We start from the raw sequence: 136,849 nt of genomic DNA, 5'->3' as shown, positions 1-136,849 counted from the left end.
AAAAGAGATTTCCCTCACTCTTTCTGTCCTGAAGAGGCCTTCCTTCCTACTCCTTAGACCAGAAAGACAGGGCTGCTCTTGGAATTCTTTCTTTCCATGTCCACTGCACAGTTCCAGGAGTCACGCTGCCTCTGAGACCAGGCCAGCAGATACAGGAGCAAAAAGCAAAACGGAGACTCGCCACCAGATTGTTTATACTCCAAGTTCTGGTTCCCTTTCCCAGTCCACATGCTACCATTTCTTTTTCAGAGTCCTCAGAGAGCTGCTTCCTGCATTCTGCCCAGGGTTTTTATTTGCATTCAGTGGGAAGGACAGACTATGTTTACTCTATCTTAGTCAGAACTGGCACCCTATGAAATGTATTTTTAAAACTACATACTCATTTGTGGAAAAAGGAAAATAAATACGGTCCATCTACAATACTATCCTCAAGCAGTAACCAAGTCAACACTTAGGTATTGTGGTATATTTCCTTCTTTCTATGCATTTTTTTTTGTTCATAGTTGAGAAAATATAATTTTGGATCCTCCTTTTTAAATTATTCTTTCAATATTCAGATTTGGATATGGCAGGACCAGCATTTCACATCCCAAGTGGAAGAAGTTGAGGTTGAGACCTCTTGAGAGGGTCCAAGTCCGTTTTTGCAAACAGTCTACTCTGTTCCTCTGGATTCAGGGTAGAGAGGCTGGATCTTAGTTCCCTGACCAGGGATCAAACCTGTGCCCCCCTGCAGTGGAAGCGCAGAGTCCTGACCATTGGAATTCCTGTCATGTTGGAGTTTTAACGCAATCCTGTAAGAGGGGAGAATGAAATGTCCCTCACGGCCCAACAGCCTGGCTTGGAGCAGAGATTCCAAGCCTCTGATTTCATGAACTTTTAACTTTCCTACTTCAAAAGTACAGAATCACTTTCTTTCTTTATGATGAATTAAAGTCAATTAAATTTGGTGTGAGACGTTTCTGTGAAGTTCATAATACCCTGCCAGATAAACGGTGGCCCTGAGGATTTTCCTGAACAACCTCTGTTGAGGTGGTGATCTCATTACAAATCTAGGGACAGGTAGCTCTTGACCCTGAAGCACACAGCCCTGCTTACCTACTGGGATGCTAAGTCCAGATGCACTAAGAATCCATCAACCACCTCTGGACTGCGGACTTATGTCACACAGGAAGGAGCTCGGGATGAGAGTCGAGAGGTGAGGATTCTCATCCTGCTTTGTGACTTCAGGCAGACCCTGGAATTTTTCTGGAATTCTGCCTGTAAAATGGGAGTCACCATGCCATCTGGGGTGGCCATAGAACGTGTCCCACGGGCCTCCGATTACAGGATGCAATACTGAACAAGGGCCCCGCCGTGACACTCTGAAATCCATCGCCATGTTTATACTGAGACTAGACTTCCCTCAGGCTCCTTCTAGCCAATTCCCCAGTATAGCAGGGATACCAAGGCAGGCCCAGTCCTGGGAGACATGGACTCTTCTGATTGGCTTCCTTGCTGTCAGCTGTGTGGTCAAGAACGTTTCCCGCCAAACTTCCTTCCCTCTCTCCTCCACTTGCATCACAGTCTGATGGGCTCTCTTAGCCTTCCTAGCCCCCTTCCCATTTTCTCTCACAAATGTTTGCCCTCATAAAATCCTTGCACTTTTAATCCCATCTTGGTGCTTGCTTCTCAGAGGACCTGGACTAATACACCATCCTACTCCCCCTCTCACAGGTGCCAAGAGACATGCAAAAGCAGAAAGCTTTAAACACACATAAAAGCCTCTTACCACAGATCTTTCTAGACTTCCCTTGGCAAAATATCTATAATGCCTTTCCCCTGAAGAAAAAAATGTTTTGCTGACTGAGCTGGGGAATATCCGGCAGACACCCCCTGTGAACCTGGGCCGGACCCCGCACACCCCTATAACCTCACACTCTGGCTCTGTTCTTCACAACAGAGTGGGGAGCAAGGAACAGCAGAATCCCAAGAATTAGGAGATGAAGACCTCGCCCTGCTGCTCCCTCTTTGTGCAAGATCGCTGCTATGGTCCGAACATTGGTGTCTTCCTAAAATTCATATGTTGAGACCTAATGTCCAAGGTGATAGTATTGGGAGGTGGGGCCTTTGGGAGGTAATTAGGTGATGAGGTCATGAGAGTGGAGCCCTCAAGAATAGGATTAATGCCCTTATAAATGAAGCCCTTATAAATGAAGCCTGTGACCCAGAAGAGGGCCCTCACCCAACCATGCCTGCACCCTGATCTCAGACTTCCAGCCTCCAGTGAGGCTGGAAGTTTATAAGCCACCCAGTCTATGGCATTTTGTTATAGCAGCCCAGTGCACTAAGGCCATCTCTTTGGGCTTTAGTTTTCTATGTGTATAAGGGTTGAACAAGATCTGTGGTTTTCACCTGGGAAACTTGGCAGAGGTGTGCGGGGTTCCTGGTTCATCTAGGGCAACTCTGCTTTGGCTTATTTGATATCGGGCTCCAGCATAAGAAGCATGGACAAGGGTTCTTCCACCAAAGAAAGTTTAAACATATAAAGAGAAGTGCTCAGCCCAGGCAGCAGGTACTGCTGAGCCAGAATCTACCCACTGGGATGCTGGCAGTGTTTGGAGAGGGAGAGAGGGGGCACATGAGGGTTGTGGCAGTCAGGAGGGGGCAGAAGGAGGCCTAGGTACTGGAAGGCTCCATCAGGCACAGGGAGCAGGGGTGGCCTCATATAGCTGGAGAGGTCACGGGGAGTGGGCTTGGAAACATCAGAGAACCAGAGCTTTACCTACCAGACCCAGGAGCCCAGGCCTTCTCCTTGTCTGCAGTGGGGACCAGAGGAAGAAGCCTCCAGCCGTCACAGAGACAAGCATTTGCCGAGTGCCTGCTGCGGGCCAGGATTGTATAGTACTGTGTCAGGAAGGATTCAGAAGTGTAGCTGAAGAGATCCGGCCTGGAGCAGGAAGCTCCCAGACTCATTCCGCACGGCCCCAGGCTGTGTCCTCACTCACTCACTCAACAAGCTGATGTGGTAGCCAGCCTCAGAGGTGACCTCAATGATCTCAACTGACCTCCATGATCCCCTCCTCCTGGTGCATGCCCTTATGTAGTCAAGGTGGGAGGGCCCACATTGAATAGGGTTGACTTGTAACCAATAGGACATCAGAGAAATGACAATAATTTGAATTAATAAATGAAGATATTAGAGAAATGAGTGTGACTTTTGAAATTGGATCAAAAAGGACATTGTGGCTTCTTGCTCTCTTGAATCACTCACTCTGGTGGAAACCAACTACCATGCCATGAGTACACTCAAGGAGCCCTGTGGAAGGGCCCACATGGCAAAGGAACTGAGGTCTCCTGCCAACAGCCATGTGAATGACTCATCTTAGAAGTGGACCTGCCAGCCACAGTCAAGCCTTTATATGACTGCAGCCCTGCTGTCATTTGATTGCAACCTCATGAGAGACCCTAAGTCAGAACTATTCCACTCAACCACTCTCAAATGCCTGATCCACAGAAACTGAGATAATTTATATTCATTGCTCTAAGCCATAATGTTTGGGGATAACTTGTTACTCCAAATCAGTACAAGTGATGCTACTCTGCACCACGCCCAAGACACGGGCCCCACTGTCATCTGCTCAATGGACCACAACAATAGTTCTTCCCTTGTCTCCCTGCCTCCTGTCCCAAGCCCCTTCAATTTCTCCTCCACGTAGGATCCAGACCAAACTGAAGGGCCATTATCAAAAAACATTTGTTGTTCCATCACAGTCCTTGCCTGCTCAAAACCTTCCATGGCTGTCCACTGTATTTTGTGTTATTTCTCAGAAGTATTTACAACTGAGCAGGAACAGTGTGATGGTGGAGTCCCTGGCATCCCTGAGCTGATTTGGGAGCAAGAGTCCCTGTTTACCCTGGCCCCCTGGAATGACAATTCAAGGCCCCCCTGGGGAGGGTGGGAGGGGCCCCCTGGCAGCTGGGGCTGAGACAAGGCAGAAGCTTTGTTCTGAATCCACAATGGCAGGATGCCCAGCACAGACCCAGCTTCCTCCAAGGCAGGGTGAGGGGGTGGGAGCTGGGGCAAGAGCATGCCCTGGGGCCCTCGATGTGCAAGGGAAGCCTGGGGGTGGGGGCAGCAAGAGAAGTCTTGGGAGAGGAACTGGGAGGCGTTTGTAGTGAGCCAGTCTGCTAACATGGCTCGAGGACCTGTTAGGTTTGTGAAATAAAATTCATATCTAATGGCAAGACAGGATAAACCTAAACATATAAAATTCTTCTCTGCCTTTTGGCCTCCTCTCTCCCCACACTGTGCATTGTGTATCTGCATTTATGCATCGACCAAACCTCCCGCATCGGCAGGAATACCTGGTCAACCATAAAGAGCAACATTCTTCCAGCATCCAGGCAACTCCTTAAAAGATAACACCCCTTCCTAATCTTGTAAGGGGTCACATGACCCACCACGATGATGCTTAGATCTGGATTATGTAAACTGTCAATAATATGTCATTTGATGTACAGCCCTCTGTCTTAAAAAAACCTTACATAACTGTGCCTGGTCTGCTAATGGGCGGAACGGTTCTCAGAGCTTTCTGAGATGCTCATCCTGGGTTATCATCCTAAAATTGGCTCTAATAAAATTTCCGTTTCTCTCTTAGATCGACTGGTTAATTTTTCATCCACAAGTTTAAGGCACTGTCACTAAGCACTGGGCATGTATGTTAGCTCCTGCCGCCTCCCAGAGCCAGATGGGTGAGGCTCTGCCGCTGCCCCCACTTAACACGCAGAGCCACAGGAGGGGAAGACTCCCGCCCAAAGTCACACAGCTCAGACACACCAGGGCTGGGGTTTGAACCCAGGTCCAACTCCTGCTCTTGACTGGTATTCTCTCCCGCCTACTCCATCCACACCAGGCTCTGTGCTGGTGCTGGGAAGACAGCGGTGAGCAGGCAGTTCTGAGAGTGGGATGTGCTCAGGGCCCTGCCTGGAGAGGTGCAGGGAGCTGGCGTGAGCTTTGTGGCTTTCAACCCAGCCTGGCATGGGGCAGGGGAGGGGTGAGGGTAGGGAAGAGACATCCCCCCCGCCCCCAAAGGAAGGTGACATCTGTTATCCAGAGATCGCTTCCCAGCAGGGACTGGGCACAAGGAGGGAGGCTGAGGAGGTGAAGTGTCTCGCACGAGGAAACAGAACAAGTAAGAAGCAGAGTCCAGAGGGCCGTCAATGGGAATCACCTGATAAGCCCTTCCCTGTGAGTATCCCTGTGAAGCCGGCAGAGACCAGACAGGTCAGATAGGTGAGAAAGGGGGCCAGGACACAAACCCAGGCTTTCTGACTGCCAGGCCAGTGCTCACTGTGCCCACTGCTGGCAGGGGTGGTAGGGAGGGCTTTAACTCTGACCCTGAGGGAATCACCTCAATGCTGGGTGGCCCCAGGTCAAGCACAGCTCCAATTCCCCCCACTCTGCCCCCACAACCGCCAGGGGCTGGCTCTGATCTGACGGGAGGCTCACTCTAAAGCCAAGCATTCCCTAGGGCCCGGGAGCCAGGGCCAGGGCGCTGCAGGAGGCTCCTACTATGGCAGGGGGCTCCTTGAATGGGGAAGGGTCCTGAGGACCAAGGAGGCCCTACCCACCTGAAGCCATTCATCCTCTGTCCTGTGTGGCCAAGCCTCAGTGCGGAGCCCGGAGGTATCCAGGCTGCACCGGGACGGGATTGGGCCGGTAGCATCTCTGAGTCACAGGGAGGGTGGGTGGTGAGTGACTCAGCCTAGGACCACTTCCCCTCCGCAAGACGGGCCTGGGCTGAGGCCAGAGCCAGGAAACCCTGCGCCTGTCCTGCCCGGGCCAGGTGCCTCCCAGGCCCTCATTGCCCCCACACCCAGCCTGGGGCTGACCCTCCATGCAGCCCTGTCTACCACTGGCTGGCACAGCAGTCCTCCACAAATTCTGGCTATGTGAAGGAATGCATGATTCCTCCCTGAGTCCCAGGCCCCCGAGACCCCAACCCCGGCCTGGTCTAGCTCCCATCCTCCCATTTTCCAGATGAGCCTAGAGCCTCAGAGAGAGTGGATGACTAGCCCAAGATAAGGACCAAGCCCACTGGCCCCATCGTTCTCTCTCCTCCCCGGGCCCTGCCTACCAGGCTCCTCACTGGAATCCTCCCAATGGGGATCATCAGCCCATTTTGTAGATATGGAAACTGAGGCTCAGGGAGGGAAGGTACCTACCCCAAGTACACAGTGAGGCAGGCAGAGCAGGATTAGGCCCCAGGTCTCTCTAACCCAGGCAGGGACCTTATGGTTTTTAACAGGCAGCCCCCAGCAGGGGCAGGTAGGTAGCAGGAGTTAAGTGCTTACCACCAAGGGAAGGATGAGACGTGATGCAGCTGAGTTGGGCCAGCCCTCCAGGTGCCCCCGCCCCCCAGTGCTCCTCCTTCCATGGAGCCACTCGATTCCTTGCCCTCTGCGCCCACAACCCTGGGCACGGCCCCTCGTCCAGGCCCTTCCTTCCTCAGGCTTCTTTTTTGGTTTTTCTTTTAGAGGAGGGTTGCATGTTTGAGTTTTCACCCCCAGGCAAGGGTTTCGCCATGAGAAAGGGAGAAGCAGATGTAGGAAGTGGACAGCAGACAGGGGACCAGCACGTGCAGAGGCTCCGGTGGGGAGGCTTGGTGTCGGGGGTTGAGGGGGGTGGACCTGAAGGAAGCGGGTGCAGATGGAAGGTGGAGCCCAAGGAGGGGAGAGGGGAGAGGGGAGAGGAGCCTGGTGAAGCTGTGGGGCCAGGCCCTGAGGGCCCTATGGTCTGGGGTAGGAAGCTCTGACCTTGTCCCAAGAGCAGTGTGGAGCCACACAAAGAGTGTGTTTTAGGAGATGCCCCCGGGGCTGCGGGAAGATGGCGTGCAGGGGCCGGAGCAGAGGGCTGGGGTGGGGGCCTGGCCAGGCCCCGGTTGGTAAGGCGGGAGGGGGGTCCTCGTTTCCTTGTGGGCAGCTGGCAGCTATCGGCCCTTGGCTGCCACCCCGAGGAATGACACAGGTGTACAAGCAAAAATAGTTTATTTGAGGACGGAAGACCCAAAATTGGGGGGCCCAGGGCTGAGGCCACAGCAGCTGCCTGGAGTTGGCACAGACGACCCCAACTCCCTAGGGAAGCCCAGCAGCAAAGAAGCCCTTCCCTGGGCCTCCTAGCTGCCTCCCCAATTTCTTGGAGGAAGGATTGTGCGACCCCCCAAGAATCATCATCATCATCATCACCATCATCATCATCTTCATCATTAGAACATGGTGAGGTTTTCAAAGTTTGGCCAGCAGTTTTCGGCGTAGTAGTTGATACTAATCGTAATAATTACTCTGACAAGCACAGTGACTGTGCCGGGCTTGGACCCACCATCCAGTGGTGAGTGGGGTCTGTGATGAGGAGAGGCAAGCAGGGACAGGAGGTGGGTCTCTCTGGGAGTCCCCATTCCAGCCTCCAAGGTGGCCCTGCAGGAAGACCCATCTCCCCCGACAGCCCCAGAGGCTGCCCACTCTCCCCGTTTTCCCATGGCCACGGGCCAAGGCTGGATTCAGGTTGAGGCAGTCCCACGTGGTCCCTGTGCTCCCTCAGGTCTCAGAGACCCTTGCCAGGCTGGTCTCTCCGCCAGAAGCCCCGGCGGGCAGCCCAAGAAGCCACAAACTCACAGTTGTGGTAAAGGAACATTCCTGAAAGGGTGAGCGCAATGCCCACATAGCTGAGGGTGCTGAGGCGGCTGCCAAACAGGAGCCGGGAAAGGATGAGGTTGCCCACGACAGTGAGGTTGCCCAGGACGTGGACAGTGAGGGCCGAGGTGAGGGCCAGCAGGGAGAAGCTGGCCAGGTTGTAGAGCACAGACAGGAGGCAGCTGAGCAGGATACAGACCCAGAGGCGGGAGTCGGTGGGGGCGGGCGGCGGTGCCACGCCAGCCTCCAGCACCAGGGCCGCGCCTGCCAGCAGGCAGAAGCTGGGCAGCGAGGTGGCATACAGCAGGGTCACCGCATCCAGCCTCTCCTCCTGCAGCAGGGCACCTGCAACCAGGACAGCAGCCATCAGCACCCGGCGCGAGACAACCCCCACGAGGCCAACCCGGCACAACCTCCTCCTCGGCCCATCCTCCAGGAAGCCTGCCTGCCCCAACCCCTCAGGCGGAATTAGTGGCTCCGGCTCTGTAACGAGAAGGTCACGAATCCAGAGTCAGACTGCCTGAGTGGTGACCCGGGTCCGCTCCTGACTATCTGTGACCAGGCACTTAACCTCTACAGGCCTAGGTTTCCTCACCTGCAAAATCGGAGGATAATAAAACCTTAAACATGCAGGGTTGTTGTAAAGATTAAAATAGATAATGTACACAAAGCCCTTAGAAGGTAAGTGCTCAGTAAATGTAAAAAGATAAAACAAATAAGCGTTATCACCTACTCCTCCCACAGGCTGAAACAATAATCTGCTTGTGATGTCCCACTGATCAATAACCGTGAAAAAAAAAATTCTTCAGGGGCTCCCCAGGCCCTGGAGAAAAACATCCTGGGCTCTTAACCAACTTTGAAGGCCCTGAACCAAGCGGCCCGACCCACCTTTCTTGGATTCAGCCCTTCTCGCACCCTCAGCCCCACAGTGCAGCTCCCATGCCAGAGTAGGGACAGGCCACCAGCAGGCCAGTTCTGCCACTTACTAGCTATGTGGCCTTTAGCTTAAAAAAGATAGAGAGTTTGAAATAATAAAAACCGTTTGAACCAAATGTTCGATCACTTATGACCATTGGGATGACAAGGAACAACAAGGTCACTGTTTGCTCCCGGCTGTCACTCACTGTTTATCGCTGATAATCAGCATCTTTTGCTACCAACGCTGGGGCTTGTCAAGATGAATCCAGGACACAGAGGAAACCTTAGTCTTTGCGAGGGAAGAGGGGATCTTACCACCTTGCACATGTGTGCCTGTGTGTGTGTATTCATATTACCACCCAGCTGGTTCACAAAACCAGTGGTGCCCATCATAGAATCACACCCGGCTCAGATGAAATGATAGTACTTGCATGAAGGCAACGAGACAGTTTCTGTGGAGAGAGATGAGTCATGGCTCCCCATCCCCTCCCAGGGCTCTCTGAGCCTCTATGCATTTTCTGACACACACTTTCCAAAGAACCACAGAGGCGCTTACTCATAGGCTATGCTTAGAATAGGAAATCTTATTTCTCCCTCCATTTCATTCTGATGTTTTGGCTTTGTTCTCTAGGCAACAGTCCTTCTGTCAAGCATTTCTAGAAATGAACAGATAACTGGAATGCCTCCTGTTCGTCCGCTCCAAATTTAGCACCATTACGAGCTGCCTGTGGCCTGCCTGTTAAAGGTGCGATCACTGGAAGGTGTTTAGGATTTCAGGTGAACTTCACCTTTGGCAAATTTCACCCTCTGAGAGGCAGCCAGGCAGGAAGGTCCTAACTTCCTCCCCCTGCCACTTGCTCCTGTTCTGCATCCCACCCAGCCCTCTGCCTCCCTCTGCTGCAGTCCAGGGAAAGAGCAGGGATCCTCTGCCAGAGGCCACCCACCCAGGGCCCCAAAATGCCAGCCTGTCATACTGCCTCCTCAGCGACCCCTCCTCTGCCAGCTCCCACCAAACCCTGCATTTCAACCTCTCCTGGGACTTCCCTGGCGGTCCAGCAGTTAAGCCTCTGTGCTCCCAATGGAGGGGGCGTGGGGTTGGGGAACTAAGATCCCACATGCCACACGTGTGGCCAAAAACAAACAAAAAACAAACAACTTCTCTTCCTCCAAAGACACTTTTGTTTCAGCATCTGAACACGCCAAGCTTCAGTCACCTGTGGACAAATGTTCTCTAGACCCCATTCCGCTGGCTTCTGGCTTATCTCGTCTCTGCTCCGTCACGAGCTGTGTGATATGACACAAGCCGCCCTCTCTCTATGCCTGTCCTCTTGTGGGAGCATGGGCAAGGTGACAACATGCCCCTCACAGGGGCCTGTGAGGTGCTGAGCGCAGGGCCTGGAGCCCAGCAGCAACTGCTGGCCACCGCAGCTGTCACCATCCCCCACATGCTGCCCCGGCTGGCTGACACCCGTGCCCTGGCAAGCCCTGCTTCCCCCTCCCAGAACGCCCTTTCCTACTCTGGCTGTATGAAGAGCTGGGCATGGTGTGGGCACACAGTGAGGGCTCAGCAAGTGTTCGCCACTATTATTACATTATTGCCACCAGCACTGCCTGCCTCCTCCCCCAGGCAGCCTTCTCTGGTTTCCCCTAGAAGTAGCCACCCAACCACAGCTATGCCCACCTTGGCTCCAGCACTTCTCCCCTGCCTTGTGATCTCTACTTCTCCTCACCAGCCTGAGAGCTCAGTGGGCAGGGTCAGGCTGTTCCCTCATGCAGGTGGATGTAGCTGAGGACAAGTCTCAGCACACTGGCACCCCACTTCCCAGCCTTTCTGTGAGTGGGAAGGTGGCATCACTCCTCTCCCCGTGTAGCCCCCCAGGTCCACAACTGGCCCAGGAAGGAGAGAAACTGCTGGACCTGCCCGTGGCTGCTGGGCACTCCTCTTTCTGGACTTTCATCCTCTGCTCCCATGGAGTCTGCCCTCAGGGAAGGAGCTGGTGTCAGCCATTCACACGCTAGTCTAAATTTGGCCCTGATGACTTTCCTGGAAAGTCTGGCAGTAGAAACCTCCTCTTGTCCAAAACCCATCTCACCCCTTATCTCTAGTCTGTTCCTCCCCACCTCTGCTGGGCTCCCATCTCTGTTGGTGGGGCCTCCAGCCTCCTAAGCTCCCTCCTTAGCACCCTGAGCCAAGGAGTTTAACCAGCCTGCCAATTCTGCCATCAGACCATTAATAAATCCACCATTTAAGGGGTACCTTACCTGGGCCAGGCCCCAGGCTATGTGCTGGGGACATGGAGCTGCCTCAAAACCAGGCCATGCCCTCTCAGAGCTCCTGTCTGGTGGGAGGCAGACAGGTAAACAAGAGGCTATAATACAAGGCACGTGGAGTCCTGATGGAGGAAGCAGAGGATGCTGTGGGCACCTGGAGCAAGCAACCAACCTGCCTCAGGGGCAGGCAGGAGACAAGGAGAGAGCTGGCAGAGCCAAGGAGCAGCCTGATGCCAGGCACCTGCCACCCCATGTCCATGTGCCTGAGGCCTGGCCGGCCATAGCCTGTCCTGCAGGCTGGGGCTCCTCCTGTGTGAGAAGCACTGGGCCTTAGCAGGCGTGATGTGAACCCTGAGGCTGGGGCCTTCCCAGCCTTCTGGCCCTGCCCAGGGCAGGGTACAAGGTCAAGTTTCCCACTGACTCATGCCCAGAGCTCAGGTCCCAGCTCTCATGTAACCTGAAGGCAAAAATAGAACTGGGCTCTGGCCCTACCTCAGGGCCCTGGAGGATGGGTACAGGGACTCTGGGTCCTGGCTCCGATGACTGTAAGGCAGGGCTGAGCTCTGACTTCAACCTTCTCTGGCTGCAGGCTGCCCTAACCCCAGCCCAGGGTCCTTGGAGCAGCCCCTTCTCTCTCCCAGGCCTGGGTCACAGGATCTCAGAGCTGAAAGGGAGGGAGACCAAGAAAGCCCTGTGACTATCAACTCTGATCTCCTCCACCAAACAGATGGGGCCCAGACAAGATCCAGATCTCCCCTTCTGCCCAAGGTTGCCCAGGAAGCACAAGCCCAGGTGTGGCTGGAACCCAGGCCTCCCCAACCTGAGTGGGCACCCTTGGGTTGAGGCAGAGAGATGGTGGAGGCTGTGACTCAAAGGACCCTCAGTAGGACAGGCAGGAAGGTGGTCTCCACCCTCAGGCAGAGTGATTTAGCAGGGTCTAGGCCTGGAGCCTCCACCTTACCCTCTGTCCAGAGCCCCCAACCCCCTTTCATCAGAGCTGAGGTCCAGAGTCACATGGACTAGGATTCCAGTCCTTAGGAGCTGTATGCCTGTGGGCAAATCATGAACCTCTCTGGGTCTCAGTTCCAGCATCTTGTAAAATGGGGATGAAGGTGGTAGTTGCCATGAAGACCCAAGGTCAACACCTAGCATGGGACCAGTTACACTGCAGCTCCCAGTAAACACCAGCCCTTCCCAGACTTAGCAAAAGCCCTCAACTTCCAAATCCCAGCTCATGGCCTTGCCCTCTTTCTCTTTCCCTAGTCTCCACTATCAGGCCTCCCTCGGGTCCACAGCCTTATGCCACATCACTTGGACGGCATGAAGTCTGCCTGCCTGGGTTCAAATCTTGCCTCTGCTGCTCACATGGCCCAGGGCAAGCCCCTCTACCTGTCAAATGGGGACAATACAGTGACTTCCTCGATCAGGTATGGAGATCCAGGCTTGACAAAACATGGACCACAGATTTATGGCAGCCAACTGGATGAAACACTGGTTGGGCCTCTAGAGCCTAAGTCTGGGGCCTGGAACTCACTGAGCGGTTGGCCCTTTCTGAGCCTCAGTTCCTGACTCTTCCCAAGCCATGCGCCTCAGTTCCTTTATCTGTAAAACTGGATAATGGCCATAGCCCCTCACAGGGCCACCCAGGCCACACTCCCACCCCGATCCCCAGCTCCTCGACCAGTGTCCTGGGTACTCACTCTGCTGGATGGACTTGAGCCCACGGAGGCAGGTGGCCGCCAGCAGGAAACCACAGCCAGCTGGGGGTGTCCGGAGCTCTCCCGCCAGGCTGCAGGCGGCCCCCAGGCAGAGCGGGCCCATGGCGGCGAACTGCAGTGGGTGGTGGCGGCGGCCGAGCAGCAGCGCGGACAGGGCCAGCGTGATCAGTGGCGTGGTGGTGGTGGCCAGCTGCGCCAGGTCCAGGGGCACAGCGCTCAGGCCCACATTGCCACAGGCCATCGAGGCGCCCAAAGTGAGGCTGAGCAGCAGCACTTGGCGGCGGGTGCGGCCGGGCATGGGGCGCCGTGCCCCCGGGTGGCATGCCAGCGCAGCTGCCAGCATGTGCAGTGCCGAGAGCAGCAGGGGCCGCCCGAAGCCGTGCACCGTGAAAATCCACTTGTTGAGGCTCGACATGCTGGCTCCCGCCAGTAGCCACACCAGCGCTGCCACGGCCACCCAGGCCCGGCCAGGCCGCCGCAGCGCCTGCGGGGTGTCAGGGGGCCACTGGGGGATCCCGGCCCACCGAGCACCGCCAGCCACCGCCACTGCCTCAGCTGAGGTCATCCTGCCGTCATGGCGCTCCCGCGGGCAGCGGCACATCCGTACCAGTGGGGCCGGGTCAGGAGGCCGGCTCCCCAGCGACCAGCTCTGGGCCACCAGAAAGCCCCACTGTAGATCTCGCTCGGTCTCAGGTGAGGACACTGCTTCTTGTGCCCGGCCTACGACAGCCGAGGTCCAAGAGCTATGCTGTGTCCCCGGCTCAGGCAGGGCAGAGCCTAGGTCGCTTCTGCTGGGATGCCAGGCTCCCTGGTGCTCAAGCCTGGCCTAGTAAGCGCCGGGCACCTCTGCCCCGTGCCAGGCGAAGTCTCCACTCTTCTCCCCTTCTAGTGCCCACGCTATGGTTACATGGAATCCTCCATCCCTTTTCTCTTCAGTCCAAACCCCAGGTCCTCCAGCGTGCTCAGGCCAGGCCTGCAAGGGCGATCCGGGCTCCCGCGCCCGGTGGTGCCGGTGGTCCCGGTGGACGGGCTCGCTACCTCCGACAGTGCCCAGACCCTGCGGCGGGCTGACGCGCCGGCCTGCGCTGCGGCCGGTGTCAGGCGGCGAGCTCGACTCAGCTCGGCTCCGGCAGGGCCTCCGCGCCAGCTCCGGCTCCCGGCGGCTCAGGCTGCGGCGGGGTCTCTCGCCAGGTTCGGGCGGAGAGCGAGGCTCCGTGCTCTAGGCCCCGCCTCCGCGGCCGCCCCTCGAGCCTCACCCGGAAAATTGGGCTGAGCCCCAGGCGCCACCTCCGTCCAGGCTCCGCCCCCGAAGCCGAGAGGGATGTCTCGCCCCTCCCCCACGCCGCCCGCTCGCAGCTCCTCCTCCATCAGCCTAGCTTTACCTCCGTCAGCAGACCTCCTCCTAGCTGGAGTGGTCAGCCTGTCTGTCCCCCCTCCCCACACCGGTGGGGGATCAGGCCCCTCCCCACGCAGCGCCAAGGCAGGCCCCCCCATAGAGATGAACACAGGGCGGGAGACCCTGGGGTATCTTTCTGAGGGAGCCTAATAAAAAGCCCTAGCCTCTCAGGAGATTTTATTTTCAAGGACACCCTCCCCCCAGGAGACCTCATCCTAGGACCAGTCTCGGAACCACCCAATCTCTGGCCACAGTTATCCCGTGGGGCCTCTGCATCCGGAAGAGTTGGACCACGGGGCCCCTTAATACCCCTCCCTCGCCCCTCCCTAACCCGAACACCTCCTCCCTCTCCCAGCCCAGGGCGGGCCCCCTCTAGGCAGGCAGAGGGAAGCTGAATCACCAAGGCCACCCACAGCTGCGGAAGCAGGGTCCCGCCGGCCAGCATCTATCCCTGGCCAGCAGCCCCTGTCCCATCCCCTGGGCACTCAGAGCTGACTCACAGCTGAAATTCCTGGGGTCCACCCTCTGCCCCCACCCCTGACAGGACAAAGAGCCCTAGGTGGGCTGGGAGCCAGAGCAGCTGCCACTAAGCCTTTGCCCCTGCATCGGTGTTCGGTAAACAGCACACTCCAGAGCAGGACAGGCTGATAGGGATTCCAGGCTGGGCCCTGGCCTCTCTGAGCTCAGGAGTCCAAGTGTGCAAGAATCACTGCCCACTGTGAGCCTTTTTCCTGACGTCCAGCTTCCTTCTCTATGGAAGCTCCTTCCCACTGGGACACGGTTCACCCCTAGCCTGTCGTCTGACCAGCAAGTCCTTGATGGAGGAACCAGCAACCTGTCTGGAGGAACAAGACCGCAAAGGGAGACCGCTCATCCCGGTCCACGGCGCCCTCTAGTGGACAGAACACAGAATGGCTGCAAGTGTCCCCTAATCCCCATCACAATCCTTGGACTGGGATTAAAATTCCCCAGCCTCACTACTGTTTCAGACCTGCTGAATTCAGATACCCTCTGGTGGGCCCAGGGATGTGAATTTTTTTCATTTGCCTCTGGTGATTCTGACACCCGCATAAGCCTGCAAATCACTGCTGAATAGTCCAAACTGTAGGGCAGGAGATTTCCAGGTGAAAGACCAAAATATGCAGGTATTTAGATGGCGTTTTTCCAGGAGTGGTTGTGGGAGGGAAACTGAGCCAGCCAAGGGGGAAGCCCCCCTAGCCCCACATTTCCTGAAGAGGAGGAATCAGGGCCCCTAAGGGTTAGATTCTTTTTGAGATTTTGTCAGTTTTCCAGTTAAGCTTCCTTTAATTAAAAAAACAGCAATGAATTAAAAAATAGTAAACACCCCCCAATCTTCTAAGAGCTGAGCTACTGTGGAGTGGTAGGCAGTGTCTACACCTCCTCCAAGACTGCCAAAAAGCACTCCCACCTGCCCGGCCTGGTGAGGGGTGAGCTATGAGGAATGAGGATTAACCAAGATGAGGCCTGTGTTGGCCTTGGTGGGAGGGAGAGCGCTGTACACCCTTGTGGGGGAGCGGGGGCGAGGGGGAGGCTGAGGGCAGAGCCCAAAGCAGGGATCGTGCAGCTTGAGTGGTGGTGGGGGATTCAGACCACATCTACCTGGCTCCCGAGCCCCAGTTTTTAACCTGCCTTGACCTGCAGGCAGCAAGACTCTCCATAGGATGTTCCCTTGTGGGAGAATGGTGGGGGTGGGCACCCAGCTTCACAGAGGGCAGGGCAGCAGGGGCTCCTTCACACCCGTTGGGGTCCACCTGAATGCCCAGAGCAGCCCCGAGCAGCCTGCCCCTGCCCACAGGCTCTCATATCCCTCCGGTCTGAGTGCTGCCCTTCACCTGCCGGCCCCCACCGCTGCTGCGGGAAGCAGGTGATTCGGGGCGGGACCCTGAGAGGCACCAGGAGGGAAGAAGAACCCATTTCCAGCAACTGAGCTGCAGAGGCTTGGGATGGGTCTCTTCTCTTGTCGCTGCATGTCTCTAGACTAGTCACTTCACTGCGGGGCCTCAGTCTCCCCACCTGTGATCTATGATGAGCTCACAGGCATGAATGTAAACCAAGGCGCCACCCCACAGATGTGAGTTAGGAACAGGCTGCACGAGGGGACGGGGCTTGTCTGGAGTCACACAGCTCTAAATGCAGGCCAGACGCAAACCTGGGCCCCCATTCCAGAGCGGCCGCTGCTTGTCAAACTCTTACTGTGGACATGACTGTCCTCCCACCCATGCCCCTTCTCGGGGTCCCTGCTGATGGAGCCAGACTAGACACATGACCCAGGGCCCAGAAGCGGGCTGTGCCGGTCAGACCCCTCTCCAGGCTTTGGGACACAGGCTAAGAAGATAAGAGGGCCTGGGGAATTAAACTGGAAGTCAGCAGAGTCACTGCTGGGGCCACGTTCAGAGGAAGCTGACAGAGGGGGAGGACACGGAGAGGAGAGAGCCTGAGGGTAGTGGAGGGATGGAGCCCTGAGCCCCAACTTCCATTTCCCTACTGCCCTTGGCTGCCCTTAAATTGGTGCGCTGAGTCTTTTCAGCAGATATCCTTTTTTATTTTTTATTTTTTTGCCACCCCGAGCAGCATGTGGGATCTTAGTTCCCTGACCAGGGATCAAACCCATGCCCCCTGCAGTGGAAGCATGGAGTCCTAACCACTGTACCGCCAGGGAAGTCCATCAGCAAATATCCTTTGATTTGAGCAGGATTCAGTAGCTCCCTGTTGCTCAGAGCCAAACACACCCCGACTAAGACAGTTCCTTCAGAGGGAGGCTCACATCCAGACCATGGACGCTGAAAGCCCAGTGCAGGGGTGCTCCCTTCAGTTAAGTCCACCCTCCCCCTAGCCTGGCCTGGGACCTGCCACAGCTGGCCTCCCCTTTATGGGAGGGCCCTGGCTTCCTCAGGAGGTGAGGAGGCAGCAAGGCGGTGCAGGGGAAAGGGCTGGGGTCAATGGGTAGGGACCTTGGCTCTGACACCCACAGGCTGTGTGACCTGAGGGAAGCTGCAGGTCTCTCTGAGCCTCCACCCTTCTGTGAGGAGAGGGTCCCAGGGCAGGTCCTGAATCCTCTCTAAAGTGCCCTTGGCCGAGATTAAGAAAGGACAGGCGAACAAGCACTCTGGGGATCTGAGCAGACATCTCACCTTCAAAACGGAGGCGGCGGGCTTCCCTGGTGGCGCAGTGGTTGAGAGTCCGCCTGCCGATGCAGGGGACACGGGTTCGCGCCCCGGTCCTGGAAAGATCCCACATGCCGCGGAGTGGCTGGGCCCGTGAGCCATGGCCGCTGAGCCTGCGTGTCCAGAGCCTGTGCTCCACAACGGGAGAGGCCACAGCAGTGAGAGGCCCGCATACCGAAAAAAAAAAAAAAAAACAGGCGGCTTTTTCATTTGGCTTTTAGGTACTTGGATGTCTGTAAAGCACTTTTTTTTTTTTTTTTTGCGTTACGTGGGCCTCTCACTGTTGTGGCCTCTCCCGTTGCAGAGCACAGGCTCCGGACGCGCAGGCTCAGCGGCCATGGCTCATGGGCCCAGCCGCTCCGTGGCATGTGGGATCTTCCCGGACCGGGGCACAAACCCGTGTCCCCTGCATCGGCAGGCGGACTCTCAACCACTACGCCACCAGGGAAGCCCTGTAAAGCACTTTTTAAATCGCTTACTTCCCCTACTTGCCCAGACCCTAAATACCGGAGGAAGAAGCACATGTTTAATCCATGGCGTGGACGGCCCTGTGAGAGTCACTCTGAAACCTGACATGCTGCCAGAGGGCCCCTCCAAGGGCAGACCCCTTTCCTAACCTCGGTGGGGTGGGGCTTGTGGGGTGCCTGCCTGGCCTGAATCCTACTTCCCAGAGGGCAGCCCAGAGCCCAGGCCCTCCCACAGAGAGGCAGGGTCCCCACCCCACTGGCCGCTGAGGCCTGGGGTGGCGCCTGACTGTGCCTTAGGGAAAAGCTCTAGGGTCCTGGGCCTCCAGTTGCATTTGGACTCTGCCATGTAATCCTAACACTTGCCAACTAAAACTTGTCAACCGCCATCTGCCTCTACGAGGATTAGGTCACTAGCTCCTGTAGCCGCTGACCTTCGACACACCCTGAAAGGAGTTCAGGGTGGAGATCAGGAATGAGGCACTCTGTCCTCTGGGAAAAACAGGCAGAACAGGCAGATATTTTTAGGAGAAGATTTTATGAGCCCAATTCTTGCATCTTCTCTTATCTAGAAAAGGACTAAAATCATTAATGGAGCCTAGCAGTAATGGTGACTAGCAGTAACCTTCACGAGACGAGCAGCAGATCTCTGCCCAAATGTGTGTTTGACCACATGTACCCCCTTCGCTAAGATCATATATAGTGCTGACCCTTCCCCTACCTCTTCAGAGCAGTTTCTCAGAGCTATCTGAAATGCTGTCTCCTGGGCTATAGTCCTCATTTTGCCCCAAAGAAAACTTAACTCGCTACTCTCGTGTTATGCTTTTTTTTGTTTGTTTTTTTAAGTCGACACAATCATGAAAGCCCCTGATTTTCAGTGTTTGAGTGGAGGAACCAGGAGGCCTCCCCAGGCCAGGTCTGTCGTCTCCTAAGCCACGCCCCCCCCACCAGACACTCCCTCTGTAAAGCAGAGAGGAAAACAGAAACATCAACAACCTCAGAGTTGTGCAAGAGAGCGTCCAGCAAGTACACACTCCCTGAACAGTAATCAGCGTCACCACCGCCAGCACCGTTCCTGTGCACCCCTCACCCGTACCCAGGAGAATGCTTACCCCCCTCCTCTGCTCCCCACGGGCCTCTCTCCTCCTTCTCTGCTCCCAGCCCCCGCACTGGCTCCAAGCATGAGACATCAGGACCCTGGGGCATGTGCACAATCAATTCTTTAATCATTTTGGAAGTGGGCTGACAGCAGCCCCACAGAGCCCTCGCCAGCTGCTATGCCGCAGTCGGCTCTGGGGCAGCAGCCCCGATGGAGTAAAGAGTGGAAACCTAGGGTCAGGGCCACAGAGCTCTCCTTGCGGGACCCCCATCCCAGAGCAAGCGGTACTCACAACGCCAGCGGCCGGTGGCCTCCTCCTGCCAAGGAGTCAGATGCTCACGCCCTCCAGCCTATGAGTGGCCTTCATGGGACACCTGCGGGGCCAGGTGGGGCCAGACCTGGGCAGACAGACCTGCTGCGGAAGGTGTTGGGCTCCCTGCTCCAGGGTGGGTGGTAGTTTAGGACCCCCGCAGGGGTGGTGGCTGTGGCGATCCGGGGACAAGTGCACAAGAGGAGGCAGCAGGGTCAGGCGTGTGCCTGTTACAGGGATGTCTGGAGGGAGGGCAGAAGCCCAGGAAGTGTGGGAGGCAGCTGGGGTGGTGAGCCTGGGGTCTACCAGCCAACCAGCCTCAGCTCGATGGTTTCTCCATCCCTGGGTCTGTAGTCAGCAATACCTGCAGAAATATTGTGGGCTGGGAGTTAACAGGGCGGAGTGTTCCCCCCACCAACCTCACCTTCTGGACCCCTGCCCTGAGGCCACGGTCTGTAAGATGGGCTCAGGGCTTGGTGGAGGGAGACTGGGGGCCTGTCCAGAGCCAGTCTGGAGACTCTGAACTCAGTTGTGACCTCAGGGTCGCTGAGACCCACAGGCTCATTTTGCAGTGGGGGACCCCCAGAGGGTGTGGGAGGGTATGGGACAGCACGCCGGAAAACCAACATGGGGCCAAAAGAACCAGAGACCCTGACAACACCTGACCAGCAGGGTCACTGTCTTCATAGTCCCCCAAAGGGCCATCAGGAAGAGGGACCTGCTCGGTGTGGTCTGGGGACCATGAGTGAAGTGAGCCTTTGCTCACTAGGGACAATCCAGGCTCCAGCACGACACCTTGGTCAAGCCCCAGCTCTGCACTCACTAGGGGTGTGACTCTGGGCAGGTTATTTAACCTGAGTGCTGGTGTTCCCATTTCTAAAATGAGGATAATAGTGATATCAACAACCGGGCCCTCCTTTTTCCCCATGGGAGTGGGCTTCCTGCTGGAGTGGGAGTCGAAGGGGGTAGGTAGAGGACACGACCATCCATGTCTGCCTCATGGCCGAGTCCATTGGGCTCTCCCCCTCGGCTACCTCCTCTGTCCAGTCTTTCTCAGTAATAGAGGCCAGATCTGGTCTCTCCATCTGTCACCTCTTGGTTTTATTTCTCCATTTGTCCAGAAGCCAGGCAGGAAAAGAGAATGCTTTTTACTGGGCTCCCTCAGCAAGTCCCACCTTCTGTAAAGCAATTGGCCCAATGCCCGGCCCATGGCAAATGCCCACTAGAAGTTTCAGGTAGCAGGAGTGGGGACAGATGACCCTTAAGAGTCTGTCTGGTAACTGGGCTGATGCTCAGGGATGCTTATGACAGCTTGGGGCATAAGAGTTAAAACTGGAGACACCCTAAAGGTCCAGCAGGAGTTGATAAGCTGTGGTCCACCCATCCCACTCCACGCCAGGGCTGGGCCCTAATTGGCCTAAGCCAGTCTTGCCATGGTCCCTTCTCTCTAGCCAATGATGGGCGCAGAATCTGGGCCATCTCCTAGCAACAGGGATGGGTCCAGGAACGCGCCTGTGTCCCAAGTCCGCCTTCAGGATGCCAGGAGACATTTGCTGGGGGTTTCAGAGACAAGTTTCCCAAGTCATAAAAGGAGCAGCCCCAGGAAGACACAGAGTAGCCTCTCTGGAGGTAGGAAGCCAGCAAAGAGAGGAGGAGAGTCACAGGGAGGTGGGGCTGAGGCTGAAGTCCTTGCTCCCACTGGAATCTGGTCACATGAGCCAATGGATGAGCCAATGGATGTCGTGGAAACTAGTTTGTATTACATTTCTGTTACTTGCAGCCCAAAGCACCCTGCTGAATGAGATATCCTATGTGGCTATTACAAAGAAAGGGGAAGACCTACATATACCAACATAGAAAGATGGCTACAATATGTTACAGCTGAAAAAAATAAATTGCAAAACAGTATATAGAGCTGTGCCATTCGATATGCCAGCCATCAGCCACATGTGGCTACTGAGCACTTGAAAAGTACAAAAACCAGGCATGCAAAATATGCCATTAATAATTTTGCATTGATCACATCTTGGAATTATATTTTGGATGTATTGGACTAAATAAGATATATTATTAATGTTACTTTCACCAACTTCAGAATTTAGAGTTACACATGTGGCTCACATTTTATTTCTATCAGAGAGCACTGCTATAGAGTATGGCTTCATTTCTATGAAAAAACAAACGTACATATTTTAAGAATTATCTGGAAGAAAATACACCAAAAGTTAAAAGAAGTTATTTCTGGGTAGTGGATTACGAGCAATTTTAATTTTCTTATTTTTTGCCTATCTGCTTTCCTAGAGTTGCCACAATAACGTATATAAAAATTCTTCAGAATACAGTTAAATATATTATATGCAAACTTGAGCATCAGTGGTTATCTGAGGCTGAGGCCCAGGAAGGTTCAGGGGAAAGCTGGCGTGAGTCGACAAAGCCTCAGTGCTGGGACAGGGCTGGGCTGGGGGACACGTCCAGAGGGGGCTGGCCACCAGACTCACCTTGCAGCAGGGGGTGTCGGGGGCTCGGAGGAGTTGCCAGAACTCACGTTCCCCAGCTTTGTTCCCCATCACAGAGGTCAGGTAGGGGCCTGACAAGGAGGCCTGTGTTCCATACCTACCAAAGCGACAGGCAAAGAGGGAGGAAAGGTGACTTTTGCTCCCCTCGACCCAAGGGCAGAAGTAGAACCACCCACACAAGGCAAGTCCTGCCCTCGCTCTCAGGGCAGCGCTAGCCAAACCCTTCCTGGGCCACCTCACCATGGGTCTCTCCTCCACGCCTCCTCTCCAGCCCGAAGGACACCGCCCACTCGGGGGACTGCATCCCTCTGGGGGCTGACATTGCAGGGGGTGGGAATCAGAAGCTGACAACGGCCCACGAGAGACAGGGAGGCCAGCGTGAGAAAGAAGCAGGAACAGGCAAGACAGAGGCAGAGAGACGCCCAGTGGTGGCTCTGGGTCTCTGGTTCCGTAAGTTTCTGTGGCTCAGGGGCACCCCCATCGTTATGGCTGGGTTGCTCAGTCTTCTCTCCAACTGTACACACCCCATGCTCCCCACTACCAGAGAGGCTTGGATTAGATTCCTGGCTTTTGCAACCAAGAGACTCCTTCTTCACGCCACCCCTCCCTGACGCCACTGCCACAAACACAAAGGGATCCGGATCCTAGTTCCCGGACCAGGGATCAAACCTGCACCCCCTGCAGTGGAAGCCTGGAGTCTGAACTACTGGACCGCCAGGGAAGTCCCCAAAGGGATCCTCTTAAAACACTGTGGCCCTGTCCTTCCTGTCTCCTTATCAATGGTGTTGTTCTTAGAGAGGGAGGGTTTTCGTAGTTTTAAGAAACAGAAATACCCTCAGGGTGACCTGGTCAAAGGGAAGGTTTTTAGGGAGCAGCCCGTCCCCAGTCCTCCCTTAAGTGCGGGGCCACATGGCTGCCCGGAGAACCGCTCTGGACCAGCTCTCTCCGTTTCTCTCTCTCCTCTTTCTGTCTCTTTTCTCTTCTGCTCTCTCTCTTCTTTCCTCTCTCTCCTTCTAGAATCCAGCTTTCTCTGCTGTGCACTTACATGCCTCAAATGTGCCTCCACACCCCCTCCACCACAAGAGAATTATTTCTCAGATTGGTATCCCTGACGTTTTCTCAGAGGTCCTGGAGTTCTGAATAAAAATGTTAAGTTCAAATTTTTTTCCATTTTGATGACAATATCCAAACACGAATACCAGCAGGTTCTAGGTAATCCCAGGGCCTGCCGGACTAAGGCCTCCCAAGGGTGCCCAAGGGTGTGTGGCCCCCAGAGGACTGAGGTCGGCTTGGTAATAAGTGGCATGTTCGGGGCAGGGAAGAGTGTACAAGCTGCAGCTGCCTGTGCAAACTCCGCCTGACAGCAGCTCAAACCCAAGAAAGTGCTGAGCACGTCGGGCTCACTGGCACTGGTGTGTACACCTGCTCCTCAGCAGACAGTCCCTATTTGAATGTTATTGGTTTCACAGTTTTCTTTGTACTTAATTTGCAAAGCTATTTAGGATTTAGCCATCTAAGAGCCAAAAAGAGAAAGGACTTTAAATAGTAAACATTAGTACACATCTAAGTCATATTATTACAGAAATAACCTGGGGTCTGGGAGAATTTTCAGCCTTTATAGGGGTTTTTGCATATCTCTGGCCTGAAATTCCCTGCCCTAGATGACCCCAAGGTGCCAGCTGTGGGTCCTCCCTGGCAGCAGGATGCTGTCCTTTGGGGGCTCCAGTTGGGAACGGAAATTGGGACCCTCTCAAACTGAGGCACATTTTTCTAGAAGAGAAGTCTGGGGTCTAGTGGGGTCTGGTGGAAGGTACTCATTCTCTGGGCCAGATCCCCATTGGTGATCCCTCCCATCTTATTTAGGCACAGACACAGCTGGCACAGAGCAGTGCTCTGGAAATGCTTGTCCTCAGATCTGTCAAATCTCAGGGTGAGAAGCAAGTTTAAGGCTGTTGTCCCACCTCCACATTCTGCAGAGGGCTTGTTGCCCAGGTAATTAAATAATCACAGGGATTAGACCAAGATCGTTTGATAATAAAAATTCTTATTCTTCTGAAAGCTAACATGTATCAAGCACTTCTAAGTGCGGGACCCTGCACACAAAAAGCATGTACCATGTCCTCTCTGCGCACTAATTCCTGGACTCCTGCATGGTCTCTGGTGGATGCGGGGAGCACAACTGCCATCCTCATGAGCTGCAGGAAAATAACTGGCCTGGTCCCTAGCTGGACAGAGGTGGAGCTGGGATTCCAGATGTGGAGGGTTTGCCTCGGGAGCCTGCTCTCCTAATCATGATGCCTGTTTCCGCCACAGCGTGGGTGAGTCGGCAGCGGAGAAGGTGGAAGAGAGCCCGGGCCTCTCCCAAGGGAACCCTCTCTTCATCCCTTGCCCCATCCACGTCCCATTTTGGGGATGTGGGGTCGAGTCGGGTGAGGGCTGGGAGATGCGGGGGGTGGGGGGACAGTCTCACGTGAATCTGCTGTGCTCCTGGGCCTTCTTCAGGACATCTTCCAAAGAGGAGCTGACAGGGACAGAGACGGAGTGTCTGTACGAAAGAAAGGTGCTGGAGACCTTCAGCGTGACATGGATGAACTCTGGGACTTGGGTCTGTGAAGGGGTCTCCGTAGCTGGTTCCAACAGGACTGTGCCAGGGAGAGGGGAAGGGGCAGCTGATCTGAGGGCAGGGGGCAAGGCCTTAGTCCTCCTTTCTTCCCTGGAAGACACTGTGGCCCATCGAGACCTCCTCCTTCCCCTCGGTCCCATTCCGGTCAACACCACCACCATCTGGCTGCCTTCCCAGCCTCCCGTCTCTCAGCTCCCACCACCCTCGCCACCCAAGGTCAGGCCCCTCACTGGTTTTTCTGCCTCTAGTACCCCCCTCCCACCTCTCTGCCACAAGCACCCCCCACCCAGGGTTATTTCTAGAACATACATGTTACCTCTGAGGGCCTCCCCTCCTTTTCACCCTCCTGCCTGCCACTCCAGCTCATTCTCTCAAACCCCACTCTTTAGTGAGACCCTTCCCCCCAACTCCAGTCTTGTACACCTCTGAGCCTTTGCCCTTGCTGCCCCCTCCCTGCTCTGCCTTTCCTCCCCTCTTCTCCACTGGCAAATCTCATCCACCCACCCCAGTCCCTCTCCCAGATGAAGCCCTGATTCAAGCAGCTAACTGGGACTCATTATGATGTATCAGAGCTAACAGAAATGTGTCTCTCGCCATTCATTCATTCGAACACTTCTGTACTGGGTATCTCACAAGGGGCTGGAGATTCATGGCCTGCCCAGAGCTCACCATTTGATATCTCCCTCCCCACACTGTGAGCTTCTAGCATCTGTGACTGCATTCTAGCTGCCTGTGTGTCCCATGCACACCTGCAAACCCCTGTTGACTCAGCAAATCAAGATGGAGCAAGTTCCCTTCCTGGGACAGGCAGACCTCATTGCAGATTGAAAAGAGCAGGGCTTCTATGAAAGGCCCGGCTACCTCTTGGTGCCTCACAGTCTGGAGAGATGAGATCCACATAGCTCTTCTGGTTCAGGATGGGCAGCAGCTGAGAAATCATGAGAGGGTTCTGGAAGGCCTTGTGCTGTAGGCTGGCCAACAGAGCAGCCTTGGCCTTGAGGCATGCTGTGCCCAGCTCCACCGTGGGCCTAAGGGAGGCCATCAGCAACTGGTGATGGAATGGGGAAGAGGAGGTGGGTCAGCCAGCGGGGAGGGGCCAGGTCTTCCAGCATTCCACCAGTCCACCTCCCACCAGCCACCAGGGTGGAGCCCAGCCCAGAGTCTCCTTCCCACCTGCAGTGCCAGAGGGGTGCTGTAGACATTCCCAAAGTGGCCCTCTGGGGTCTGGGCCTTTAGGAGCTTCTCTTGCACTCTCCCGAGGGCCACAGTGCTCCGGTTTCTCAGATTGCGGTTGAGGTTGGATAGCTTCAGACAGGAGAAGGCCAAGCCCGCCATGGCCAGTGTGTCTGCAAGGGACAGAGCCAAGTGGGGTCAGCCCGGGCAGGACCTTGGGGCAATGGGCAGCCACAGGAGGGCTGGAGGTAGGGGGACAATATGGTCAGAGCAGCATTTCAGAAAGTTTCCACCAGCTAGGGGGACCAACAACCTAGTCTTCCCAGTTTCCAGGATGGCAAACTGGGATGGGTGGTCACCGTATCCCTGTCTGCTGCCTGGGGGTTAGAGGTTGGGGAGAGAGACTGGAGGAGGGAGGGCCAAGAGGACTTTAGCCTACACACTTGTTCCCAAACCTGCCTGCACTTTAGAATCACCAGGGGAGTTTGTTTGATTTTTCTTTTTTTTTTTTTTCTTTTTTTTCTGGCCGTGCTACACAGCTTGTGGGATCTTAGTTCTCCAACCAGGGCTCAAACCTGGGCCCTCGGCAGTGAAAGCACAGAGTCCCAACCACTGGACTGCCAGTGAATTCCTCACCAGGAGATTATTAAAGGAGCAGGTGCCTGGGTCCACCCCCAGGTGGTCTGGTTTATTAGGTCCAGGGATCTGCTTGGGCCCTGGGGGGTTTTAAGCTCCCTACCCTGGGATGATTTAATGTGTCCACGGTGGGTTTTCTATAAGCCTCTGAGGCAGAACAAGCTCTCTGCTGGCAGGGGCCCTGCTGCCTTCTTCTCTCTGGGTACCTACCCTCCCCACCTCCAACCTACTCCATCCTACCCCGCCCTATGCGAGGCACACACACTCACAGAACACAGCCAGGCCTAGAAGAGACCTTGCAATCATGACGACAAGAAAGGGCACTGGAAACCCAAGGTCACACAGTGAGGAAGCAGATCCAGTATCCAGGCCTCAGGCCTCTCAGCTCATTTGATGAGAACATCATAGCTGTGTATCCAGGACTTTCTCCATGCTGAGCACCATGCTATGCCCTTTACATGTAAAGCATCTTTTACTGAGATGCTGCTGGGGTGTTATTTTATCAGAGAAGCTGAGCCAGAAAGGCCAGCTGATCTGTCCAGGGTGACCTATAGTAAGTATGTGATGGAGGATGGGGTCAGGAAGCCAGTCCAGCCCCAGCGCTGGCTCGCAGCCCTTGCACCACAACAAACCCTCACCATTGCGCTCCTAGTGGACTCGATAGGAGGGGTCCCAAGGAAAGGTGAGCATGGGACCAGAGGTGGAGGCCTTCATTTGGGGCCGGGGGCTGGAGGAGTGCCAGCCTGGCCTTCAGGGTCTGGCCCACTCACCCACAGGGAGGTGGCCCTGCTGGAGATGCTGTTTGTGTTCCACAGCATACAGGAGCTTGCCCACCACGCTGTCATGGACCCGCTTCTGGTGGACACACAGGGCCAGGATGCCCAGGCCGTACTGGTAGTAGCTGGTGTGAGGGTGGCCCTGGTGATTATGCCCTGGGAGGGAGAAAACCACAGGGTGGGGCTGTCATGCTGGGCTTGAGGAGTGACCTCTCTGTCCCCTCCCAGCAACCAGCACAGCCAGCACTGGACCCATTGCCTGTACTTCCCGACACCGTCCTTTGGGTCGTGGGATCCATCTTTCCTTCATTCCCTTGACTCATACTTGCTGAAACCCCACTAAGTGTCAGACGCTGTGCTTGGAGGTATGAACAGTGATGACAGGCCAGGCACAGTGCAGCCAGGGCCTCCGGAAATAACACAACCCACGCTCACGAGATCGTGATTATAACTGAACTGTGGACCGAGGTCCACGTGGCCAAATAACAGAGGTCTTTGAGTAGCTGGGGAGTCGGGGAAGGATTCTCTGAGTCAGGGATGCTGGGGAGAAAGGGCGGGAGAGAGGTAAAGGTGGAGTAGGAGTGAGCTAGAAGGGGAAGGAAACCTTCCAGATAGAGGGAACATATGTCAAGACGCTGGTTTGTGAGCTGAGAGAAGGCCAGGGTGGCCGGAGCCCACGGAGGGGCGGGCGAGTGGGTGAGCCAGAGGGTGGGTGGGCAGGACTGGGCCTGAGGGCTGTGACCACAGCAGGCAGCAGCTGCTGGAGGATTTAAGCAGCGCTAACAAGATCAGATTTATATTTAAAGGCTCGCTCTGTGTGTGCCAGATTGAGGTAGGAGGCAGGAAAGTTAGTGGAGAGAGGTAAGGAGTGAGTAGTAGGGAGGCTGTGCAGCTGTCCCAGGGGTGGGTAATCAGGCCAGTCTTGGTGGGTGAGCAGCAGGGCTTGCCAACAGAGTGTATGTGGAATGCAGGAAAGGCTTGATCAAGAATGGCTACCGGGACAGGCCCAAGCCTCTAGCAGATATGGAGACAGGCAGAATGGAGGGCAGGAAAGAGGCCTGGGGAGAAAACCCGAAGTTCTAATGTAGACGTTTCACCAGACAATGTTGTCTGATGTGCCCTCCCCCACACCGGCAGACCTCGCCTCCTCACCAATGGCCCCCTTCTCGTCCTCCAGGAATCGCTTCAGCTGTGAGACCAGGCTGTCCCCCTTGCGGCCTCTAACAAACTCGCAGTTGGCCCGGAGAGCGAGCAGGTAGAGGGCCAGCTGGCCCATGGAGGGCTTGGCCTCGGAGTCACTGTTGTCATTGCTGGAGGCAGACATAGGACAACGCCAGTTAACAACACTTCAGTGAGAAAGTGCCACCCTGGTAAGCCTGGCTTGGAGTGCCCCACCACCACCACTACAAAGCGGAAAAAAATCCTAGCAGTTGGAACGTTTCCAAGACCTGCCAAAAGCAGATGTAGTCAGTTATGTAAGTTGTGTATGTCACGCTTATTTCATAAAGATGAGAAATTAAACTCAAGGATAAACTCTGAGGGCTCTTGCATCCAAATGACCTGTTTGCCCCACCATTTTGGTCACACTTCACCCATACACTCTCCCCTTTCTTTCCTCTCCCTGCCCTGCATCCACTTCTCAAGAGGGAGTCCAAGCAGGAGATGCTCCATGGTGGTCCTGACCCTTCACCTCTCATTCAGACTCCTGTGCTGGACCTCAGAACAGGCTTCCTCTTAATGCCCCTGGAAAGGGAGCATGGATAGTCCAATACTGCTGCTGGGCTCAGTATGAAAGAGTGTGGCCATGGATTAGTAATGTCTGCCTCAGGTACCGGAGGGTACAGTAGCCGCCCAAGGGCCCCAGATTGGCATCTCCAGTCTAGTCGGACCAACCCCATTCCACAGATGGAGAAAGGCCCAGAGGAGATGAAAGTTGCCCTAAGGTCTCCCAACAAAGCAGTGACAGGCCCAAACCGGAACACAGATCTCCTGTCTCTTAGGATGTGGAGCACGCCATGGGGAAAAGAGGAGAGAGAGCATGGCCAGACCTCAGGAGGCTCTGCTGGTAGCTGAGCTTGAGGCTGTGCAGGTAGTGGGCCTCCTTGGCCCCAGCCTGCAGGCTGGAGAGGCGCAGGCCCACGTAGATACTGGGGTTCAGCTGCTCCGGGGAGAGCCGGTCCATCCAGGGCAAGAGGCGCTGGCCCAGCCTCTCCACCAGCGTGCTGTCCACCTCTGTTATTTCTTAGGAAAGAGAACAGGCCAAGTGAGGTCGCAGGGCCATGCCACCAGTGACACCTTACCAGGGTCTTCTCCAGGGAATAAACATCCCCACCTTACTGTCACCTGGCACACACCCTACTCATATGCGGGAGTCCGACTGTAACAAGAGGCAGCGGTAACAGGAAAAGCCGGTATCCTGAAAGAGTGGCCGGAGTGGGCCAGGGCAGAGGAAGCGGGTGCCAGGCAGCCACTCTGCCCATCAGGAGTGACAGAGAGACTGGATGCCGAGCAGCGTGGGGTGCCGCAGGCACTGCACCCCACCTCCCTCGGTCCTCAGGCCAGCTCTGTGACGTAGGTGCTGTCATCATCGCATTGCACAAAAGAGGAAACAGAAGTCCAAAGTGTGGGAGTGTTCTACCCATTTACAAAAACTTCAACTCGCACAGGGAACAGGTTACAGAACCAGTTTTAAAACAGAAATAGAGTCACAGATGTAGAAAACAAACCTACGGTTACCAGGGGTGAAGGGGGGCGGATAAATTAGGAGACTGGGATTGACATATACACACTACTATATACAGAATAGATAAGTAATAAGGACCTACTGTATAGCACAGGGAACTCTACTCAATACTCTGTAATGACCTATATGGGGAAAGAATCTTCAAAAAACGTGGATATATATGTATAACTGATTCACTTTGCTGTATACCTGGAACTAACACAGCACTGTAAATCAACTATATTCCAATTTAAAAAAAAACAAAAACAAAAACACTGCAGCCTGCCCACTGGCTAACTGGGGCTGCCTGGTGAACTTCCTCTGGGCAGATCTCAGAATAACGCTTTCCCTGCCCCCTCAGTTTAGGTGAAAAGGACCTGAGATTGTGAGGTGAATTGTTAGAAAGCCATCATCCTTGTGTGCTTCGGGATTTACCCACGAGGGAAGCAGAAGCCCTTAGGGGTGTTTCCCAGCTCCAGCTGACTGGCGCTTTCCTCCCGAAGGGAGGGAACCTGAGCTGAGTAGGTGGCCTTGGAGCCACTTTAGACTTTTCCCCATTTACTGCCTCCCAGTTGCTGTGGGGCTCCAGCTGCTGGGCAGGTCGCCCCTCCCAGGGGACGGAGCAAAGGAACTGGGGAGGGGGCTGTTTCTCTTTTCCTTTCTCTTTCTCAGTGCTTTTCTGTGTGCCTGCCCCCATTTCTGTAGGAATCTCTCTCTCTCTCTGGATCTATCTCATTCTCTCCATCTCTCAGCCTGTCTCTCTCCTTATCTCTCCCTCGACAGTTCTCTTTTCCTCTCCCTTTTCTTCAAACTGGAGAGGGAGCCCCGCCCCCACCTTGGGCTCTGACCTCCAGCGGGTGAGTCAGCCCTGGGATTAGCAGGATAGGAAGAGGAGCTGGTGCTGTAAAGAGAGGTGGGTAAACACAGTTCAGCTTCCTTAGCAGGAAGGAGCTGCTAAGGTTCACCCAGGGTAATAAAAGTGAGCCTGGGCGAGCTCCCTCCCCTCAGGGCCTCCAGCTCACAGGGCCGCCCAGCTCTGCCTGCTGAGGACTGGCTTTGACAAGAGGAAGCACGGAAGCCCATCCTGCATGGGCACTAGTGCAGATCTGTGTCAGTTTCACAGCCACACAGGGCTTGAACCTGGTAAAGCAGGTGGTGGGATCCTTGCATCACACCAAGGAGGAAGGCAGGGGAGCATTCTTAGCCCATTTTATAAGTGAGTGAATGAGACTGGGAGTGACTAAATGGCCCAGCAGCAGTGGGCTGCACCCCCGAACCCAGTCCAGGGCTCTTTTGGGGTCAGGCCTATGGACCAACTGTTGAAAGGTTCATACCCGCTGAGGGTGCCGGGTCTGCCCTGGGGACTGCCTGGACAGGAACCAAGAGCCAAGGGCTGAGGGGTCTGGTGGCACTTGTGGAACACGCCGGGCGGGAGGCTCCTGGTGCCTAGGGAAGACCGTGACCTGGAGTTCTGAGAACTGAGTCCAGCAAAGTCCTGGAAAGCTGGGGCGCCTTGGGCAGGTCACCTGGCCCCTTCAACCCTTGACTGCTTCATGAGTCACCTGCACACGACTGAACCTGCCTCTCGGTTTCTGCAAGGGTCACAGGAGACCCTGCTGGTGTAGGCAGAGCGAAATGCTGTGGGCAGAGGACGACCAGGAATGAAGAGAGGTGGGTGGCCCACCTTCCCTTCCTGCCTCTGCTTCCCGTGGGGCTCCGGGGCACGAGCAGCCCTGAGCCTGTGCGCTCCAACTCCCAGACAGGTCCCAAGAGTTCCCGAGATACTCCCAGGGGCACCGGAGCAGGCAGGCCCCTGTATGGAACGTAAAGCAAACGCCTTGCCGCCACCGTGACCCGCCAGGGTCTCCACACGCTCGCTTTCCCTCTGCCGGGGTGCCCGCCCCTCACTCCTTTCCTTGCCAGCTCCTTTTCCTCTTTCGGGTCTTAGTTTCTGCATCACTCCCTGGTCCTTGGAAATCCTTCCCACCCCTTCTCCCTGAATTGGCATTCCCCCACCCCCTCCAGGCCTTGGGCTTCCTCTGGCACTCATCACAGCCCCCAACACAGCACTGACTTGCCTCTTGACCACCATCCCCTTCACTAGAATGGAAGCTCTAGGAGGGATGGGGGGAGACCTGTCTTGCTCTTTGTTCTTTCCCCAAAGCCTAACATGGTGCCTGGCAAAGAGAAGGCTCAATCAATGTGTATTGAATGAATAAATGAACAAATGACTGAATTAATGGAAGTGATCTTGTCTGGCGGCGAGTCAGACATACAATTCATCTCAATAAAATGTGCTACAACACTGAGGTCCAGCTAAGTCCAAACTGCTGTGGGAGCCCAGAGGGGCAGCTAAGTCATCCCTGCCACACACACACATCTGAGCCTGTTTCTCCAGCTATATAATGAGGGGCTTCGACAAGACGGTCCTCTCTCCTAAGGACCCAGCAGGCAAGAGGCACGGAGTAGATCCAGGTACTCACCGCAGATCTGGGCGAGAGCTCCCAGGCCCCCAAGCAGGAAGAGGAGGGCCCCAAGGCACCCCATGGCAGGAGCAGGGGTAAGCAGCAGGCGGGGAGCAGGACAGATTCCTAGGGCTGGCCTGGCAGAGGCTCTCCTGACCACAGCAGTCACTGCTCCGAAAGAGGCAGCTTCCTGTCACTGATTAATCCCTCCACGCCCGGCGGCACGCTGCTAAGTCAGCAGAGAGAAAGGGGAAAAGGTCTGTAGCTGAGGGGAAAGGAAGGCCAAAGAACAGAGGAAGGAAGGGCAGGGCAGAGCAGGCCTTCCTGGAGGTCGGGGACAGGGGGAGGGGGAGGGCAAGCAGTGGTGGTGTGCGACATTGCGAAGCCAACCACATTCTGTCCCTGCTGCCCAAAGAGCCCTGGACCAGCACAGGAGGTCTGACTTCTGATCTGCCCAAGTCTGTCCGACCACTCCTGTCCTGTATCCCCTTGGCTGTTCCAGCGGTGGACGGGCAGGGCTGGGGTGCCTACCTGGTACCCCTCCCAGAAGGAGACCCTGAAAGTGTCCACTCTGGCCTGGGACAGGGAGCAGGACAGGGAGCTGTGACGGTCACATGAGCAGCGGCTGGAGTCAGCTGTTCTCTGCCAGCCCGCCCCGGCGGTGGGGTGGGGGTGGGGGTGTGTGGAGTGCAGCCGAACCGGACCAGACAGGCCAGTTTTCTCAGCCGACCAGAAAGCTGGGAGCCTCCTGGAGACAAAACAAAGCCATTTAATGAACAAGACTTAATCATCTGAGACACAAAGCCATGGTTAGCAGGGCCACTTGTCAGGACTAAGAAAGTAACCTAAAAAAACTCTCTTCAAGGAGGAGAGAGAACAAAGGATTCCCCACCTGCCTAGGTCCACAGGAGAATCTATGTCCAAGAGTTAGCTCTGGAGGTGCTGTGTTACCTTGGCCAGGTGACTTAACCTCTCTGAGTTTGAAAGAGTTTCTCCTGTGTGAGCTGAAAGGGTTAGAGAAGATCATCCTAATTAAGCTCCCTTCCAGCTCAACTTGTGAAGATGTTACGACCTTAAAACATCTCTAATCACTTCTAAATAAAATTTTTACTGCAATCATTTTATGGCAAATTGCCACAGTTCAGTCTTTCAAGATAATCCAGTTTTGTGCCTGACTTATCACAAGCCAATAAATACAGACATAAATAAATAGAGACTGCATCTGTTTACGGAAGTACCTTATAAATATAAAATTAGATCGTCTAGTGCAAGGAGGCTGGGCATGGCCCATCAGGGTGAAGTTCCAGGGAAGGAGGGATGCCAGCTAGAGGCCCAACTTCTGCAGATTCTTGGGTTCAGACTTCCACGGGGGCCTTGGAAATTTGTGGGCAATGGAGCTGCCTTGGTTTGGGATGGGACTGCCCCGCTCCCCAACCCTCTGCCTGTGGCCAGTGTCAATGATTCTGTTTCCTGCCACCTCCAGGACAGCAGCCTCTGGTGAGAAGCAGCTTCCTTGGGAGAGTCACCTCTGATCCCTGAGGACTCGAATGTACCACAGTGACCAGTGGGGACGAGGTGCATTTCCATAGCTATCAGAAACAGAGTGACTGATTGGGGGTGGAACTGGACTGTTTCAGGTAATGCAGTCAGGGGAAGTGAAAAAGAAAAACGACTAAATCATTTGGTTCAGGACTTCTGTTTGGGGGTCTATAGCTGAGAAAGTAAAGATTAGCTTGGAATGAGCAGGTAAAAGTTTGCCTGTCCAGACAGGCACAGACAAAGCCAGCTGCAATGTAAAAAGGAAACATTATTTCTCCCAAGGTCACGTTACAACAACTGTAAAGTGTCCCGATAACCATGCTGTGTGAGTGACTATTACTTGTACTTTTTTACCGGGATTTCTTTTTTCCCCTACAATCACAAACTATCAGGAATTTGCTGCCTGAAATTATGTTAGTAAGAAAGAAACAACCCCAGAGGCGCCAAGTCACTTTGACACAGAGAAGTTGCCCCAGTATGGAATTCCTGGACTCAACGTTCCATGCCTGTCTCAACTTTGTAGTTTCCTCTTACACAGGATACTTTGCTGTCCAAACCTGAAGCTGACACTTCTCACGCAGCCCTGTGCTGTGCTGAGCCTATCAAAATACTGCTTGGTTGGGACTTCCCTGGCAGTCCAGTGGTTAAGACTCCACATTTCCACTGCAGGGGGCACAGTTTCGATCCCTGGTCAGGGAACTAAGATCCCACATGCTACGTGGCACGGCCAAAAAAAAAAAAAAAAAAAAAGCACTGCTTGGTTTACATTTCACCTAACCTAACCCCACTCTTCACCCAAATCCTGTAATCACCTTGCCCTCTGTGTAGTCAGATGCCCTCAGTTCCTCCCCCTCATTGCAGTGGATCAACTGAGCTGACTGTCAGACTAAAGGTTTGTTCTTGGTGGTCTCAGGACAACTGGACTAGGATACAGCCTAAGAAAGAATCCAACAGGAAAAAAATTAAATTTTATGCATGAACAAGGATATATTGTACAACACAGGGAATATAGCCAATATTTTATAAGAACTATAAATGGAGTATAACCTTGAAAAATTTTGAACCCCTATGTTGTACACCTGAAACTTATATAACATTGTACATCAAGCATACTTCAATTTTTTAAAAAAAAAAGGTGAAGTGAAAAAAATTGTATGTGTGAAGGTGGCATGAGAAGAATAAATACATGGCTGTATCGTTACATATGGAAAATCCATTTTCTTAATTAAAAATGTAAATATATTAAAATCTTAGACTCCATTTAATGTAGAAAGATGTTCATAATTAATCTTAAATTTTAAAAATTATATAAGTAAGATATGTGGATTGCATGAAAAATCAGAAAATGTGTTAAGGGAGAAGAAGGAGGTAGAGGAAGAAGAGGGAAAGAAAAACCAGAAAATCACTGATAGTCCCATAACCCAGAGGATTGTTCTCAAAGTGTGGTCTGTGGATCCCTGGAGGCCTCCAAGACCCTTTTAGGGGGTCTGTGAGTTCAAAATTACTTTAGAAAATACTAAGACATTATCTGCCTTGTTTGCTTTTTGGGTATTTGCACTCATGGTGTAAAGCAGTGGCATCTAAAACTGCTAGTGTCTTAGCAGGAATCAAGGCAGTGACACCAAACTGTACTAGTAGTCGCTGTATTCTTTACCCCCGTGCACTCCAAGGTGGGGAAAACCTGGTTTCACTTAAGAATGTCCTTGATAACGCAAAAAAAAACATTATTAAATCTCAACAGCAACACCAAAAAAGGGGTCATCCCACAGACCTGGACTCTAGTTTTGCCTCTGTGACCTTTGGCAAGAGACACCTTTTCTAAGCCTGTTTCTTGTAAAATGGGCGTGTGGCACTGTGCTCATACGTTTCTCATGAGGACCAAATGAGAATGCTTATAAAATGCTTACCACCGGTGCCTAGTGTGTGGTTCGAGCTCATAACACTTTCAGCGCTTATCAATAACTATCTGTCAAAATCCAGGAAAGAATGTTACAGGGAACAGTCAGTGTCCACTTAGCAAGTTTCCAAATTCTAAGGATCTGGATTCCAGCTAAGTAAGAGAAAACAGCCTTGCATGTAACACAAGACTGTTGGACCATCTTAAGCCATGCAACTGAAGAGGTTCAGCTCCAGCCTCCCCCAAACACGCCATGGCATATGGATTCTTTTGAGCTAAAGGAAATCAAGACCCTGTGGGCTCAAGAGAAACATCTGTCCCTCCCTTAACTACCTGGAAGAACTTACATTGGAAGTCTCTCCCAAAATGAGAATTATTACCAGAGATGAATCTTATCTGAGTGACCCATCTGTGTGGCAGGGCAAATACCTAATTACCAAATGTTTGCTCTTTTGCTTCTTGTGCCTGTGAATTGCCCTCCTTCCTGTTGAAGCCCCAGGTCCCTATCCCATTCCTTAGCTCAGGATGGCATAAATACCTCATTTTACCTTTCTATCTTTGAACCTCTCATGTATGTGGGGTTCTCGTACTTACAAAATTAAATTTGATTTTCTGTTACTCTGTCTCATGTCAATTTGATCATCAGACCAGCCAAAAGAACCTTTGAAGGGTAGAGGAAAATTCTTTCTCCCCAACATAAGGCTGGGAAATATCAAATGATGCTGTGGCAGGATTGGAGTAATCCTGTCTGACAGTCTTCCCCTCTTTCCCCTGCATTCCCCCTCCCTCTTCAAAGGCTAGCGGTCTTGACAGGACCTCAGGAGGGGACACACTGGATTCCTACTTGCAGGTCCCAGGAGAGCTGCTCAGACAGATCCTTGGAACTGTTCTGAATTTACAGGCGACTCTTGCAGAGGTCTGGGTCCAGCTTCAAAGTAAATATAGGGCTCATCTTCCTTTCCTTTGGCCAGTTATCCAGCCAAGGAGAGTATTCCAGGCAGAGGGAACAGCATGTGTAAAGGCTGGAGGTAGCCGAGGAAAGAGGATCGGCAGGGAAACAGTGGAAGAGGCAATGCCTCCAGGTCCTGGTGATCAGAAATGGCAGAGCTAGGGACTTCCCTGGCGGTCCAGTGGTTAGGACTCCGTGCTTCCATTGCAGGAGGTGAGGGTTCGATTCCCAGTCGCGGGAACTAAGATTCCGTATGCTGCACGGTGCAGCCAGCAATGGCTAAGCTAGAAGGACACTTGGCATCTGACCAACTGAGCTCAGACGCAGAATATGCCCTTTACTTCTGTGTAGACTTGGGCGTGTTAATTTCTCAGCCTCTGTTTTTTTAATCTCTAAAGGGGTCATAACAATACCCACATGTGGGAGAGTTTTTATGAAGATTCAAGTAGGTCAAGAAACTGGCCTGCAGTCTATGTTCATGAAACAGATTCTGACTCAAGATATAAAAACTGAGTGGCCCCTGTACCAAGGGACATACATCTTTTTCAATTAGCCCTCAGAACAGCTCCATCATCCTCCAGTTTGTTAATGAAGAAACTGAGGCTCTGAGGAGACAATTGACAGAGGTCATGGCAGGCAGTAGCCAAGGGACCTTCCTCTGCTGTTGCTCCTGCCTTTCTGGGAGCGCTTCCATTCCCACTGTTAAGACCTTCAATAATAATGAAGACTATGGGCTTCCCTGGTGGCGCAGTGGTTGAGAGTCTGCCTGCCGATGCAGGGGACACGGGTTCGTGCCCCGGTCTGGGAAGATCCCACATGCTGCGGAGTGGCTGGGCCCGTAAGCCATAGGCCTGTGCTCCGCAACGGGAGAGGCCACAAGAGTGAGAGGCCCGCGTACCACAAAAGAAAATAAATAAATAAATAAATAATAATGAAGACTAAAGTGATTTATTATTATTATAAATAATATTTTAAAAACCAGCCTGGTACATGGCAGAAAAAAATGATATCTCTTTCATAATGTACTTCAAACCTATACCTCAAAGAATCCCAAAGGAAGGGGAGGGATAAATCAAGAGTATGGGATTAACAGATACACACTATTATATATAAAATAGATAACCAACAAGAAACTACTGTATAACACAGGGAACTATACTCAATACTTTGTAATAACCTATAAGGGAAAAGAGTTTGAAAAAGAATATATATATATATATTCAGTTATATATATATATATATATATATATATATATATAACTGAATCTGTGCTGTATGCCTGAAACTAACACAACATTGTAAATCAACTATCCTTTAATAAAAAAAAAAAAGAACCCTGGAAAAAAAATTTAAAAAAAAATCAAAGAAGTTCTAAATAAATGGAGAGGCATTCTGTGTTTATGGATTGGAAGACTCAATTTTATTAAATGTCAATTCTTCCCAACATGATCTATAGTTTTGAATAATCCCAATCAAAATCCGAGTAAGGTATTTTGTGTATATTGACAAATTGATCCTAAAGGTCATGTGGAAAGGCAAAGAAAAACCAGAATAACCAGCAAAACACTGAAGAAGAACAAAGTTGGAGGACTGACACTACCTGATTTCCAGATTTACAATAAAGCTGCAGTAGTCAAAATGGTGTACTATTGGTCAAAAAATCAACAGACTGACCAACAGAACAGAATAGAGAGCCCATATACAGACTACCTCAAAAATAGTCAACCAGTATTTTGACAAAGGAGCAAAGGCAACTGACAATAGAGAAAGGACAGTAATTTCAACAAAAGGTGCTGGAGCAATCGGATATATCAAAAAAAAAGAATTAATCCTAGGCATATACCTTTTACCTTTCACAAAAAACTAATTCAAAGTGGACCTAAATGTAAGAGACAAAACTAAAAAACTTCTGGAAGAGGTGATGACTTTTAAGATACAACATCAGGGCTTCCCTGGTGGTGCAGTGGTTGAGAGTCCGCGTGCCGATGCAGGGGACACGGGTTCGTGCCCTGGTCCGGGAAGATCCCACGTGCCGCAGAGCGGCTAGGCCCGTGAGCCATGGCCACTGAGCCTGTGCGTCCGGAGCCTGTGCTCTGCAACAGGAGAGGCCACAACAGTGAGAGGCCCGCGTACCGCAAAAAAAAAAAAAAGATATAACATCAAAGGCATGGTCTATAAAAGAAATGATTGCTAAGCTGGACTTCATTTAAAAAAAAAAAACACTTCTGCTCTGCTAAGGACACAGTCAAGAGAATGAGAAGACAAGCCACAGTGTGGGAGAAGATATTTGCAAATGATATATCTGATAAAAGATGGTTATCCAGGGGCTTCCCTGGTGGCGCAGTGGTTGAGAGTCTGCCTGCCGATGCAGGGGACACGGGTTCGTGCCCCAGTCCGGGAAGATCCCACATGCCGCGGAGCGGCTAGGCCCGTGAGCCATGGCCGCTGAGCCTGCGCGTCCGGTGCCTGTGCTCCCAACGGGAGAGGCCACGACAGTGAGAGGCCCGCGTACCGCAAAAAAAAAAAGATGGTTATCCAAAGAACCCTTGAAACTCAACAATAAGAAAACAAACAACCCAATTTAAAAATAGACCAAAGACCTGAACAGACATCTCACCAGAGATGATATATAGATGGCAAATAAGCATATAAAAAGATGCTCCATTTCATATGTCACCAGGTAACTGCAAATTAAAACAACAATGATACCACTATATACCTATTAGAATAGCTCAAATCCAAAACACTGACATCACCAAATGTTGGCAAGGATGTGGAACAACAGGAATTGTCACTCACTGCTGGTGGGAATGCAACATGGTACAGCCACTTTGGAAGACAGTTGGCAGTTACTTACAAAGCAAAACATAGTTTCACTATCAGATTCCACAATCGTGCTCCTAGCTGTTTACCCAACAGATATGAATACTTATATCCACACAAAAATCTGCATGTGAGAGTTTATAACAACTTCATACATAATTGCCAAAAACTGGAAGCAACCAAGGTGTCTTTCCATAGGTGAATGGATAAACACATTCTGGTACATATATACTATGAAATATTATATAACTGAAAATAGCAATTAAAAGAAATGAGCTATTGGGGCTTCCCTGGTGGCGCAGTGGTTGAGAGTCCGCCTGCCGATGCAGGGAACACGGGTTCGTGCCCCGGTCTGGGAAGATCCCACATGCTGCAGAGCGGCTGCGCCCGTGAGCCATGGCCGCTGAGCCTGTGCGTCCGGAGCCTGCGCTCCGCAATGGGAGAGGCCACAACAGTGAGAGGCCCGCGTACTGAAAAAAAAAAAAAAAAAAAAAGGGCTTCCCTGGTGGCGCAGTGGTTGAGAATCTGCCTGCTAATGCAGGGGACACGGGTTCGAGCCCTGGTCTGGGAGGATCCCACATGCCACGGAGCAACTAGGCCCGTGAGCCACAACTGCTGAGCCTGCGCGTCTGGAGCCTGTGCTCTGCAACAAGAGAGGCCACGATAGTGAGAGGCCCGCGCACCGCGATGAAGAGTGGCCCCCGCTTGCCGCAACTAGAGAAAGCCCTCGCACAGAAATGAAGACACAACACAGCCATAAACAAATAAATAAATAAATTTAAAAAAAAAAAAAAAAAGAAATGAGCTATTGGACTTCCTTGGCTGTCCAGTGGTTAAGACTCCACACTTCCAATGCAGGGGACGCATGGGTTTGATCCCTGGTCAGGGAACTAAGATCCCACATGCTGAGTGGCACAGCCAAAAAAAATTTAAAAGTAAAATAAATGAGCTATTAAGCCACAAAAAGACAGGGGTGAAACTTAAATTCATATTGCCGAGGGAAGAAAGGGGCAAGACTGAAAGGTCTCCGATTATTCCTATTACACAGCATTGTGGAAAAGGCAAAACTATGGTAAATAGTAAGAAGATCAGTAGTTGCCAGAGGCTGGGGGGAAAGAGTAGGGGAAGGGAGGGTTGAATAGGTGAAGCAAGTATGGCAAAACTGTATGAGAGTATAATGGTGGATATATAATACTACATATTTGTCAAAACCTATAGAACTTTACAGCACACACAGTGAACTTAACACATGCAAATTAAAAAAATATTATTCAGGAGACGACGGGATCCCAGGATAGAATGCAGAATGTGACAAACAATCTAATTGTATTACAAATGTATGAAGCAACCTCACCAAAAGAGTGGGGGAGGACTTCCCCAGTGGCACAGTGGTTAAGAATCCGCCTGCCAATGCAGGGGACACGGGTTCGAGCCTTGGTCCGGGAAGATCCCACATGCTGTGGAGCAACTAAGCCCGTGTGCTACAACTACTGAGCCTGTGCTCTAGAGCCCACGAGCCACAACTACTGAAGGCCACGCGCCTAGAGCCCGTGCTCTGCAACAAGAGAAGCCACCGCGATGAGAAGCCCGCACACCGCAACAGAGTAGCCCCCACTCACCGCAACTAGAGAAAAGCCCGCACACAGCAAAGAAGACCCAGCACAGCCAAAAATAAATAAATTTGTTAAAAAAAAAAAAAAAAGAGTGGGGGAAAGAGTGCTGGCCTAAGAAACTGTGATGATGAGTCGGGTCTGTAGAATAAAGGCAAGAAGATCTGCACATAAGCACTATATCATGAGGGTGAGAGTTAATAATTCTGATGCTAGCAGACATGAGTATTGGAATTGAACAATTAAGCAAATGGATGGCAGGTTACAGAAGTCAGGCTTCTCACTGTTGGAGTCGGGGTTTACAGACAAGCAAGGGGAGGAGGCTAGAATGATCTGTGTGGTGACGGTGTGGTGGAGACATCAGCATGAATTCATGTTTAGCTAAATACAGACAAAGATGGTTACATCCAGAAATAGTTATAGGTATGTGTGTACACAACAGAACAGTATACACAAACATACTTTTTGCTGTCAGCTGAGAGGGTCTAGAAGCAAAGACAGCACAGTAGCAATAAGATTACTGAGTGCCCAGATTTTGATTTATAATAACCATTCTCCAATAAGAGGAACCAGGTTCCCCTAATATGACTGATACTAGGACTGGGACAAGAAATATGCAAGATGAGCCTGGAGCATCTTATAGGTCCAGAAGGTAAGGAAGTACACACATGCACACGTGCACCCACACTGATCATGTCAAAGGGATACAGGAGCAAACTGAAGGGGGGCCCCTAGTGGCCAAAGCTGGAATAATTTGAGCAACAAAAGTGATATTAGACTATAACCCAAAGTAAAAAATAAATATCCATGCTTACATACTGATATAAATAAATGATTCAACAAATAAATAAACACTGACATACACTGAATGTTTGTGTCCCCCCAAATTCATGTGTTGAAACCTAATCCCCATGCCATGTTTTCTGGAGGTGGGGCCTTTGGGAGGTAATTAGGAGCCGTCATGCATGGGATTAGACTCCTTATAAAAGATACCCCAGTAGATAACTAACAAGGACCTACTGTATAGCACAGGGAACTATACTTAATATCTTGTAATAACCTATAATGGAAGAGAATGTTAAAAAAAAGAATATATATATATAAATATATCTATAAATATATCTATATAAATAAAATAACTGAATCACTTTATTATACACCTGAAACTAACACACTATAAAACAACCATATTTCAATAAAATTTTTTAAAAAAGAGAGACCCCGGAGAGAGCCCTCACTCCTTCAGCCATGTGAAGACACAGTGAAAATTTGGCTGTCTATGAACCAGAAAGCAAGCCCTCACCAGACACCCAATCTGTCGGCACCTTGGTAGTGGACTTTCCAGCCTCCAGAACTGTGAGAAACAAATTTCTGTTCTTTGCAAGCTACTAATGGTATGGTATTTTGTTATAGCAAGTCTATGGTATTTTGTTATAGCAGCCCAGACAGACTAAGACAAATGGATAAGAGACAAATCTCTCATGCAGAAAAAATCCCAATAATATATGCAGATACTCTGCCTTCAAGGAGGGGGAGCATAACTCCCCACTCCCTAAGTGTGGGCTGTGCAGAGTGACTTCCTTCCAAAAAATACAGTACGGAAAGTGGGTGGGAGGAAGAGCATCCTTACAATCGAGAAGCCCAACAAGCAATTCATCAACCAAATGACCAAAGCCAAGGTGAACAATCATGTTGACAGCATACACCCTTGATAGGATGTGATGAAAATGGCACTTCGCCTCTGTGGTCTTCTTCCTCCAACCCACAGTTTTTAAAAAATTTATTTATTATTTATTTTATTTATTTATTTTGGCTATGCTGGGTCTTAGTTGCAGCATGCATCTGGGATCTAGTTCTCCAACAAGGGACCCAACCTGGGCCCCCTGTATTGGGAATGCGGAGTCTTACCCACTGGACCACCAGGGAAGTCCCTCCAACCCCCAGTTTAACCATGAGTAAAAAAACAAATTCCAAACATCCTGCAAAATACCTGACCAGGACTCCTCAAAACTGTCAAGGTCATCACAAATAAGGAAGGTCTGAGAAACTGTCACAGCCAAGAGGAGCCTAAGGAGACATGACAAATGTAACGTGGTGTCCTGGAACAGAAAAAAAAAAAGATATTAGGTTTAAAACTAAGGAAATCTGAATAATGTATATTAATAATAAAGTATCAATACTGGTTCATTAATTGTAACAAATGTACCATACTAATGTTAGATGTTAATAATAAGAAAAACTGACTGTGGGATATATGGGAATTCTCTGCACTACCTACGCAATTTTTATGTAAAGCTAAAGCTGTTCTAAAAAATAAAGTCCTGGTGACTTTCCTGGCAGTTCAGTGGTTAAGACTCCACGCTTCCAATGCAGGGGGTGTGGGTTCGATTCCTTGTCGGGGAAATAAGATCCCACATGCTGTGTGGTGTGGCGGGGGGGAAAAATTAAAAATAAAATCTATCTATCTATCTATTTATTTATTTGGCTGCACTGGGTCTTAGTTGCGGCTCGCAGGCTTCTCTCTAGTTGTGGCACATGGGCTCAGTAATTGTGGCACGTGGGCTTAGTTGCCCCGTGGCATGTGGGATCTTAGTTCCCCAACCAGGGATCGAAGCCACGTCCCCTGCATTGGAAGGCAGATTCTTAAGCACTGGACCACCAGGGAAGTCCCCAAAATAAAGTCTACTTCTTTAAAAAAAAAAGGAGGAGTCCTTAAAATCATCATCTCATCATTTCTGTGGACTTTGAAGGTATTTTGCTGGTGTCCTTAAATAAGTAATCCTATGTTCTGGAGGGTCTATTGATTTTAAGTGTAAGTTAAAAATTTTGGATAATCATTTAAAGAACAGAAACAGTATGTAAACTAGTAGAAGGACAAACAGAATTATTGTGGGGAGAATTTAATCTAAAAGAAAACAAAAAGGAGGGGGAGAAAAAAGAAACCCAGAAAAACTGAATAGGTAGAACAAAAATAAGACAGAAAACAGAAACCCAAATATATCAGCCATCACAATCCATGTAAATGGATTAAACTATCCAGTTCAAGGGCGAAGACTATCAGGTTGGTTTTTAAAATACCCAGCTATATTCTGTTTTCAAGAGAAATTCCTATAACATAAAAATGCAAAAAGATTAAAAGTGAAAGGTTAGAAAAAGATATACCAGAAAAATACCAACCAAAATAAAGCTGGCTTAGCTATATTATTATCAGATCAAATAGTCTTAGGCAAAAAGCATTAATAGAGACAAAGAGCATATATCAGATTGTATTTTGCAATGATGGCTGCAACAATACCCCATCCCACTGTGGTCTTCTATAATTTTGTCATTCATTCACAAAGTCTAAGTCCTCTCCCTTTGAATCTGGGCAGATTTGTGACTTGCTTGTAAGTTGCAGAATATACAAGAAGTGATAATATATGACTTCAAGTCAGAAAAGATAATGCACTGCCACCTTGCTCTTGGCAACACTTGAGAGCTGTTGTGTAAACAGTCCAACCACCCTGAGGCTGCTATCCTGGGTGGAAGCCTAAATTGGCCCAGGAAAGTAATCCACATGATTACCTGAAGAAGCCCTGTGACCCTGTGATTACCTGAAGAAACAGAAGCATGTCCAGCCAGCCCCCAGCTTCTCCAGCCCTCAGACTATTCCAGCTTTCATGATTTCAACTGCATAAGACTTATAGACAGAAACAGTCAACTGACCCCATCCTCAATTTCTTTTTTTTTTTTTTTATGGCTGTGCCACACAGGGATCTTAGTTCCCTGACCAGGGATTGAACCTGTGCCCCCTGCAGTGGAAGCACAGAGTCCTAACCATTGGACTGCCAGGGAATTCCCCCATGCCGGAATTTTTTTTTTTTTTTTTTTTTTTTTTTTTTTTTTTTGCGGTACGCGGGCCTCTCACTGTTGTGGCCTCTCCCATTGCGTAGCACAGGCTCCGGACGCGCAGGCTCAGCGGCCATGGTTCACGGGCCCAGGCGCTCTGCGCCATGTGGGATCTTCCCAGACCAGGGCACGAACCCGTGTCCCCTGCATCGGCAGGCGGACTCTCAACCACTGCGCCACCAGGGAAGCCCTAAAATTATGTTTTATTCAGCAGACTTTCTGAGGACTTAAGCCCAGGATACAGCCTCTCAGATAACTCTAAGGGACTGTTCTGAAGAGGTAAGGGAGGAGCCAGGATACATAGAGGAGTTTTTGCAAAAAAATAAACAAAAAACACACAAAGAAACAACAAACAAATGAAAAACAACAAAAAGCCCAGGTAGTTGGAACATCAAAAGATTACTGTTAATTAAAGAGAAAACAGACATCTCAAGTTAATGAATTTAGTGCTTTTCTATGTATGGGAAGATGCAAGAGTCTGGGCTCATTGAAATCATTCCTTTGATATGCACTTTAGCTATCTAGGGCTAGTATCCTGTTTTTCTCCATCTGAATCCCTTCAGGGTGTAATAGGGAATTCTATTACAAGTTAATCACTAAAGGGATGTTGCCTATAAGCTTGAATTATAATGACCCTCCTCTGGGACCCCTGCCTCCCAGGTGATGAGCACTAAGCTAAAATCCCTTTGTTTGGCTCACATCCAGACCAGGCCCACCTGTGAATGACTACAGGAAGGAGGAAACTAACACATCCCCTCCTGAGGCTGACCAGAACCAGGAAATGTTTGACTTTACTCCCTCCCCTTTTAGTATAAATGAAGCCTGAATTCTAACTCAGGCAAGATGGTTCTTTGGGACATGAGTCCACCATCTTCTCGGTCTGCTGGCTTTCTGAATAAAGTCGCTATTCCTTGCCCCAACAACTCATCTCTCAATTTATTGGCCTGTCGTGCAGTGAGTAGTATGAGCTTGGACTTCGTAGCAAGGATGCCCAGTGAGGCTGCTGCAGTGGCTGATGGCCTGATGGCAGGAACATCCTTTTTTTTTTTTTACTGATACAGCAGGTGACATTTTTTTGTCCACAGAGAGTTGAAAAATAGGCAAAACTAAGGTATGATGTGGGAATTTGATTAGTGATTCTCTTTGAGGGATAGGAACTGGAAGGGGGCACTGCAGGGAGGGCTCATGGGCACTGGTCACGTTCTGTTTCCTGAGCTGGGTACTGCTTATATGGGTGTATTTGGTTTGTGAAAAATCAAGCTATAAATCTATGACTGGTTGTGTTAGTCCTGGTCCTCCAAGAGCAGATGCCAAGATGGTATTAGATGTGCATAGGATTGATCGGGGAAAATTCTATGAGTATAAAGGGAAAGGGAACCAGAGGAAGCCAGTGGACCTGTCAGACTATGGTGCAGGTCTGACCCCTGTGAAGGAGAGAGGGAAGGAAGGAAATAGGTAAGGGAGGTCTGAGACTGCTGTAGAGATATTTTTTTTTAATAGATCTTTACTGGAGTATAATTGCTTCACAATACTGTGTTACTTTCTGTTGTACAACAAAGTGAATCATCCATATGCATACATATATCCCCACATCCCCTCCCTCTTGAGCCTCCCTCACACCCTCCCTATCCCAGCTCTCTAGGTCATCGCAAATCACCAAGCCGATCTCCCTGTGCTATGTTGCTGCTTCCCACTAGCTATTTTACATTCGGTAGTGTATATATGTCAATGCTACTCTCACTTCACCCCAGCTTCGCCCTCCCACCCCATGTCCTCAAGTTCATTCTCTATGTCTACCTCTTTATTCCTGCCCTGCAAATAGGTTCATCAGTACCATTTTTTTTGTTTTTGTTTTTAGATTCCACATATATGCGTTAGCATACGGTGTTTGTTTTTCTCTTTCTGACTTACTTCACTCTGTATGACAGACTCTAGGTCCATCCACCTCACTACAAATAACTCAATTTTGTTTCTTTTTATGGCGAGTAATATTCCACTGTATATATGTGCCACATCTTCTTTATCCATTCATCTGTTGATGGACATTTAGGTTGGTTCCATGTCCTGGTTATTGTAAATAGTGCTGCAATGAACATTGTGGTACATGTCTTTTTGTTTTTGTTTTTTGAATTTTTGAATTTATTTTTTATACAGCAGGTTCTTATTAATTATCTATTTTATACATATTAGTGTATATATGTCAATCTCCCAATTCATCACACCACCACCACCACCCCTGCCACTTCCCCCCTTGGTGTCCATACGTTTGTTCTCGACATCTGTGTTTCTATTTCTGCCCTGCAAACAGGTTCATCTGTACCATTTTTCTAGGTTCCACATATATGCGTTAATATACGATATTTGTTTTTCTATTTCTGACTTACTTCACTGTATGACAGTCTCTAGATCCATCCACATCTCTACAAATGACCCAATTTCGTTCCTTTTTATGGCTAATATTCCATTGTATATATGTACCACATCTTCTTTAATCATTTGTCTGTTGATGGGCATTTAGGTTGCTTCCATGTCCTGGCTATTGTAAATAGTGCTGAAATGAACATTGGGGTGCATGTGTCTTTTTGTTGTTGTTGTTGTGGTAAGCGGGCCTCTCAGTGTTGTGGCCTCTCCCGCTGTGGAGCACAGGCTCCAGACGCGCAGGCTCAGCGGCCATGGCTCACAGGCCCAGCCGCTCCGCGGCATGTGGGATCTTCCCGGTCCGGGGCACGAACCCCTGTCCCCTGCAACGGCAGGTGGACTCTCAACCACTGCACCACCAGGGAAGCCCACATGTGTCTTTTTGAATTATGGTTTTCTCTGGGTATATGCCCAGTAGTGGGATTGCTGGGTCATATGGTAGTTCTATTTTTAGTTTTTTAAGGAAACTCCATACTGTTCTCCACAGCGGCTGTATCAATTTACATTCCCACCAACAGTGCAGGAGGGTTCCCTTTTCACCACACCCTTTCCGGCATTTATTGTTTCTAGATTTTTTTTGTTTTTGAATTTTATTTTATTTATTTTTTATATAGCAGGTTCTTATTAGTTATGTTTCTAGGTTTTTTGATAATGGCCATTCTGAACGGTGTAAGGTGATACCTCATTGTAGTTTTGATTTGCATTTCTCTAATAATTAATGCTGTAGAGATTTAAGAAACTTTCAGCAAGGCCTACGGCAAGCCCTGGGATCAAAGTTACTATAGTGGGGCTTCCCTGGCAGCTCAGTGGTTAAGAATCCGCCTGCCAATGCAGAGGACATGTGTTCAAGCCCTGGTCTGGGAAGATTCCACGTGCCGCGGAGCAACTAAGCCTGTGCGCCACAACTACTGAGCCTGCGGTCTAGAGCCTGCGAGCCACAACTACTGAAGCCCACGTGCCTAGAGCCCGTGGGCTGCAACAAGAGAAGCCACCCAATGAGAAGCCTGCTCACCGCAACTACAGAAAAGCCCGAGCGCAGCAACAAAGACCCAATGCAGCCAAAAATAAAAATAAATTAAAAAAAAAAAAGTTACTGTAGTGTAAGTGCCTGACAGTAAGCTTTTTTTTTTTTAATTTTAAGTGCCTGACATTAAGCTTTCGATTGCTGAGGCATTCATTTCAAAGACACGCACCTCAAACATTTTGTGGAACACAGTTACTAGTTAAACAAATAGATAAGGAGACAGGCTGCCCCCACCCAAGAAGTCCCTCTCCCACTTTTTTCTTTTAGCCCAGCGGCTTGTGAGATCTTAGTTCTCTGACCAGGGATTGAACCTGCCTCTTCGGCAGTGAAAGTGCAGAGTCCTAACTGCTAGACCCCCAGGGAATTCCCCAAAATTCCCCTTTTAGAAAGTCCTGGGTAACCTACATAACTGATTGCTTGAGTGACCCCACTTTTCCCTTCCTGTGTCCTAATTCTGGCTCTTCTGTTTTAAATTTGCCAATAAAGAGTGAACCTGTGAAACCCTAGGCACCTCATCCTCAACCCCAATAAAGGCAAAACCCCAGGTGCATGCTCTCTCTCTCTCTACCTGTGACCTTGCTGTGTGGCCCCAGACGTGCCAGGTACCCTCCAGGACTTGTAATAAACCTTTTCTTTTCCCCCCAAAGTTCCCTAATGGTTGTTGCTGAGGTGTATCTTGCAATCACAAGGACTAGTCCATCCACGACACTGGCTCCAGTTGGGGAAACGTCTGGGGTGTGGGGGGCTCCCACTGGTAGTACAGGACCCCCAGGCACTCCTAGCCAATAGCATCACTATCGATCATAGGCTAAGACTGACACAAAACAGTCACCCAACAGAGGAGCCCTGTGACTCCAAGGACCAGGCCTCCATCAGTATCCTTGCTGTGCTCAGTCATTGGCTGGGAGCCCATGGGAAGCACAGCCTTTGCACTAGCACTCGATGGGTTTCAGAGCACAGCTGGGGCGATTGGGCAATTGTGCTCCCCACAGTAGGAGGCCTGAGAGACATGTTTTGAATCCACTACAGTCTACCCCTTGCACCACATACATTTACTTCTCCACACAGGTTCAGAGATAGTTCCATGGGCCTCGCTTCCTGAGTGGAACCTAAGAAAAGGGATGCTACTAGAATAAACCATAACCTCCATTGCTTTGGTTGATCCGTGACTCAGGGCTGCAGTTGGTATTCATCTTCTTCCACCATCCATCCTAAACTCACCTGAGTCTCAGCTCTTACCTCAGCAGGTCTTGATAGCATAAGCCAAACCTTATTGCTGAGGGTCGTGAACCCTTGGTATGTTAACTCTTTTCATGCCAGGGGTAATTCATGTGTCCATTCTCAGTTGCAGTGGGCAATGGAGTGCCAGGAGGCTCCCAAGCAGCTCACCTGGGTTCTGCACGTGTTGTCCCATCCCCATTGTGAACATTGGGGTGCATGTGTCTTTTTGTTCTTGTTGTGGTACGCGGGCCTCTCAGTGTTGGTAACTAAGATCCCACATGCTGCGTGGTGCGGCCAAAAAATAAAGAGGATCAGAAACACTTCTCATTCTCATGGAACTGACAATAATATTCATTTAGTTTTACGTTGGGGCTATGTTAACTCTCCTGCCCTCTGTTATACTACTAGTCTGAAGAGATCTGGATCATCGGAACAGCCCACAGATGTGACACTGATCTGTTACACTGATATCATGCTGATCAGACAGGACATGTAGAGAGGGCTCTGAAGCAGGTCCTGGCTGCAGAGCAAACCGTGCCTCACTTGGACCATCGGATCCAGCAGACCCTATGGTGTTGGTGGAGTCAGCGGAGGGAAAGATTCAGTATAGAGCTTATGGCAAGCCCCAGTGGGAGAATCACAATGCAGAACTCTGGAATTCTTGGGCAAGGTCATGCCACCTACTGCAGAGAAGTGTACACCATTGAAGAAATACCTGCAGGCTTGTTACTGAGCCCTGGTATAAAACAGTTGGCCATTTGTCATCAAGTGACCAAGTTCAGAACTTCCAATTATGAGTTGGGTTATTTTGGACCCGGTGAGGAATAAAAGTAAATGGGCCCAGCAGAGGTCATTGTAAATATAATCAAGCCCTCCTGGGACCAGAGGGCACAAGTAAGCTGCATGAGCGAGTAGCCTAGGACCCTTATTGCACACAACAGTTGCTCCAAAATCCCTTCCCTGTTTGCCCCTAAGCCTGTATGGAGGTCCCACATGACTAGCTGAAAACGAGGAGGAAAAGACTCAAGCTTGGTTTATGGACAGGTTGGCTCAGTGCACAGGTGCAAAGCAAAAATAGACCACAGCTACATAGCAGCCACTTTCAGAGTTGGTCTTGAAAGACAGTGGAGATGGAAAATCTTCCCAATAGGTGGAGCTGCAAGCAGTCATCCGCTTTTTATGGAAGGAAAAGTGACCTAAGTTGAAAATACAGATAGGTTCCTGAGCAGTGGTCAGTGGTCTGGCTGTCTGGAAGGGGATCTGGAAGGAAAAGGACTAGAATGTAGAGATAAGGAGATCTGAGGTAGAGGCATATGGCTGGATGAGAGAAATAGAGAAAACACTGAGCCCCCAGTATGCCACTATTCCTTGAGGAGACCAACTGGCCACTTGACAATTCAGCTACAGTGGGCCTTTCTGTCCTGGAAATGTCACCAGTTTGTCCTGAGAGAGAGAGATACCTAACCTGGGCAAGGGTCTGCCTTGTCTGCCTGCAGACTCAGCCAGAGCCACTATTCAGCAGCCTATGGAATGCCTGATCTACAAGCATGGAATCCCACGTATCATAGCCTTCAACCAGGGACCTGTTTTACATGCAGGGAGGTGTAGGAGTAGGCCCATGGCCTTGGGATCCCATGGATATACCACCTACTGCACCATCCAGAGACATCCAGCATCACAGAATGCTGGAACAGCCTTCTACAAGCATAGCTGAGGTACCAGCTTGGAGGAAATACTCTGTGATAAGCCAACCCACTTACTCCCAATGACTCACTGGGAGAATATTGTGCTTCCCATTCCTGTAACTCTGAGCTCTGCAATGTTGGAGACCCTGGTCCTCAAAGAGGACATGCTTTTCCTAGGGGACACAGAAAGGGTTCCATTGAATTATAAGTTGTGGCTACCACATGGGTACTTTGACCTTCTTGTGCACAGGGACCAGCAGGTTTGAAGAATTTTTCGCACGGTTTGCTCTGCAGCCGGGACCTGCTTCAGAGCCCTCTCTACATGTCCTGTCTGATCAGCATGATATCAGTGTAACAGATCAGTGTCACATCTGTGGGCTGTTCCGATGATCCAGATCTCTTCAGACTAGTATTATAACAGAGGGCAGGAGAGTTAACATAGCCCCAACGTAAAACTAAATGAATATTATTGTCAGTTCCATGAGAATGAGAAGTGTTTCTGATCCTCTTTATTTTTTGGCCGCACCACGCAGCAGGCAGGATCTTAGTTACCAGACCAGGGATCGAACCCGGGCCCCCTGCATTGGAAGCGTGGAGTCTTAACCACTGGACCGCCAGGGAAGTCCTGATCCTCTTTTCTAAGTGGAATGTAAAAGAATGAACTTGCTAAATCAATGGCAACAAACCATATACCTCAAGCCTTATTAATCTGCTCTAGCAATGAAACAATTTCAAGCGCATCAATTGTAATCAGGGCTGTTACTTGCTTGAGTGCACAGTAATCTATAGTCATTCTCCAGAATCAATCCAGTTTCTGCAGGCACCAGACTGATGAATTAAACAGAGATGTGATAGAGACCACCACCTCTGCACCTTTTATAACTTTCATGGTGGCACCAATCTTTGCCATCCTTTCTTCTCTCCTGCCCCACTTCTGGAACACTCCTTGGTCTTCTGCTGGGAGCACCACATGACCCTGGTTTTCCTCACACCTCTCTGGCAAGTTCATTCAAAGTTCTGCCAGCTCACCTTCCCCTAGCTGGTTTTCATTTCATTTCATTTTTTGCTGTTTGTAGAATCACTAGGTTTTTACTTTACTTTAGCTTTAATTGAAAGTACATAATAAAATGCACATTGTTCAAAACAAGCACTAGCCAGTGTTTAATGTCTGTATTTACCTTTAAAGGGTGAGTTCTATCACTACAACTTTGGGTCAGGTCACATTCACAGGGCCTCAAATTCAAAATTTTGAGGCAGGGTCTTCCCTGGTGGCGCAGTGGTTAAGAGTCCGCCTGCCAATGCAGGGGACACGGGTTCGTGCCCCGGTCAGGGAAGATCCCACGTGCCACGGAGCAGCTAGGCCCGTGAGCCATGGCTGTTAAGCCTGCGCGTCCGGAGCCTGTGCTCAGCAACGGGAGAGGCCACAGCTGTGAGAGGCCCGCGTACCAAAAAAAAAATGAGGCAATCTTGTGACTTCCCTGGTGGTCCAGTGGTAAAAAGTCCACCTTACAATGCAGGGGACACAGGTTCAATCCCTGGTCGGGGAACTAAGATCCCACACGCTGAGGGGCAACTAAGCCGGTGCGCCACAACTATGGAGCTCTCGCGCCTCATCTAGAGCCCATGTACCGCAAACTACAGAGCCTACACGCTCTGGAACCAGAGCGCCACAACTAGAAAGAGAAAAACCCTCATGCCGGAACTAGCGAGAAGCCCACGCACCACGACCGGGGAGCCTGTGAGTTACAACGAAAGATCCCCCATGCCTCAGTGAAGATCCCATGTGCCGCAGCAGTCAAAAATAACTTAAATAATTAATAAATAAATAAAAATTTGAGGCAATCTCCAAATGGAGTTTAGAGGCCTGAAAGAAGAAAACATCAAATTTTACAAATTTTACCTGCTTCCCAGACCACACCACTTGGTGTGAATATTTGTATAAATTTGTAATTATTCTTTGAGGAACACACTACGAAATTTGTGTATACATATTAAAAGCTCAAAACGTCTTAAATGTGCATTTTAAATATACCACGAGTTCTGTAATTCTGCTTGGTCTTTCGTCATTTTTCAACCCTCCGCTAAGGCTCAGAAAATATAAGTGGCCTCTCGAGTCTCTCCACCCCTGTGAAGAAAAAAGTCTGCTTTTGCTCTGTTTATCCCGGTAACAGCGAATGGACAAAAGTAAAAGCCAATAGCCACCGGCGAAGCGCGCCCAGCCTCACTTACCGCCGAGGCGGCCTCTCAGACAAGGGAAACTCGTACTCCCACACCTCTGAGTGCTTCTCCCCTCTGCATCCCAGAAGGCGCTGCGTCGCCTCTAAGCCTTCCGCCCCCTTCCATCCCAACAGGCAACGGGGCTTATAACGTCAAACGCTCGTCATCAGGATGATTATAGAAATGCCTGAATATACGCCCATGCTTAAACATTAAAAATGTCTGTAACAGGCTCACCGATGAGAAAGAGCCCAAAAGATATGTCTTAGTGATTTTTTTTCAGAGGATTTAGTTTTAATCTCCAGGAGAAAAATTCCATCTTTCAGTAGACTCGCTCAGGCACCTCCTTGGACAGCACGCGCAGGCCGGCGGCTCGGGGGCCTCGGGGCCCTAGGCAGAGCAAGTGCGAGAGGAGCTGGTGGTGTCTACGCGGTGCTTGTAGATTCTTCTGCGTGGAGCCATGGGAGGCCTGGAGAAGAAGAAGGTGATGGGCGAGAGGCCGGGGCGGGTCTGGGGCAGGGGGGACGGGGGTGCCTCAGGAGGTAGGAGACGGGAGCGATGGAGCCCGGGGACTGCGCCTTTCTCCGGCCTTGGATCCTCGTGGGTGCAGAAGCGGCTGGGATCAACGCGACAGGAGACAGCAGGCAGAAGGGGTTCGAGGATGGGCGAGGACGGCAGTACTTGTTCTGTAAAATAGGGGAAAGAACCCTGGAGTAGAGCTGTGAAAGAGCGTTGAGGTTACCAAGCAGAGCTGCACCCCAAAACAGGCCGAGCCGGAGGATAACTTTACTGAAAGTGATGAACATTACGTAGAGCTCACCATTATTTCGAGCTCATCATCTCTAAAACTTGTGACTCCCTTTTCTGCTGAATCAGGCTTTGTCCTGGACATTGGGGATGGGAGATATAATCAACTAGTTGTGGTCCCTGCATTCGTGGAGCTCACTTTCTAGTGGGGAAGGTGGACACTAAAGTAAATAACCAAATAAAACGATCACAAACAAGCCTGGCAGCGGAAACTAAGTGCCAAGGCCTTCGGGTGGAAAACGCTTGCTGTGTGCAAGGAATTAAAGGATATCAGCTTGGCTGGGGTATAGTAAACCAAGAGGAGAGTGGCATCTGGTGAAGTTGCGGTTGGACAGGGACCAGGTCACGCAAGGCCTGTCAGGCACAGTGAGGAGACTGATTTTATTCAAAAAGCAGTAAGAATCAACTGAAGGAGGAGTAATATCTGTTTTTCAAGGAGTTGTTCTTGTTGCCGTATGGAGAATCACCTTGATGGCATGAAGAGATTAGAGAGGGGATGGGGATGAGGATGAGGAAGATGTAGTTGCCTCGATTGTTTCTGTCAGCTGGAAAGTTCCTGCTGCCAATCTGTTTTTAATCCAGCTATTGAGCTAAGTGCTAGTGATTGGAACTACAAAGATGTAACATTGAAAACCTGACTTTGAGGTACAGGTGCAGATATGTAAACAAATCATGACAGTTTTTGTCGTTGTTGTTTGTTTGTTTTGTTTTGGCCACGCCCAGCGTCTTGCGGGATGGAACCCGGGCCCCGTTCAATGGAAGCTCGGAGTCCTAACTACTGGACCACCAGGGAAGTCCCAACAAATCATGACAGTTTTCAAAGCAGGGTTTCACAACCGTTTTGACATTTTGAGCCAGATAACTGTTGTGGGGAGGGTTGTCCTGTGAGTTGTGGGATGTTTAGCAGCATTCCTGGCCTCTTACCCCCTAGGTGCCAATAGCATCTAACAGCCCAAAATGCTGAATACACCGCCATACATCCAGGGAGTAAAGTCACCCCAGTTGACTTTAATTATCCCCTTAATGTTTGAAAGAATAAGAATGGTGACAGTGTAGGGCAATAGAAAACAATTTTAATGAAAGAATGAAAGCAACTTCCCTAAGACAGTCTGAAAGTCATCTTTGTACCCTCAGAACTTGACGCGGGCCTGATCCCCAGTAGACAATGTCTAAAGGGAAGAATGAATGAAGGACATGTTTCGTGACTGTGGGATTATTCATAAACATACCCCTCAGAAGGCTACAGGTTTGTCCCTTTAGAGCTGGACCTGGCCATTGAGGCCTATGCTGTCTTAATCCAGAGGAAGACCTCGTTTGGGAAGGACGTGCTTGGTTAGCATTGCAGGGAGCTGGTACAGTGCACTGCTGCTCTATCAGGGATACAGACGTGTGAGTGTGAGGCAGCATCTTAGCACCACAGATGTCCAGATGGTTGCACAACACAACATGCTCTTTGGGTGCAGGTAGAGACCAGGCCTTTTGTCGTTATTACCTCCTAGCATCTAGCTAAACACTTGGAACATAGTAGAGGTCTTGTGATTGTCTGTTGAATGAATGAGGAAGGAGAGAGGCTGTGTGGCTTAGAGTGTGCATTTTCAACTGGATGGTGTCATGCTGAAGGGAACAGAAATTGGTTGGGGGACATCTTAGACATTACAATGATGTGTAGCCCTCAGAAGGACCACATTACAGAAACATCTACAGTGTACCTGTGGTATTAACATTTTATGGGGCTGTGAGAGAGGGTGATTAAAGGGGAGAAAAGGTCTAAAAAGGCCTCTGGTGGTGGAGGGGTGGTTATAATGAAAAAGAAGTTGAGAACACTGGCTTAGTGGATGAGGCACTCAGGTTCTGGACTTGGACCTAGGTCTGAATCCAGCCCCAGCTCTTAAAAAGCTATGTGACCTGGGCAGGTTATTTTACTGAGCCTGTTTTCCTCCCTTGTGAAATGAGAATTTTAATGGCACCCACCTCACAGTGTTGTGGGGATTAAATGAATAATGTGTGCAAATCAGTAATCATAATGGTCAGTACTTACAGCCACTACTAAGTGCTTGGCATAGCACCTGATCCACAGCAACCTCATGGTCCTGCATCGTGCAGATGTGTGTGTCCTCCTCTGTGCTGACAAGTGCAGGGACAGTGCAGGAGCGCTCCGTCCCCACAGCCTCTTGGCCATTTATCCAGAGTAATAGTCGCCTCTTGCATGAGCAATGTCCAGAGGTTGCTCTCCGTCATTGTAATCATTGCTAATGGAGAATTGATTTTATCCTCCCCAAGTATGAACGAGGCTCTGCTACCAACTACATCACCCGAAACAAAGCCCGGAAGAAGCTGCAGCTGAGCCTGGCCGACTTCAGGTGAGGTTGGAGAGGAGAGGGGGACTTCGGGTACCTGGCCAGTGAAAACTCAGCCACATCCCTCTCTTAACTGCACTGCTGCAAACTCTGTCTGGGATTCTGCTATTCCTTCTCTTTCTTGCCTGGCTTTGCTTTAGTGAGCTGTGCTTTGCCAGGTGTGGTCCACGGGGAAGCTGGAGAACTGGGTCGTGTCACCCTGAGTCATCAAAATGGGCCCACTGGTGCAATGCACTGCTGCTCTCTTATCTGGATCTTTGTCACCCATCCTCTCCCTTCTGGCAGTAGTGACCCCTGATCCTGCAGCTTATGGTTCTCAGCTCCTTGGAGAGTCCAGTCCAGACTCTTCCACAGCCTGCGTCCTGCTGCCTGGCTCACTTTTCATCTTCCAAACGCCCCCAGCACTTCCCACTCTTACAGCCGCTGTCCTTCTTAAGATTCTCTTCCCTCTGCCCTTTATAGGCAGACCTTGGAGATATTGTGGATTCAGTTTCACACCATTGCAATAAAATGAATATCACAATGAAGCGGTTTCCCAGTGCATATAAAAGTTACATTTACACTCTACTGTAGTCTGTTAAGTGTGCAGTAGTTTTATGTCTAAAAGAAATGAACATGCATTAATTTAAAATACTTCATTGCTAAAAAATGCTAATCATTATCTGAGCATTCAGTGAGTGGTAAGCTTTTTGCTGGTGGAGGGTCTTGCCTCGATGTTGACGGCTGCCGACTGATCAAGGAGGTGGTTGCTGAAGGCTGGGCTGGCTGTGACAGTTTTTTTTTTTTTTTTGCGGTACGCGGGCCTCTCGCTGTTGTGACCCCTCCCGTTGCGGAGCACAGGCTCCGGACACACAGGCTCAGCAGCCATGGCTCACGGGCCAACCGCTCCACGGCATGTGGGATCTTCCCGGACCCGGGCACGAACCCATGTCCCCTGCATCGGCAGGCACCACCCAGTGCACCACCAGGGAAGCCCTGTGACAGTTTCTTAAAATAAGACCACAGTGAGGTTTGCCACGTTGATTGACTTCCTTTCGTGAATCATTTCTCTGTAGCACACAGTGCTGTTTGACAGCATTTTACCCATAGTAGAACTTCTGTCAGAATTGGAGTCGATCCTGTCAGACTCTGCTGCTGTTTTGTCAACTAAATTTATGTAATATTCTAAATCCTTTGTTGTCATTTCAGCAATTTCCACAGTAGATTCCATCTCAAGAAACCGCTGTCTTCACTCATTTATAAGAAGCACTCCTCATCTGTTAAAGTTTTATCATGAGATGGCAGCAATCCAGTCCCACCTTCAGGGTCCACTTCTAATTCTAGTTCTCTTGCTGTTTCCACCACATCTGCAGTTACTTCCTCCACTGAAGTCTTGAACCCCTCAAAGTCATCCATGAGGGTTGGAAGCAACTTCTTCCAAACTCCTGTTAATGTTGATATTTTTATCTCTCCTGAATCACGAAAATTCTTAACGGCATCTAGAAGGGTAAATCCTTTCCAGAGGTTTTCAATTTACTTTGCCCAGATCCATCAGAGGAATCATTGTCTATGGTGGCTATAGCCTTATGAAATGTATTTCTTAATAAGACCTGAAAGTCAGAATTAGTCCTTGATCCATTGGCTGCATAATGGATGTTTTGTTAGCAGGCATGAAAACAACATTAATCTCATTGTACAGCTCCATCAGAGCTCTTGGGTGACCAGGTGCATTGTCAATGAGCAGTAATATTTTGAAAAAACAAAAAACTTTTTTCTGAGCAGTAGGTCTCCAGGGTGGGCTTAAAATAGTCATTGACCATGTTTTTTGTTTTGTTTTTTTAAATTTATTATTTATTTTTGGCTGCTTTGGGTCTTCATTGCTGCTCATGCTTTCTCTAGTTGCGGCGAGCAGGGGCTACTCTTTATTGCAGTGTGTGGGCGTCTCATTGCGGTGGCTTCTCTTGTTGCGGAGCACGGACTCTAGGTGCATGGGCTTCAGTAGTTGTGGCTCACGGGCTCTAGAGCGCAGGCTCAGTAGTTGGTGGCGCATGGACTTAGTTGCTCCACGGCACGTGGGATCTTCCTGGACCAGGGCTCGAACCCGTGTCCCCTGCATTGGCAGGTGGATTCTTAACCACTGCACCACCAGGGAAGCCCCTGACGTTGTTTTTTGTAAACAGATGTGCTGTTATCCAGGCTTTGTTGTTCCATTTATAGAGCACAGGCAGAGTGGATTTTAGCATAATTCTTAAGGGTCCCAGGATTTTCAGAATGGTGAATGAGCATTGGCTTCACCTTAAAGTCACCAGTTGTGTTATCCCATAACAAGAGAGTCAGCCTGTCCTTTGAAATTTTGAAGCCAGGCATTGACTTCTCTCTAGCTAGGAAAGTGCTAGAAGGCATCTTCTTCTAATATAAGGCTGTTTCATCAACATCGAAAATCTGTTGTTTAGTTCATTATCTTAACTAGATCTGGATAACTTGCTTCAGCTTCTACATCAGCACTTGCTGCCTCACCTTGTACTTTCATGTCCTGGAGATTGCTTCTTTCCTTAAAGCTCATGAACCATCCTCTGCTAGCTTCAGAGTTCATCCTGCAGCTTCCTTACTTCTGTCAGCCTTCATAGAATTGAAGAGAGTTAGAGTCTTGCTCTGGATTAAGCTTTGGCTTAAGGGAATGTTGTGGCTGGTTTGATCTTCTGTCCAGACCACTAAAACTTTATATCAGCAATAAGGCTGTTTTGCTTTCTTATCGTTTATGTGTTCCCGGGAGTAGCTCTTTTAATTTCCTTCAAGGGCTTTTCCTTTGCATTCACAACTTGGCTGGCTGCGGTGCAAGAAACCTAGCTTTCGACCTGTCTTGGCTTTCACCATGCCTTCCTCACTAAGCTTAATCATTTCTAGCTTTTGATTTAAAGTGAGAGATGTGGGACTCTTCATTTCACTTGAACACTTAGAGGCCACTGTAGGGTTATTTGTTGACCTCATATCAATATTGTGTCCCAGGGAGTAGAGAGGCCTGAGTAGAGGGAGAGAGACTGGGGAATGGCAGGTCGGGTGGAGCAGTCAGAACACACACGACATTTATTGATGAAGTTCACCATCTTGTATGGGTGCTATTCGTGGTGCCCCCAAAATGATTACAATAGCAACATCAAAGATCACTGATCACAGATCACTATAACAAATATAATAATGATGAAATAGTTTGGAAATATTGTGAGAATTCCAAAAATGTGACACAGAGACATGAAGGTGAGCAAATGTTGGAAAAATGGCGCCGATAGACTTGCTCAATGCAGGGTTGCACAAACCTTCAATTTGTTTTAAAAAAAAAAAAAAAAAAAGAAAATGCAATTACCTGCAAAGTGCAATAAAGTGAAATTCAATAAAATGAGGTATACCTCCATGTGGCTGAAATGTTGATTTGTCAGCAAGGCCTTTCCTGACTCTCCTTGCTAAAAGAGGTACCTACCAGTTGGCCCCTGTCAATATCCTGATTGTTTCCTTTCTGGTGCTTGGGACTGTCTGCACTATGTTTGTCAGGAACTTGTCACTGTCGGACTCCTGCACTAGAAAGTGAGTTTTCCAAAGGGCAGGGCTCCTGTGTTCTCTGTTCACTGCAGTTTTCCAGGCCCAGCGTGCCCAGTGCTCAGCACGTTTGCTGATAGAAGGAGTGGCCTTTGTCTTCCAGGCGGCTGTGCATCCTGAAGGGCATTTATCCCCATGAACCCAAACACAAGAAGAAGGTCAACAAGGGCTCCACGGCAGCCCGAACCTTTTACCTTATCAAAGACATCAGATTCCTCCTCCATGAACCCATTGTCAACAAGTTCCGGGAGTACAAGGTGAGGCCTGGGCTCTAGGGTCTGGATGGGGCCCTTCCCAGCTCTATGCAGACCCACTAACACTGACCTTGGGCAAATTGTTTGATCTCTCTGAGCAAGCCTGTACATAGGGTGAGGTAATTCTACCTCAAAAGGGTGTCAGGGGGATTGACTGAGATCTTAGGTGTGGAAATCATTTACATAGAACCTGACCAATGATTAATGCATTACCTGTCATGCTTTTCCCCTGGTTCTTTTGGAGAAGGGTAAATGTATTGCCTCTGAGGCAAAGATTGTGGTCTTTCAGGGGCTCTCTGGTGTGTTTTCTGCCCAAATAAACCACTCCTATTCAGGTTCTTTCTGGAATTGTTCCCAGGAGACCAAGCTTTTCATTCTTCAAATAGAAACGATTAAATGCTTAAATACTACAGGGAAAGAAGAAACTTAATTATACCAAATGCAAATAATTGAAAGTAGACTGCTGTTACTGTAGCCTTTGCCGAGCAGCAGGGCCAGGCTGTGGGGTACAGCTGCTGGTAGCCCTCTCGCCAGAGCTGGCCGAGGTGGGCGGCTGGACCTGTCCTGCTGCTGGGTTTTCCAGACACCCCAGCTCATTGCATTGGAACTGGGCCCCTTGTGGGACTGGCTGTCTCAGAGCTGCTGTTTACAGTCTCAGCGCAGGTGGCCTCTGAGCCTCTGAAGAAGTGCTCGGGGGAGGCAGTTGGTCAGTTTAGAGGACTTTCTGGGGCCACCATTGGCCTCAACTGCATTTTCTCGTGTGGCCCAGCCCCACATGTGGGCCCGAGGCTCGTTTCACACACATGCGGACTGGTGTTTCTGGCCCAGCCTCCTGGCCCTGGTCTGTCTCACTTCTCAGTTGGAAAATAGGGCTGAAAACGTTATACTTTCACGTAAACATGCGGAGTCAGCCCGTCTGAATGCTTATCCCTGTTCATCTGTCAGCGGGATGCAGTGGGGTGGCTCTGTCGTCAGTCTGGGTCAGGTTCGCTGCTCCGTGAAGGTGGCTGTTGTGCAAACCCCGGGCTGAGGGGGCAGATCGTGCCGGCAGACAGCCGTGGTCGGAGAGCCCTCCTGCCCCGAGCATCCCTCCTCCACGGAAGGGGTGTACGGGAGCCGTTGGCCCCACATCAGCGGTCTCCTCCTCTCTCCCAGGTGTTCGTCCGGAAGCTGCGGAAGGCCTATGGGAAGAGTGAGTGGAACACGGTGGAGCGGCTGAAGGACAACAAGCCCAACTACAAGCTCGACCACATCGTCAAGGAGCGGTGAGCCGGGGGTTCTGACCTGGTGCTGGGGGTACAGTGGGGAACGGGGCCGAGACCCTGCTCACAGAGCTGGCGTCCTGTTGGAGGAGGCAGACCAGAAAACAAACTGCCAAGTTGTTCTAATGGTTGCAAGTCCACACGAGTGCCACGAGGGATGCTCTCCAGGAAGGGAGCTGGAGGACGCACGTTAGTTACAGGCTTGTCAAAGGAGGTCTCTGGGGGGAGACAGTTGAGCCAGCCAGGAGAGGCATGGTTCAGGCAGAGCAAACAGCAAGTGCAAACGCCCTGTGGTGAGAGAGAGCCGGAGTCCTGGGGGTATGCATGGGGTGCATGGTCAGTCCTGGAAGACGTGACTGGACACCTCTGATCTCAACTGTTTCTTGCCCATCCTTCTCAGCAGTCCCCGTCATTTGTTGACTAAATCAGTGGGGACACTTGGCAATGTCTGGAGGCACTTCTGCTTCTCCTGACTTGGATGGCAGGGGGTCTACTAGTATTTAATTAGTAGAGGCCAGGGATGCTGCTCAGCACCCTGTAGTGCACAGGACAGCCCCCACGACATGGGACAACCTGGCCCACAATGTCAGTGGTGGTAAGGTGCAGAAACTCTGGGCTAACTGAATGTCTGCCTTCTCTTGGTGGCTGTTGGCCCTGGGAACACTTAGCTCCAGGCTGGATGGACTTGGCTTCGTTGAGTCGGGCCAGCCATGGGCTAGCAGGGCAACAGCCTTGGCCTGGGAGCTCGACAGCAGGTGTTCTCACCCCAGCCCGTGGCCATGAGCTGGGCAGTCCGCGAACTGCTCCTGCTCCGAGCAGGTCCTCCTCTAACAGAGAGATGACGCGTGTGACACAGCTGTCCTGTGGAACAAATGAAAAAAAAAAAATGCGCAAGAAAAAAGCAAGTGTCTGGATTCATGTGCACACTAGATGGCAGTATGGTGGCATTCCCATTCTGCGTCACCTCCTTCTCCTCAGCCCTTGCTTAAGAAAGAATGGCCAGTGCCGTTTCTAGGAAAGGCCCGGGTTGTTGGGTTTGTCTGTGAGGTGCAGAGCGAGGAAACTTCGAGGCACAAGAGGGGGCTGATTGAGTCTTTGGCCTCTGAACCAGGAAACCAAGTGCCTCTCTTGTTCTGAGAGGTCCCTGCGGACCTTTCTTCTGTTTTGCTCTGTGTCTGAAGACCTGGCTGGCCCCTCCTGACTCATATTTCTCTGACCTCAGAGCCAAGTGGGCACATCCTGGTTCCGTGTTCCTCCGGAAGCTGTGGGGAGGTTGGCGCTGCCAGGCCCCAGGGCGTTGCCCAGCTCCCTGTTCAGGAGATGGCGGTGGCAGGGCCTGGGGTGGGGCAACGAGTTCAGGGGCCCCTCAGAGCCCAGGCTGTGCGACCCTACGAGCGCCACCCTCCTGGCCACGCAGGTACCCCACGTTCATAGATGCCCTGCGGGACCTGGACGACGCCCTCTCCATGTGCTTCCTCTTCTCCACCTTCCCACGGACCGGCAAGTGCCACGTGCACACCATCCAGCTGTGCCACCGGCTGGCCGTGGAGTTCATGCACTACGTCATCGCCGCCCGTGCCCTGCGCAAGGTGAGCCCGGGGCCACCCAGTGGGGCCCAGCCCCCCGCCCCGCACCCCCATGTCCTCACCACGCTGTCCCCGCTCCACCGCAGGTCTTCCTGTCCATCAAAGGCATTTACTACCAGGCCGAGGTGCTGGGCCAGCCCATCGTGTGGATCACGCCCTACACCTTCTCCCACGATGTGAGTGTGCCCACAGGGAAGGGTTGTGCAGGGACCGTTGCTCCCTCTCTGCTTCCTAGACAGAGATAATGGTGTGGGTGAAGGGGGGCTCTTCCTGTCCTGCAGAACCAGCTGGGTTCCTGAGTGCCGGACAGGGCAGTGGCAGGGGGGGGTGTGGTACAGAATTGTAACAAGAGCCCGAGCCAGCCTGACTCCAGTACCTTCTAGCTGGTTGACCTTGGACGTGTTCCCTTACCTCTCTGTGCCCAGTTAATAACATGCTTCCACCTTCTAAGCCTTGTTGTGAGGATTTGAGGGAAAAAAGCTTTAAAAGTGCCTGGTGCTTGGCCCTCGGGGGTTGCAGAACCAACAGTGAGCGGCCACCGGGGCCGAGCACTGCCTGTATACACGGCCCTGCCCTCCAACCTGCTAGGTGCTCACCCCGCTCTGCCACCCCCACTCCTGTGCCCCACCCAGAACTGGGGACTGTGTGAGATTGGGGAGGATGAGCACAAGAGGAGTACTACTTATTACTGGCACTATTTCTTACTCATCTTTCTTTTTAAGACTGTGAGAATTTTTGGCAGGATCCGTCGAGAGAAATCTTGGTTTGGCCTCCGTATGGGGGTTGTTAGCCTCTAGTCTCCCACAGGGTCTCAGGCTTGGCGCCTGACTTATCCTGCTGTGGGCCTGCATTTGGCCTTGCTTCCTGCTTGTGCCTTGAGTGAGAACTGGTGCCTTCAGTGGAGACTCAGCTGGACGGCAGGTTTGCTGGCCAGGCAGCGGGAGCTGGTGGTCTGGGTCCCCTGGGCCACTGCTGATTACTCTGGGCTGGGGGCCACAGGCTGGAACCCCCGCTGAGTGCAGAGCAGCAGTGACAATTGGTGGCAGCCTGTGGTCTTTGTGGGTGAGAGGTGCTCAGCCCTCAGCAGTCCCTGTGCCCACTCCCTGGGGGCAGGTGTGTGTGCAAGTCTGTGCTCTTCCTTCTTCCCCTCTCTGTCCCTCCTCTCCTCTGTCCTTCCTGCCTTCTCTGCCCTGCCTTCCCTCCTTCCTCTCTGCCCCTCCCTCTCCTTCCTTCTCTCTGATGTCCCACCCCCTCACTTCTCAGACTGGTCTTTGTCTGTACTGCCAGTGGTGAATAGGGCCCTGTGGAGGCCGGCCTCCACACAGCTGGCCCTGGAGGAACGGGGGAGGGCACGGGCCACCCCTTCCTCCTTCCTCTCTGGCCAGCTCACTGCCACTGCTTCCTCTCAGCAAGAGGATGGGGGACCAGCCCTGGGTCATAGTTGGGGCCCCTGTGCAGCCAGTGCTGGGCTCCTGGCAGCAGGACCCAGGCAGGTAGCAGGGCCCAGGGGGCTGCTGTGCTGTGGGGCAGTCACCGCTCACGTGCTCGCAGGCCCGTCGAAGGCCCTGGTGGATGCTCATGGAAGGACTGAGGTAACAGTGGGGGACAGGTGGGGCACCTCTTGGCCCCTTTACCCCCACAGCCGAGTCACTGCCTGTTGGCAGGATGTAGAAACAGCTCAGCGTCACAGGCGCACAGGCACAGAAGCGATGCTGTGATCATTACTGATTTCATCATCGCTTGGCGTATCCCCCTGTCCAGGTCTCAGAAGTTGGCCGGGCTGGCTTGGCCTCTCTGGTATGCCAGGCAGTGCTGCTCAAGGGTCGAGGCACTTTGGTTTGGGTCTCAGATCCTTGCCCTGTTTTGTTTTATCAACTCCTCAAGGTTTAAGACGAGCCCTCCCGTGTCCCCCGCTTGCTCTGTGTTTTTGCCCCAAGCAGGCAGCATTTCTCAGGAGCTCCCTGGGGCTGCGCCAGGAAGCTGCCCAGCCTGTCCTGGGTCCTCGGGTTGTGCCTTTGTCTCCGGCTCGGGCCCAAGGCAGGGTTGCTGAATTCTGAGTATCTGTCCGAAGGCTCCTGCCAGGGCTCGTAGGTGCTGAGTGCCGCCCGCCCACTACCCCCACCCAGGCAGATGGGCTGATCCAGGGCCACCTTTCCCAGCCAGGCCCCCAGGTGCTCATGGGCTGGCCCCAGAAAAGACAGTAAATGGAAATTACGGGATGGCTAAGGGAGCAGGCGTGAGCGGCCTCTGCAAGAACAGAAGTCTGCCTTGCAGGGTGAAGGGGAGAGCTGGGGCAGGGAGCGGGGGCACCAGCCTGTCCCGGGAACCTCGTGACAAAGGCTTCCTTCTTCTCACTCCTAGCATCCCCTTTATGGCACGGGGATCTGGCACTGGTCTCCAGGACAAGCCTTGGGACCCTTGTCCAGAGCCTCACTGGTGCCCAGAATGCTCCTGGGTAGGGCCATGCCACACAGCCTCTTCTCCTGGGGCAGAGCTCCGAAGGCGGGGCCACCCTGGAGGAGCTCCTGGTCCTTGGGCACCTGGAGCCCCCACCCCACATGGGTTGTCAGTGCCATCTTTGCACTGACACTGCTGATGCGTCTCTGTGTCCCCAGCACCCAACAGACGTGGACTACAGGGTTATGGCCACCTTCACCGAGTTCTACACTACCCTGCTGGGGTTCGTCAACTTCCGCCTCTACCAGTCGCTTAACCTGCACTACCCTCCCAAGGTAGGCCCCGGCCCAGCCCAGCACCTTCTCCTCACCGGGCAGAGGCCACGGCCTCTCTCCCCACGTGGAGGTGGGGGCTAGGGGCATCCTCTTCCTCTGACCTTCCCCTTGCCTCCCAGCTCGAGGGTCAGGCTCATGCAGAAGCAAAGGCCAGCGAGGACACCTATGCTTTGGACTCCGAGAGCTCTATGGAGGTGAGAGAGGCTTCCAGCGTTGGCCCTGCATCCCCCAGAAGGGTGGTTCCTGGCCTGGGGGTGGAGGCGGTCATGGCTAGACAGGTGGTCTCAGGGCTTACCCTCAGAACCCAAACCCACTGATACCCGGCCAAGAACTGCCAGCGCTACCCCTCCCCACCCGCAAGCAGCATCCCTGAAACCCTGCTGCTTTCCCACAGAAACTGGCCTCTCTCAGTGCCAGTCTGGCCCGTGTGGTGGTGCCTGCGGAGGAGGAGGAAGCCGAGGTGGATGAGTTTCCTGCTGACGGGGTGAGGACTGCGCTGCCCTCTGGAAGCGGGGGTTGGGGAGGCGGGCGGACTGAGGGGTTTAGAAGGAAGCTGGGGAGGGGCTCGTCTCCAGCCTCTGCCTCCAGTGGGGTGCAAGCAGGCCTGATAGTGTGAGCAGCCCCTTTTCTCGGCAGGAGATGGTGGCGCAGGAGGACTGCAGGAAGGAGCTGGAGGCTCAGGAAAAGCACAAGAAGCTCTTCGAGGGCCTGAAGTTCTTCCTGAACCGTGAGGTGCCCCGGGAGGCCCTGGCCTTTGTCATCAGGTGGGGAGCCTGACGGCACTGGCTCTGCCATACTGGGCTGGGTCCTGCCGTAGACAGCGCAGCCCTGGACGCCCATCGGTAACAATGGGCTGGCGTCAGTATCCGCTGCTTAGGGCTGTTGTGAGGATTCAACAAAATGGGTGTGGAAAACTCAGCACACCCCAAGCACGTGGAAAGCACCCATTAGAGGGCAGCTGGCATCACTTCCTCACCAGCTTAGGGCAGAAGGTCTCCCCTGGGCCAGCACTGGAGGCGTCGGCCAATTGAAGGGGGGATTCCTGGGGTGGGGAGGGGACAGGTGTGTCCTAGGAGCGTGAGCTTGTGGGCCAGTGGGTTCCAGGGTGGGCACCTCATGCCTCAGTACCCTCATGGGCTCCCCCTGTGCCTGTAGGAGTTTTGGAGGGAACGTGTCCTGGGACAAATCTCTGTGCATTGGGGCCACATACGACGTCACAGACTCTGGCATCACCCACCAGATTGTCGACCGGCCTGGGCAACAGACCCCCGTCATCGGCAGGTAGGCCCCCAAGGCCCTCGTCTTCCTCCGCCTGTTTGGGTTTCTGGGGGCGGAGGTCTGTCTCCAGGCCCCTGCAGATGCAGTGGGGTCTCGGGTGGCAACACGGCTTTCTCTGCCCTCACCCTGCGCAGGTACTACGTGCAGCCCCAGTGGGTGTTTGACTCCGTGAACGCCCGGCTCCTCCTCCCTGTGGCAGACTACTTTCCCGGGGTGCAGCTGCCTCCACACCTCTCGCCCTTCGTGTCAGAGAAGGAAGGCGATTATGTGCCCCCTGAGAAGCAGAAGTTGCTGGCCCTGCAGCGGGGAGAGCACCCAGGTGAGTGAAAGGGAGCTGGGCAGGGCGGGGTGGGCAGGCTCCTCCAGGCTGGCCTCGGCTCCAGGGGCTTCACCTGGCTGTTTCCCTTCTTGGCTACAAAGGTGGCAAGCTCCAGAGAACAGGGCAGCAGGGGTACAAAGCCCTTTAAACTCTCATCGGAGTAACGTGGCTTAGGAGGAGGAAACATTTGTGTCTTATAATCCAGTGTTCCTTGATGTCCAGAGTGACTGAGCAGAATGGTCTGGAAGTTCCACGCGAGGCAGCAGAGCTGAGGGGTTGGGGGCCTGGAGTTTGCTCTGAAGGCAGCTGGGCCTGTGGTGGAGGTGCCAGAGGGCCTGTGGTCAGGATGGCCCTGCTCTGCCTTTGGAACGTCTGTGCCAAAGAGGGTGGTGCTTGGCGCCAGTTCTCACGCCACAAGGGGAAGAGCAGGCTCCCGGGTGTTCGTAATCCTCGGCTGTTTGTAGGAAATTTGAATGAATCTGAAGAGGAGGATGAGGAGGAAGATGATGAAGGTGATGGTGATGAAGAGGGAGGAAAAGAAGAGGAGGAGGAAGAAGACAAGGAGGCTGGTTCGGAAAGGGAGGAAGAGGCCCGACTGACGGCCCCGGAGGAGCCGAGGCTGGAGGGGAAGGTACCAGGGAGTTGATTGGGTTCTCGGCCTGGGAAGCAGCCCCACTGGCCACCTTGGTGCCAGAAGGGTGGGAGCCAGGGGGCTGGAGGTAGAGGGTGGGGGTCAACCTGCAACCACAAGTGTCCCCCCTGTGTCCCCAGAAGCCCAAGGTGATGGTGGGCACAGTGAAGCTGGAGGATAAGCAGCGGCTGGCCCAGGAGGAGGACAGTGAGGCCAAGCGCCTGGCCATCATGATGATGAAGAAGCGGGAGAAGTACCTTTACAACAAGATCATGTTTGGCAAGAGGCGAAAAATCCGCGAGGTGAGTCTCCCCGCCGCCTGAGGCTCCAGCTGGGGCCGCACAGCTGAGCTTCGAGGCCGGCTGGCTCTCCCGGGCAGTCTCTGGGCCCTTTTCTAGCATTTTTCTGACGTTGTCTGCCTGCCTTGGGCATCTTGGTGTCAGTCTCCTTCCTGCACCCGGTGGTTTCTGAGTCTGCTGGGATTGGGGGCCAGAGCTGCTGCAGCAGACTCGGGGCCTGCACTTCACAGAAGTGCATGAAGCTGGAAGGACTGTGGGAGGTTTTGGTTCAGCTTCTGTTTTGTTTCCTCTCATTCACAGAGCCACATATGCTCAATATAAAAGAAAAAAATTTTTAAGAGAGTTCTGTGCATGCCAGAACTTTGTAATGGACGCAGAAGTGGCTCACAGTCTTGCCCTTGGGGTGATCTGTAGTAACAGCCCCCCAGGTTTCTTTGTGCATGTGATAACACAGATGTTACTTGGGGGGCATTGTGCTACACATACAGGCAGAGCTGGTTTTATGGCACTTAGCTTTATTGCACTTCACAGATAACGAGTTTGTTACAGATGGAAGGTTTGTGGCAACTCTGTGTTGAGCAAATCTGTTTAGCACCATTTTTCCAGTATTTGCTCATTTCATGTCTCTGTGTCACCAGTGATGGTAATTCTCACAATATTTCTGACTTTTTCATTATTATTATATTTGTCGTGGTGATTTGTGATCAATGTTCTTTGATGTTACTATTGCAAAAAGACTATAATTCACTGAAGGCTCAGACGATGGTTAGGTTTTTTTAGCAGTATCGTATTTTTTATTAACGTATATGCACGGTGTTTTTAGACATAATGCTATTGCCACTTAACAGACAACAGCATAGCATAAACAGAACTTTTATATGCCCTGGGAAACCAAAAAATTCGCGTGACTCCCTTTATTGCAGTATTTGCTTTATTGGGGTGGTGGGTGGAATCCAACCCACAATATCTCCGAGGTCTGCCTGTAGGTTGTTCTGCTGTGTGTTTGTTATTTAACCACAGCATGAACTGTCCGTGGCATCATACAGTGCATGGCCTGTTCCCTGCTGACAGGATTAGGTTGTCTCCCTTTTATAGTCGTTCTCAGAGAACAGTCCTGAGCACCTCTCTTCCTACCTCCAAGTGTCTCTGCAGGGTAAAATCTTAGGAGTGTAATTGCCAGGTTGAAAGGCCACCTGTTTTGGAATAGATAGTGCCACATGGCCCCGGGGAAGGACTGTTCCAGGTCGACCCCACCCTAGCAGCTCCTGGTGAAGGTTTGAATGGCCCCCAGCTTTCCCAGGTGAAGGGGGTCAGTGGGGCAGTTGCCTCCAGCTCTGGGAGCCTGCAATCCTCCTGACTTGCTGTGGGCCCATAACTTCACAGAGTCATAAAGGCAGGGGTGAAGGCACGGTTCCTCACCTGAGGCTCTTCAGAGGGGGTTGCTTTTTCCCCTTGGTAATTTGCCTGTTAGCTTTCCTGGAAGCTCTGCTTTTAAGGGGTGGCCTTGAGTGGCAGAAGGGGGAGTCCCCTTCCCCGACCTCCCCCCATCACAGCTTAATCCTCCCCTTCTTCCTCACAGGCCAACAAACTGGTGGAAAAGCGGAAGGCCCACGATAAGGCTGTAAGGTCTGAGAAGAAGGCCAAGAAGGCAAGGCCGGAGTGAGTGGCGGCAGCCTCGCCATGGGTGAGGCCAGCTCCCGGAGGCTGGACTTGGCACAGGGACCCAGAGGGCCTGGGCTTGGTGACAGACCAGGGTCTTTTCTGTTTTCATCCTTCTCCTCCCTCTGCCGGCCCTGGCCTCCTCTCAAGATCTCTGGCTGGGCCCATGGACAGCCCCAGCCTCGCTCGGATGGAGCTCCCTGCTGGTGGCTGGGCAGAGAGGCCTCTGCCTCTCCTTGACCCCGCAATGCTCCCGGGGGTCAAGCGACACAGGGGGCAGGACCCGACCAGCCCCTCACTGACTGTTCCCATTCACCCTGGCTTTCTGCATCCCCTCCCCCACACGTACGGTTGGACCCACGATTTTCCCAGTGCTCTGATGGGGGGTAGGGTGGGGAAGCATTTGTTATTAAATGGCTGGAGTTCTGCAGCCAGTTGAATTCTGTGTTCGTGAGCCTTTCTGGGGTTGGAGAAGGGCCACCTAGTGCTCCAGGTTGGCCAGCCCTCAGTATTCACTGAGAGGAGCCGGTCACTGCTCAGAGCTTTCTGGCTGCCTGTGGATCCCTTGGGGTCCAAGGGTGCCAGAAGGTAGGTGCACATTCCAGCCCAGAGACTTTTCCTCTGTGAACATGCTTCCTCACGTGTAAGCTAAGCGTAGAAATTCTGGAGCCTTCCTCCCAGGCATGTGTGAAGGGTTCACTGATAATGTTTCAGAGAGTCACTAGTGTCAGGTGTCTGGTAGGTAAAGTACTCAGCAAACACCAACCGTGATTGTCATCACTTCCTGCTGGAGTCAGCGTGGGAGGTAAAAGCCAGTGTCTGAAGGATCTATGGGGCCTGAGTTGAGGGTACCTAGCTTTACCTTGTGGGCTTATGGGCAGAGCTGCCAATGACCCCCAATGTGGCTTTGCCAGCAGCTGGACTTGTAACCCTGGCTGGGCCATCCTTATAGCTTCCCACTTGACCCTGGCAGTGCCCTTGCAGAGGCCCAAGGGGACATGCCCTTGCCTGGACTGCCGGTGCCTCATGGCAGAGCCAGGGCCACTCAACCCCTCCCAGGTCAGGCAGGGAGATTCTGAATGCCCCCCCAGGGTGCTCCTGTGGGCTGAGTGCTCTCAGGAGCAGGGCACAGGATGGGGAAGTATGGGTTTGGAACTGGGCTCCTCCTTTGCCAAATCTAGGCATTTGAGGGCCTTGGCCCTCTGCCCCTCACTCTGTAGAAGTGCCCAGGCTCTATAGAACTCTTTTGGGCAGTGTCTTCAGACCCACCCTGTGCAGGGGGAAGGCAAGAGCTTGGGCAGGCTCTCTGGCTGAGGGAGTGGAGAACCTAGGGCTCCTGTCTCACTGGGCCTCACCGTGGGTGTGCTGTGGGTATCAGAGAGAGATTACGTTCCACTCTGACATGCTTCATGGTGTGGGGGGGGGGTGGTCTTCTAGAGTCAGGGACAGGGTCAGGGTCTCTGGAGCCAAAGTCTGCAGCCCTAGGGGATAACTTGGTCCTGCCTGGGTGCATGTACATCCCAGGGCCACGGCAGGGGTGCCAGGGCAAGGCCAGAGAGCGGGCCCATCAGATATGGAAAAATCCTGGACTTCCCTGGTGGCACAGTGGTTAAGGATCTGCCTGCCAATGCAGGAGACACGGGTTCGAGCCCTGGTCCGGTAAGATCCCACATGCTGTGGAGCAACTGAGCCTGTGCGCCACAACTACTGAGCCTGCGCTCTAGAGCCCACGAGCCACAACTACTGAGCCCTCATACCACAACTACTGAAGCCCGCGTGCCTAGAGGCCATGCTCCGTTAGAAGCCACCGCAGTGAGAAGTCCGCCCACTGCAATGAAGAGTAGCCCCTGCTCACCGCAACTAGAGAAAGCCTGCGCGCAGCAATGAAAACCCAACGCAGCCAAAAATAAATAGGAAAAAAAAAAGATATGGAAAAATCCCTGGCAGTCATGCTAACGTGGAATTTTCCCCATTCCGGAGTCACCCAGTAATGGCAGGGGCAGTGGGGCTCTGACGTGGCTTATGCCCCACTGGGTGGCCAGCTGGTTTTGCACTGCCCACAGCTGGAGCTGAGCATTCTCAGCTCCAGGCGGGCACTAATCCCCATCCTTGGGCCTGCTCCTCTGGGGTGAAGGAGGGAAGCCTGGGACTGGAAAGAGTCAGATCCTGAATGCGGCACCTGCATCCTGATGGCACTGTGCTCAGTGATGGGCACCTTGGAGGGGGGGCGTCAGCTGAGACCTCCCGGTGGTGTGACCACCCCTACTCCTCTCATCCACATTTCAGATGCTAAAAATGTGTCCCCAGTTTGCACTGACTTTAGAGCCACAGGCCGTATCTTCCAGTGAATAAAGTTAAGCAGCTAGTGTAGCCTCCTCCCTTTTCCCAGAGCTGGGCTGCCCTCACCATCACCACGCCACCCCGTTTCCCAGGCACCCTCGAATCCTCTACGGAGCTGGGAGCTCAGCCGAGCCTCAGGGTCCGGCGGCAGGACAATGGCCCCGTTGGCACATCCGAGACAAACGCGCCTTGTTGGGCCAGCGGCGGGGGCGCGACGCTGCGCCCCGGCGCGCTGAATGCGGCTTCTGTGCGACCCGGGCAGGCGCAGAGGGGAGGGGAGGGGGCCGGGCCCCGGGGCGCCCATTGGCCGCGGCGCCGGGGGGGCCGGGCCAGGCTGGCGGCAGCACCTGGCCGGAGAGGTTGCGGCGGCGGCGGGGGCGGGAACATGGTCCAGGCCCGGCCGAGCAGGGGGACCCGGCGGGTACGCCCCGCCGCCTTAGTAAGCGCCCGGGCGGCGCGGCCCGGGGCCGAGCCTGCACGCCAAGCCCGAGAAGGACGGGGACAAGGTACGTCCTGGGGGCCCAGCACCCATCACCAGATTGCGCCCTGCCTCAGTCTACCCCCTGGGGTCCAAGCCCGCGCTGCCCACGCCCGGAACTGGGGCTGCGCACGCCAGACTCTAGACCTGAGTGGTGAGGGAGTGCTACACTACCACTTTGGGGCTCACGCACCTGTCCTAGCTGACAGAGGGTGGGAAGGCTGGGGCCTGCGGGGGGGCGGGGAGGGGGGTGGCGCAGGTTGGTGCTCGCCCGGCCCTTGGTTTCTTCCCCACGGTCCCATTTCCAGGGTTTACCCAGTCCTTGGTCTTGGGGCGGGTGGGGCTGGAGCTGGGCTGGAACTGGGAGTTCATTAATCATTAATCTTGGACATGGTGCCAGAGCCCTGGGGGAGGAGGGGCAGGGATCTTCCCTCTTCCCACCAGCCCTCCCCAGAAGAGGGGCCGTCAGAGCAGGGGCTGGGCATCAGCGTAAATAATGGATCCCCTCTGCCTGGGGAAGGCCCTGTCCTCTACCGCTTAGGGGGCAAGGCCACCAAGGAAAGGCTTGTGGGAGTGGGATAAACTCTGGTATCCAGGAATGGCCCCGTAGGTAACCCAACAGTTCCCTTGTTCCCTGGACCAGTGCTCAGAAAGGGGGTCCATCTTGGTCTGCCCCCGTTGGTGCCAAGCCAAGGTGCTTTGGTAACATTACAGAACAAGGCTGTGGTTCCTTCCCAGCAGGGACCCCCTCCCACCTGCCTAGAGCAGGAGAGGTGATGGGCACACATCTGGCTGCAGTAACCCACACCAGTGGGAGGGAGGGAGAGAGGGTGGCAGACCTGACACCTGATCACCTGGGTTGCCCCGGTGACAGGTGCCATGGAAATCCTCAGGAGGACAGTCCAGTTCCAGAATCCAACCTCTGCCTTTACAAAGAGGGTGACATAAGGCCCAGAGACGGTAAGGCCATGGGCAGGCCTGAGCTGGAGCAGACCATGTGCTGCTGCATTGTCCCTTGCCCCTCAGAGGAGGCATTGTTACTAACCCATTATCCAAGGGGGGAAACTGAGTTTCAGGGGGATTCGGTGACTTGCCCAAGGTCACATAGTTCAAATGTGGCTAAACTGACTCCAAATTCAGTGGCTTGCCCGAGTCCCCATTTCAGGACCCCAGCGTTGCTCAAGATCTGTCTGCCCTTCTGGGGTCCTAGCCTCTTAGACCTTCCATGGCTGCCCCCAGCCCCCAGCTCAGGACCCCTCCCCCCTTGCCTCCCTAGCTCCCAGCTCTGCCTGACACTCGGGGGGTGGGCAGGCTGCTACCCTGGGAGCAGAGACAACAGAGCCCTGTTCCCAGCTGCCACCTCGGACTGCTTCCTCCCTGCTTCTCACTTGGGCAGAGCCCTGCCTGAAGGAATCCCTGTGGACAAAGAAGCACGCCTGCCTCCTGTGCATCCCCTTGTCTGATGCGCATGGGTCTGATATTTGAGGGCATGGGTCCAATCCAGCAAGGGAGGAGTGTGTCCTTCCCTCTAGGCTTTAAGGGACTAATTGTGTCACCCTGGTGAAAGAGGCAATGATTAACCTGGGAGAACGATACACAGATGTTGGAATTCCAGGCATGGCAACAGGCTTGTGAAGGGCTTCTTGCTTCCCTCAGACTGAGCAAGGAATATGGACCATCCCTGTTTAGGAGCCCTGTCCTACTCCAGACAGGGAGGGCAGGATGGAGCAGAGCGCCCATGGGGGTCAGCAGGCTGGGGTCAGGGGAATAGCCAGGTGAGGAGTGATGGTTCAGAGGAAGTGGGGTTCCAGAGGAAACATGCTTTCCTACCTGCCAGCCCCAGGGCAGAGATGGGGTGTGGCTTGGGCACCCCCAGATCTGATCCCAGTGGTGCCCAGACTTGCCATGGGACCCTAGGCAAGTCCTTCTCTCTCTGTGCCTTGATTTTCTCAGATGTGAAATCTGGGAGTCAGGGACCTTGGGTCTGGAGCATGGGAAGTATGGGTGCTTGGATGGGGAGGGTGGCCCTCCAGGAGATGGTACTGGCGGGTCCTGCCTCTCCTGCTAGGTGGATCTAGAAGGGTCATGATAATAACCCGAGGTGTGTGCAGAGGGCTCCTTATGCCTCACCGCGTTTGATCCTCACAGCAAACCCGTGAGAAGGTTGAAGTATCCCCATTTGTTAGGAAACCAAGGCTCAGAGAGGGGAGGTCACCTGCCCAATGTCGCCCAGCTGGGGAGCTGGGATTTATAGGCAGACCTCTCCAGGATTAGTGAGGCGGGCGGGCAGATCCAGGGCATTGTGCATAGCAAGTGCTCAGCACCTTTTAAAAAACCTTTATATTTTACATATTTTTATGCAAACAAGTGCATGATATCCCTTTAAAAAACATTTCAGTCATGCTAGAAGGTAAGGAGAATGATACTACCAACTCTCACATACTCACCTGAGGGCTTCTCAGTGATTTTGAAGCTAATAAAGAAGGGACTGACTACTTGCTTAACATGTGTTTTGCCACTCTTCAGTTAGAGCTACTTTGGGGCGACTCAAATCTGCCATCAGGAGGGGTGGTGATTTTGCCTGGACAAAGCAGCGAGGCAAGACCTGTGGGCTTGCTCGTAGTTCTGAGCCTCGGTGTCCCCGCCGTCACATGAGCTAGCAGGTGACACTAAGCGTGTCTGTGTGGTTGCCATTTGGAACCGTGGAAATAGGTGATTGACCCTGCAAGATCAAAAAGTTTTCTAGTCATCAAAGAACACTGCCTTCTTAATCAGCTGCCAGGCCTGGTACCCAGCTGCAGCCATTCCCCCAGCCAAGGGGGCAGTAGGAGCAAGCTGTCAGGGCTCCTTGACAAGTTTGGAGGTGGTCCTGAAAGCTGAAGTGCCCCTCGGGAGATCCTCCCCATCTCTACTCCAGCACCCCCTCCAGAGGGTCTCAGAGGGGGGAAGCTTCCAGATTCTTGCAAGTCAGTCCCCCAGCGCTCCTGGATGGAGGGCCAACCTCTCCATCTGCACCTTCAACTGTGCAGCTCACACTTTCCAGCTTCTTCTTGGTCCCAGACCCTTGCTGTCTCTTCCCCATTTTAGGACACTGAGGTTCAGAGAGGGCAGCATGCCTGCCGTGGTCACACAACTGTAAAACAAAATTATATGTGTGTAAGTATATATTTATGTGCGTGTATGTGTGTACATATATGTGTGTATATATGTGTTTTTTTACTTCATTATATATTATGGGCATCATTTTAATGAGGACATATTAGACCATTTGGATGAATGTCACATATTTTTAACCATCCCCTCTTGTTGGACACTTAAGTTGTTTCTATTTTTCCCCTTCGCTAAATAATACTACAATGAACATCTTTGTGCTCCGTCTCAGATCTCTTGTTAGATTTTCTTCTTTGAACAAATTTCCACAGGTAGAAGTGCTGGGTCTGAGGACGGACACTTTTAGAGCTATAACAGTTGCTGTCAAATATGCATTCTAAGCACTGTAGGGAGAGTCTTTCTGCTCTATTCTTAAAGTCTCCTCCATTGTCCCCGTAAGATTCCCTTCCAGCCACAGGAAACAGCCCTAAGACACCCTCACTCCACCACCATCTCTGCCAGAGCCCTGTTCCTATGTGTGCGCACTGAACAAACAGCATGGATGCCCATCAGTCAGGGAATGGTTCACAGGAGCAGTGGTTCCACAGAATATTCTGTAGCCGATGTCTTTGGAGGCCCTTTATCTGCTCATTCTGCTCATATTCCACTGGCCAGAATTCAGTCACGTGAGGACACTGAACTGCAAGGGAGAATGGGAAATGTAGTTTAGCCATGTACCCAGGGAGAAAGGGAACTAACTGCCTTTGGAAATTGGAAAACGCACTGTAGCTTCTGCCGCTGGGGCCCCCTACCCCAGCAAGTCTCCCTGGCCACGCTCCTCCCGCCTCCAGGCTGGATCAGGTGTTTTCTCTGTGCTCCAGGAAGCCCTGCCAGTGTGTCCTCTATCACAGCATCTGCAGCTGTCAGCTTGCTCCTCTCTCACGTCCAGCACTGAGAGCCCGAGCTCCGTGCACCGGGCATCAGGCACCCCAGTGCTGGGCACAGTGCAGGTGCTCAGTAAATACCTGCAGAACAGATCAATTTAAAACTCATTGTGATCACAAAACGATGTCCATAATCTACTGACATGTGAAAAAAACAAAATGTGCTCCCCAACAGAGACACCTCCTATTGCCTCTATTGATAGAAAAAATGTGAGGAGGCTTGTGCCGAAGCTTTAAGGGTGCTGCCCTCTGGGGATGGAGCTCTTTATATTTTTCTGTAATTGTCTGAACTTTTTTTCATTGAGCATGTGCTGCTTTTATAATTACAACAATTTTTTTCCGGTGGGGGCAGAACCAGCCGGAGCCGACGTCACTGACACTGGGGGAAGAGACCCCTCTGGCAGGGCTGGAGGCGCAGGTTCTGCAATCAACGCTCCCACTCTGGAAAGCTTGGCTTCACGTGGCTCTTCTTTTCCTTTTTTAAATTTATTTTATTGAAGTATAGTTGATTTACAATGTCGTGTGAGTTTCTGGTGTACAGCAAAGTGATTCAGTTATATATATATATATATATATATATTCCTTTCATATTCTTTTTCCATTATGGTTTATTACAGGATATTGAATATAGTTCCCTGTGCTATACAGTAGGACCTTGTTGTTTATTCATTCTATATATAATAGTTTGCATCTTCTAATCCCAAACATTTCTTACTTTAGAAAATGCTTTTATTGAGGTGTTTTCTTCATACTTCCCCAAACTGCTTACTAAATATGTAAAAAATCAGAGTAGTGTTTTATATCATAGCTTTTGATAAAAGCAATGAAAAGAGCCAAAGTTCTTGAGATTTTTTTTTTATTATTTTTTTTTTGCGCTACGCGGGCCTCTCACTGTTGTGGCCTCTCCCGCTGCAGAGCACAGGCTCCGGACACGCAGGCTCAGCGGCCATGGCTCACGGGCCCAGCCGCTCCGCAGCATGTGGGTTATTCCCGGACCGGGGCACGAACCCGTGTCCCCTGCATCGGCAGGTGGACTCTCAACCACTGCTCCGCCAGGGAAGCCCTTGAGATATTTTTAAAACAGTAATTGAGTCACATTTTCCTCTTTACCGTATCAAGATGCTGTTGTTTTATTGAGTTGCCCTTGTCTCACACTTAAACTATCTTGAACTATTATCATGTTGTAATTGAGATAAAAGAGGAATTTGCTTTGCATCAGCACTAATTGGTTTATCAATATCCTGTACCATTTACATTTTAAAACTGAATGTCTGTAAGATGGTAAGGCATATCTGTACAAAGCCTTACAACTGGTAGTGTATAGGAAGCTGTTCAGAGTGTTATGTCTGTATTATAGCCAGTTTTAGGCTATGGTCACTTATCATAATCGAAAAACTAGTTACTAGTAACTTGTCCAGCCTCTAGACTAATTTTATGGGAGAGGAAATGTAAATTTCTGGAAGAAAAATTGCATACAAAATTAATTGGTGTTGACATAGGATTAGAGCATTAGTATGCATTTGCATCTTTAGAATTTCATCTTCGTTTTTCTGGATGTTAATGAATATATAATAAAAAAGTAAAAGCCTATGTTATGCTACACTGAAATTTCCCTCTATCTTTGCCAGTTTATCTTATATTCCGCTTCTTACTTTGAGTGTCACTGGATCCGAATGTTCCTTAGGCATCCTCTGGCATTCCTCAAATAATTTTCCTAGCAAAACTCTTATTAGATGATCATTTGCCATTCTAAAATGAAGTTTTCATAGCATTAGTGCTTGTGTAAGTCTAACCCCAAAGGCCAGCTAATAAAGAACTGTATGAAAATCAGTTGAATCAAATTAATTGAATAAAATGTATACAATGCAATGCATGCATTGGCTACTAGAGTAGGGTTGTTATCAAAGAGGAAAGGAAGTGATCAAATTCCAAATAGAAATATTAAGAGCAGAAGCAACAAATAGATTTTTCCTTATTGTTGGCCTTGATCTACTATGACAAAAACAATATTTAGAAATATGAAACTTTCAATGTTTAATTTTTTCAAAACTATATATTACTGTTACAGATATATATGTGTGTCAATAAAATATTTATGTGGCTCTTCTTTACTAGCTTCCCACTCTTCCCACGATCTCACCTCTTGCTCAAAAGCTTTCACTCCACTCCTACATGGACGAGGTTCTTACCCCTCTGTGACACTGGGCTTGTCACGTCCCCTCCCTGTGCCTCAGCTTCCTTATATACAACAAAGTGGGGGATCTAAAGGGCTCTCTGCAAAGATTATGAGGGTGCGTGATGCATGGGAAGTCCTGAGCACAGAACTGGGCTGTGGTCCAGAGTCCACGCTCATAAACCAGCATGTCTGCTATTTGATGCCAGCTCTGCCCCAACTTTCTCCCATGCATCCGTCTTCAAGCTAGCTCAGCCCAGAAAAGATAAAACATCTCTATCCCATGCCCTGGACCTGGTTCAGCACTCAGGGAGATCAGGACTCTGGGCCTCCCCTGTTTCGTGGGTGCTTGCTGGGCTGCTCCCCGGCTGGGTGGGGCTTTGGGGGAAAGAGCATTCAGAGCACACTGTCAGATGCCTGCTGCTCCTTGGGAGGGACTGGCAGCTGCTCATCCAAGAAAGTGCTCGATGTGGGATAAATGACCGTCAGAGTAGGGAGGGTGGGAGGGAGGGAGACGCAAGTGGGAAGAGATATGGGAACATATGTATATGTATAACTGATTCACTTTGTTATAAAGCAGAAACTAACCATCGTAAAGCAATTATACTTTTATACAATTGGAGCAATTATACTCCAATAAAGATGTTAAAAAAAAAAAGGAGGGTGGGAGGTAGATGTAAGAGGGAGGAGATATGGGGATGTATGTATATGTATAGCTGATTCACCTTGTTATACAGCAGAAACTATCACAACATTTTAAAGCAATTACATTCCAATAAAGATGTTAAAAATTTAATTAATTAATTAATTAAAAAACTGATGGTGATACCTGGGTTCCTAGAGCCCCACGCATGGGCCATGGTGGGAGCTCTGGGCATCAGTGCTGACGGAAGGATGTGGGGGCCTTTTCTGGGCACCCTCTGTCCATGGGCAAGGCTGAGCGAGAACAGACCTGAACCCAGCAAAGAACAGGATGCGAGAGATTCCAGTGCCTGGGCTGAGCCCGAGGGCCTCTGGCCCCAAGAACTGCCTCTTCCTAGGGAGACCTTGGGAAGGATCAGCATCTCTGATCAGCCCAAATTCCTCAAGGCTGGTCCAGGGTGTCCTGTGCCACCATCCCTCACACAGGGTGGAGGCAGGACAGGCAGGATTCCGTACTGTACTTCTTTGATAAAGGATTTGGAGGTCAGAGAGGTGGAATCTCATCAGACTCAGTACCTCCCAGCCCTGGTCAGGTACTCTTCCTCCAGCAGGCCTTCCAGGTTGAGTTGCTCTCTGGGCTCTCACAGATTTTAGGCAAATCTTGGTCTCAGGTTGTGTCTTGGCATCTTTAAGCCCTAGAGTTTGGGAAGTCCCTGTTTTGACTCTGGTTCTGTCTGCTCTTTGCTAACTGTGTGACCTTGGACAGGTGATTTCACCTCTCTGAGCTTTGGTATCTTTACCTGGGGAGTGGCTAACAATGGTACTTGACTCATAGGGTAGCTGTGAGATTTAAATGAGATGTGATTGGAGGAGAAATTAGCTTCCCCAAACTCACCTGCCTCCCTGTCCCTCCCATGGCCTTCAAGCCGGTCCCAGGCTCTCTGCCGGGCTCTGCGGCTGCTTGTCCTTGGCCCAAGGACGCCAGGGGCCTTGCTGAGCCATTGGATAAAGGAGCTGCCTGGCTGCTGAGGTCCAGAGAGGTTTGGGGACCACCCAGGGGGCAGAGGGCCAGGGCAGCACCTGCAGGGTACAGGGACATGCCACCTGCTCTCCCCAGGGAGGGAACTCATGAATATTCACACCCACTAGAGCATGAGGGAGCCAGCCAGCACACTCCTGGGTGTCATTGGAGCGTTCCTGTTTCCCAGTGACCACAGAGGCAGCCTGGGAGTCAGATGTGGCTCAGTCAGGGAGAGGAAAGGGGCATCCAGACACGGCCGGAGGTGAGTGTGTCTTCCTCTGTCTCGCGCACAGGCCCCTGGGGGAAGCAGGACACCCTGGGACTGAGGCCTGCCTGGTGGTGATGCTCTAGGCAAGAAGGTTCACCATCCCGGGCTCGGTTTCCCCGTGTGCATGCTGTGGGGGATGAGTCCTGTTTCTCCTTTGTTCCCTGGAGTGTGCTGGTCCAGCCAAACAGGAGGATTGCTGGGCCTGGCCAGGAGCCAGCCATTGGCACAGACGGAGGGTGATGTGGCTAGGGTAACCCAGAAGGAGAGGAATAGATAGGGTGAGCTAGGGAGGGGGGATGGTCTGCCCTGAGTGCCTGGGACTGTCACCACCATAGCAGAGGAAAGAGACTCAGGTTCTGGCCCTGTCTTTGCTACTGCTGCACTGTGTGACCTTGATGGTGGCTCTGCCGTTTCTGAGCCTCAGCCTCCTTGCTGCACTGTCTTCCAGGCTACAGGCCGTGAGGCTTGGGCCAGGCTGAGATTGTCCTTGGTACCCCATGGACTTAGACCTGGGACCGTCAGCTGCCTGCAAGCCTCAGCCTTCTGTGATGGAACATCCAGCTGTGCACACCCTCCTTCCCACGGGCTTGGGCTGGGCCTGGGACATGCCAGGCAGAGGCCGCCATGGACAAACAGGAACATGCACATTTCAGGCCAACAGATCTGAACTCGAATCCCAGCCCTGCCCGCTGCCTTGCTACCCTGGGCAAGTCACATCACCTCCCAGAGCCTCGGTTTCCCCATCTGCAAAATAGATGTGACAGTGGGGTCTGCCTCCCAGGATAGCTGGGTGGAGTCAGTGAGATGCTCTGGAGGAGACCCCATCCCAGGGCCTGGCTCATAGCAGGGCTCAAAAGTGAAATCAGGGGCTTCCCTGGTGGCGCAGTGGTTGAGAGTCCGCCTGCCGATGCAGGGGACACGGGTTCGTGCCCCGGTCCGGGAGGATCCCACGTGCCGCGGAGCGGCTGGGCCCGTGAGCCATGGCCGCTGAGCCTGCGCGTCCGGAGCCTGTGCTCCGCAACGGGAGGGGCCACAGCAGTGAGAGGCCCGCGTACCGCAAAAAAAAAAAAAAAAAAAAAGTGAAATCAGAGGGTGGAAAGGGCCCAGGGCCCAGCACCTATCAGGGCAGGGCCCGGCTGGTTTTGAGGAAGCCAAAGTTGGGGAATGAACAAATGAATGAGGGAAGCAGGGATGGGGGTTGAGGGGGCGGTCCTGGGCGGGGCCAGGCAGAGCCTGATTGGTGGTCCTGGGAGGCAGGTCTGCCCCCTGCTGCCTGACCTGCACCCAGAGCCTTGCCAGCCGCCTCCCAGAGTTCCAGAAAGTGTCCTGGTGAGTGGGGCTCCTGGGGCAGGGGTGGGCCCCGGGGTTTTTTAGAGGGCAACAATCCGAATCCCTCCCCATTTTAAAGTCAGAGAAACCGAAGCCCAGGGCCCCACTCAGGGTTGGGGCTCACATCTGAGGCTCTGGCCTGGCCCAGGGCTCTGTCCTGATATTTGCTGGGACCCCTGAGGAACAGGAGGCTGGTGGGGTCACTTGAGGCAGGGGGCAGGTCTGTGCTTGGTCGGGTTGGGGGCAGCCACTCCTTGTTCAGGGGGAGACTACCCTGAGGGCGACAAAGACAGGAACCCAGAGCAGGTCCCCACGCTCTTTGAGCGGTAACTATGCGCTAGTCGTTTTGCCAGCAGGAAAAGCCAGCACTACCAGCTTCCCCACTTAACAGATGAGAAACTGAGGCTCCAAGGGGTTCCTGTGATTGAAACACAGGCCCGGGGCTTCCAGGTTGGCTCCTCCCCTCTCCTGAGGCCTCTTCGTGACCAGACCTTCGCCAGCTGACTTTACCCACCTCGCAAGCTTTATCTACTATTTAAATATAGTAAATACGTGTTATTGCCTTTTTCTGATTAAAAGTAATACATGCTCCTTAAAAAAAATGCAACCCTTACAGAAATGCATAATATAGAAAACGATTACCTTTTATACCCCTCCCCCAGCTACGCAGAGAATACCACTGTTAAAACTTAGAATATGCCCCTACAGTGGTTTCTTTCTGGGCCTATGTATATTTACCTATTGCCTATATGGATTTGGGGGCATAGTGTTCCAGAACTTTCTTTTTCCACATTAGTAGATCATGGTGTGTTTTCAAGCAAGTCCACTCAGCTCCACCTTGTTTCTTTTTCTTTTCCTTTTTTTTTTTTTTTTTTGTTACGCGGGTACAGATGCCTCCATCTGGGAAGGGGCCTTGGTTTGTGGAACAGGTGCCCTGCTGATGGACACTGAGGTTGTTTCTAACCTTTTTCTGACCAAACCGCCATGAACATCCTTGCATGGGTGACTTTGCCCAAGTGTTTTTGCAGAATAGTTGGAATTGGAAGAGCTTGTACCTTCCTCCTTTGATAGGAGTACCGGAGACTCTCTCACACTCTCGTCCACCCTTGACCCTGTCCACCTTGCCCACCTAAGAGTGAACAGAGATATGTCATTGTCACCAGGGAAGCCAAATTCCCTCTTATATAGTTCCTTCCTCTGCAGATTTCTTCTTCATGTCCTTTCCTGTGAGGACAACTTTCTAGATGAGAAGCGGAAAACTCAGGGGCTAGTCAGGCAGACCTGGAGTACCCATTCTCTGGGAAAGGTTTGTGGGTGCCTCCGGTCACTTTTCCAGGGGGAATTACATAGGGTCCTCCTCCAGGCTGACTGGCTGACCTCTGGCTGCAGGGTCAGTGGTGACGTGCCATGCGTGTGATCACGGGGCAGCACGCGTGATCTCTCTTGGCCTCTGGGGCCCAGGGCCTAGTGCAGCATGCACCACAGCAGCAGTGGAAAGTTTTGGACCTTGGCTTTGTAGCTAAGGGGCAGTGGGAAGGCTCCCAAGTCCCAGCTCTCTCCTGGACCCCCCATGGCTTAGCCTGAACTGCCCCCATTACAGCTCAGGCCTCAGCCCCCTGCCAACAGGGTTGCCACAGTTAGACCTAAAACCTACTACCCCCCAAACTGAAAACAAACAAAAAAACCAGGACATCTAGTTAAATTTGATATTCAGAGACATATTGAATAATTTTTAGTATAACTATATCCCTGGCAATATTTGGGACACGTGTATACTAAAAAAAGTTTTATTTGTTGTGGGTTTTTTTTTTAATTTTATTTATCTTTGGCTGCTTTGGGTCTTCGTTGCTGCACATGGACTTTCTCTAGTCGCATGAGCAGGGGCTACTCTTCATTGCGGTGTGCAGGCTTCTCATTGCGGTGGCTTCTCTTGCTGTGGAGCACGGGCTCCAGGCACGCAGGCTTCAGTAGTTGTGGCACACGGGCTCAGTAGTTGTGGCTTGCAGGCTCTAGAGCGCAGGCTCAGTAGTTGTGGTGCACGGGCTTAGTTGCTCCATGGCATGTGGGATCTTCTCAGACTAGTGCTCAAACCCGTGTCCCCTGCATTGGCAGGTGGATTGTTAACCACTGCGCCACCAGGGAAGTCCCTATTCGTTGTTTATCTGAAATTCATACTTACCCGGTTAACCCTGCCTGCCGGCAGTTGGAGAAAAGATGGGCATGTGGGCAGAGGCCGGGCTGGCTGTGTGATCTGAGCCCTCTCCTTCCTCGCTCTGAGCCTCAGTTTCTCCATCTGGCTCCCCTACAGATCCCATGGGCACGGGGGCCAGTAAGGAGAGATGAGGAGCCTTGGCCCCTCACTGGGAAGCTGGGAAGGGTGGCACGGGGGACAGGTGGGCTGGCTGGGCCTTCTGAAAGGTGAGGGATTCGGGCCCAGGCCCCTCCCTGTAGACAAACCTGGCCCCAGGCCTGGGGGGACAGAGCACTGGGAAAGGGTCTTCTTTTCCTTTTTACTTACAACATGATTTCATCATGAAGCCCCAAAAGGTGTAAAAAATAAACTAATGAACACCCACGTACCCACCACTCAGCTTAAAAGTTAAAACAGAACTAGGCAGCAGAACCTTCTCCCTGCCACACTCCCTAGCCTCTCTTTGCATTGGCTTTGCCCAGCGGGTCCATCTGCAGCCGAGAGTCTTTCTGTCCCTGTCTGGACCTGCTGGGGGGCCACAGAGCTGGCAAAGGCAGGTCCCAATGTTGAAGGCTGCCTCTCAAGCCAGCCAGGCCTGAGATGGTGGTGGGGGCTCCCTGCGGCCAGCCCCCTAACGCTTTCCCTGCTCTGTACTCCCCACAGGTGTCTGAGATGCCGCTGCCACAGAAGAAGCGCTGGGAGTCCATGGCCAAGGGGCTGGTGCTGGGAGCACTCTTCACCAGCTTCCTGCTACTGCTGTACTCCTACGCCGTCCCCCCGCTGCACACTGGCCTGGCCTCCACGTGAGTGGCCCTGCTGGGCAGCTGAGGGCTGGGGGTGGGGGAGGGTTGGCTCCTGCCCCCGTGACCACGGTTACCTCCTGGGTGGCCACCCTGTGCCCTTCATCATGCTGTGCCAGGCAGAAATCCCACTGAGAGCAGAACACCCTGTGGAACCCTAGGCCTCAGTGTCCTCATCTGTGAAGTGGGTATAGTAACAGAGCCTGACATGGAGCATAAGAATCAAATAACACCATCTGCACGGTGGGCTCCAATGGGGCCAGGAGGTGGGGAGGACCTGTCCAAGAGCACACAGCTGGCACAGGCCTGGATTCAAACTGAGGTCTGTCTGCCTCCAAGCCTGGCTCCTAAGCATGAGTCCACCCCACCTCCCCACAGGGCTGTTCTGCCCAGGACGCAGCACAGCCTGTGCCCTTAATTGGAGGTATTAAGTTGAACTAGAGGAAACTGCTAATAACTGACCATTTTCGGCCTGCAAAGTTTCATGTGGTCCTACCTAATGCTAATTCATGATAAATGTACTTAACAGTGGCCATGAATGAGACGTGTTATTGTCCTCACAGCAACACCATGAACAGGCTTATTGTCCCCGTTTCACAGATGAGGAAAGTTAAGGCCAGAGAAGCCAAACAACTGACCTAGGCCTTGCAGCCTGAATGCAGGCCCATCTGGTCCCTGGGCTCCCCTGCCACACACCCCACCCCCAGCAGCCCGCTCTCTAGACCTGGGGTAGCAGAGCCCAGGGTGCTAAGTCCTGAGGCTCTGCCACCACTCCATCCCAAGCAGGACCCCCGAGGGCGCAGCACCCTGCTCCCCGGCCCTGAGTGAGCCAGAGGCACTGACCCCGGCCAACGGCTCGGTGGGAGGCTGCCAGCCGAGGCGCGACATCGTGTTCATGAAGACGCACAAGACGGCCAGCAGCACGCTGCTCAACATCCTGTTCCGCTTCGGCCAGAAGCACGGGCTCAAGTTCGCCTTCCCCAACGGCCGGAACGACTTCGACTACCCGGCCTTTTTCGCACGCAGCCTGGTGCAGGACTACCGGCCCGGGGCCTGCTTCAACATCATCTGCAACCACATGCGCTTCCACTACGACGAGGTCCGGGGCCTGGTGCCGCCCAACGCCACCTTCATCACTGTGCTCCGTGACCCCGCCCGCCTCTTCGAGTCCTCCTTCCACTACTTTGGCTCCGTGGTGCCCTTCACGTGGAAACTCTCGGGCCGCGACAAGCTGGCCAAGTTCCTGCAGGACCCAGACCGCTACTACGACCCCCACGGCTACAACGCCCACTACCTCCACAACCTGCTCTTCTTCGACCTGGGCTACGACAGCGACCTGGACCCCGGCAGCCCGCAGGTGCAGGAGCACATCCTGGAGGTGGAGCGCCGCTTCCACCTCGTGCTCCTGCAGGAGTATTTCGACGAGTCGCTAGTGCTGCTCAAGGACCTGCTGTGCTGGGAGCTGGAGGACGTGCTCTACTTCAAGCTCAATGCCCGCCGCGCCTCGGCAGTGCCGCGCCTCTCCGGCGAGCTGTACCGGCGCGCCACAGCCTGGAACGTGCTGGACGCCCGCCTCTACCGCCACTTCAACGCCAGCTTCTGGCGCAAGGTGGAGGCCTTTGGGCGCGAGCGCATGGCCCGCGAGGTGGCCGCCCTGAGGCGTGCCAACGAGCGCATGCGCCGCATCTGCATAGACGGCGGCCACGCGGTGGACGCAACCGCCATCCAGGACTCGGCCATGCAGCCCTGGCAGCCGCTGGGCACCAAATCCATCCTGGGCTACAACCTCAAGAAGAGCATTGGGCAGCGGCACGCGCAGCTCTGTCGGCGCATGCTCACACCCGAGATCCAGTACCTGATGGACCTGGGTGTCAACCTGTGGGTCACCAAGCTCTGGAAGCTCATCCGGGACTTCCTGCAGTGGTGACGCCCGCCCGTGGAGGAGGGCTGAGCAGGGGCCCGCTGGCCTCCCCCCACGGCCCTCCTGGTGCCACCCCAGCCCCTGGGGTGAGGCGGGGCTACTGCAGGGGTGCGACCAGCCAAGGACTGGGCCCACTGCACACAGGGCCTGAGATCAGTATTTGACTAATTATAGTTTTTGGTTTTTGGTTTTTCGTTTTTTAAATTAAATCCCCTTCCCTCCAAAAAAGAATGTTCTATTTTCTGGCTCCCCTTAAAGGGGAGACTTCAGAAGTAAAAGAATTTGATGTGTTTTTGTTAATCAGCCTCAGTGGTGCTGACTGGCGGGGCCCTGGTGTGTGTGGGATGACTGGTCGGGATTGGGGGAACCCAAGGGAGCATGATGGGCACCTGAGCGTGTCTGTGGGGCAGAGCCCAGTGGTATGGCAGGGTTTGGTGTGTATCTGTCACATGCTGAAGCCCTGTGTGGTTGAAGGGGTCCCATGAGCTACCAAGACCTGGAAGATTGTGTGTGTGTGTGTGTGTGTGTGTGTGTGTGTGTAACAGGGAGGTGGGGAGAACTTGGTGGAGCCGTGAACAGCAGGCCCAGGGCCCAGGCTAACGGTTCCTCGTGCAATCTCATTAGTCCTCACAATAATCCTTTGAGGTAGGCACAATTACCATCCCATATTACACATGTGGGATTTGACATTCTGAGAGCAGGAAGGAAATGCTTGAGGTCATGTTGCAAGATGTACCAGACCCAGTACTAAGCCATCTCTCTGGGAACCCAAACCCTTTCCATAGCCAATGTCTGTTCACCCATCCCTGCCTGCCCCCTTTCCCCTACTGACCACTCCAGGCTGCCTCACCATCTGCTTGTGCTCTAACCCTACCTAAGTCCTGGGTTTTCCCCTTCCACCCTGGAGTTCAGTTTAATTAATCCAAAAAACATTTTATATTCATTAGATGTCTGTAGTGCGCCCCAGCCTTGAGCTGGCCCTGAGCAGACAGCAGTCAGCAAGTTGGCTTAGACCCTCCTGGAGCTCATGTCCAGAGAGCAACCAAGGCATGTCGGGTATGATCAACCATGGCAGGGGTGTGTCAGCTCTAACCATCTGCTTCCGTCAGCCTCCCCGGGGAACAGAGGCCCTTCCTCAAGTCTCTAACCAGTAGCCAGCAGCCAGATATGAAAGGCAGAAACCACAGCCAGGAGATTCTTTACTGGAGACCTGTTTGTGCCAGGTTCCAAGCCAAGTGCTTACATAACTTATCTGAATACCTACAACATCCTAGCTTATAGATCAAAGCTCAGAGAGGTTGAGTGACCTACCCAAGGTCACACAGCTAATTAGGGCCAGGGTCAGAATTCAAAGTCAGATCAGTCAGCCAGATCACTCAACCTCCCTGGGCTTGAGTCAATCTTCCTCCTGGGAGGAAGCTTCTGGTCCAAGGAGGGTAGGAAGGAGTTAGGGTGACCAACTGTTTCACTTTTCTAGAACTGTCCCGGTTTTAGCACTGAAAGTTCCCACATTGAAGGAAGTGCCTCAGTCCTGGGCAACTAAGACAGTTGGTCAGTATGGGACAGGTTTGACCCCACCAACCCTCTGGGACCACTGCCTACACCCTCATAATATTCCTTGTGGCAAGAAATTAGCACAGCCTTGGAGTCTTTATTTAATTCATAGGGAGAAAAATAAGCAAAAATAAATAAATAAAACTGACAACATCTAAGACTATTTGCAGGAAAAGATGTAACTGACCCCACATTTATTAGAGAATTCTCCCTCCTTTTATTAATCAAAGAGACGTGACTCAGTGCAATATGATAGCTTCCTGGGTTTGTGGAACCCCATAATTCTATTTCCTTGGACCCCTAAGGGCCTAGAAATGCCCATAATAATATTATATATAATTACATTATTTATTATTATTAATACTGGCCCTTTTAGGTCCTTTCAAGATCCAAGGAGAACAGTTCTGGCAGTTAGTAGATGCTAAGAACATAAATTACTTCATCAGCATTTACTATCTGCCTGGTTTGTTTTAAAAGCATTATAGTTATTAACTCCTTTATTAATGTAATTAATACTTTGATAATGAGTAGTTGCCAGGTACTGAGCAACCACTCTGTGCTCAGCCCTGTGCCATGTGGGAACATGCACAATTCCCTTTGCTCCCCCAAGGAGGTGACTGACATGCAGAGAGGCAGAGCAACCAGCCCAGGGTCACCCAGCCAGCAGCCATAGAGGCAGGATGCAAACCTAGGTCAGTCAGATGCCGAGGCTGGTGCTTGCGGCCTCCAGACCTTCAGCGCCATTCCAGTTGGCCACCTCAGCCTCAGGACTGAGGGCTGTCCCATGGCTGAAGAAGTATGAGGTCTCCAAGGGGCTCTGCAGGGGTAGCCTTCAGGAACCAGACTGCTCTTGCTACACCTGAGCAGCAGAAGGCGCCATGGTACCAAGTTCGGTCTTGCCTAGTTCTGACCTTCCTGGCCAGTGGGAGCTGGGGGCGCCCATGGTGACCAGGCATCTGTAGACCGGACACATGAGAGCCAGGGCAGGGATCAAGGCTGCCCCCTGGGAGAAATTAAGTGAAACCACATGTTCCTCTCCGTTATGGGTTGAACTGTATCCCTTAAAAAGATGCATTGACGTCCTAACCCTCAGTCCCCTATGACTGACATTATCTGGATATAGGGTCTTTGTACATATAATCAAGTGAAGACAAGGTCATTGGAGTGGGCCCTAATCCAATATGGCTGGTGTCCTGATAAGAGATGGAAATGCCATGTGAAGGCACAGACACACAGGGACAACACCATGTGAAGACAGGCAGAGGTTGGCATGATATAGCAACAAGCCAAGGAACGCCAAGGGTGATGGCCACCTCCGGAAGCTAAGAGGCAATGAAGGAGTCTATCCAGAGCTTGAGGGAACGTGACACTGTCAACACCTTGATTTCAGACTTCTAGCCTCCAGATCTGTGAAAGAATAAACTGTTGTTTTAAGCCACCCAGTTTGTGGTACTTTGTTACAGCAGCCCCAGGACACTAACACACTCTCCTGGGTGAGGCATCTCTCCCTCACCTGAACCCCTCCTTTCCTCCCTCCCCCAGGCTTGCCCCTAGGAGCCACCCTCCACCTGTAGCCAGAGGCTGTCCTCTGCTCCAAGCCCTCCACTATCCTCCTTTCCATTGAGGAAAAGCCAGGCAGCTGCATGCCTCTGGGGCTTCGCACATGCTGTTCCCTCTACTATAAGGCCCCCTTACTTTTGCAGGCCTAATACTGCTACGTGTTTTCAAAGCAAGTTCTGCCTCTTCCTCTGGGTGTCCTTCCCTGACAGCCCAGCCCGCAAGCTAGCTTAGGGCCACCAGGCTCCCCATCTCAGCTCTGCTTGCCCAGGGCCAGAGCCGTGGATTTGCTTGTCTGAGAGGCCCTCCAGGATGCGGCCCGGGTCTTATGGAAACAATAGGCCTCCAGTGCCCAGACCAGTGCCTGGCACACAGTCAGTTCTTAATAAATGTTGAAAGACAGAGGAAAGGGACTTCCCTGGTGGTCCGGTGATTAGGACTCTGTGCTTCCACTGTAGGGGTCTCTGGTCTCACTCCTGGTTGGGGAACTAAGATCCCTCATGCCATGTGGTGTGGCCAAAAAAAAAGAGGACAGAAAAAAAGGAAATAGGGAGAAAGGAAAAAAGGAAGGAAGAGAGAAAAGAAGAAAGGAGGGAGGGAGGGAACAGGTAAAAAAGAGAGAGTGAAAATAGGGCAGAGGGGAGAAAGGGAGCTATTTCGCCCTTGAGGGCCTTCTTCATACTTGTCCTAACTGACTGGGGCCTGTGTCCCTGAGAAAGATAATAGATTAGCCAAGGCACACAAGTGCTGGAATGAGTTCATTAGCTGAAGGCTCACATGACACTGGGGCGGGACACAGGTCAGGTAAGTCTTGACACGGGCAGGTAGAGGCAGGGAGTCTGGAGAGTGGGTGGCCCTGGGCACCCACGAGCACAGAGAGCCATATAAGAACTGAAAAAGGAGAGGTGGCCACTCCCAGCTTCCCTGGACATCACATCTTTGGCAAACTCTTATTGAGTACCTACTGTGTACAGCGTGCCACAGTGGGAGTGCTTTTCTCAGACAAGTGCCTACTGTGTGCAAGCCCCGTGCCCGCCGCATTCACTGGACTGGGACTCACTTCCCAGCAAATAAAACCAATTAGAAAAGACCTTGCAGAAGAGGAGGGCTTTGATTATAGGCCTTGAGGGAGGCAGGGATTGGATGCAGGGTGTTGCAAGGAAGGGCATTCCAGGGAGAGAGAACAGCATAAGAAAAACTGGACAGGTAATAGTGGAGAGGCAAGGGGGCTGGAATAAGGAGGAGAGCAGGAGAAATCCACTCAGGAAGGACAGCAAATGATCTTGCGCTCTAGGCTACGGAGTTTGCAGTTTCTCCTGAGAGTGACAAGGAGCCAAGGGAGGCTTTGGAGGAGGCGCAGGACTACTCAAAGGTGGGCTTCGGAGGTGCTGGGGTGGGGAACCAGGGAGAGGAATGGGGGCCTGAGCCAGGGAAGGAGCAGGGGAGGGTGGCCCACACTTGCCCCTTGTGGCTAAAGCTCTAGCCTATGGGTCTGTGGGGTTCTAGGGAGACCTCGCCCTACAAGAGAGGCAGATCCACTCCAGTTACTCCCGTGCAAGGCTAAGGAGGGAGCATCTCGGGCTCAGCGAGGCGCCCCAGGTGTGTGCTCTGCCTGGCGCCGGCATGTGAGAGACAGAGTCCTGAGTAAGCTCCAAGTTCAGACGGTCCTGATTGTCACCCAACTGCTGCACGGCTCGGGCACTCCACTTCCATCTTCCAGGCTCCGGGAGGAACAGTAAGGGGTTCACAGAGCAGGGATGCCTTTGTCCGAGAAGCAGGCACAAAGCCCAACACGTGGTCCCAGATTAGAGGTGAAGCTGCTGGTGCCCTGCCCGTGTCCCCTGCCCTTATCCCCTCAACCTCACCACCCCCCGAGGCCTTTCTCCAGCCTCCAGGGCCACAGGTGCCAGCAGAATCGTCAGCCCCTGGAGCAGCCCTCAAGCAAAGGTGTCTAAAGACCCTCAGACCCTGGGCGGGACTCTGAGGTGAGCGTTCCACACTGTCTCCCATTATCCCCATTGGGATCGACTTGTCCTTATTTTCTTCATTACTTCCCCGTACAGCCACCTCCCCACCTCTGTCTCACTTCCTCACTCTCCTATTTGTGTTTCCCCGGATCACCTCCGGAATAAGCTCCTTGCACTGGAGTGCTTATCTCAGACAAGTGCCTGTTGTGTGCAGGTCCCGTTCATGCAGCATGATCCCACGTGTCCTCGTCTTGGGCTCTGGCTTTCTGCTTGTCCAGGGGTGGGGGAGCTGACTGTAGCCAGGAGTCTCCTGTCACCCCTCACCTGAAGGCTGGGTGTGGCCCAGCTCAGGGTTGCACATCCATCCACCTGCTGGGTCTGGGTCTGGGAAGTCTCTCCTCACCCCCGATGCCACATGCCCTAAAGGCTGTGATGAATCATGGGCAGTTGCTCCAGACACGTGGGGTGGTAATTGGAGCCTGGGACATGTCGGGGCACAATGACAGTGGTTTCAGCCTCTGTTGGGTGTGAGTGGTGGCCTTCCTGGCTCAAGGAAGCATCTGATGGGACTGCAGGAGTAGAGGGTGAGGACTGAGAGGCAGGGTAGAGAGCAGCCCCTGTGTGCGTGACAACAGGCGGTGTCACTTTCAACATGCTGTGGGGCAAAGATCGCTGTCTTCATTTCACACATGAGGATTTGAATCTGGGCCAGTCAGGTCAAGGTTTGGTGCCTTAGGCACCCAGCAAGGAATGGACCTTGCCATGTAGGGACAAGAAGCCTGGCAGGAAGAGGCGGGGCTTCTGGGCAGTGGTAGGCATGGGCGGGGCTGCCAGCTGGGCAGAAGACAGGTGGTCTGCAGGGAGCCACAGAGCGGGGCCTGCACTCGGGACCAGCCAGCTGGACCCCATACCCACCACTGAAGGGAGAATGAGCGGGCAAGAGGGTGAGCTGAGCCCATCGCAGGAGAGGATGCTAGGCCAGGTGAGGTGGGGGAGAGAGCCCTACACCTGCCTCAATTTCTCCTTCTGCCCCAGAAGAGGTAGCCCCCAAGGCCCCTGAGGTTCCTCTGAGCTCCGCATTCCCGGGTCGCTTCTCAACTCTGAGGGTCTTGGTGGCCAGAGTCCACACTGGCGCTGTCCAATAGAAACATAACACAAACCACAAATGCAAGCTACATGTGTCATTTCAAATATTCTAGTAGCCACGTGAGAACAGGGAAAAGAAACAAGTAAAATCAATTTTGATCATATATTTTATTTATTTATTTTTTGGCCATGCAGCACGGCTTGCGGGATATTAGTTCCCCAACCAGAGATTGAATCCTGGCCATAGCAGTGAAAGTGCCGAGTACCAACCAACGGACCACCAGGGAATTCCCAATAATATATTTTATTTAACCTGACAGAGCCAAATTGGTATCACTGCAACATGTAATCAATATAAAAATGATCACTGAGATTTTTTTGCACTTTTATTATTTTTTTAAATAAATTTATTTATTTATTTATTTTTGGCTGCGTTGGGTCTTCGTTGCTGCGTGCGGGCTTTCTCTAGTTGCGGCGAGCAGGGGCTACTATTTGTTGTGGTGCGCAGGCTTCTCATTGCAGTGGTTTCTCTTGTTGCGGAGCACGGGCTCTAGGTGCGCGGGCTTCAGTAGTTGTAGCATGCGGACTCAGTAGTTGTGGCTCGCAGGCTCTAGAGCACAGGCTCAGTAGTTGCGGCACACGGGCTTAGTTGTTCCACGGCATGTGGGATCTTCCCTGACCAGGGCTCGAACCCGTGTCCCCTGCATTGGTAGGCAGATTCTTAACGACTGCGCCACCAGGGAAGTCCCAGGGTCTGATCTCTTAACAACTTTTTTGGAGCATCAGAAAAAGGGCCGCGGGCACAGCTGGGGTCCCCAAGGCCTTGGTAGTGGCCGTGGGTGTGACAGGGACTCAATGTGCTGTTTCTCTGGACACCTTCTCTTCCTATCTCCCTCCTGGGTGGTGGCTTCTTTCTCTGCTTACCACCATCACCAAGGCCCGCCCAGGGGCACACCCACTGCCATCAGCCCAGGAACTCAGGGGGCCTATACCCAAGTCTTCCTGGGGCTCTGGGTACCTCAGCTCTTACCCAAGCCACACTGTGGTTCCCCATGTCAGGAAAGGAACACTCTGAGCAAAGCGGGTGGGAGGGTGGAGTGGGGCCTCTTTCTTCAGACACCTGGAACAGGCCCCCAGGATTCTACAACAACAGCCTGTCCCCTTGTTGCAGCTCGGAGCTTTGACCTGGAGAAATCCGATGACATGCTGCGGAAGGTGAGGGCAACGCCTCCCTGACCGGCCCTGTTTCCTACCCCAAGTCTTCTGAGATCTTCCTTTCTTCCTGTCTTCCCTCCGTCCTCGCTCCCTCCCTCTCTCCCTCCCTCCCTTCCTTCCTTCCTTTCTTTTTCTTTCTTTCTTTCATGCAATGACTGTTTATTGAGCCCCAAAGGTGAGTCTAGCTGGTGCTGGCACTGGGGAGAGTGCAGTGGTAGAAAGAGAGAGAAAAGAAACCAGATAAATAAGTAAACAAGACGCTTCCTGAGAGTGGAAAGTTTAACAAAGACAGTGGGATGGAAGGAAGTGAGGGAGGTCAGGGAGGTCTTCCTTGCTGAAGGGTGACATTTTGGCTGTGTCACGAATGCCTGAAAGGAGGCAGGCAGGTGATGATCGGAGGCTGAGGGCACAGCCGTGCAAAAGCCCTGAGGTGGAGGCAAGCTGGAGCAATCCAGGAGCACAGGAGGTTGTGTTGTAGAGAGAAAGGGGAGAGATGCAGCTGCATGGGTGGCGCAGGCCCATGGTGGTGGCAGTGGGGTGGGGCTGCAGGCCACCATCGGAGTCTAGGTTTTTGACTAAGGAGGACTGGAAGCTAGGGGGTGAAGTCTGACTCCCAGAACTCCCTGGGAGACCATGTGGGGAATGGAGGGTGGCAAGCAGGTGGAAGGATGCAGGGAGAGGCAGCTGCACCTGCTGGCTTCACCCGTTCCTTTCTGAGATTTTTTTCCCTCCTCATCCATGTCAGACCCACGTCTCCTCTGTCCCACTCCTGTCCACATCCCCAGTTCTGTGCCCGTGGAGCCCCAGATGCCCTGGCAGGCCCTCAGTGGTTGCAGGCAGAGGGGCCTGGCCAAGTGTCCCTGGGTCCCTGCAGAGGCCTTTGGCTCGGGGGGGTCTTCGGCTCCTCCCGTGTCTCTGTAGCAGGTGAAGTTCCGGAAGCAACAGGATCTGCACAACATCCTTGCATGGCAGCCTCCAGAGGTGAGATCCCCGGCCCCCCAGCCGCCTCGGAACCCAGGTCTCCCTCAAACCCACACCCCCTCCCCAGCCCTCTCTCTCGTGCATCCAGGTTGTCAGGCTATACAACGCCAACGGCACCTGTGGCCACAACAACGAGGGCAGCTCCATGTGGTACCACATCATCAGAGGCCTGGACCTCAAGGGCCTCCTCCTCTCCATCTCCAGACAAGAGCTGCTCAGGGCCAAGTCCCAGAGCTGTGGGCTGTCCCTGAGGGAGTGTGCGAGCAGCGGAGCAAGGAGGCAAGGGTCCCACGGGGCCCTCCCAGCCCCCAGGGCAGCCACAGCCTGGCAGCCTCCAAGGCAGCCCCCAGCACTGGGCACCCAGAACCTACCTCCCTGGTCTCCTCGGCTCCTCCCAGCACCTCTGAGCGTACACAGGGTTCAGAGGCCAGTAACCCGCTAAGTGGTCCACACTGGGGCTCACTGCCCCAAAGCCCAGCTCCACGCACCAGGCCACGCTGCTCTCTGTGGCCTCATTTGATGGAGAAAGACAGGTATTTCAGCCGCACTGGACAGAGGAGGAAACTGAGGCATGGCGACCTGCCTTCCCATGGACAGATGTGGGAAGGGCGCCCCTTGGGACGGCCCCATCCCCCTGCACCTGGCTTCCTGGCGTGAAACCTCCACGCCAGGCGGAGCCGGGATAAGCCAGGCCAGTGCCCTGGGCTCAAGCCCGGCCCCACCTCTGGTGGGGTGTGGGGGGCACTGACCCTCATGGGGGTCTCACTTCCCATCATTCCCTTGCACCTGGGGAAGAACGTGGAGAAAATCATAGCTGTTTTCGATTTCGAGGGGCTGAGCCAGAGGCATCTGTGGAAGCCAGGAGTGGAGTTTGCCCAGGAGGTGAGGGAACCCCACCAAGGGGGGCAAGGTGTCAGCCCTCCTGGGCCTCTGTCCCTCGCTTGCTGATGTGGAGTGTGTATGGGGGGGTCCTCGCTCCGCCCACAGGTTTGCAGCTCCTTACTTGCTGTTTGCAGGGATATTTTCAAACCCACAATCTCTTGGGGCTGTGCTAAATCATACTCATCACCCCAATGTCACCATTTCAAGTCCAGCAGGTCACAACAACAGGTGACCTGCTGGACATGGTCACCAGGCCTGCCAGGGTCCCTGTCGATGCCCTTCCCTCTCATACTCCCTCCCCGCTCCTCCCTACCGGCCCCACCCGCTGCCCTTGGCTTGAGCCCCTCCCCCCATCCCATTTGCTGCTTTGTCTGGGAGGCGGCTGGAAGCAAGTCTGCTCTGAGAGCCCTAAGGAGGGAAGGGAGGCCCTGACAAGACCTGGGCCCCCCGGGGCAGCCAGCCTGCCTTTTCTTTTCTTTCTGGTCAACCCAGAATAGCAGAGAACCTAAACTTTAAAAAAGTTTAACAATCATCAAAACATACTAAATTGAGGAAGCCAGACACAAAAGGCCACATATGGTGTGATTCCATTGATAGGAAATACCCGGAATAGATAAATCCATAGAGACAGAAAGCAGACTGGTGGTTAACCAGGGCTGCAGGGAGAGGGAAAGGGTGGGGGTGGTGACTGCTAACAGGTACGGGCTTCCTTTTGGGGTGATGAGAATGTTCTGAAACTAGACAGCGGTGATGGCTGCACACCTCTGTGAATATACTGAAAACTACTGAATCGTACACTTTGAAAGGGTAAACTTTATGGTATGTAAATTCTATCCCAATTAAGAAAAAAAAGGTATGTCTTACAACTTTGAATCTTTCTTATGCTAAAAGTTTTTGTTTCTGAAGCTGAACTATTGTCTAAACCACATGGAGGGGAACCTTCCAGAGTCCTGAGGGGGATTTTCTTACTCTGCAGTAGGTGGGGTCACCCCCTTGAAATCTGTCAAGAATTTTGCACTAGTGGCTTCAGGAGGGTCTGTGACTGGGACCCAACAAACTGGAAAGCAGCGGCTTCTCTTGTCTGGGTGGGTTCTGGGTGTCTGGGGGGCCTTGGGAGCCTTAAGGGGGCAGCATTTAGGCACCTGTAGCTTGTGCACTGACCTGAGTTTGGCCTCACAGTTTCTCACAGCACTCGAGGCAAATTACCCTGAGATTTTGAGGAATATAATTGTTGTGAGAGGTGAGTGAACCAGCCCGGGATATGCTGAGTGGGGGGCAGGGGATGTGGAGGCAACAAGGCAGGGAACTGAGACCCCAGGAGACCCTGAAACAGTGCCTTTCTCAGCTTCCAAGCTGTTCCCAGTGGCCTTCAACCTGATCAAGCCGTACATAACTGAGGAGATGCACAGGAAGGTGGTGATTCCTGGAGATGAGTGAGCAGCTCTGGCCTCCTCTGCAGCCCAGAGCCTGAGCTGGGGGCTGCCCCTCTGCAGACCTGACAGCTCCTGCATCCGAGGGCACCAGGCTCGGGGATCCATTCCTCCAGACCCACTGCTCTGGAGGACCCACTCCATTATGGCATCAACGTTGAGGCCAATGAGTCCACCTGCCAGAGGGCAGAGGGGCCAGGAGGGGTCCGTCCCCGGGGGCACCAGGAGGATGTGGGAAATAGGGGGAGGGAGCCATATGGCACAGGACAGCCCTGGGCTTGGCCCAACTGCCCTCAGTCGAGCCTCCCCGATCCCACATGGAACCCCACTTTCGCCCCCACAGACAGCTGGAAGCAAGAGCTGCCTAAGTTCACCAGCCCCGACCAGCTGCCTGTGGAGTTTGGGGGGACCATGACTGACACCGATGGCAACCCCAAGTGCCTGACCAAGGTACAGGTGCCCAGAGGATGGGGAGGGAGGGGAGACAGCCATGGTCTAGTGCCCTCTCACCCACCCTCGCCCACAGATCAACTACGGGGGCGAGGTGCCCAGGAGCTACTACCTGCGCAACCAGGTGAGGGTGCGGTACAAGCACCAGGTGACCGTGGGCCAAGGCTCCTCCCTGCAGGTGGAGAACGAGATCCTGTTCCCAGGCTGTGTGCTCAGGTAGGGATGGCGGCCACTCCACACCTGGGCATGGTTGGGAGGGGCCCGGAGCCCAGGCAGGTGGTTGTCAGTGGGGCCCTGTCCCCTATAGGTGGCAGTTCGCATCGGACGAGGTGGACATCGGCTTCGGAGTTTTCCTGAAGACCAAGATGGGGGAGTGGCAGCGGGCCGGGGAGATGATGGAGGTTCTGCCCAGCCAGCGCTACAACACCCACCTGGTGCCCGAGGACGGGAGCCTCACCTGCCTCCAGGCCGGCGTCAGTAAGATCTATAGGGTTCGCTGGAGTCATTTCCTCCTCATGGCGGAGAAATGATCTGACGTCTCTTGCCAGTCTGACCTCTCTGTTTGCTCCTATTTCCAGATCTCAGGGAGGGTGTGGGAGTCTGCGCTAGCTCCTAGATCCCACAGGCACCAGGGACATTGGTTTCAGGTGTTGGATCTTATGAGTGGCCCCCAGGTGTGGATACAAAGGCAGAGACACATGGTGGAGAGCATGGTTCACAGCCGTGGACTCAGCTCCTGGAAAGCCCCCTCACTGCACTCAACAGGCTAAGTAAGAGACAGCTGGAAAACAGCCATGGGCTCAGCATCAGGGCTCCCAGCCTGTCCACATGTGTGACCACCCCACTTTGGGAATCCTGAGGAGATGACTCTTCCAGGTTTTTGTTCCCCCATTCCCAGGCCTCCCAGGCCAGGTGCAGTTTGGTCCACTTTAGCAGAAGCGACGTTGCCCAGGACCACTGCTGACCTCCCACCTCTGTGGGGAACAGAGCTAGGAGAAGGGAAACCCAAAGCTGATCTCCCCTGGAGAAGAGAATGAGTTCTGCTAATGCTTTAGTTCATCCACATCTAGTTCATCTTCGTGGCAAAGGGAGAATTAGAAGGGTGGAGACAGAGAAATCTGGATGAGTCACCACGTCCCAGCATTCATGTTGGACCTTGGTGTCAAACAAAATGCCTCTAAAAAAGGCATGATGAGAATGTGGCTGATGGAACTCAGCCCTCTCTTCTGGGGAAAGCAGGGCTCCCCTCTGGGTTGGAACATCAGGATAAGGGAATCCCAGTCCCTCCCCTCCCTTGCTCTGGAATCATAAGTCTAACCAACCTCTAAGCCCATTTCCTTATCCATAAAATGGGGGTGATAGTGCCTTCTGTGGGATTGCTTTGAGGATTCAGGGAGCTGTGAGCACCGATGCAGTGCCCGTAGACGGGGCTGATGCACGCTGCTGGTGGTTACCATTATTCCTTTGGTTGGCACAAGCATCGGCCAAGGAGATAGTCGGGAGTGATGGGCTGGGGCAGACCCTCCAGCCCCACCCACAGTTCTGGGCGGCCCACTCCCAAGGGCACTGGGCGTGCAGATGTGCCAGGCTCGCTTTGCTTGCTTACTTCTCCGTCCTTGCAGACGTCCTGCGCTTTGACAACACCTACAGCCTGATGCATGCCAGGAAGGTCAGCTACACTGTGGAGGTGCTGCTCCCCGACAAGGCCTCCGAGGAGAAGATTCAGAGTCTCGAGGCAACAAGACAGTCCCCACTGCAATGAAGACCCTGGGCGCCCCTGTGCCTGTGCTCTCCAACCCCTTAGCACCCCTCCCTGTCCCCTGACCCTGCCCGCCGCCCCCAGGAAGGGCGGTGCTGGAGGTGACTGCAGAGAGCCACCCACCTCAGCCATCACCGTCTCAGCTCCTTGTGGGCCAACCTGGCTCTGTGGCCGAGCAGGAAGGGGAACCCTGGTGCATAGGCCACGCTGAGGATTCAGACGGACACCCCATCCCCTGTTCGCAGAAAATGAGGATGAGAACCCTGAGGATAAGCTTGTGTCCACTGAGGAAGGGTCCTACCTGCAGAAGCTGCCCTTGTGTCCCTCCTGACAAGGTCCCCCCCATCCCAGGGCTCACCCACACCTGGCATCGTGGTTGGAGGACATGCGCATGAGCGCCAGGGCCTGCAGGGAGCACAGCCTCAGGCCTGAAGAGCAGGGAAGCCCCATTCTCCACATGCAGGGGGTCAGCAGGGATGGGCAGGGCCAGCTGTAAACAGCTGGGAGGAAGGACGGGCAGGGCTGAGAGTCTCAGTTCTGACAGAGCATCAGCCCTCCAGGGCTGTTCTACTGCATTTGGAGGGAAAATCAGAAACGGAGAGCCGGCAGGAACAACCATCAGGAGGAAGAGCCGCGCTCAGCCTTACACAGAGCTGAGTGGGTGTGACTGAGTCTCCGGGGAATTCCCAGTGTCTCCCCACCCCCAGCCTGCTGTGATCCAGCCCACCTTCAACTTGGGTTCTTTCCGGCTCTGATGGGGGCTGGGACCGAAGCAAAGCTGGAGGGAGGTGGAATGAACATACTGGGGTGCAGGGTGGAGCTGCCCTCCCAGGGTGCTCATCCTAGACTCTGACTTGCTTCTTGGAGAACCATCAGGTTTTTCCTCCATCTTTGTGTCTCACCAAGGGGACAGCTGAAGGCTGGCTGCCAACCCCCCTCCTCCCCCACCCCAAATGCAACTCAGTAGCTGGCCAGTGAAGGCTTCATTTCTCAATGGCTGGCCCTCCTGGACACCACAGCCCACAGTCAGGACCGCTGCTGGCCGCACTGCACCCAGCAGGGCAGCCCATGCCTGGAAGTGAGCCGAGGAAGCCGCTGAGATGGCTGTGCCTCTGTGGTTGACTCTAGGTGGCAATGAAGCCCTCAGCCTGGGCCTGGGAGCCCAGGCTTTGCTGCCCTGCCCCCTTCATCCTGCTCCCTGCCCTCTGGCTGGGCCAGGCCACTGGCCCCCAGCACCTCTGAAGACCCAACCCCAGGGTGGCTCGGCCCTTGGCTCTGGATCCCTGCGCCTGTACTACTGTCCCACAGGGTGGAGTGCTGGCCACCCAGGTGACGTCCCCGGGAGTGAGTGGTCAGACGTACGTGTAAAAGGGGTCCTTGCTGCAAAGCATTAGCATCCTGGCTGCCCAGGCCCTTCCCAGGGACCGGAAGCCTCCGCAAGCCCCACTATCCAGGTGCTTTACCAGCAAGAAGCCCAGCTCTGGTCCCTTTCCCACTCTCAGATTCTGTGCTCTCATCTTCTCCAGTTAATAAGAGGTTTCTCGATCTCCCAGAGCCTGTTTTAGACAAGAGCATGATGAGGCTTGGGAAGGTGGGATCTTCTGGTGAGCCAGGTGAGGTCCTTGGGTCCCCAGCCCTCCATCCACCACGAGTGATGGAGCACAGAGTCTGAGCAGAGGTTCTGCTGCTATAAAAAGCAAACTAAATAAAACCAAATGCCATAAGCCAGCGCCACGAGGCACTCCTGGCCCAACAGTGTTTGAATAGTTTGGCAAGAAAAAAACTGCATACCAGCACCAAAGAGATGGCCTGAGGCTGTCAGGCAAAAATCACATGACATTTCTGTGTCCAAGGTCCTCTCCTGCATCCCAGATGTGGCAGGCTTTCCCGTCACCCCAGTTGCACTGCACAGCCACCCTCTGTGCAGCCTCCCAGATGCAGGGATATCCAGAGCCCCCAGAGGTCCTGGCTTCCCAGGGCCATCTTCCCACTGCCCATGGCAGGCTATGGAGGGCATGGCCAACTGGGGCTGGGAGGACCCTGTGCCAGGTTTCACTGCTCCCAGCTGTTGTCATGATGGGGGCTCACAGTGCCTTACTTCCACCTTCATGCCCCCCACGTAAAGACAAGGGGTTCATAGATGTGAACAATGACCCTTGCCTTTCTAACCACTCATAGCCAACTTCCCACCATCAGCACTGCCTCATGTGGTTTTCTTGCAGGCAGCAAAGACTCCTCTGCACAGGGGTTTCCCAAGGCTCTGACCACAGAGAATTTATACAAATATGGCTGTGATAAGGGGGTCAGGTGTGGGCACCAGCGACACTGAATCCCAGAGCTGGCAGAGCACACTTCTGTTAAGCCGGCAGGGCAGTAGTCACCTGCAGAGGTGAGAGCAGAATCTCCTACCTGGCAAGGGGGGAGGGGCACTTTGGGAGATAGAAAGGGAGCATGTCTTCAGCAACCTCCATCCCTGTGTCTTAACACTTTAAGAAAAAAAAAGGTGTGTGTGGTGGAATTCCCTGGCCGTCCAGTGATTAGGACACCATGCTTTCACTGCCAAGGGCCCGGGTTCAATCCCTGGTCGGGGAACTACGACCCTACATGACCCTGCATGCTGCGCAGCAAGGCCAAAAAAGAATTAATTTAAAAAATAATAAATTTTAAAAAAAGGAAGTAGCCAGAAAGGGGCTGTTTACCCGAAGCTTGTTTCTTTGTTTATCCATTCATTCATCAACGGTTATTGAGTGTCTGCCCAGCGCTAGGTACTGCAGGCCCTGGGGACCTCGGGGAGACTGGGCTGACGCTAATAGGAAGCTCACCTATATTGAGGGAGGCAGAAGTGACTCCAATGATTATCAAGTGGGCGTGCCATCACCACGTGTGCTTGGAGGGGCAGAAGCCAAATTCTAGGGGAGCTCTCAGCAAAGAAGCCTGATGGGGAATCAGATGTACTTTGTCCGAGGAAGGGACCCTTGAAGGGAGAACTGAGAGATGTGGGGGGGTGACCAGGTGCGGACGAGTCTTACAGACTGAGGAATGGGGTGAGGGTGGCTGTGGGGTATTTGAGGCCGGAGGGGTGCCGGAAGGGCTCTTGGGCGGCGCTCTCTGATGTTTACGATTTCTTTGCGAACAACTGTGTATACACATTTGATAATTATTAATAAAACCATTTTATAAGGCACATTACAAAACAGCCGTGTTGTCTGTCAGGAAAGAATGGCAGAATCTTGGCAGGAGGCCACAGATCAAAACTTACTCAGAATGAGGTGGTTGGAAATACCCAGGCCTCACCTGTCCAGAGGAACGGAGGTGGGGCCTCCCGGTCCCAGCACATCTTCTGGGATGGAAAGCCCCACAATCTTCTGGTGGCGGGAGAGGGGGGGATGCAGGTGAGGGACCTATAGGGGTTTTTTCAATGCAGTTGGAAAGGCTCTCCTGCCCCCCAAATTTCCACCCCAGTCCAGCTCACCTTCCAAGAGTCCAGGTTGGAGAGGACACCACTGTGGGACAGTCACGGCTTCACCAGAGTTCCATGGCACAGCATTCCACAGTTTGCACAGCCCCTTTACATGCAACCCTGAAGGAGATGGGAATTATAGCCCCATTATACAGGTCCAGTAACCAGAAAGGATGGGCTCGCCTAGTCGTGCTCTTGTCCTGGAGTTGAAGGCAGGCTGGGTGAGCAGCCCAATAATAACCATAAAAGCCAACACTATTGAGTGCTTACCATGTGCCAGGTGGTGGGTGATGTACCTTATTGGCCTCTTCTAACCATCCCATTAACCTTATAAGAAGGGAATGTTATTAGCCCCAATTTACAGATGAGAAATCTGAGACTCAAGCTCACATAGCACATTTGAGAGGAAGCCAAGATTCAAACCCAGTTACCCAAGCCGGTGTTTCAGCACCATACATTTTTTAACTATTAGAGAATTATTTTCTCAATGTTGGGAGAGGAATTACAGCTGCTTGGCAGTTTGTTTGCAATCACCCCCAGACTCAGCCTCCCCCACAGTAGTCTTGGGCACTCCATGTTGCCCAAGAATGGCAATGAAATCAGAGACCAGTTTGGCATGAAGAACTTGGAACACTACATGCCCTTAGGGTACACCCTGGTATTGTGAGAAAGGGTGTGCTAGCTCCAGCCCTGGACAGTGTACAAGCTTCTCCACTTTGCAGCCTCCTTAATAATCCTCCCCCATGCTCCTATCACCATAGCAACCCATTCCTATGGTAAGCAACAAGGGCATCTTGGCAGAAAACATAAGGGGAAAGCTTCATAACAATGGATTTGGCAATGATTTCTTGAAAATGACACCAAACACAAGAAACAATAACAAAATAAGCAATAGATGAATTGGACTTCATCAAAATTTAAGACTTTTGTGATTTAAAGGACCTATCAACAGAGTGAAAAGGCAACCCACAAAATGAGAGAAAATATTTGTAAATCGTATATCTGATGAGACTAAAATCCAGAATATATAAAGGACTCCTACAAGTCAATAATAACAACAACAACAGCAACAAAAACTCATTTAAAAATGAGTAAAGGGGACTTCCCTGGCAGTCCAGTGGTTAAGACTACACGTTTCCACTGCAGGGGGCACAGGTTCCATCCCTGGTCGGGGAACTGAGATCCTGTGTGCTGTGCTGTGTGGCCAAAAAAAAAAAAAGGGCTTCCCTGGTGGTGCAGTGGTTAAGAATCCACCTGCCAATGCAGGGGACGTGGGTTCAAGCCCTGGTCTGGGAAGAGCCCACATGCTGCAGAGCAACTAAGCCCGTGCGCCACAACTACTGAGCCTGCACTCTTAGAGCCCACGCCACAACTACCGAAGCCCGTGTGCCTAGAGCTTGTGCTCTGCAACAAGAGAAGCCACCACAGTAAGAAGCCTGTGCGCCCGCAAGGAAGAGCAGCCCCCGCTCACCGCAACTAGAGAAAGCCCATGGGCAGCAATGAAAACCAAATGCAGCCAAAAATAAATTTAAAAATAAAAAAAAACAATAAAAATGGGTAAAGGACTTAAATAGACGTTTCTCCAAAGAAGATATACAAATGGGCAACAGCACATGAAAAGATGCTGAACATTACTAATTATCAGGGAAATCAAATCAAACCCACAATGAGACACCACCTCACACCCCTGAGGAGGGCTATTATCAAACAACAGAAAATAGTAAGCATTGGTGAGGACGTGAAGAAACTGGAACCCTTGTGCATGGCTACAGGGAGTGTAAAATGGTGCATCCACTATGTAAAACAATATGATAGTTCCACAAAAAAATTGAACATAGAATTACCTTATGATCCAGAAATTCTACTTTTGGGTATATACCCAAAAGAACTGAAAGCAGGGACTTGAACAGATATTTGTATACCAATGTCCAGAACAGTTTTATTCATAATAGTTAAAAGATGGAAACAACCGAAGTATCCATTAACAAATGAACGGATATGGACTAATCAAAATAAGCCACATGCAAATGGACAAATGTTGCATGATTGTACTTACAAGAAGTACCTAGAGTAGTCAAATTCATAGAGACAGAAAGTAGGATGGTGGTTGCCAGTCTTACTGGCCCTTTCTAGTCGGGCCCCAACAGGGGTCCCTCTACCTGGTGTCATTTGAGCCAAAAGATTGAGACCGAGTTTGGTTGTGAAGCAAAGGAAAGCTTCGTTCTTTGATCAAAGAATGGAGAGGTGTGAGCTTGGTCTAGAGTACGCTCCATCAGGCCCTCCCCAATAGGCCCTCAGCGGGGCTGCTGGATAGGGCTCTCGTCAGTGGGAAGGGGGCGGGGTTTTCACGGGTCTGGCGCAGGCGTGTTGCTCACGGCTCCAGACCGCCGTGCTGGGCGTAGCATCTCTGCGCACGGCCCCCTGCCGCCATCTTGAATTGAATGTTGCGTGCAGCACTTCTGCACGTGGCCCACCGAGCTGAGGTGTCCGTGCAGCCATTTTGCACCAGGAACTCTGGTCTGAAGTGCCGGGTGCACGGCCTCTGCAGGCGGACGCCTGTGAGCGAGTGAAACGAGAGTAACAGCAGAGGAAAAGAAGAAGAAAGGTTAGACTTTATTTTATTACCCAGATTCTATTTTTATTTCCCGAGAATTGTTCATGGGCTTTGCCGGTGACACCAGGGGCTTGGGGGGAGGGAGAAATGGGAAGTTACTGTTTAATGGATACAGAGTTTCCGTTTGGGAAGATGAAAAGTTCTGGAGCTGAATGGTGGTGATGGTTGCACAACAATGTGAATCTACTCAATGGCACTGAACTGTACTTTTAAAAATGTCAGGTTTTTGTTTTTGTTTTTGTTTTTTGCGGTACGCGGGCCTCTCACTGTTGTGGCCTCTCCCGTTGCGGAGCACAGGCTCCGGACGCGGAGGCTCAGCGGCCAGGGCTCACGGGCCCAGCCACTCCGCGGCATGTGAGATTCTCCCGGGCCGGGGCACGAAGCCGTGTCCCCTGCATCAGCAGGCGTACTCCCAACCACTGCGCCACCAGGGAAGCCCCTAAAAATGTCAAATTTTATGTTAGGAATATTTTACCACAATTTTTTTAAAAAGTTAAAAAAACCCAAAGACCTAAATGTAAGAGCTAAAACGTAAAACTCTCAGAAGAAAACATGGAGGTAAATCTGAAACAGGAAGGAAGGGATCAGGGCACAACCTTTAAAAGAATGACTTAGCCATTGTGGATACGACGTAAACTGGTTAGAACTGACTAGGCCCAAGCTGGCATAAGATTCGACTTCCAGTTGACCTTGAGCCTCATTATGTGCTCATTGTAAATATTAGCATACGCTAAACAACATGCTCACAGGCGCCATGACAGTTCCAAGGCCAAAAAGTGGGTGGTGGCCCAATTCCTGGAAATCTCCGCCCTTCTCCAAAATCATTGGAAAACTCCTCCCACTCATTAGCCTATGAAATTTCCCAGACCATAAAAACTAACCACTGCATATTTCGGGGCCACTTTCAATCCTTTCTGTCTATGGAATGTGTATCTCCCAGGGCCTCTCACCTGCTGAGATGGTCCACACTCTGTGTGTCTCTTTTTTTTCTAATTAATTAATTTATTTATTTATTTTGGCTGCGTTGGGTCTTCGTTGCTGCACGCGGGCTTTCTCTAGTTGCGGCGAGCGGGGTTTACTCTTCGTTGTGATGCGCAGGCTTCTCATTGCAGTGGCTTTTCTTGTTGCAGAGCACGGGCTTTAGGCTCACGGGCTTCAGTAGTTGTGGCACACGGGCTCAGTAGTTGTGGCTCACGGGCTTAGTTGCTCCACGGCATGTGGGATATTCCCGGACCAGGGCTCGAACCCGTGTCCCTTGCATTGGCAGGCAGATTCTTAACCACTGTGCCACCAGGGAAGTACCTGTGTGTCTCTTTTTGAATTACGGTTTTCTCTGGGTATATGCCCAGTAGTGGGATTGCTGGGTCATATGGTAATTCTATGTTTAGTTTTTTAAGGAACCTCCGTACTGTTCTCCATAGTGGCTGTATCAATTTATATTCCTACCAACAGTGCAGGAGGGTTCCTTTTTCTCCATGTGTCTCTCTCAATTAACCTACTTCTTACCTATCACTTTGCCTCTCACTGAATTCCTTCTGCGCTGAGGCAAAGAGAACCTGAGCTTCATTAAGTCCTAAGACCAGGCATGTGATTTCAGTTAAAAGACAAGTGGATTTGAGTCCCAGCCCATGGGTTCAAGTCCCAATCTTAGTTTTAGCTGGGTTTGAATACCATCTGAGGTGTGATTGAGTTCAAGTCCCAATCTGATCTGAGTTGTGCTGTTTCAGCCAATCTGAGACCAGGTGTGAGGTTTCAAGTCTACGTGACCTTGGATTTGGCAGTGCTTTTTTAGATATGACACCAAAAGCATAAGCAATAAAAGAAAAAGTAGATAAGTCAGCCTTCATCAAAATTTAGAACTTTTGTGTATCACAGGACACTGACGAAAGTGAAAAGACAACCCACAGATGGAAGAAGATGTTTTCAAATTATATATCTGAAAAGGGATTAAAATCCAGAATATATAGAGAATTCTTACATGTCAACAATAAAAAGACAACCCAATTTAAAATTAGGTAAAGACATTTTAAAAGTTTGAATAGATGTTTCTCCCAGAAGATATACAGATGGCCAATAAGCTCATGAAGAGATACTCAAGAGCTTTAGTCATTAGAGAAATGCAGTTCAAAACCACAATGAGATACCACGTGACACCCACTAGGATGGCTATAATAGCAAAATAAGAAAACAGAAAAGGAGCCCTCACACATTGTTAGGGAGTATATAAAATGATGCAGCCACTTTGGAAGACAGTTTGCCAGTTTCTCAAAAGGTTGAACATAGAATTACTATATGAGCCAGTAATTCCACTCCTAAAGATACACCCAAGAGAAGTGAAAACATGTTTTTACAAAAACTTGTACAGGGCTTCCCTGGTGGCGCAGTGGTTGAGAGTCCGCCTGCCGTTGCAGGGGACACGGGTTCGTGCCCTGGTCCGGGAAGATCCCACATGCCGCGGAGCGGCTGGGCCCGTGAGCCATGGCTGCTGAGCCTGCACATCCAGAGCCTGTGCTCTGCGACGGGAGAGGCCACAACAGTGAGAGGCCCGCGTACCGCAAAAAAAAAAAAAAAAAAAAAAAACTTGTACAAAATCTTTTCATAGCAGCATTATTCATAATAGCCAAAAAAGTGGAAATAACCTAAATGTCCATCCACTGATGAATGGGTAAACAAAATGTGGTATATTTATGCAAAAGAATATTATTCAGCCATAAAAAGGAATGACATAACTGGTATCTGCTACAACATGGATGAACCTTGTATACATGATGCTAAGTTAAAGAAGCCAGTCACAAAAGATCACATACCGCATGTGATTCGCTTTCTATGAAATATCCAGAATAAGAAAATCTATAGAGATGGAAAATAGCTTAGTAGTTGCCAGAGGCAAGAGCAGGGGTGCAGGAAATGGGGAATGACTGCTAAAGGGTACAGCGGTTTTCGGGGGGTAATGAAAATGTCCTGCAATTAAGCAGTGGAGTTGGTTGCACAACTTTGTAAATATACTAAAAATCACTGAATTGTACACTTTAAGAATGGTGAACTTACGATATGTGAATTATACCATATTTTAATTTAAAAAGGAGATGAAACTGCCCAAGGGTAAAAGAGGGAAGGCAGACGGTCCCAGGGCGCAGCTGAGATCATCACTGGGGCTCCGACAAGGCGCCCCTCCCCGCCTCCCATCCCCGCAATTCCCCTCTCCTGTCAGCCACCCCACCTCATCTCACTGTGCCCTGAACCCCACTCCCACTTGCCTCGTCCCAGCCACGTTTGCCCCATGGTGAGGCTCCCTCACCCCTGGGGCCCCCTCTGTACTCACCCAGCTGGTTCTGGTAGGACGGCATTTCACATTTCCTAGTAACCAACCCCCAGAAAGGAGGGGTTCCTGGGTGTGGACTGGGTGGCCCCGTCTATCCCCCTGAGGTTGTTTGCTGGTGTCCTGGTTGTAGACATGGTCCCCTGAGAGCCTGACAAACTAGGACTTGGAGAAGACCGAAACGGTGGGTGGGGGTGGGGGTGGTTCTCCTCTGCCGAGGCCTTTGTTTCAAGAGAGGAAAATGAATTGTCCTGGCCTCAAAATACCCTGCAGTCCGAGGTGGGTGGATCCAGGCTTCCTAACACACAATGGATCTTAGACCTTTTATCGAGCACTTACTGTTCTAGGCACAGTGTTAAGCCCTCCGGGGGAAGGCACATCTGGGCAGTGGCTCCACTACAGGTTCCAGAGTCAGACAGGCTTGGGTTCAAATCCTGGCTTCCCATTTCCTGGCTGTGTGACTTCAGAAAAGTTTCTTTATCTCTCTGATCTTTCATATCTTTGACTGTAAAATGGAGATACCCCTACCTGTTTCCAAATGGTTTGATACCAATGTAATGTTCTCAGCACAGAGGAAATGCTCAACAAATGGGAGACTGTGAGTTCTGTGCAGGCAGGGACCCAATCCATCTTGTTTACTGTAACATCCTCAGCTCTGCCCTCCTTGTGCTTTCCACTTGCCCACCTCCACACCTTGGCCCATGCCGTCCCCTCCACTTGGGATGCCTTTTCCTCTACCCCAATCTCCACTAATCGACATCCTCCTTTTCTTCAAGGTCTGGCTCAATGCCACCTACATCCTATTGGGGTGACTTCTGTGCCTGGGTCCTCTCCCTGATTAAGGTGGAGGCCCCCAGAGCTGAGATGGCCTCCAGTGTGACAGCAGAGTGGTTAATTGCATGGGCTTAGCTCTGGATAAGATACTTAACTTCTCTCTACCTCAGTTTGCTTGTCTGTAAAATGGGCTTAATAATGGTAGCTAATCCCAGGGGGGCTCTGAGATTTAAATGAGGTGATGCTTTTTTTTTTTTTGGCCTCACCATGAGGCATGTGGGATCTTAGTTCCCCAACTAGGGATTGAACCTGCATCCCCTGCAGTGGAAGTGCAGAGTCTTAACCACTGGACCACCAGGGAAATCCCATTGTTTTCTTTTCTTTTTGGCTATGCTGTGTGGCATGCAGGATCTTAGTTCCCCAACCAGGGATCAAACCCGTGCCCCCTGCATTGGGAGTGGGGAGTCTTAAGCATTGAACCACCAGGGAAGTCCCACAAGGTGATGCACTTAGAGTGGAGCCTGGCATGTAGTAAGCCTCCAATAAATGCAGTAGATCTGTGCTAATATGGTAGCCACAAGCCACATGGGGCAATCTATTATAAAATTAATCAAAATTTAATTTATTTAAAACTTTTAACTTTTTTTAATTTATTTAAAACTTGAGTTAGTCTCACTAACCACATTTCACATGTGACAACTGGCTACCAGTGATGTCCAATAGGACACAGCCCAGATACAGAACATTTCCATCACTGCAGAAAGTTCCATTAAAGGGGCTTCCCTGGTGGTGCAGTGGTTAAGAATTCACCTGCCAATTCGGGGGACATGGGTTCGAGCCCTGGTCTGGGAAGATCCCACATGCCGTGGAGCAACTAAGCCCATGCCCTACAACTACTGAGCTTATGCTCTAGAGCCCGCATGCCACAACTACTGAAGCTTGCGTGCCTAGAGCCTGTGCTCCACAAGAGAAGCCACCGCAATGAGAAGCCCACGCACCGCAACAGAGTAGCCCCTGCTCACCACAACTAGAGAAAGCCCCTGCGCAGCAATGAAGACCCAATGCAGCCAAAAATAAATAAATAAATAAATGAAAGTTCCATTAGATAGCACTATTGATGATGATGATGATGATGATAATGAAGATAACGATAATGATGCTGTGGGCACACAGTATGTGCTCTGTGTCTGTTTGTGGTCTGGGTCAGGAGAAGCACTTAGGGGTATCTCTGAAGGCTCAGAACTCCTGGGAGGACCTCAACTCCTATTCCTGGCCCTGCCTTCCCAGCCTCTGATATCCCCAGAGGTAACTGGGGCCCCTCATGTTAGAGGGATTAGGGCGAGAAAGGTGACTGGTGAGAAACAGGCAGGATTAGGGGCTAATGAGAGGGCAGTGGAGGAGCCCAATCTCTGCATGCTGCCCACCTGGCAGGAAGTGGGTGTAGGTGGCAGCTGTGGGCTTTGCAGAAAGAGGCTGGAATGTGAAGTGAGGCGGGACCGGGGTGTGGAGAGGTACCTAACTGCTCCTGAGTGCACGTGGCGGGCACCCTGGATGGAGGGAGATCGCCAAAGACAGCCCCCCTTCTCCTTCTGGACCCAATTCTATCAAGGCCCAGAGCAAGGAGGTGTCAGCGCTAACCCACATCAGCGTAAAGAGGTCCCAAGACAGCCCAGGGGTGAGGACCAGGAATGCCCTGGGGGTAGGGGACCTGGGACAGCACTGGGAAGAGGGGCTTGAGTTAGCCCAGCTGTTGGGTTCGAGGCTAGACCAGGGGAAACTTTCAGCCCATGTGGACCCCCTCGAGGCCTGGAAGATGCGGCCATGTGGCTGTACTGTGGTCTCAAGCAGATGCACTCCTGGTTTCCTTATAAACAGTCATTGACAATGTGGCCTCTGCCCTCTCGGAGCTTCTGACAGCTGGAGAATCCCTTAGACGTGCATGACCCTTGACAGTCTATATATCTCAAAGGACAGGGAAACCTTCTGGGCTTCCCTCATCACCTGGCACAAGTGGTGGACGCCCCTCACTGATCAGATGTTTAAAATCCCAAGAAGCACCCTTACCGCCCCAAGGGCATCAACATGCCCCACCTCTCCCTTAGGACCCAGGGGATGCGAGGTCCTGGACAAGGACCCTTGTGTCCCCATGACCTCTGCGATGAGAAGGGAGGGCAGCAGGGTTGGGGGAACTCAACCCTTCCCCGTATTGAAGGTGAGGGACCAGCACCACAGGATAGAATTTGAAAGACAGGAAAAGCAGCATCAGCCCTGTGGGGAAAAAAACCTTTAGCAAGGACACCTTTCGAGTTCCATTTTTCTGCCCCAGTCTGTCTCCTCTTGAATATGGACATTTGTTGCAAAAAGACATGAGCCTCCCACCCCGACAAAGTGAATGAACTGTTTACTAGACTAAGTCCCTGACTCCTAGCCATCACAGCTGGGTGAGGGTGACGTTTGCAGAACCGTAGGTGCGGGGTCTCTTCCTTAGTGAGATGGGGAGACTGAGGGTTGGAGAGAAGGGGTGCCTGCAGGGAGCAGTCCTCACTCCCCCTGAAATCCTGCCTTCCCTGGAGGCCTGGGGAGCACTGAGGGGGGTTCTACAGGTACCTAGCCTGGACTCCCATGCCATGGGAAGCCAGCCTCATTTCCTCCCAGCCTCTTCCACCTGGCAGGGGACCTCTGACACGCCCTCCCGTGTACATCTGCCTCCCCCACCCCAAACTATCCCAGAGCCAAGCACGGGACCTCACTTAATCCCAATTATGTAATGTGCAACCCAACAGCTGGCCAAGAAGGAGGCTCCTGGAGCCACGCCCAGGAGTGGGGGCAAAAGGCTCCGCTTGGTCAGGACCACAGACCAGACTTGGCCTCTGCCTGCAGTGGCCTCCACTCCTCCAGCCTCACCCAGCACCATGAGTGGCCGAGTCGGAGACCTGAGCCCCAAGCAGGCAGAGACCCTGGCCAAGGTGAGAGCCAGGGGAAAAGGGCTGAGAGGAGGAGGGAGGGCGGTGGCCGGAACACTGCCCCACTCTTTTGATTCAGCATGTCCTTGACATTGTCTCTTTGTCATCACCTCACTCAGGGTCAGGTCTCCCAGTGCCTGGTGACATCAGCCCTGTCCAGGGCAGAGGTTGAGGGAACAGCACCACTTCCGGGCAATAGTGTGGGTGCCAGATCAAGCCTGACTTCTCATCCAGGAGCCAGACCCAGAGACCTTTACCTGACGTGCCCCTCCCCACCTCCCCTTAGGTGGGAGCTGAAGATGGTCTGCCCTCTGACTCTGTTCCCTTTCCCTCCCCAGGACCCTGACAGATGACTGTCTGTAAGAGCTGAGAGACGGAGCAGAGTATGTTATCCCCACGGTCAATGGGGAAGAGGACGCATAATCACTAACAATGTTTTTGTAGAAAATGGGATGGAAAAAAAGACAGAAGCCTTGGTGGGCTAACACATGAAAAGAGCTAAGAATACATTCATACTCCAATCTACTTACCCACCCATCCACCCATTTATCTTTTCTTCCATCCATCCTTCTACTCCCACCCACCTGTCTGTCTGCTCACACACCCATCTCTCCTTCTGTCCATCCACTATTCATTGATTTGTCCTTCCTTTTTTCCCATCCATCCATCCATTCTTTCTTCTTTCTATTTACTCACCCATGTATCCTTCCTCCCATTCACCTACCCGTCCATCCACCCACCCATCCTCCATCACTGTAGGCCAGACTGCACTGGAAGAGAAGGAGGCAAGACGAAAACAATCACTGAGTCTGGGGCAAAGGCTCAGTGTGAAAACCTCTTCAATCAACGTCTCTTCCCAGTTCTGAGAAAATGTCCAGGATGTGTTGCCTGCCCTGCCCAACCCAGATGACTATTTCCTTCTGCGCTGGCTCTGAGGTGAGGGCAGAGGTGGGGGAGGTCACGGTGAGGGGGCAGTGAGAGGGCCCTTGTCCCAGCTGCTCCAGAAGGACCCAGGGCTCTCAGGATCCTACCATACCACCTTGCTTCACATGTTCAGGTGCAGGAGAGGGGAGGGGACAGGAAAGGGAGGTCCCACCCAGGCCCCCAGTGCCCTCCATAGCCCCCCACTGCCCTCCATAGCCCCTCACTGCCCAGGACCAGGGCAAGATGACTGCAAGGCAACCTCTTTCCCACCCCATGCCTTCTTTCCATCGTCTCACAGCTCAGAATTTCGACCTGCAGAAATCAGAGGCCATGTTCCACAAGGTGAGACCCATCCCCTCCCTGGAAATTTGGCGAGGGGCTTTGTGGGGGCAATCCCTGCCTCCAGCCCCTACCTCCAGCCCCTCCTCAGGGGTGCTGGGAGCCCAGTGAGACCTTACCACTCAACTCCCTTTCAGTACATGGAGTTCCGGAAGACCATGGACATTGACCACATACTGATTGGCAGCCCCCCGAGGTGAGCCAACACCTGCACAGCCCCCAGTCTCTTATAGACTTACCACCCGAGCAGTCTCTGGATCATCGGGACCGTGAGTGGAGGGTAGCAAAGACCATGAGTGTGCAGGCACCTCTCCTATAACAATTATGACTATTTCCTGGGGGCTTATGAGGTCCAAGCGTAAGTTAAGACTTTATCTGCATGATCTCATTTAATCCTCACAACCCCATGAAATGGGTACTGTTGTCCCCATTGTACACATGAGGACACTGAAGCCCAGCAGTGGTTAAGCAGCCCACCCAAAGTCCCACAGCCCCAAGGTGGAGCTGGGATTTGAGCTCAAGCTTGTCTGTCCTCCAAATCCAGGCTCTTCAACACCAGAGTTAGCTCGTGGCTCTGAGCCCTCACCCCTAGGGTCTTGGTTAAAGCATCCTGTCTAGGTGGGAAAGAAACTTAGCTCACCAAGAAGTTGGGGAGAAGAGTCCCACCACCGGCATCTTAGTAAAGCAGTGGTCCTAGTTTCATTTGTGGAGCACAAGCTCTGAGTCAGGCACTGTGTGATCTTGGGGACTTTCCCTAACAGAGGAGAGGGAATGGGGCTCAGATAGGTGGCATCACTTGCTCAAGGATGCACAGGAGGGAAGCAGTAGCATCTGTTTTTGAACCAGGTCTGTGACCTTCAGAATCCATATTCTTCATCACTAAGCCCAACTCCTTTCCATGGAAAGGGACACAGGAGACATTGGGGGCAGAACCAAGGAGCCCAGAGGCCTCAAGCAGGCACGGCTGAGACCTGCCTTGGCCATGTACCTGCTGTGAGCAAGACCTCCTCCTGCAAGCCCCTCAGTTTTCTTAACTGGACAGTAGAGCTGCCCTCTAGTAGAGGGACAGTGCTTGTACCACGGTGTGTGTTGGCTCAGGCCACCCACGGCAGCCTGGTCTGGGTATCTCTGGGAGGTGCATGATGCCAAGTTTCGTGTGTTTGTCCATGCCCAGGTGATCCAGAAGTACATGACTGGGGCCCTGTGTGGCTGTGACCATGTTGGCTGCCCTGTGTGGTATGACATCGTCGGGCCGCTTGACCCCAAGGGCCTGCTTTTCTCTGTCACCAAGCAGGACCTGCTCAAGACCAAGATGAGGGACTGTGAGGGCATCCTGCACAAGTGTGACCTGCAGACAGAGCGGGTGAGGCTGCCAGGGGACTTGGTCCCAGGAACACACCTGTGCTCTGCGCTGTCGCAGTCAGAGGGCTCTGTGGTCAAACACCAGCTCTGCCACTTCCCAGATGGGTGTACTGGTTTTCCACCTTGGAAAGTGGTAACTTTGGTGGTGGTAACTTTGCCACCTTGGAAAGTTACCTCACCTCCCTGAGCCTGTTTCCTCACCTATAGAACAGGGACAATAATAATGTTTGCAAAGATTAAATTAGATAATGCAAGTATATGGCTGGCATACAGGGCCTGATTCATATTTCTCAGAATGCTATTACCTACTGTTATTCCCTCAGAGTCTTTACCCCTGTTGTTCCTCTGTCTGGATAGCCCGACCTCCAGCACACACACTTCCCTCCCACACTTCCCTTGGCTCTCTCCTGTCTATCTTTCAGGTCTCAAACTGTCACTTTCTCTGAGGCCCCCATCTGGGTTAACGTGTGTTCCCACAGCTCCCATGTTGTCCAGCTCTCACTTCAGGACCATGGGGATCTGGTTGCTTGTCAGTCTCCCCAACCAGCCTGTGAACTCTTTAAGGACAAGAACTCTGGATTATTGAGCTACATGCTATACTTACAGTGTCTGGCTCAAAATAGCTGCTTAATAAATATTAGTTGGACAAATGGAGGAATGAATGGCTGAATAAACAGCAGTATGAAGGGATGGATGGGTGAACTGATGAGTGGGTGGGTCAATTAATGGGTGGATGGATAGACATGATGGGTGGATGGGTGGATGGTGGATGGATGGGTAGTAAATGCATTCACTGTTTTGTCCACTCATTCATCTGAGGGCAAAGTAGGAATGTGGGAGAAGCCCTGAAGGATCATGTGCTGGGGTCACCATCTCCCAAGTCCTGAGCCTGCACCCTGATCCTTGCTCTCATCCTCACAGCTGGGGAGGAAGATTGAGACCATCATGATGATAGTTGACTGTGAAGGCCTGGGGCTGAAGCACTTCTGGAAACCCCTGGTGGAAGTGTACCAGGAGGTGGGGAAAGGCCCCTGGGCACCCCTGCTTGCTTTAACGACCAGCTTGGCCTGCTGTGACCTTGCTGCTAACTCAGAGCCAGGATCTGGTAAAAGGTGGTGGCCTTCCTGGGCCCCATCACTGCAGCTCAGGACCCAAAGATATGTTGGCTGGAAGATCCCACAGAACAGGCCTCAGGGACAACACTGTACTGAGTCCATAGGGGCCAGCTTCAGACAAACCCTGCCCAGCCCTGTCATCCCTAGCTCTGTGACTCAGGCGAGTCGCTTTATCCCTCCAAGCTTTATTTTCCTCACTTACAAAATGGGGATACTGATTGCACTTCAAAGGGATGTAGGGATATTTCAGTGAGTTGTTATGTAAAGTGTATACACAAGTGCTTGGCAAATAGCGTTTAATAAACAGTAAATGTTTTATTTACTATTATATAAATTATTATTATATACTACCATTGTTATAACATTTGCTCTAAAAATGATTATTGTTATGTAATAACAGGTTATGGTTGCAATAGTCTGGGGTGAGATTTCCTCCAGGGGCCATGGAGGTGATGGAAAGAAGGGAAACCCTCCACAGCCCTCTGAATCCTCCAGAGGGGAGGTTGCAAAGGGAATGGGAGTAAGAGAAGAAGAGGTGTGGGCTCTCATGGGGTCTCTCTTGGTTCCACAGTTCTTTGGCCTCCTTGAAGAGAATTACCCAGAGACCCTGAAGTTCATGCTCATTGTGAAAGGTGTGTGGCAGGTGACTTCACTCCCCTGTGCCTCCAATTCCTTATCTGCACCCTGGGGACAATACTAGTGCCTTTTTCCCTGGATAGCAGTGAGGCAGATTGGTTGTTTGGCTGCATGCAAATCAGAGTGCCTGAAACAGAGTAACTTCTCCATAAATGGTAACTTCTGTGGTTGGCTTTACTGCAAGAAGAGGCAGCTCCCACCTCAGTTCTTCCAGGAATCCCCCCTCACCTTTCCCACCCATGTTGATCTCTCCCTCCTAAACTGCCTCTGGCACTGGCAGCTGGTGCAGCCCAGTCTGGCCTTTCCTGTCAACTGCTTTCTGGGGCCTCCAGTTGTCTTGTGTGTATTCATCCTGTTTTCCTTGGGTTGTCTGCTCGTTGAAGGCAGGGCCTCTGATTCTCCACTTCTGTTGTATCCCTCACAGGCCTGGGGCCAGGTGGAAACCCAATAGGTATTTGGGTGGTGGTGGTTTGGGTGGGTGGGTGGATAGAAAGATGGATATACGTTTGATGGGTGACTGGTTGATTCATTGCTTAGTTTTTGTCTATTTGGCCAGTTGTTTAGCTGGCTGGTTGACTGGTGGTTAGTTGGATATCTGGTTGTCTGGTTGGGTAGTTGTTAGCTTGGTAGACTGAGTGACTAGTTAGCATTTTGATTGCCTATGTGGGTGAGTGGCTAGTTGGCAGATTGGTTAGTTGGTTGGCTGATTTGTTGCTTGGCTGTATCTTGGATGGTTGATTGCTGGTTTGAATGGTTGACTGACTGGAAGAGGCGGTTGGTTGGGCAGTTAGCTGGTGGTTTAATTAGCTGATTGGTTTACTGATTGGCTGACATGTTGATTGGTTGTTTGACTATTTGGTAGGTTGGCTGTTTGATTGGTAGGCTGACTGATGGGTTGGTGAGAAGGTGAATTGATTGGCTATTTTTTGGCTGGTTTGCTGGCTGTTTGATTCATTGGATGATTGATTGGGTGGTTGGTTAGTTGGCTGCTTGTTGTTTTAGTTGACCGATTGGTTGGATGGTTTGTCAGGTGCAGGGCATTGGAACTTGCCGAGGTAACTCATTATTCCTCCACATTGTTGGCTATGACTGTTACGGAGAGAGTGGCCCAGTGGAATTATCTTTTCCCCATTATACTTGCTTATATCTCTCCAGCCACCAAACTGTTCCCTGTGGGATACAACCTCATGAAGCCCTTCTTGAGTGAGGACACTCACAGGAAAATTATCATGTTGGGAAATAAGTAATTCCAGCTCCATCCCCTAAGCTCTACGTATGAACTTTGGAGTAAGTTTGGTCCATCACCCCCTCCAGAGATCCACACATCACCTAAAGTCAGAGGCTCCTCCTGCTCAAAGATGAAATGGGTCTTACACTATAGAGTCTATCCTGTTACCTCTGTCTTACTCCCTGCCATACCTCTTTGGTGACTAAAATCTCCACATCTTTCTCCTTTTCAGTTTCAGTTTGGTTGCTAGTCAACCTCTGGGCTATGGGCATCAGTTTCTTTTCAACACTCATCGCCTCAGTGCTTCTAAAGGCAATTTGGGCTGAAGAGGATGAGGAAGAAGAGCAGGAAGAGGAGAAGTGATTCAGAGAAGGAATGCTCAATAAGGACGGACTGGATAAGTAAGTAACAATGCATCCATTTGATGAATGATTGGGCAGCCATGAAAAGTGATTTGATGTCATGGGAAATGTCATTAAGTTGAAAAATAGATTATAAAGTGGTGTGGATAGTATGGTCTTATTTTTATAAAAACAATATATTTCTAGAAGGAAATACAACAAAATAATTTGTGGTTAGCAAGAAATCAGGTGGTTTATAATTTTTTTTATATATTTCTAAACTTTCAGAATTACATGTATTACCTTTATAAGTGGGCAAAAAAATGTTTTAATGATAAAAAAAAAGAAATAGAGAAGAGAAATAGTTCTTAAACTCAACCGGTGACCCTGAGCTTGGAGGATAACATCTCATAGTCAGAATGGTCAGATCATCAAATCAGGAGATCTGAGGATCCAGGGGGATGGGGATGAAGCTAACAAATCCCTGTTTTCTCTCCCTTTCTGATACCTGAGTCTCTGCCTCTGCCTAGATCCACTGGGGTAGGGAGCTGGGTGGATCACAAGGTAGCCCCCAAATCCTGGAGCAGTGTGGGTAACTGCCACACTCCAGACCCACGTCCAGGCCTCTGCCCCATGTGGTGGCGCACAGGGTTCTGTGCATTTGACTGTGAGATGCCAGGCATTATGGTCTTCCTTCTCATCCCACTGGTATCTCCCATGGCCACAGCAGGGGATAACTTGAATTGGTTATAGGTCTGGGGCCATGGTGACACCCCAGGATCCAGAACACTTAGAGCTTTGCATAGGGCATGAAGAACAATAATGGGCATTATGATTGTGGTGATTAAGCAGCAGAGAGGGGGAGGTCCTTTCAAAGACCCAGGGCTATCCCTCTCCACCCAGAGGTCTGACTTGTGTATGCCACTTGCACACAGTGTGGCCCCTGACATGGTCCTTGACCTCATTAGGCTCCTTGAAACAATTAGACAACTCTAATTGTGACTGCTTATGACTGGGAGACCCTCAAAAATGTGCAAACCCATCAGCCAGGGAAAACGTGTTTCCATAGCAACACAATGCTGGAAGACATTTCTGCAGCCTAAGGCCTGGGGGCCCAGGGAATGGGCCCTGGCAGCCTAGCTCCTGTAGGGCTTCTCCCCAAGGTCAGGTCCTCCTGGTAAGAGGGGGGCTGATGGGTCCCCTCCATGCTCAATAGTCCCCCTTCAACCCCTCTCCCCACAGACAGCTGGAAGGAAGGTTTGCTAAAACTCATCAGTCCTGAAGAACTGCCTGCCCAGTTTGGGGGGACCCTGACCAACCCAGATGGGAACCCCAAATATTTAACTAAGGTATGAAGAGCCCCAGAACAGGGGAGGGTAGAGGAGTAGAGCTCGGTTCCTTTCTCACCCTCTCATTCATTCCACAAATGTCTATGGAGAAACCCCTGTGAGCCAGGTATTGAGTTAGTCCCAGCCCTGCCCTGACAGAGCCCTCAGCAGCTGTGCAGGCAAACAAGAAATGGGGAAATTTTGACCCAGAGGGACGAGCTGGGAGGGGAAGTTCCCAGAAGAGGCCCTGATTGAGTATGGAGGGACACAGGAGGCTTCCCAGGATGGGGGGGATGGGTAGGGGAGGACAGGATGAGCAGGATACTTCCAGGAGATGGGGAAATATCTCAGGCAGGAGAAACAGCATGAACAATGCAAGAGGTGGGGAGCAAGCCCATCTTGCTCTGTGTCTGCAAATCAAATGTGGTGGGGAGATCCCCAAGTCCGTGTACGTGCAGGACCAGGTGAAGACTCAGTACGAGCACTTGGTGCAGATCAGCCGCGGCTCCTCGCACCAGGTGGAGTACGAGATCCTGTTCCCAGGCTGTGTCCTCAGGTAAGGAACAGGCCACCAACCCACCCCTGGCTGGGCCCTAGCCCCTCAGGGACCCTTCAGCCTGAGCAGTGACCTGTTCCCCTCCTTCCCCCAACACAGGTGGCAGTTCTTATCTGACAGTGAAGACATTGGCTTCGGGGTTTTCCTGAAGACCAAGATGGGGGAGTGGCAGTGGGCTGGGTTGATGACGGAGGTGCAGCTCAACCAGCGCTACAACGCCCACCTGGTGCCTGAGGATGGGAGACTCACCTGCACGGAAGCTGGCGTCTGTAAGTCTGCCCTGGCTGGGCCCCAGCCCTGGAAGGTTGGAGCCACCTGTGCCATGGTTTATAGGAAGAAATAGAGGGGTAGTGACCACTCCCCCACCAAGGAACATACACCCTAGGTCAGTGCCATTCATCCATACAGTCACTCTTTCGGTTCACACTTGAGAGCACCGATCGTGTGCCAGAAGGGGCTGAGAGCACTCAGGCCGCAGGACACAGGCAAGGGACAGTAGGGCAGTGACATTCCCCAGGAGGAAGCTGGGCCTCTGAGAGGTAAATCAGCTTGTCCAGAGGCACACAGCTGAGTGTGGTACCAGGGTCCCACTTCAGCCTCGTGGTAGCTGCATAACCCTGAGCAAAAGTCTTACTGAGCGCAGGTTTGCTCACCTGTGAAGCAGAGGCTACAACTCCTACCTCTCGGGTGCCTGTAATGAGGCAGAAGGCATGCACAGGCCTCGCCCTGCACCCCACTTCATCAAGGGGCCTGGGAGGCCTCTGATGTTCTGAAATGCCCCCCTCGCATACCTATCATGTGACTGTCCAGGTGTGGACACAATGGGAGGCAGTGGCTGTTGTTCTCATTGCCAGTTGGTGCAACTAAAGCCAGGCTGGGCACATGCCAGGAGGAGGTCAATTTCTGTTTACAGGCCCTGCTCAGGAATGGCAGTTCCCATGGGGAAGGGAACAGCAGTTGGGGGAACTTGGTCCAGCTTGGCAAACACAACAGGTGGGAACACAGCCTGTTCTCCCCCATGGCCAGGGCGCAGGGAGTGTGTGAAGCCAGGCCAAACTACCTGTCTGTCCATCTATCCCCCTAGATGTCCTGCGCTTTGACAATACCTATAGCTTTGTCCACACCAAGAAGGTCAGCTTCACAGTGTAGGTGCTGCTTCTGGATGAGGGCATGCAGAAATAAGACAAGGAACTCACCCCTGTCTGGGCAGTTCCCTCACTTCCAAGAGACCCCTGACTGCTTTCGGCCTATATATCCTACTCTTCCCCCAGAAATTGCTCAGTAGTCCTCTTGACTCTGTGACATTAGTAAGTAAAGAAACAGCTGCCTTGGGGAAAACGCATATGCTGTGGTCAGATCAGGAAAGGTACGAGAGGCACAGCTTTGGAGAATGCCGAGGTTGCAGAAAAGGAAGAAACAAGGGTAAGAACAAGTGGATGTCCCTGAAACCCAAAAAATAGGAAAACGAGTCTCCTAGCCTTTGTCCTCACTTCTGAGGCATTTGTGTGCATGAATTTTTTCTCCATGAGTTATCAGCAACCTGGGTTGGATGTGTATCTAAATTCTTTTTGCTGCTACTCCTTATATAGTATATGCTCAATATATACTTGTGAAGTTGAATGGAGGTAGGGAGCAAGTGATTCATGGGTGTGCAAATAAGAAGTACTAGGGGAGATTTCAGCACCTCGGACAGGGACAGAGCCCTGGAGGGGATGGACTCTCTTGGAGACCCAGGTGACCCAGCCCCCAGACCTATGGCAGTGGCTGCCCCCTTGGGTAGGTAGGAGCTGCCTAGAGAAGGCTTTGTCTGACTCAGCACACAGCTTCCCCAGCCCATCTCTACCACCCTCACTGCCTTCCCTTGCAACTCACAGCTTATATTTTAAGCAATTAAAGGCACTTTCCTAGAAGCAAAGGAAGTCACATCTGGCTCTAGCTGCTGCCTGGCGATAATTAAAAAAAACAGCTGTCATTCGTTGAGTGCTCTCTATGTACCAAACACAGTGCCAAGTGCTTTATGAGTTTAGCCCATTTCACACGCCTACCCTGAGGCCACGTATCATGGTCACCTATGCATAAGGAAACCAAGGCTCAGAGAGGTGAAGTCACTCACCCAACATCATACAACTCTTTTTTTTTCTTTTTCTTTTTTTTTGGCTGTGCCACACAGCTTGCGGGATCTTAGTTTCCTGACCAGGGATTGAACCCATGCCCTCTTAAGTGGCAGATCCAAGACCTGTTTTTTTTTTTTCACTCCAAAGACATTGCTCTTAATTGCCCTATAATACTGCTTCCTAAGACCCTACTTTTACAGAGAAGGAGAGAAGGAATGACTTGTTTGTCCTAGATTGTCCAGTGGAAGTGTCTTGGATGTTACCCTCTCCAATCTCAGTTTGTGGGCAGAGGAGGTGTTATGCCCATTGGGCAGCTGGAACAATGGAGACCCACAATGCTAATTAAGCAGCTCCTCCAAGGAAACTCACAGCAGAGGGGGCAGGGCTTGTGCTTCAAAGCCCAGCATCTGGTCCACTGTTCATATGGTCTCTGAGAAGCATGGCCTCTTGTCATCCACCAAGACCCTGGGTGACTAGAGGAGATACCAGGGCCCCAGGACGTTCTCGCTCCAGGGACATGGCCTCAGGGACATGGAGCTGCTGGCTTGAGCCCCAGGTCCTGACACATCTCTTGACAGGAGGAGTCGAATTACACAGAGACTCTGGATGGTTGGGAACCAAAGGACTTGAAGTTCCTTGGGAATGAGCTGAGGGCCGAGCCCACTGCGGTGAGCTTACCCATGGGCAGAACAGGAGGCCTGACTCTTAGACTAATCAAGCTCATGTTCAACAGCAGCTAGTACTTTCCATCTGCACTTATGGACACATTTTATAGATGAAAAACAGCTCGCAAAATGCACTGGCCTTGTTTCCTTCAGCCCATGGGTGGCAGAAATAGGACTGGAGCTAAAGGCACCCTCCTCCCACCACTAATTCACGTTACTGCAGCAACTTGCCAGAACAGGACAAGACTGCCGACTCTGAGCTGGGGGCTGGGGTGGGGGTGTGGATAGGAAGGAGGAAAAGAAGAAAGGTCAGATTTAGAAGAAGAAAAAAGGCAATACTTGGGACATACTTAAAATGTATTGTTTATCTGAAACTAAAATTTAACTGAGTGTCCTATATTTTATCTGGCCACCCTAGAAATAAGGAATGAGAGAGAGGAGAGGGACGTGGGGAGGCAGAGAAGAGGAGGATGGGTTCATACTCTTGGAAGATGGTGGCAGCACCTGCAGTTGGGGCAAGGATGTCATGGGGGGAGGATGGCTCAGCATCGGGGATACAGCGTGGAGGGACAGGGGGTCTCACCCTTGCCCTCTGAGGTAAAGACCCCACCCCCAGGCTGCAGCAGGGGCAGAGGATGAAGGGGTGGACCCTTTGCACCCTTGAGGCTGAGGCAGCTGTGAGCAGTGGTGTTGGATTATCTGCATTTGTCTAAGCTCCTCTACTGCAGTTTATAGACCCCATTTTGAACAGAGGGAGAACTTGCTACCAGGAGGCAGGGGCAGCGCAGAGAGCTTAGGCTAGGGCTGGAGCCAAGAATCAAAAAGTGCCCCTTGGTATCTGTGGATGCCCAGCCACAGCAAACCCACTCCTACTCCGTAGCCACAGTCGGTGGGAAGCAGCCCTCCAGCTCCCAACCTCCAGGTCTCCAGTCTCACCCAAGGGCAGGATGCTTTGCTCCAGTTTTGAGTGTCCAGGGGGTGGCTGGGGAGGGAAAGAGACCCCACTTAGCCTTGGCTAATGGGCCCCCTCATTCCAGCAGCAGCCAGCAACCAGTATAGTGGCAGGAAGACCAAGGCCTGCAGGCTCCCCACTGTGTACGAAGGGAAGTAAAGTCCCAGTTCCCAAAGCCCAGAAATGCCAGGGAAGAGACAGGGAAGGAAAGACCTCAGCTGCCCTTGGGAGGCAAAGATGGTGACCACAGCCTGTTTTCCTTAAAAGATGGGGTTCAAATTAGGCAGCTGAGGCCGAAAGTCTGGGCCAGTTAACCTTGTAGACCTCAGGCCAGGGCAACCTTCTGTCCTGATGCTAATTAGGCACCAGACCCCATCCTCTTCCCCTGGAACCCAGCACTGCCGCAGCCTCTCCAGAGAATCCACTTTCACATCCACACAGTTAAGGTCAGCTTTGCCCCCCGGCACATGGTACAAACACAAACAAGTACCAGAGGGAGTTAAGACCAGAGCACTAGAGAAGTAGAAATCTTTATTGTGTGTATATAAAGGGTGATTTAGTGGTCTTCTGAAGGGCCCCCCTGACTCCCTGATTTCCTCAGCAGTTGTCTGGGACACTCCATCAGTCTCCTCCTCCAAAGACAGTCTCTCCATTGCCCTGGCCACCGGCTGCCTCTCCTCGGTGTCTGGCCTGGTCCAGGCCCGCCTCAGTGTGTTCCCCAGCCAGCCTAGTGGGCAGCTCAGGTGGAAACCCTCCAACACCTTCCTCAGGGACAGCAGGATCGGCATCAACAGCAGAGTGACGCAGCTGACGGCCAGAACCACTGCCAGCAAGTCCTTCAGCGTCTTACAGGAGGCTGGGAAGGACGGGGCCGGGAAGCACCTCAGGGCTGCCCAGTGGTGCGGGGCAGCTGGAAGTGACCCTGAGCCCACAGTTACTCATCAAGGTAAAAAAAGAAAAGCCAGGAGCAGGCAGGGAAGCTGGAGATGGGACAGGGCAGAGGGGACAGGACCACAAACGAGTATCTGTGAACCTGGATGGTGGTGGGACCAGTCCTCTCAGTCCTTGTCCTGGTTTTCCTGTACCAAGTAGAGGCCACCTACATTTCCAGGATAAGGATTTCCCATGGTGAGGGAGAAGCATCCAGGTACGGAGCTAGCTGAGGTCTTTCATCTCTCCCAGTTACCCAGATTCCAGAACCCAAGGCCTGTGCATTATGGCGGTCAACACTTCCATTTCAGAGAAATGGGAAAGGAGTTTGCCCAGGTTCCCACAGCTTGAAACAGGAAGTACTCACCTGGAGGAGGAGGAGGAGGTGTAAAAACAGGATTTCTGGCCAGGCTCAAAGGGTCTCTTCCAACTCCAGATGCTCATCCAGCAGATGATATATACTTAAGGAAGAACCCAGGCCCCCAGCCCCAGGTGAGAGGGCTCCTCTTGGGCTCCCATGCCCCCCAGCACAACCACCTGTGTTGAACTACGTTATGCCTCATTTATCCAACTGGGCACTGCAGGAAGAAGCCAGGTCAGCCTGTGACTGTCACAGCCCCAGCCCATAATAGGTCCTTAGAGGGAGAGAAAATTCTCCTGATTTTCCCTTACCCATGGGCATTTCCTCATTGCAACCCTGGTTTAGAACAGGGGCAGATTGGAACCCATGGGTAGTTTCTGCCATAGGGCACTGGTTAAGTTACAACTCGACCAGACTGGAATTCTACATAGCTGTTAACATTCATGGGAGAATACAAAACTGTATTCTCCTGGGAATTCCCTGGCAGTCCAGTGGTTAGGACTGCATTTCCATTGCAAGGGACACGGGTTCAATCCCTGGTCAGAGAACTAAGATCCCACTAGCTCCAGGATATTTTTGACCCACTAGTCAAAAAAGTATTCTCCCATGCAGAGAAATGGGATATTCAGTGGGAGGAAAACAAATTCTATCATGGCATATGCAGACCTATTTTATAAAACACTAACTTAGTATATGCCCAAGGATTGGTGATTCTCAGGGCTTCAGGATTTTCATTTTCTGTTCTATATATGATTTAACAGGTAACATTGAGAACAGCTCTTAAAAGGAAGGGAAAAAGTGTAGTGTATGACGTACAGACAGGAAATTATAGTGTCATTTTGGGATAATCTCCAAGCAGCGGTAATTGTCTTTTGTGCATCTGTATCTCCCGTGATGGAAGTATCTTACTGTAAAGAAAGGAAGCTTCAAGTTGCCCCAGGCTGCCAGCATCCTTTGGGACAGAGGCGACAGTGCCCAGGTTCCTCCGTCCTAATCACATCTATCAAAATCTCTCTGGGGTGAGCAGGCCTTCCCAGCCCCCCGTGCAATCCTTGGGCCAGGCTTGATCCCAGACTTGCTCCTGCACGTGGAAATGCGAGACTCCCAGGGCCTCGCCTTTTGGTCAGAGCTCAGCTGAATCCAGGGCTGTGGGCTCCAAGTCCCAGCCCTGGATGCCTATCCCACTGCCATTCTCAGGGTGAGGGTTGCCAGATAATACAGGATGCTTGGTTAATTCTTTAAAAATTTAGTATAAATATATCTCATGTAATATTGGGGCCATATTTAAACTAAGAAATTCATTATTTATCTGAAATTCATGTTTAACTGCAAGGCCTAAATTTTGATTTGCTAAATCTGGAAAACCTATCAGGGGATCCAGCACTCCTTTCCTGGGCTGACCCCCAACTCTGCCCAAGATAGCCCTGGGAGGGGAAGCAGAGTAACAGGAAGAGAATCCCCAGATCCACCTCGACCTGGGGCATCACGCTCACCTCATCCTTTTCCACGTCATCGTTGAGCATGAAGGCCTCCACGCTGAACTGCAATGTCTCATTATTCTACCGGGACCGAGGGCCAGAACCGGGGCCTACTGAGAGGCACCTGGGGGACAGACAAGGGATCCCAAGGGACCATCACCTCGGAGACTGGCCGTAACAAATTTCCCGGGAAGCCATGGAGAGGCTTACTCTGTGGGACCTTCTTGCTCCCTAAAGCGTCATTAAAGAATGTCCACCCCATTACTAGAGTCTGGGAACAGATGTATTTAGCCTGAGCAAAGGGCAGAAGTTACAAAGTCAGCCACGAGTGACAAGACTCTTAAGGCCCCTGCAACCACTCAACGGCCTGCTCCCCGGCTGGGAAGGACAGTCCGTCCTCTGCCAAGCTACTCACAGCCCAGGTGGGCAGCTTCAGGCCCCAGCAAGTTCAGGCCAGGCACCATAAATGGTTGGTTACTAACGACCAAGTGCAAAAAACAGACTTCTACACATGATTACACCAGTGGCCCAGCTAAGCAAGACCACAGGATAGCGATGAGCTATCTGACCCTATCTCCCTCCCCACCCCTCAAAACCCCACAGACCCCCAGTTGAAGACGAGGGTGTATGCCCTCTGAGAGTGGTTCAGGTTCACACACTTGTCCATGTAGAACTTGATGGCCCAGTTTAGCACCAGCTGGATGCAGGCTTCTAGGGTCAACCACAAGCCTTCCACATAAGGGAAGTGGCGAGGCACCTGAGGGAAGAGGTATTGCTGGTACCTAGCCAGCTACCCCCTAACAAGCACCTACCGCATACCTGGTAAATCACAGCCATTATTTCATTCTTTCCTGAATGGTCCTAGAAGTGTTATGCCCATTTTACAGATGGGGTGATGGAAGCTCAGAGAGAACTTTGGTTCTTACCCCAGCCTCATCTACCAAATGGGTGCACATCTGTCCCACCAGGGGTGGAAGACTGAGGCCAGGTACAGGAATGGTACACATGGCCCACATTCTGCCCTCCTTGGGCAGCCCTCAGGGGTTCACTCTCCATCCGCTCCGTAGGCACCAGGACAAGACTCACCATGCAGTACCTGGAGGGCCACCTGCAGGAGCTGTGTGTTGAAGGCTGAGGGAGGCGTCCTTCAGGGGGCCAGGCAGGGTTCACGATGGGCCAGCTGCAGCCGAGCTGTTTGCCTACTGCCCAAGGAGCAGCCTGCGCTGGGGAGTTGCTAATGAAGAGGCACCACAGGTCAAGGGGGTTCAGTGGGTCCCCACAGTCAGACTGGAGGGCAAGCCCTGAGCAAGTTCCCCTAGGGGGAGGGAATGGGAATGGGAGGACTGAAGGGAAGCTACTCAAATAAGCTTGACCAGCACTGAGCATCCTTCTAGCTGCCATTAGGGGCTATTCCACATACCCCCCATATGAACTGCACAACTGCCCCTGTTTTACAGATGTGGAAACAGGCTGGGAAGTCCTGCTACCATCTGCCCATAGTTACATGCAGCTATCAGCTGCAGAACTTAAGATTCAAACTCCCAACGAAGGGCTCTTCCAGAACTATTTAAAGATTGAAGTTATATGGCAAGATTTGGATGATACCAATGGTACTAAAATAAAAGCTGAGTTTATCTTTACCCCGTCCCTACCAGTAACTGCTTGCTTTGTGTCAGTGTGAGCAGCTGGCCTGTGTGTAAGCAGACTCATCCCTGAATTGTCCCCAGTTAATTCTTTTTACCATTTGGGCTCCTGACCACCTTGCCATGCTGCTTCGAAGAAGGATTATCTTGTCCCAGAGGGCCTAGAGCAGACCAAGGACCAGAAAGGAGTTGAAAGGTTTTTTAGAAAGGAGAAGAATTTAAGGCAGTTGTGTAGTGTTTGTTGAGTATCTACTGCATGCCAGCTCTGTCCTAGAGGCCAGGGGTGCAGGGTGGGGATGGGCCCTTACCCCTGATTTTGGCCTGGCTGGACAGCTCAACCCTTAAGGAGGACCCTGGACTCTGGAGGTTCCTGCTCAGCCTGGCTCCCCAGACACAGGGTGAAGGTCAGGGAGGAGGAGGAGGTAACACGGGGCTCTGGTGTCCTGGGCTCTCAGTGGGGGAGGCAGCAAGGGAGTCCCAGGTCAGGGGCCATTGGGAGGTAGGGCTGAGTGTTGGAGGGCACCTGACAGAGAGGCCATCAGGAGGGAAGTCCCCTCCTCCCAGTATCTCCAGGATGCCAAGTCCAGCTCCTGTGGTGGCGCAGACCAGGCATGGGGGGATGAGTTGTCCTCGCAGGGGCTCCCCAGGTACACAGCTGGCAGAGGGAGGCTCAGCTCAGCTCAGGGACGGGAAGGGCAGGGGGAGGGCCCCCACGGAGGGCCCCCACCCGCCACCCGCCACTCCAGCTCCCAAGGTAGACCCATTGCCCAGACCTTACCGAGAAGCAAGACCCGAGCAACACGCAGAAGTGCCCTGGGGACAGCCATAATGAGAAGAAACATTGCCTACTCCCCACAAGCCTCCTTAAATTGGCCCACAGAAGGCTGGAGAAGGAACAAGCCTCACCTGGAGCCCACACGTGAGCCTAGGGCACGGCTGAGCTAGGCCAAGCCCAGCACTTCCACGTTCCCCCACCAGGGCCCCCCACCCACCTGCAATGCCTTCTGATTTTAGAAAAGGTTCTGAAGCCCTCCTCACTCACGTGGGATTTAATAAGGCTGGCAGAAGGCTCACCGCACAGTGGACTTAACTTTCTCATCTGTAGGATGATAATGGTGGCACCTACCGCACAGGCCGTTATGGAGTTTCTGTAACACAGTGCTTCGCACAGTGTCTGGCACATAGAAAGAGCTCCATCCACGTTCTCTGTGGGTGTCATCTGATGATTCTTGTTCAAGAGGAGGGAGGAGCATGATGATGATTCTGTCTGGGGGGCAGGAGCCAGGGAGGGTTCAAGGAGCAGGTACCGTTAGAGATGGACCTTGAAGGCTGAGAACAGAGGGAAATGGGGGCGGGGAGGGCATTCCTGGCAGGTGGCATGGCCTGAGCAAAGGTGGAGAGGCTGGATGTGCAGGAGTCAGGGGAAGCAAAACAGAGGTGCAGGATGCGTCACGGTGAGGGATGAGACTGTGTAGGCCCAGAGACTCTGAAAGCCAGGCTGAGGTGTTCAAACTGGATCCTGGGGGCTGTCAGGAGTCAAGGAAGGTATCAGAACAGAGGAGGGACTTGGGGAGATTCAGCCAGCAGCAGAATCAGATCAGAAGCATGTTCCTTTACTCACTGGACCTTTAAGGAGTGCCCAAGACTTTTCTCGCTTATAAAAATAAAACCATGATCACCCTCAGATGCACATCTTCGAATCATCATCCAATTATTTCCTCTGAATAAATTCTTAGGATTGGAATGCCTGAACCATAAAATTGGCATACTTTCTCTCTAGATTAGTCATCTGATGGCACAATTACCAGTTATTTGCCCTTGAAATGGATGTCTCTTGCCACAGTCATAACAGTGGTTAAATAACTGTGAGCCCTACTATGGCCAACTGCTTTGCAAGCATTTCTCCTGTAACCCTCACAGCAGCTTCAGAGGGTTATTACGGACAACTGTACAGTGAGGAAGCAAGGCTCAGAGAGGTCGGGTAACTTGCCCAAGGTCACACAGCCTGTGAATCAGCTCTGCCTCTGACCCTGTAGAGAGCCATAGGCTGGAAGGCAGTAGGCAAGGAAGCAGTACTGGGCTGCGGGGGGACAGGGGAGGTGGGGGTTGGAGTGACTCCAACTCCAGGAAACAGGGACCCAACCACAGTGCGGTTGTAAAGAGTAAATGAGGACTTCCCTGGTGGCGCAGTGGTTAAGAATCCACCTGCCAGTGGAGGGGACACGGGTTCAAGCCCTGGTCTGGGAAGATCCCACATTGCCGCAGAGCAACTAAGCCCGTGCACCACAACAACTGAGCCTGTGCTCTAGAGCCCGCGAGCCACAACTACTGAGCCCATGTGCCACAACTACTGAAGCGCACGCACCTAGAGTCCGTGCTCTGCAACAAAGAAAAGCCACCACAACGAAGAGTAGCCCCTGCTTGCCACAACTAGAAAAAAGCCTGCGCGCTGCAACGAAGACCCAACACAGCCAAAAAGAAATAAGTGTGTTAAAAAAAGAAAAAAAGAAGAGTAAATGAGCCTCAAAACAGGAAGCGCTTAGCATGGAACCTGGCCCACTAGGAGCGGTTCAATAACACATATTCTTCTCAATGACCTGGAGGTGGTTTGAACCTGCCAAGGTGGGCACGTTTGGAGGTGCTGCCTCCTTGTGGTGGTCCTGAGCATTGCATGAAGCTGGCCACTGGGGGACCCAACTCCCAGCATGCCCCAAGTCAAAGGCCACCAGGCCCCCGGGGTGGGAAAAGACATCTCCCCCCACCCAATCCCAGCAGCGGTCTGCCTCATCCTCTCAGGCCCCAGGAAAGCAATTTCCTATTACACCCGGCTCTGCCACCTCCAGTCCATTCACCTCTCTGCACCTGTTTCCCACCCATCAAATGGGATAATACGAGTTAGCCTAGTCACTAAAAACTGTCCCTCATCCCCTGCCCAGGAAAGAGACAGGCTGGAGAGAGTGTTTCCCACCTCTACAGGGCTGGGGTGTTTGGGGGAGGCATTCCAGCTCCATGCATGGCCCCCCAGAGTAGAGTTGCAGATAAAATACAGGATGCCCAGTTCAATTTCAATTTCAGATAAACAATGAAGAACTTTTCAGTGCATATATGTTCCATGCAATATTAGGGACATACTTATACTCAAGTATTGCTTGTTGTTTAAATCAAACAAAATTTAATCGCTCACCCTGTTATTTTATTTGCTATGTCTGGCAACCCTACCCTGGAGGGTTCAGTGCAGAAGCAGGATTGTGCTGCCTAGGGGAGGCAACTACCCATTCTGTGCCAGCTGCTTTGGACCTCCCACTTCAGCTCTCACAAGCTGGTTGGGGGAGTCTATCTTAGCCCTACTTCACCAAGAGGCCACTGAAATTCCCGCTGGCTCAAAGCCACATGGCTGATATGCGTAGGGACCTAGGGGAGAGTTGGGGCTGCAGCTTCCAGGATAGATGCAGGCCCTGGCCATAGGAGCTCACAGAGGGGGAGGCCAAGATCGCTACAGGCTATCAGCACAGTCATGGAGGAAGCCCAGAGGAGGCTCCCAAGCCAGCTCTAGGGAGACAGAGGCTACCTTGAGGGGGTGAACTAAGGGAAGAGTGAGCTGTAGTCAGGCTCAGGTGGTATCTGCCCAGCAGGCTCCCCTCCCAGCAGTGTTATTTTAGGAGGCTTGCAGAAAGAGGGCAATGCCTACCCCAAAGGAGACTGGCAGCACCACGGTGGAACCCCAGGCATCTGCAGGGGGGCATTGATGGGTGGGGAGGTACCAGACAGGCCCAGTGCTAGCCACTGTGAGTGATGCATTGCCAGAGACATCGGCCTCTGGCTCTGAGGGCCCCCAGCCCTGCTCCCCATCACCACATCCCTGCTCATCCCCAACAGAAAAGGAGAAAACTCAACTTCTTGAGGATTTATTGGACCGGGGGCTGTGCTGCCTTCCAGCTAGACCCCAGCAGCCCCTGCATCAGGAAGGGGCTGCCAGAGAATCAGTCCTCAGGGTCCCCACTAGTGTTCTGCATTTCTCCAAGTGCCTGCTGCTCCTCCGTCAGCCACACTGCCATGGGGTGACCTGGCTGAGCCGTTGGGAATCCTGTAAGTCCCCAGCTTGCCAAGTGATCTTGGCCATATTCCTTGCCTTGTCTGGGCCTTAGTCTCCTTACGCTCCATGGGAGTATGTTATTGTCCTGTCAAAAGACAGGGCTGGGCCCACTCACAGTCCAGTCCAACTCAGTATCACAGATTCCATGGAAGCAGATGGGGTTCAGATCCTGTCTGTGAGTCACCGTAGCTGCTGCTCTGAGGTCTTTGTCTCTCAGTTTCCGTCCAGCTTAAACCCATTCAGGTGCCAGGGCCTCGGATCCCAGAGAGCCAGGCATCCGCAACCCCTGGCAGGAGGAGGGAGTTGGAACAGAGCAGGGAGTGGGCCAACCCACAGGCCAGGTACTGGGGTGGGGTCAGGAGGAACTGGGCTTCTCCACAGAGGGGTAGAGCTTGCGCAGGCTGGAGTCCAGGAGGAAGTCCACTGACCTGTGGGGCAATGGAGGGTCATGAGCAGGCAACCAAGGGGTGCTAATGGGGGAATGGGAGGCAGGAGGTCAGGGCTAAGAAAGGGACTCCTGGATGCAGGACACAAGTGCCATCCTGGTGTCAGCCATCACCCTCTCTTTATTCAGTTGGGAAAACTGAGGCACAGAGAGGGTAAAAGACTCACACAGGACCTCAAGGTCAGCTATGTTCCTGAGGAGAAAGACTCCTCCTCCCACTCTATGTTCATCTAGTTGGGTTGGCCCCATCTCTGGTTCTAAGGGAAGGCACATGACCCAAGCCGGGCCGGTCGGAAAAGGGAAGCTGGCTCAGGGATGGGCACCCAGTCCAGTATGGACCAATGACAGCCTTCCTTGGGATTTTTGCTGTCACTATTAAGAAGCTTCCTATGGGGGGACTTCCCCAGCAGTCCAATGATTAAGACTTCACCTTCCAACGCAGGGGATGAAGGTTTGATCCCTGGTGGGGGAGCTAAGATCCCACATGCCTCGCGGCCAAAGACTAAAACATAAAAAACATAAAACAGAAGCAATATTGTAACAAATTCAATAAAGACTTTAAAAATGGTCCACATCAAAAAAAATTAAAAGGGCTTCCCTGGTGGCGCAGTGGCTAAGAGTCCGCCTGCCGATGCAGGGGACATGGGTTCGTGCCCCGGTCCGGGAAGATCCCACATGCCGCGGAGTGGCTGGGCCTGTGAGCCATGGCCGCTGAGCCTGCGCATCCGGAGCCTGTGCTCCGCAATGGGAGAGGCCACAACAGTGAGAGGCCCGCGTACCGCAAAAAAAAAAAAAAAAAAAAAAAAAAATTAAAAAAAAGAAGCTTCCTATGGGGCTTGCTAAGCTGGGGGGAGGGGAGCTGGGAGCTGCTGGGAGCCATCTCTGTTCCCATGAAGGAAAAGTGACTGAAGCCAACACGGGGTGGGGCAGGGAGAAGGCCAGCAGAGAGACCCAGACCCCTAATAACATCAGTTGAGTGCTTGGATCCAGCCATGCCTCCAGGTAGCATAGCTTTGGACTTTTCGGTTATGTGAAACAATCAATTCCTATTTTACTTAACCCAGTTTCAGTTGGGCTTCTGTCACCAAAAGTTCTCAAAACCCAACCCTTCCAGGGTGCACCTGTTCCTGCCTACCTCTGGTGGTTTTCTAACACTGAGTTTTTTTTCTGGGAATTTACTTGTCCTGCGTCCCATACTCTCATAGCACCTCCTACCTTTATGGCCAGAGTACCTGCCAGATCATATGACAAGGGCCTAGACTGTCCTTTCTACCTCAGGAGCCCCAAGTGCCAGCCCTGCCTCCGCTACAACTGCTCTGTGAAAAGTGGATACACCGCCATACCTCTCAAAGGTTATCCCCGCCTGTAGGGTGGATGATCCCTGGGGCTGGGAGAAGCACCCACCTGTCGATGGGGTGGATGATGATGGGGATGGCCAGTAGTCCCAGTGCGGTGGTGGTCCACCTGCGGACAGCCAGAGGCCAGCGGGTAGCAGTGCCCAGGATATAGAGAGAGGCAGCACACACACGGTTGATAGTGAAGCCTGGGATGGCCACAGAGGCCAAAGCCTGCCACACGAAGGTGTCCACCATGGCCACGGTCACCCTGGTGCTGCGGCCTGCCTCAGGGCTTGGCACCTGGCAGGCACAAGAGACATTTAATCCAGCAGAGGCAGAGGCGGGAAACCCTGTGGACAAGGGGCATGAGGCTGGACCAGGGAGAGGGAAGTGAAGGGGGTTGGGGACAGAGCCACGCTAGTGTTGGGTTCTGGACTCCACCAATTCAGGGCTGAGGGTGGACTCACTCATATCCAGCACTAGGATATAGATTACGTCACCTGCGCTGGGGACAGGGTGCACTATGCTACAAACGGTACCGGGGTATGGAGTCCACCAGGCCAGGTTGTGGGGACCGGACTGTCCCAGAGGGACTTAACCACATGCAAGGCTGTGGACTGACCACAAGGGGAGTGGACGGGGGTGGGGGGTTGAGGGGCAGGTTAACACTCACGTCTCTCGCTTTCTTGCCCTTGTCAATGGCATCAGCCAGCACGTAGGAGCTGGACACACCGTAGCTCAGCCACACGACAGATACAGGCACCAGGGAGCGGAAGGCCTCCCCCACCTCATTGGCGTAGCCTGGTGGGGAGGGGATATTTAATTCCTGAGCCTTTGGGTTGTTCCACAAGGGAGCACTTGAGTGAGCTGGTTCTTATGTCATTCTGCTGAGCAGTAGCTGGGTGACCTTAGACAAGTAATTTTACCCCTTTGAGCCTCAGTTTCCCAGCCTATAAAATGGCACTCATGATGCCCACCCCAACTCTCCCCTCGTGGAAGAGCTGAGCGCAGACACCGTTCTCATCACTCACTTGCCTTCACAGCCTGGGTTCTAGAAGCATCTGAGCTGATGGCCGAACAGGCAGTGAGAGAGACTAAAGGCAGCCCCACTGACCAGGGGCTCACCATATGCCAGGCCTTTATGTACTTTATCTCATTCTACCCTTAATATTACCACCCAATGAGCGAGACCCTGCGTTCATCCCTTTTTGCTGAGGAGGAAACAGGCTCAGAGCCAGGGAGGAGCCAAGATGAGAGTCCAGATGCCCTGACTCCACAGGCCTGTGCCAGGCATGCCACAGAAGGCGATCCGATCACCTGGTTCCATCCTCCTACCTGAGCTGCGGCTTCCACCTGGGAGTCTGACCAGCAGAAACCCCGAGGGCAGGGCTGGGAATACCAGAGCTGTGTGACCTTGAGGAAGTTCAGAACCCTCTCTGAGCCCAGTCTCTTCCCTGGCTGAATGAGAACTAAGATCCTCCCACCTTCTCCAGGTCCCTGACCGGCGTCTGGCAACCCCTGCTTCCCCAGACACGTGGTGTAGGGGCCGCTGTCCCCCTGCCCCGCGCTCACCCAGGTACCGCACCCACGTGTCCCGGAAAAGGTCGCGCTCGGCCCCCCGCGGGGGCGGCTCGGACATGGTGCTTCCTCCTTGGCCTCAGTCGCTGCAGCGTGTACTACCGCCTCGGCTTCCACCAGCACTCCCGTTCGCAGCGTCGGGACGAGCTGAGCCGAAGGTCCCCAACTGAAGCATAGGTCATATAGTCCCCGCCAGCAGGGAGCGTCTGCAAATTCCCCCCGCGCACCGGAGCCCCTCTCCCAGGTTTGAG

General features: G+C 52.2%; 7 protein-coding genes across 7 annotated transcripts; 4 read left to right on the top strand and 3 right to left on the bottom strand.

Moving 5' to 3' along the window:
• Positions 1–7,009: 7,009 nt before the first annotated feature.
• Positions 7,010–13,587, bottom strand: SLC35E4 (solute carrier family 35 member E4). The gene is made up of 2 exons (XM_082667807.1): positions 12,558–13,587; positions 7,010–8,013 (listed from the first exon to the last, which is right to left on the bottom strand). Exons 1-2 carry the CDS (start codon positions 13,174–13,176, stop codon positions 7,580–7,582), a joined length of 1,053 nt encoding a protein of 350 aa, XP_082523933.1. The 5' UTR covers positions 13,177–13,587; the 3' UTR covers positions 7,010–7,579.
• A 5,245-nt stretch (positions 13,588–18,832) lies between these two features.
• Positions 18,833–53,240, bottom strand: TCN2 (transcobalamin 2). Its single transcript, XM_082667249.1, is given in 12 exon segments — positions 18,833–19,393; positions 21,528–21,536; positions 21,539–21,642; positions 24,016–24,187; positions 25,030–25,216; positions 25,342–25,514; positions 26,748–26,909; positions 27,906–28,063; positions 28,802–28,994; positions 31,959–32,166; positions 32,472–32,688; positions 53,224–53,240. Coding segments are annotated over 10 exon segments (1,284 nt in total). The 5' UTR covers positions 32,023–32,166; positions 32,472–32,688; positions 53,224–53,240; the 3' UTR covers positions 18,833–19,331.
• Positions 53,241–53,536: 296 nt separating this feature from the next.
• Positions 53,537–70,396, top strand: PES1 (pescadillo ribosomal biogenesis factor 1). The gene is made up of 15 exons (XM_082668102.1): positions 53,537–53,695; positions 56,299–56,378; positions 60,049–60,202; positions 61,355–61,464; positions 62,879–63,050; positions 63,134–63,223; positions 65,663–65,779; positions 65,899–65,973; positions 66,174–66,263; positions 66,416–66,543; positions 66,935–67,060; positions 67,192–67,376; positions 67,841–68,007; positions 68,148–68,309; positions 69,886–70,396. The coding sequence occupies exons 1-15, from the start codon at positions 53,672–53,674 to the stop codon at positions 69,967–69,969; spliced, it is 1,764 nt and encodes a 587-aa protein (XP_082524228.1). The 5' UTR covers positions 53,537–53,671; the 3' UTR covers positions 69,970–70,396.
• Positions 70,397–85,104: 14,708 nt separating this feature from the next.
• On the top strand, positions 85,105–87,370 carry GAL3ST1 (galactose-3-O-sulfotransferase 1). Its single transcript, XM_082667205.1, has 2 exons — positions 85,105–85,244; positions 86,028–87,370. The coding sequence occupies exons 1-2, from the start codon at positions 85,114–85,116 to the stop codon at positions 87,166–87,168; spliced, it is 1,272 nt and encodes a 423-aa protein (XP_082523331.1). The 5' UTR covers positions 85,105–85,113; the 3' UTR covers positions 87,169–87,370.
• An 841-nt stretch (positions 87,371–88,211) lies between these two features.
• LOC309831002 (putative SEC14-like protein 6) lies at positions 88,212–100,046 on the top strand (the record flags this gene model as incomplete). The annotated part of the gene is made up of 11 exons (XM_082667930.1): positions 88,212–88,218; positions 94,498–94,541; positions 95,463–95,522; positions 95,611–95,801; positions 96,194–96,404; positions 97,584–97,644; positions 97,750–97,837; positions 98,182–98,284; positions 98,361–98,500; positions 98,592–98,761; positions 99,907–100,046. 11 exons carry the CDS (start codon positions 88,212–88,214, stop codon positions 100,044–100,046), a joined length of 1,215 nt encoding a protein of 404 aa, XP_082524056.1.
• Positions 100,047–113,122: 13,076 nt separating this feature from the next.
• Positions 113,123–122,151, top strand: LOC309831342 (SEC14-like protein 3; the record flags this gene model as incomplete). The annotated part of the gene is given in 15 exon segments (XM_082668460.1): positions 113,123–113,176; positions 114,034–114,036; positions 114,040–114,105; position 114,109; positions 114,396–114,439; positions 114,574–114,613; positions 114,616–114,632; positions 115,611–115,799; positions 116,720–116,815; positions 117,485–117,545; positions 118,705–118,792; positions 120,365–120,467; positions 120,863–121,002; positions 121,102–121,271; positions 122,087–122,151. Coding segments are annotated over 15 exon segments (1,137 nt in total).
• Positions 122,152–133,073: 10,922 nt separating this feature from the next.
• MTFP1 (mitochondrial fission process 1) lies at positions 133,074–136,739 on the bottom strand. The gene is made up of 4 exons (XM_082668167.1): positions 136,593–136,739; positions 135,694–135,821; positions 135,088–135,320; positions 133,074–133,666 (listed from the first exon to the last, which is right to left on the bottom strand). Exons 1-4 carry the CDS (start codon positions 136,657–136,659, stop codon positions 133,594–133,596), a joined length of 501 nt encoding a protein of 166 aa, XP_082524293.1. The 5' UTR covers positions 136,660–136,739; the 3' UTR covers positions 133,074–133,593.
• Between the last annotated feature and the right edge of the window lie 110 nt (positions 136,740–136,849).

Source organism: Grampus griseus (assembly GCF_964374135.1).
Source record: "Grampus griseus genome assembly, chromosome: 12".
NCBI lineage: Eukaryota > Metazoa > Chordata > Mammalia > Artiodactyla > Delphinidae > Grampus > Grampus griseus.
The sequence above is the reverse complement of the archived record's forward strand: the minus strand, read 5'-3'. Positions and strand labels throughout refer to the sequence as shown.

Bases quoted from the DNA above. Each gene is read 5' to 3' on its own strand.
- SLC35E4 (XM_082667807.1), bottom strand. From the start codon at position 13,176: ATGTGCCGCTGCCCGCGGGAGCGCCATGACGGCAGGATGACCTCAGCT. The intron at 8,014-12,557 runs GTGAGTACCCAG...TCCTGGTTGCAG, and splicing joins GCTCAAGTCCATCCAGCAGA to GTGCCCTGCTGCAGGAGGAG.
- PES1 (XM_082668102.1), top strand. From the start codon at position 53,672: ATGGGAGGCCTGGAGAAGAAGAAG. The intron at 63,051-63,133 runs GTGAGCCCGGGG...GCTCCACCGCAG, and splicing joins CCGCCCGTGCCCTGCGCAAG to GTCTTCCTGTCCATCAAAGG. The intron at 67,377-67,840 runs GTGAGTGAAAGG...GGCTGTTTGTAG, and splicing joins GCAGCGGGGAGAGCACCCAG to GAAATTTGAATGAATCTGAA.
- GAL3ST1 (XM_082667205.1), top strand. From the start codon at position 85,114: ATGCCGCTGCCACAGAAGAAGCGCTGGGAGTCCATGGCCAAGGGGCTG. The intron at 85,245-86,027 runs GTGAGTGGCCCT...CATCCCAAGCAG, and splicing joins CACACTGGCCTGGCCTCCAC to GACCCCCGAGGGCGCAGCAC.
- MTFP1 (XM_082668167.1), bottom strand. From the start codon at position 136,659: ATGTCCGAGCCGCCCCCGCGGGGGGCCGAGCGCGACCTTTTCCGGGAC. The intron at 135,321-135,693 runs GTGAGTGTTAAC...TGTGCCTGCCAG, and splicing joins AGGGCAAGAAAGCGAGAGAC to GTGCCAAGCCCTGAGGCAGG. The intron at 133,667-135,087 runs GTGGGTGCTTCT...ATTGCCCCACAG, and splicing joins ATCATCCACCCCATCGACAG to GTCAGTGGACTTCCTCCTGG.